Source organism: Equus asinus, chromosome 3, assembly GCF_041296235.1.
Source record: "Equus asinus isolate D_3611 breed Donkey chromosome 3, EquAss-T2T_v2, whole genome shotgun sequence".
Classification (NCBI taxonomy): domain Eukaryota; kingdom Metazoa; phylum Chordata; class Mammalia; order Perissodactyla; family Equidae; genus Equus; species Equus asinus.
The window spans coordinates 91,623,767-91,767,945 of NC_091792.1; the positions used below are offsets into that span (position 1 = coordinate 91,623,767).

The 144,179-nt window shown below is 41.4% G+C and overlaps 2 protein-coding genes and 2 long non-coding RNA genes across 8 annotated transcripts; 1 reads left to right on the forward strand and 3 right to left on the reverse strand.

Annotated features, from left to right (window-relative positions):
* Positions 1-1,036: 1,036 nt before the first annotated feature.
* HERC5 (HECT and RLD domain containing E3 ubiquitin protein ligase 5) lies at positions 1,037-46,277 on the reverse strand. Of its 3 annotated transcripts, XM_014842457.3 has the most exons (23): positions 45,483-46,277; positions 43,088-43,208; positions 42,319-42,395; positions 39,755-39,976; positions 38,488-38,579; positions 38,095-38,225; positions 35,997-36,142; positions 34,576-34,652; positions 33,766-33,869; positions 32,380-32,439; positions 27,770-27,863; positions 25,092-25,281; positions 23,431-23,585; positions 15,082-15,195; positions 14,048-14,152; positions 12,343-12,513; positions 10,659-10,802; positions 9,566-9,732; positions 5,592-5,658; positions 4,613-4,683; positions 2,764-2,947; positions 2,581-2,683; positions 1,038-1,330 (listed from the first exon to the last, which is right to left on the reverse strand). In XM_014842457.3, exons 1-23 carry the CDS (start codon positions 45,790-45,792, stop codon positions 1,125-1,127), a joined length of 3,111 nt encoding a protein of 1,036 aa, XP_014697943.3. In that variant the 5' UTR covers positions 45,793-46,277; the 3' UTR covers positions 1,038-1,124. The 3 variants fall into 3 exon arrangements, with proteins under 3 accessions (XP_070361477.1, XP_014697943.3, XP_070361476.1); XM_070505376.1 differs by lacking the exons at positions 14,048-14,152; positions 15,082-15,195 and having other exon boundaries at positions 1,037-1,330; positions 45,483-46,226; XM_070505375.1 differs by lacking the exons at positions 42,319-42,395; positions 43,088-43,208 and having other exon boundaries at positions 45,483-45,994.
* Positions 46,166-81,467, forward strand: LOC106831957 (uncharacterized). Of its 3 annotated transcripts, none has more exons than XR_001398274.3 (4): positions 46,166-46,305; positions 63,264-63,411; positions 79,169-79,246; positions 79,988-81,467. It is a non-coding gene; the product is annotated as an uncharacterized lncRNA (long non-coding RNA). The 3 variants fall into 3 exon arrangements; XR_011502144.1 differs by having other exon boundaries at positions 79,169-79,236; XR_011502143.1 differs by having other exon boundaries at positions 79,169-79,384; positions 79,988-81,466.
* HERC6 (HECT and RLD domain containing E3 ubiquitin protein ligase family member 6) lies at positions 50,465-107,815 on the reverse strand. Its single transcript, XM_044766303.2, has 24 exons — positions 106,528-107,815; positions 102,148-102,622; positions 100,527-100,686; positions 98,466-98,542; positions 95,113-95,340; positions 94,098-94,192; positions 92,720-92,847; positions 91,888-92,024; positions 90,878-90,945; positions 85,633-85,754; positions 84,775-84,834; positions 81,948-82,041; positions 78,593-78,782; positions 75,411-75,565; positions 67,791-67,904; positions 67,363-67,470; positions 63,725-63,889; positions 61,507-61,650; positions 58,132-58,298; positions 56,788-56,848; positions 56,275-56,345; positions 52,575-52,758; positions 52,384-52,486; positions 50,465-50,966 (listed from the first exon to the last, which is right to left on the reverse strand). Exons 2-24 carry the CDS (start codon positions 102,344-102,346, stop codon positions 50,743-50,745), a joined length of 3,054 nt encoding a protein of 1,017 aa, XP_044622238.1. The 5' UTR covers positions 102,347-102,622; positions 106,528-107,815; the 3' UTR covers positions 50,465-50,742.
* Positions 107,816-124,130: 16,315 nt separating this feature from the next.
* Positions 124,131-128,225, reverse strand: LOC123283847 (uncharacterized). The gene is made up of 3 exons (XR_006524609.2): positions 127,413-128,225; positions 125,613-125,740; positions 124,131-124,640 (listed from the first exon to the last, which is right to left on the reverse strand). It is a non-coding gene; the product is annotated as an uncharacterized lncRNA (long non-coding RNA).
* Positions 128,226-144,179: the final 15,954 nt, after the last annotated feature.

The following is a 144,179-nucleotide window of genomic DNA, read 5'->3' on the forward strand; positions in this document are numbered from 1 at the left end:
AATTTTAATTTTGATTAAATAGCCACATGTTGGACAGCACAGCTCTAGACTGTTTTTCCCACTATGGCCAATGGAAGTTTTGTCTTCAAAATTCCTCAGACTAAACCTTATCTACAGCAGGTAGATAAGGCGTCTACCTTAGTGCTCAGTGCAGATATGAGATTTCCAGCCTCTCAGAACATTCTGTTGGACAGTGTTGGTCTAGATACAAGGAGACCAGTTGAGAGGCAATTGCAGTGAGGGGCCAGGAAATGATGACTGCTTGAACTAAACCACTGGCAGTCGGGTTAGAGAGAGAAGTAGAACCAGGATCGGCAGGACTTGACTGACGTTCTGAATGTGGGGATGAAGAAGGCGAGGAATGGAAGACGATCGCAGGCTTCTCCCTGGAGACGTTGGAGGTACCACTCCAAACTGTGGAGTACAGGAAAAACGATCATTTTCTTTTTGAACATGTTGAGATTAAGGAGCCAAGGGGCGTGCAGGTGGAGACACAGACTACACAGAAAAATGGTTGTGGTTCTGGAATGTATCAGTTACGGGAGGTCAGAGAGAGAGATCTGGGTACCAGCAGCATGGAAGGAATAAGTGAAGCCATGGAGTTGATAAGGAGGATGTGTAGGTGAGAGAAGATGACCACACTGGCACTTCAGGTCAGGGGAGTGTCAGAGTAGCACGGAAAGAAAATGGGAAAGAAGCCAAGAAAAAGAAAGCCACAGTCTAGCAGTTGATGACAATTTTGAGGAGAAAGTTGTCAGTGGTTTCAAATGCAATAGATATAAGATGGAAATGGGCAAGTTTCCACTGAAATGTGCAACAGGGAAGTCACCTGTGACTTTAATTAGAGCAGTTTGAGTGGGAGAAGCACCACTTCAGCTCTGGACAAACTACCGAGACAATTATGAGAGAGAAAGAAACTTCCGTCTTATTTAATGCACTGTGTTTTGGAGGCGCCTTGTTTTAACAGCCTAGTCTGAACCCTAACAGCTCTCCCTGCAGTAACAGCGAGTCTAAAAGAGCAGGGAGACACCCGAACAGTCAGCAAGACTTTTATGTTAATTTTTGAGTTCTTCATTTTATTTTTGATCATATTTCCAAAAAGGGGTAAAGAGTGTGAAGTGGGGTCAGCCAAATCCTCTGTTGTTGTTGATGGCTACTTGAAGTGCTTCTTCGACTCTTTCCATTGTAGAATATTTAGGGAGGTAGAGGACACTAAAACATGTCTGTGCTCTTATGGGATCTTTTTCATCCAAATGTTCAGGACAGCAAAATGTTATTTTCATGTTCTTTACACCTTTCACTTGAAGTCTGTCAGTTCCTGTAAGAAACACTGAAAAGAATAAAATTGAATGATTTATTAGAGAAAAAACGTGTTTATTCAAAAACATTTATTGAGGGCCCACGTGTGGAGTCCCACATTAGACGACACTGGGGACCATATTAGGACAAAGTCTGACACAGTCACTGCCCTCAAGCAGCTTAGAGTCTGGCTGGGAATATTAGATTCTCATGCAGAAAACGACAAACAGCAAGAGAAAAAGGAAAGGGTGTAAGACAGCCAAACAAGGGGCCCTGGAATTCAGTGCCTCCTGAGCGTAGATGAAGTGGTGCAGGGCAGAGACGGAGAGAATCAGGCTGGGACGATGGGGAGACTCCAGAGTTGGGAATCAAGCTGGACCTTTAAGGAGGGAAAGCCTTCGAGAGGCAACAGGAGGTGGGTGAGGGTTCAAGGCAGGGCAAGGAGCTTCAGAGAAAGCCTGAAGGTGGGAGGGTGAAAGGTGAGCTCAGGAACGTAGAGACAAGGGAACTGTTTGGCTGGAACAGACTTCTTCTAAGAGGTAAGATTGGAAAGTTAGGTTGGGCTTCTGGAAAAGTCTGAATATCTTCCAGCGTACATATTACCTACAAAAATAATAGTAAGATAAATGTTTCTCAAAATTACATAAGAAAGTGAGAGAGAAAGTCATTAAACAAGTCTCAGGAAAACCACCGAGTAGGCATGAAACTGAGATCAAAATCTGGAAGGTGAGGTAAAATAGCTTGGAGACAAGTGACATTCTACAGCTTGGCTAATCCCACAGGGCATAGATGATTGAATGATGACACAACTACAGAACAAAGTCTCAATAGTTAGCTTGGATGAAAAGAAAAATTTAAAAGCAATAGGCAGGGTTGAATTCACAGGAAAAAAGACCTATATTAACGTTTATTTATTTATTTACTTTTATTTTGGTGAGGAAGATTAGCCCTGAGCAAACATCTGTGCCAATCTTCCTCTACTTTGTATGTGGGATGGCTCCGCAACATGGCTGATGAGTGGAGTAGGTCCATGCCCAGGATCCCAACCGGCGAACCCAGGCCGCCAAAGTGGAGGGTGCAGACTTTAACCACTTGGCCATGGGGCCAGCTCCTAACATTTATTTTTTGATGTTGGGACAACCAGCACTGAGGACATTCAACTGGATTAGGAATGCCTCTTACAACTATGATTTGTCGTGAATGGTGCCTATGACAAACCAGATTTTCTTACCCCATAAAAAAGACCTAAGATTATAGATCTATTCCTAATGTAATACTCACCAAGGAATTTCTTCTTTTCCTCCAAAGTCAATTTGTGTAAAGCCTCCCAAAACATCACTATGGTGGGATGTGAACTGTCATATCCTCCCACATAACGTGCATTCTAGAGGAAAATGCAAAAAAAAGGAATTCAGGAAATAGAAAAGAAATTTAAATTCAAACTACTTGGTCTTTATGATGTACCTTTTCAAATGTTTCCCAGTCATAATCTGTATTTCCAATAATCACATCCTTGAGTTCTGCAGGATGGAAAAATCCAATAATCTCCTTGTCACACACTTTGTAAAATCCTCTTTGAAATTCTTCATAAACTGCCTTTATAGAGATGTTGAAGATGTAATTGACACACTTAGAAACATAGTCTCTCCTTTAATGAAACAAGAAATGATTTCAGCTTACTGCAACACCCTGGGCAAAACTGGGGGAGGGGGTGGGAAGAGGATGATAAACATAAAAGAAGAGCTGGAACCCCTAACAATTGAGTGCTGCGCACATGCCAGGGATTGTTACAGCTAGTTCTCATATACTATCTAATTTAGTCTTCATAAAACTCTCTGAGGCAGAATCTTATGACATTTTAGTGAAGGGGAAACTGAGAGAGTAAATTATGTGATTGCTCAAGGTTACACCATTAAGAGAATTGACACAGATTAGAATAAAAAAAGTTTTGAAGAATAAAACCTGACCTGCCGACAGGATTAGCTCTGGGGAGTGGGCTTGGAGATGGGGAAATGTCACATTTTATTTTATACTCTACTGTAGGGTCTGAATTTGTCATAGTGAGTCGTTAATATTAATTGTGGTTCAACACAAATAAAGGGGGGATTTAGACCTCCAGCTATGATGGACTAGCTTGCAGCAAATTCTTCTCTCAGTGAGAACTAAAAAAGCCAGATAATATACAAAACACAGCCAGCTCCAGGCTTCCAAATCTGAGTCAAGGCTCTAGAGGCCTGAATAGAGGAGAGAAGGGAAGCTCACTGAGCTGAGCCCAGCATTTGACCTGCCATTCTTCCCTTTGCGCATGTCCCGATTCTTTCCAGGACAGGGCCAGGCAAAAAGTAGCTGTCAGGAGGCAGAGAACCTTATTACATCCATCAATAATACTATGGATAAATTGGGATATATTCATAAAATATACTATAGAGCTGGAACTCTATTTCTTGATCTGTACATTTATGATTTGTGCACTTTTATGTATGTTATACTTCAATACAAAGTTTTTAAAAAAAAATAATGATTAAAAAATTTTTTTGATAAAAGGGCCAGCCCTGGTGGCCTAGTGGTTAAATTCAGCACGCTCCACTTTGGTGGCCTGGGTTTGATTCCTGGGCATGGACCTACACCACGCTGTTAGCAGCCATGCTGTGGTGGTGGCCCATATACTAAAAAAAAAGATAGAGGAAGATTGGTGCAAATGTTAGCTCAGGGCAAATCTTCCTCAGAAAAAATAAAAACATTTGGCTTAAGCAAGAATGCTCACTAGAAATCTCTTTGCTACTCTGACCAACTATCAAGGGAACATTCTGTAATCCCAGTGGCATCCCATAAGGTGCTGGCAAGTCAAGATACCATGGTAACATCTAATAACGTTAACAAATACTAAGTGCCTGCTATGGTGCAGGCATCACTGTGACTACTCCAGGTACTGGATACACAATGGTGAGCTACACAGACCGGGTCACTGCCAGCATGCAGCTCATGACTGTGGGGAAAATACTGACAAGTAAATAAGCAAATAAATCCTAAAGGTAGGTAGTGTGTGATATGAAAAGAAAAAGTAAAGCAAGGTACGAGGATAAAGAGAGAGGTCAGTGGTATCATTCTAGACAGGAAGCTAAGGGAAGGCCTCTCTGAGAAAGCTACTTCCTTCCCTACCAGAATAGGAACTCCAGGAGACACACTATGCATACAACACGCACAAACTTCTCTGCCTTATTGGAAAATTATAATAACTACAAGGAATTTTCAGAGCCCAGTGAAATAAATATAGTGTACAAACAAAACAAATATTTCATTTCTTTGTACCTACTTGTTAGTCTGGTCGACAATTATGTCACTTCCATTAGGAATTAATTCTTCTGCATTTCTGTCCCAATGCACCTGCGACCACAAATGAACTCAGATAACTATCTCCAAAATAATCCTCAACAATCTCTCATCAACAAAAACAGTTTAAAGCATACTTCTTTTCCTCAAGAATTTGCAGAAATGTCCATTTTTGTCATGAAAACTAGCAAGGAATGTACAAATAAAAAACGACCACTTTATGTCATGCAGAATGAAAAAAGAACTTAAAGAGATAGATGATCTATTTTAAAAATACTGAAAAAATTGGAAGTATCTCAGGATTCACTTTATAAAGTATAGACCTAGTGTGGCAGACTTGCAAAAATGACCCCAAGTTCCTCCCATCTCAGTATTCATGCCCCTTTGCAATGTGACTCTGCAACACCTCCCATCATGAAGGAGAGTCTGTTTCTTCTGCCCTTGAATCTGGGTGTGGCCACGTGAAGTACTTTGGCCAGTGGGATCTGACAGAAGCAAAGCTTGAAAAGAAGCTTGTGCATTGGGGTTCATCTTCTCTCTCATCTCTTTATAACCCTGAACCATCCTGTGAAGAAGGCTTAGCTAGCCTCCTGGAGAATAAGAGATCACTGGAACAGAGACAAGGTGTTCCAGCTGACACTCCATAAACCAATCAGCCTGCCAACGACCACGTAGGTGAGCGAGGAGGCCACTGGAGACTATCCAGCCCAGCCAAGTTGGTCCAGTCCAGAAACCCATAGAATTATGTTTGTTGTTTTAAGCTACCAAGTTTAGGTGTTGTTTGTTATATAGTAAAATCTGACAACACCCAGCTCATGAAAAATAAGGGAATAAAACCTTTTGTGCTAACTAATTCAGAAGTTCATTTTTTAATGAAAGTAAAGGGTGACATGTTTAGGTAAGTATGTAAAGGGTTTATCAGATTAAATCTGATCTGTAATCTGGTTTTTATTGTTACTCACAGTAAAATGGATATAAAACACTTCTCCAAAGTCTTCACCTTCATCATCCAGAAGTGTCTGCAAACTCCTAAAGAACAAATAATTTTGTTTTTCAGAAGTCAGTAATCATGATCATTAGATATATCATCTGAAATAAATGTCAAGCGCATGACTGTTGTGAAGGCGGGAGGTCAGGTCCTTAAGAACGCCCATTTCTCTGCACATTGACAGTCTAAATAGGGCCAGACCTCAACTATTTGTGTGAGGTTTAGAAGATTATTTGCAATTCTGCAGGTTCTCCACCTGGTTCCCACTCTCTTCCCGTCATCCTAAAGTCCTTTACTCAGTGACTGTAGGCTTCTATTTAGAAAAGGATTGATAACATATTTACGGATACTGAAACATTCGAATTGGTGTTACCTTTATTTAAGCTTTTGAACTTTACCTACAGAGTAATAGATCTCTTTTAAACATGGGGTATCATGCAGGAAACGTGAGGAGTGGGTAGGTCCAAGGACCTTCTCTGTATCTCCCGTTCCAGTATCAAGCTTAAGACAGACTGTAATCTGACTACCTTAATTGTTTCAAGGCATCTGTGAGAACAGAGCTTATAGCACAATGGATAGCAGCCAGTCTTCTCGTGTCTCCATCCTCCGTTGTCCTATGGAGGATGTCCTATGGTGCTTTACACATACTTTTTAAGTACAGTCATGTGCTGCATAACAACATTTCAGTCAACGACGGACCACATATATGATGGTGGTCCCATAAGATTAGTACCATACAGCCTAGGTATGTAGTGGGCTATACCATCTGGGTTTGTGTAAGTACACTCTATGATGTTCTCACAATGATGAAATCACCTAATGACACATTTCTCAGAATGTACCCCTGTCATTAAGCAACATATGACTGTCGCACATCTCATATTGTATTATTTGCTCATTCACTCGACAAACATTTATTAAGCACCCCAAGTGGCAGACATAAGGATGTAAAGTTGAGACTAAGACATTACCATCAATGAGAATAGTAGGTAAGATATGCTAATGACAGTCTCAGCCACAGTCCTGTGAGATATGTGCAGCTAGAAACTATGTAAATGGTACAGGTATGACTTGGAAGAGCCTGGTTAACTCATTCCAAAGGGATATGTGTCACTGGGAAAGAAGGTGGAATCCACGGTGACTTTTTCCCCACTGGATTTTTTCTTCTTTTCTGGGAAGGATTTGCCCTGAGCTAACATCTGTTGCCAATCTTCCTCTTTTTTCTTTTTTTTTACCCCCTCAATGCCCCAGTACATAGTTGTGTCTAAGTCCTTCTAGTTCTTCTATGTGAGCCGCTGCCACAGCATGGCTACTGACAGACAGCTGGTGTGGTTCTGTGACGGGGAACCGAACCTGGGTCACCAGAATGGTGAGAGCGCCGAACTTTAACCACCAGGCCATCAGGGCTGGCTCCCCACTGGACTTTTTATTATGGAATTGTGATAAAACAGACCATGTTTTATTCATTGCATTTTTTCCGAGGGTGTGGGAGAGCAAAGGGAACTCAGCTGACAAAATTGGATTCATCCTAATACTTGGTTTGTGATCCTCTCTCATTATATGTCCATGGATGGCTTATTTGCTTATTTATGGATGTGTTTATGAAGAACACCTGGGAACTTGCCTCCAAAACAAGAGCTTAAACACTGATAATACCCTATACCTACCTACAGGGGATACCTCCCCACTCCCACTTTTCTACCACCCCCTAAACATGTTACAATTATCTACCAGTTTGAAGAGTGTCTTTTTTCTTTCATTAAGTTATCTCTTGATGAACAGAGAACTTTACTCTTATTGCAGTTAAATTTATCAATGTTTCCTTTAATGTTGGTACTTTTTATGCCTTTCTTAAGGAATTCCAAAGGTGAGAAAGATATCTGTCCCTATTTTCATCATTTTTGCATTTAATATTTAAGTCCTTCATCCACATGGAGTTGATTTTTGTATATGGCATAAGGAATCTGCTCTCATTTTTTCAGTACTCCTATTAACTGAATAGCACTCCTATTCCCATTGATCTAACATACTGCCTCTAACAAAGCTCCATAGGTGTATGCGTCAGTTTCTGAGCTCTCTTCTGTTCCACTGGAAAACCTACGCCGATACCATACTGTCCTAATTAATACGGCTTTCCAATAATTCTTCATATATGGTAGGCCAAGTTCCTCATCCGTTTTCACCTTATAAATTATTTCTGGCTATTCCTGGCCCTTTGTTCATCCAAATAAATTTCAGAGTCAGCTTGTCAAGTTTTATAAAAAGCCTTCTGGGATTAAAATTGGAATTTTGTTGAACACACAGATCAGTGCTTCTCCAAGTGTGACCCAGATGAGCAACTTCTGGGAATCCCTGAGGCCTTTACAGGGGTCCATGAGGCCAAAACTATCTTCATAATAACACTAAGATGTGACCTGCCTCTTTCACATTCCGCCATGGGTATAGAAAAGAGTTTTCCAGAGGCTATAATGATAGCTAATACAGTGAGTATGTGTGTATTCCTTTACTTAAAACATTTATGACTTTTAATTTCTAATACTGTAAATATTGACAAATGTAACCAACATAAGTAGAAGCTCTTTGGGGTCCTCAATAATTTTGAAGAGAGTCTGAAGATCTGGAAGTGTGAGAAATGCTGACACAGATGTAATGCCCTTCACCTTTACTCAGTTTATGTGCATTAAGTTTATTGTCTTCTTAGGCAGAAACGTTAGGTCATTTTCCATGTTTTCAGTAAAAAGTAACAACAAATTTCCAACCTCCTTTCCAAATCTTGTGCTTTTGATATTTTTTCCTTATCTTACTAGTATAATTAGTATAATGATTAATAGTTGGAATGGGAACCAGTCTGTCTGTGTTCAAATCATGGTTCTGTCCCTCTAGGGCCCGGGGCGAGTTACCTAAGCTGTGCTTCAGTTTCCTCAGCTGTAACATGAAGATAATAATAATAGGATCAGACTACTGTTCTCATTTTTTTAAAGAATACTTTAAAGATTTTAAAGTATTGCACTGCTATGAAATAGTATTCCATTGAATAAATATACCAAAAATATACAATTTCCTTACTGAAGAACATTTAGGTAGTCTATATATTATGAATTGTATGATATAATAGACATTAGTATACATAAATCTTTGCATGGTTGTGTATTTCTGAATGTGAAGTGTCTAGACATTTCACAGGAAGAATTGTGGGGTCAAAAGGGTAAACACATTTTGATTCTGCTAAGTCCTGCCATATTGTTCTCTGAGAAGGAGTTACCAGGAGTTACCAACTTCCACTTCCACTAACCATACCTGAAATCAGAGTGAATCTTTTCCTAAATCCTCGCTAACACCATATAAGCATCAGTATTTCTAACCACTGTCAATTTGAAGTACATATTAGCCTCTCATTTAATATGCATTCCATGATCACTAGTGAGATTGATCATCTTTATTTATGACCCATGTCTATTGCTTCTTTTGTGGGTTGCCTGCTTGTATACTTTGTCAATTTTTCTTGCGGATATGTAGGAACACTTTATACAGCAGGGATCTTAACCCTTTCTATTATTACACCAATATTTTTTTGTGAGGTGCCAGCTTGTCTTTTAATTTAGAAAGTTTTAAAGTTTTCACTTTAAAGATGATAATATGAAGCAACATTTAAAATAAACATCACTTTCAGATTTTGCACCAAGATGTAACCTGTGCTCTGTCCATGACTGTTTCTACATGAAGTTCAAAGATCAATGCAAGCATTGAGGATTAATTATAGGAACATTCAACTTTTCTTAATTTTAGAAAGTTAAATTAATATCCAACAATTCTTGCCCAAGTTAAAAATGGGTTAGTTCCTAGAATGCTACTGTTGAGCATGAAAAGATTACTGCGGTGTGTGTATGTTTAAACATTTATCTAAATCAACATTAGATGGGGTTCTGAAAAGGAACTACATTTACTAACCTTCCAAAAACAGGACTGAGTTCTTTCAAGTCTTCCAATGATGGCGTCTGGTCCAAAAGTTTCTTAAACAGAGCCAGTGGGAAAGGGATGTTGGCAACGTTGCAATTGAACAGGCAAAGTCCACAGAGAACCCCAAAGAAGAAATAGCTCTTCTTCTCAAATTTAGGCTGAAAAGAGAGAAAAAAAATCCTAACGTATTATGAATTTTTACTAGTACCTTGGAATATTTATGTTAGGTAAACCTTTTTTTCCCCTTTCACAAAATCAAATCACAAATTAAAACCAAAAAGCCTGAGATAGGAATATTTAGGGTTTATATTCAATCATTAAGTTGATTTAAATCCTTGCCACAGTTTTGATTACTAAAACCATTAACGGGATTGGGGGGCAAGGGGATAGGAGAGATGCTGCTTAGGGGGAAAAACTGCAATGAGTAGTAAATAAGTCCTAGAGATCTAATGCACAGTATAATGAATATAGACACCAGTATTGTATTGTAATCATCGAATTTGCTAAGAGACTAGGTCTTAATTATTCCAACCACTAAAAAGAAATAATAATTACGAGATGCAACAGAGGTGCTAGCTAACACGACAGTGGCAATCATATTATAATATATAAATGTATCAAATCAACATGTTGTACACCTTAAACTTACACAATGTTATATGTAAAATATATTTAAATAAAAAATAAATAAAAGCGTTAACAGAAAAAGAAACACATTAGGCTCAGTAATCCTCACAAACTAAACTTTTCACAATTTCTCTTCATAGCCTTTGTCTTCAAATTCATCACGAAAAACAGAACTGAAACACAGAATGGGCACCTGAGAAAGGAAAGGTTCATTTTTATCTAGACCTTCTATAAATGGTCAAAAACATATATTGCTTAAGTTCTCCTGCATGGGCATGGGAACTGAGGGAAAGCGGACCCCATTTTAGAGAAAATAATCACCTTTTTAGAATTAAAATTTATCTCCACAATTATATCAATAATTCCTCTCCTAATATAAAACAGTCTAGACAACCTAATTTTCGATGGAACGTGATACCTTTTCTGTCAGGAAATACCATAAGCAAACACGACTTACCCTGACAGGAAACCACATGTAGGAGGCCTCCTCGGGATATGTGAACAGCCCATATTCTGGCTGGGTCAGCTCTTCAAATAGACAGTGGAAAAACTCGGCCCTCACTCCTCCAAAGTCAAGTGGAATTTCTCCACTAAATGAAACCTGAGGAAACAGAGCAAATAATGCATCACTTCTGGAGTTCTGTATTGCTATGTATTAAATCTCAGTTAATGACAGTAAGAGCTCACATTATTTGTGGACCCAAGTAGGCATTGTGGTAGGCATCTTACTCATACTATCATATTTAAGATTCCCGTTAATTCTATGAGGGTGAAGAGGCTTCAAGAATTTAAATAACTTTCCCAAAGTTATACAACTGCTAAGCGGAGCAGCCTACATTTAATCCTATGTCTGTCAAACCTCAGAGCCTGAAGTCTTTCCCACTAAATTGCCCTCAAATGGCATCATTATTATAGTCATAAGGTACATTAAATATAATGAAAAGAAACACTAAAAAATCATAAATATTAGGATTTTCAAAAAACTGAAAAAACAGCATGTGTAAAACATTTATCGGCTTGGTTTTTTACTCCTTCAGGAGGCGGTATCCCACCTGTTGACATCAATCCTTCCCCAAGACGATTCTATCCTAACCCATCTGCCCCTTCAATCACTCACTCTGTTCCTGCCTTTTCTGCTTGGAAGGCTTCCCTTCAGTTTACAAATGCGTTATGGTCTCCCTTATTCTTAAAAGAAAAAAAATCTCAACACCATTGTCTCAGATACAGGCACTACTGGTTCCTTCTACTCCAGGTTGCCAAATTCTGGAGAATGTACACCAACTTCCAAACCCATTTCTCCACTTAAATGGTTCTCTCCAAGAGGACCAAGAGCCTGCAGAATCCCCAATTCCAAAGATTTTCCTCGTGTCTCATCTCCCCGATTTCACTAACTCATTCTACACTCGGACCACCTTCTCTTTCTTCACACTCTTTTCTCCTTGCTTTCTCTTATCAAGCACTATTTAGATTTTTAGTTCTCTCCCCACCCCCCCTTAATACCAGAAATTCCACAGTTCTATGCCACACTTCTGTCCTTTCTCTCTGCTCTTTCCCCAGATGCTCATTTTCTTTTTCAACTTCATTTATCGCTTGCAGGCATTTAACCTTCATATCCATTTTATCTTCTCTCCTGATTGACACCCACTCATTTTCAAAGGCCTGCTCCACATTTCCATCTCGATGGATCACTAACACCTCCAAAAAGCTCCTTTTACTGACTTCTTTATTTAGATGAACGCCTCTTCCATTCAATTCACGTTCAGTGAATTAGCTAAAACCTCTAATAAGACCAGGGTCAAACCTTTACACTGCCCTGTCCTGTGGGCAGCTCCCTGAGCTCACAAAGCCTTTTTCCCACAAGACTGTCAGAAAGATTAAATGGGATAACACATGTAAAATGCCTCACACAGTCTAGAATATGGTAACTACTCATCAGATGTTACCTACATTTTAAAAATAGATGAATGAAATATAAAAGTGGAACTAAAATAACTGAGTGGACCGGCTGGCTGACACGGGTTAGAATCACATGAGTTCATCAGATTTTAGCTTTGTGCAAAAATATGTAGGACCCGCTGTTACATTTTTCCACGTGTTTCTTCTCTCAGCAGCAAAAACACTAAGTGAGCATTATACTTTACCAGTAACTCCCTCCTCAGATCTTCATTCTCAAATCGGTTTAGGTGATTCAAGACGTCCTCAATCAGGTGACTCCTTCTGACCGTTAGATTAAAGGAGGACGACAGAGCTAATTCAGGCTCTCCTGGGTCCACATTTCCATCCAGTGTCATAAAGCGTCTATGTTCTTTCTCCTAGGAAAACAGACACGTTTCACTTCATTTCACCATTTGCTCTAAGGAGAAATTTATAAAGTGGAATAAACTGGTTCAGTTTAAGTGCATGTCACAAACATTTATGAGAAGAGCCTTATTTATACCGCTAAGCTATACCTTCAGGACTCACCCCCAGGGAGCAGAAGAAACAGGAGACCTAAGGAGTGGGAAGCATTGCAGAGCCACCTTGGGTGAGCAGGAAAAACTGCAGGCTCCATTGGACTACTTTATCCTGTAAACACAATTACTAATACTTCAGGAGCCAAAGCTAAGGACCACAACAGGCAAAGAGACCCATCAGTAAACAGCAAAGCAGTGCGTTGAAACACAATCTTCTCATTTGGAAAGAAGTTCAGAAGTTTAGAAAGGAAGCTGCTGCAGGAAAAGTTCCAGCAGGAGAGACCTCTCTACAGACATCCTATTCTAGGAGGAGAACCCAGACAGCAGAGTTTAGGCGACAGATAATCTAACAAGTTAATCTGAGAGAGAGACAGACACACAGACTGTCCCTCTGAAACCAAACGGCAATGTGGTATCATTAAAGTCTGTGGCTCTTAGTAAAACAAGGAGTAGCCAAATACCAGTTCTATAAAATTATTACTGGAAGCCTGCTTAAAATCAGGAGAGAACAGTCACGAGAGTTGAAGCAAAATAAAGTTCTTATGTCTTTCCTCCTTTTATTTTCCTTTGTCAAATATTTCACTAATGGTCATACTTGGAAGTCATAAGTCAATTTTCTATTTTATTACAGTAACTGCATTATGTGAAAGTATCTGCTTTTATGACATATTGCAATATTATTCATACATATACAGATGCATATTAAGAGTAAAAATGATAATAACAGCTAATGCTTTGGGGCACTTACTTCATGCAAGGCACTGTTCTAAATGCTTTACCTATGTTAACAAATTTAATCTTTATAAAAAAGGCAATAAGGTACGTTTCCCAAGGCCTTTTCAATTGTCCAATTTTAAGTTCAAAACCACTTTGCCGGATATGCTGACAAACAGAACCAACTCAGCCAGTGACAGTACACTGAAAGGGGGATACTTGCTACACATGTTTATTATGGCACCATCACAGGGCACCAGTCGTTTATCTGGGTCCAGATTTCAAGACTCTGCTGTCCCCTCTATTCTCACTGCTCATTTTTCCATTAGATGGGCCCTCCTTCTATCCTGGAGCCCACCCCAGTCAGGCCCACGTCTGCTGTGCCTCCTGAGTGCCATTCAGAAGACCACAGGCACCACCTCCAGGGAAAAGCCCCACTGCCAGGCCAGCTGCCCAGGCTCCAGGTTTGCTACTGAGGCCCTCAGATGCCTCAAGGCCAACCCACCGCAAATTTGAGTCTTTCTTGCCTTCGTCTTTAGCTTACAAGCTCCTTGAATGCTATGACCATTCGTTTCACCATTGGGTGGCTCCCTTGTCACTCCTCAAATATTGTACGCTTCAGAAGGCGTTTATTTATCATTTGATTTGGTAATGAAGACAAAGCAATAAGCATACGTACCCATATTTTTAAAAGCGAGTCTGCATACAGTAGTTTAATTTTCGACAGAATATTAAAGATAAATGGAAAATGACTGAATACGACAGGAGAGTCTCTTGAAGTGTCCTAAAAACAGAAATGACAACGATTCTGACAAAGGAAAGGAGAGAGAAATCTTACACCTTTCCCCACAGCCTTTAATCCCTGATAGTTTAAGGTCTCAGTACTTAGAGCCAAAGCAATCCAAACTGCTGGACAGCTGTACTTAGGCATATAAAATTCTAAGACGCTGTTTTACATGTTGTTAATGAAAGGTATATAAACCTAGCATTTTCAGTGCTCATTTAATTTAGTGGTTAATTATAAACTCCAAGCACTTTCCCGAAGAGTCTGTTCCTGCTGCAGCCTGCACTTCTGAAATGTGCATTAGTTCAGATGCATTTGATAAACAGGGGAAGGAGACAATGTGGACAGCTGCTTAGCTCATACATGATTTTTGCCAGACAAGGATGGATGTGCTGGGAGTAGAATTATAACCTTCAGGGAAAAGGAAAAAACCCTCAGGTAGGTGCTGCTGAACTGGCGGCAAGAGCCCTTTAGATTTATTTTAAGAAAATAAAAGAGGAGTACTTACACCCCGGGTATCCTCCCCAAAGGGCTGCCCCAGAGGGCTGGCTCTGGGTGAGTCACGCTGCCCTCTATGCCACCTGAGGGGCAGAGCTCCACTCCCAGCTGTGTTGTCTCAGGACCACCAGTGCTCTAATCAGAGTGTGCAAAGATTTCTACCTTTGGTTTCTGGGCAATTTTCATGTTCTCGTGGCGCTCTCCACGAGCTGCCGGCCTGGCTGATCCCAGCTAGTGCCCCAGGGAGCAACCACTTTTCGGCTGGTGCTCTGGCTACAAAGCTGCATAGGTTTTGAGGGGGTCTGTCTTGTTTTTCCCACAAGCCTTGCTATTTCTACTGGACCATTCTGCAAAGTGCAAGGAGTTGTGGAAACTCATGAAAGTGTTACAGCACAGCTGCCTGCATTAATTCACTGATTAGCCACACTTACTGAGTTCATTTTCCAAGCAGACCTTTTATACACGTCTCCATTGAAATCAAGCCAGTGCGTGAGTTCGCTTACTTCGAAAATATTTTCAGGCACTTGACAATTAGTCTGGTTTACCTTAAATAAAATATGACCGTGAGGAAGTTTTATATATACAGTTTTGCTTAATGGCTATTAATTAGATTATCAGAATAAACAGCAAATGAAACATTCTTTTAACAACCAGAATAAAGTTCTATTCAATTCCTCCACTGCCAAAGCCCCAGATTTTCAGGAACATAAAGAATACCTAAGATTTAATAGAAATTGATGATAAACTTCCAGTTATTTCTAATTCATAGAAAAGTTTTAAAGAACTTTAATGCAAAGAAAAACACAGTGCAACATGACCCCAAAGTACTGTAAGGCCCAATGCTTCACGTCTTTCTTCAGAGCTCAACGAGAGACCATTCACAGAATGTTCCCTCCGGCAAGGCGTATATTGGACATTCTCCTCTTAAACCATGGGGGAATCTTCCAGCGTTCCATCCCAGGATGCCCAGGGTTATCATGACATGCACGCGAACCCGCTGGCACAGCGCTAACCATCAGTCATGGAAGACACCGACAATGACACGAGATGCTCTGGTCATGAATGGCCATCAGTATTTGACCCGGATGGGCACAGTCCTGGTATAAATGACTAACTCTCAGGTGGTCTTCTGAAGGCCCTTCTTGGCTGTGTAAGTTAAGACATTTATCTGGAATATTCTTAGTGACTCTGGCCCAGAACACCAAATGATCCAGGCCTCCCAGTCCCACCGCCCGAAGCATGCTGAAGCTGCTTCACCCCTGTGACTACGGCCCTCTGGACCCTGCTGATCTCAGCCTTGCACTGTCAACAGCCTCAGTGTCCCCAGAGTCACGGAGAAAGTGGGGGCTGCATCCTCGTGGCTTCCTGTGGTCCCCTTTCAGAGGTGGTGGGGGCAATTCTGATGTCACCTGTCAGAGTCAGAGGACAAGGCAGGATCCCTTGAGGACTTCTTTCGTTGCTGCTTCAGTATTTCTCAGGATTCTCTTCCTAAGTGGCACAAGCTCACTAGAATACACTTTCCCCGAGTTCTTCAGTAAATTTCTCAAAACCCAAATTATTACTTTTTACAAATCTTTCTATTTTGTACACAACCTTTAAAAATAGCCAAGGGTAGGCACTGGTCTTTAGCAGTATGGCAGACTTTTTTTTAGCAGTATGATAGATTAGGCAACTTGATCCACTGAAAACAACCAGAAATACAAGATAAACCATAAGCAAACATTTTTTAATGCAATACTGATTTTGTAAGTAGATATGGAATAATTAGGTCAAAAACTAAGTGAAGGTGGCATTTGCTTTGAGAGTATTTGCCAAACCTGGTGTATGTGAACTTCAGTTTTTAATGGTTGGGCCTTTAGAGAAAGGAGACAAAGCTCCAACTCTCTTCAAATTAGGGAGCCAACAGTAGAACCTCACCTCGTCAATGTGGGACCCAGAAGGGCTAAACCATCAGAGTGAGGGGGAACCAGAAACAAACAAGCTCTTCCCTCCACTCCTACATCAACCCACCCCACCTTGACTCCAAGACAAGGCAAATTACAGCTGGTTATGGCGCTGAGTTGGGGAATAAATGTCGCCTATAGGATTTGTGATTACAAAAGCGCTCTCCTGAAAATTCGTACACCAAATTCATACCACCCACAGATCTAAAAAGCTTCAAGCCAAGAATTTAATTTAAAGTAGTACCAGGCGCTGGCCCCATGGCCGAGTGGTTAAGTTCAAGCGCCACACTTTGGCAGCCTGGGGTGCGCTGGTTTGGATCCTGGGCGCAGACTACACACTGCTCATCAGGCCACGCTGTGGCAGCGTCCCACAGAGAATGATTTACAACTAGGATATACAACTATGTACTCGACCTTTGGGGAGAAAAGAAAAACCAACAGCCAGATGAAGATTGGCAACAGATGTTAGTTCAGGGCCAATCTTCCTCACCAAAAAAGTATACCTTAAAAAAAAAATGCAGTACCAATCTGCTGGTGTCTCCAGGGGCCTGGGAGAAGCAAATTCTCCCTGGAGAAACCCACCCCCCAAAGAAATCCAAAAGATAAAGTTCCAAGGAAAATGGTCAGCTCACACAGATACTCACACACAGTCACAAATCACACAGTAATGAAGGCACTATGAGGAAGATTCAGCAGGAACAAGAGATGGCAAAACCTGACCTGCAAAGACTTCAGATACCAGAGTTATAAGGTCAATAGATTTATAACATAAAAGGAAAGCTTGAAAATAAGAGAAGGATGAAGAAATCATAAATAATAACGAAGAAAATAATTTAAAGAACTAATAAGAACTTTTGGAAGTGGGAAACATAATACTTGAAACAAAAACTCAAAGGGCAGTTTTTTATTTTTCCTTTCTTCTTTTTTTAATTTTTATTTTCTTTTACTGCGGTAACATTGGTTTATAACATTATATAAATTTTGGGTGGACATCATTATATTTTGATTTCTGTGTGGATTACATCATGTTCACCACCCAAAGACTAATTTCAATCCATCACCACACTCATGTGCCATATCACCCCTTTCCCCCTCCTCCCTTCCCCTCTGGTAACCATCACTCCGATCTTGGTTTCTGTGTGTTTGTTGTTTTTATCTTCTACTCATGAGTGAGATCATATGGTATTTGACTTTCTCCCTCTGACTTATTTCGCCTAGCATAATACCCTCCAGGTCCATCCATGCTGTCACAAATGGCCACATTTCATCATTTCTTATGGCTGAGTAGTACTCCATTGTGTATATATACCACATCTTCTTTATCCATTTGTCCCTTGATTGGCGCCTAGGTTGCTTCCAAGTCTTGGCTATTGTGAATAATGCTGCAATGAACATAGGGGCCACAAATCTCTATGCATTCATGTTTTCATGTTCTTTGGATAAATATCCAGCAGTGGAATAGCTGGATCGAATGGTAGTTCCATCCTTAATTTTTTAAGGAATCTCCATACTGTTTTCCATAGTGGCTGTATCAGTTTGAACTCCCACCAGCAGTGTATGAGGGTTCCCTTCTGTCCACATCCTCTCCAACAGTTGTTATTTTCTGTCTTGTTAATTATAGTCATTCTGATGGGTGTGAGGTGATATCTCATTGTAGTTTTGATTTGCATTTCCCTGATAATTAGTGATGTTGAACATCTTTTCATGTGCCTGGTGGACATCTGTATATCTTCTTTGGAGAAATGTCTGTTCAGATCGTTTGCCCATTTTTTAATTGGGTTGTTAGTTTTTTGTTGTTGTTGAGATGTATGAGTTCTTTATATATTTTGGATATCAACCCTTTATCAGATATATGGTTTGCAAATATCTTCTCCCAAGCGTTAGGCTGTCTTTTTGTCTTGTTGATGGTTTCCTTCGTTCTGCAGAAGCTTTTTAGTTTGAGGTAGTCCCATTTGTTTATTTTTTATATTGTTTCCCTTGCCCAGTCAGACTCGGTACTTGAAAATACGCTGCCAAGACTGATGTCGAAGAGCGTACTACCTATGTTTTCTTCTAGAAGTTTCATGGTTTCAGGTCTTACATTCAAGTCTTTAATCCATTTTGAGTTAATCTTTGTGTATGGCATGAGACAGTGGTCTACTTTCTTTCTTTTGCATGTGGCTGTCCAGTTTTCCCAGCACCATTTATTGAAGAGACTTTCCTTTCTCCATTGTATGTTCTTGGCTCCCTTGTTGAATATTACCTGTCTGTAGATGTGTGGGTTTATTTCTGGGCTCTCAATTTTATTCCATTGATCTGTGTGTCTGTTTTTGTGCCAGTATCATGCTGTTTTGGTTACTATAGCTTTGTAGTATATTTTGAAATCAGGGAGTGTGATACCTCCAGCTTTGTTCTTTTTTCTCAGGATTCCTTTGGCTATTTTGGCTTTGTTGTTGTTCCATATAAATTTTAGGATTCAAATTCTCTATTTCCTCTCGATTCAGTTTTGGAAGGTTGTATAACTCTAAGAATGTATCGATTTCTTCCACATTATTCAATTTGTTCACATATAGTTTTCATAGTATTATCTTTTTTTTTTTTTTTAAAGATTTTATTTTTCCTTTTTCTCCCCAAAGCCCCCTGGTACATAGTTGTGTATTTTTTTCTTTTTTTAGTTGTGGGTCCTTCTAGTTGTGGCATGTGGGACGCCGCCTCAGCGTGGCTTGATGAGTGGTGCCACGTCTGTGCCCAGGATTTGAAGTGGCGAAACCCTGGGCCACCGAAGCTGAGCACAGGAACTTAACGACTTGGCCATGGGGCTGGCCCCCATAGTATTATCTTATACTCTTGTATTTCTGAAGTGTCCCTTATAATTTCTCCTCTTTCATTTCTGGCTTTATTTATTTGAGGCTTCTCTATTTTTTTCTTGATGAGTCTAGCTAAAGGTTTGTCATTTTTATCTTTTCAAAGAACTAGCTCTTAGTTTCTTTGATTTTCTGTATTTTTTTTTAGTCTCTATTTCATTTATTTCTGCTCTGATTTTTATTATTTCCTTCCTTCTGCTGATTTGGGGTTTTGTTTGTTCTTCTTTTTCCAGTTCCTTTAGATGCACTGTTAGATTGTTTATGAGTTTTCTTGTTTGTTGAGGTAGGCCTGTATTGTTATAAACTTCCCTCTTAGAACCACTTTTGCTGTGTCCCATAGATTTCGGCATGTTGTATTTTCATTTTCATTTGTCTCTAGGTATTTTTTTATTTCTCCTTTGATTTTTTCACCCAATCATTGTTCAGTAGCATTTTATTTAATCTCCACATATTTGTGGCTTTTCTGATTTTCCTCCTGCAGTTGATTTCTTGTTTCATACTGTTGTGGCCAGAAAAGATGCTTGGTAATATTTCAATTTTCCTAAATTTACTGAGTCTTGTTTTGTGGCCTAATACATAGTCTATCCTGGAGAATGTTCCATGTGCATTTGAAAAGAATGTGTATTCTGTGGTTTTTGGATGGAAACTGAAAGGGCAATTCATGAATAGGAAGGTAAGGTTGCAGAAATCATCCAGGATGGGGTGCAAAGAGACAAAGTGATGGAAAATATGACAGAAAGGTTAAGAGACACGGAAGATAGAATGAGAAGGTCTAACAAATAAATATAACTGGAATTTCAGTAATAAAGGAGAGAGGGAATATTTGTTTAGATTTAAAATGTATAATAATTTAGAAAAACAACATCCTTTACCTACAAAGGTTATTTTCAAAAACCCTGTAGTAAACATCCTATTTAATAGTGATATCAAAATTTTCCTTTAAAATCTCAAACAAGGTAAGGTGCCCACTGTTACTCCCCCTTCTGTTTCACACTGTACGGGAAGGCCTAGCCAGTGCCAGACGGCAAAGGAAGTAATAAAATGTACAAGGATGGGAAAGAAAAGAAGTTACTGTTTTCAAAGATATGATTGCACAGAAAACGCAAAAGAATCCTCAAATAAATTAGATTTAGACAAATTTAGCAAATTCACAGGCTATAGAAGAAAATCAACATTCAAAAATCAATGCATTCCTACAAATCAAAAACAGATAATATAATTTTTAAGATACCACTTACAAAAACCTGAAAAAAAGAAATAACTTGGATAGATTTGACTAAACATATCCAAGACTTTCCTAGTAAAATAAGAAAACTTTGTTGAAAGACTTTCAAGATGATCTACTAAGTAGAAGAAATAAACAGCACAAAGATTCACAATAGTAAAGATGTCAACCCTCCCCAAAGTGAAATATAGATTCAGTGCAACTCCAGTCAAATTCCCAACAAGGTTTCGTGTGTGTGTGTGTGTGTGAAATGTGACAAACCAATTCTAACATTTATATAGAAGAGCTAAGCGCCAAAAATAGCCAAGACACACTTCCAGGACAAGGTAGGGGTACTTCTCTTACAAGATATCAACAATTAATGCAGAGCTACATAAGTAAACGACAACTCCTCAGAAGAGAGTCCACAAATGAATGCCACACAGCAACTTGTTTTATGACAGAGTTTGCTTTGCCTGTCAGTGCACAAAGGACAGGCTTTAAATAAGGACAGAAAGGACAGCACCACTTTACATAAGCGATGCAACGTAATTGTTTTCATGCGGAAAATAATGAAAACAAACTTAAATTTCCAGTTGGCTTAAACACAAACTGTGAAAGGCAGAGTTCAAATCAAGACTCCCTTTATACCTGGACAAGGGCGGCCTCTGGCCCAGGTCTATGATTTCAAGGCATTTGCTCCAGACAAAGGGTAGGTGAGGGGTCTGCAGGGCCAAGGGGACCTGCCTGCCTGCAGCCTACACATTCCCTTCTAGATTGAGCTCCAGACACCCCAGACCTGGAAGTCTCTGCTCAAATGGCTCCAAGCCAGCTTCCAGGACCTGCCCATGCCTCTGCTCCTGCTGGATCTCTGGACAACGGACCAGGTTGCAGGTGAGCCCACCCCAGGCTTCAGGGCTCCAGGGTTGGCTAAGGGGCAGCTGTTGTGGGGATGAAACACAGACACATGGGCTGAGGGGTTCACACTTGGGCATGTGTCCTGGTGTGGGATAAAACTGAGGTAAGAAAGGAGGCAGAGGACTCGGGGAGGCCTCTGTCTGAGTAGTAGAACTTCTTCAGTGTAGAACTCTGTAAGGAGTCCAAGACTTCTAAACGCAAACCCGGCCTCCCCTGTCATTAGGAAGGTCTACTTGTCAAGCTGGGAGGATGGAGCATGTTTTATTTTAGAGTATATTTATTCGACAGTTTGTTAGCTAGATTTCTAACCTTTTACATATTAGACATATGGTACATGGGCGTCTCTACTCTTCCTCTGGTCCTGGCTATCATCTCTGTTAGCAGACTATCTGGGGCAGTGTTCAGAGCCAAACCAGGCCCTCTGCTTATTTTTGTAAAGTCATACCACAACACAGCCACGCCCACACATTTTCCTATGGCCCATGGCTGCCTTCATGCTACCACTGCAGAGCAACAGAGTTACAGCTGTGACAGAAACCACATGCCTCGCAGAGCCTAGAATATTTACCCTCTGGTCCTTTCCAAAAAGAAGCTCTACTGATCCCCGATGTAGGTTAATAATTTAAAACCTTGAAGGGAAAAAAGCTTAAAGCAAGATACAAGGAGTAAAAATTATAAAGAAATGGTCTGACAAATTTATCTCTGTTAAAATTAAGAATGTGAGTTCATCAAAAAACACCATAAAATGAAAAGACAAGCTATAAACTAGGATATGATATTTGCAACACAATTAATTGACAGAGGACTAGTATCCAAAATAAAATGAATTCCTATAATCAATTAGAAAAAGTCAAACAACACACTTAAATTGAGCACAAGTCAAGGACAGGCATTATACAGACGAGGAAACAGGTATTGCAATTACAAACATGAAATTATGCTCTAATGCGTTAGAACCAGGGAAATATAATTAAAATCATAATTTGGTACTGTTTAATACTGCAAATATTGAAAATATTTTCCAAATTTTAAAGTCAGACATGGAGCAACAGGAATTCTCCTCATCTCCTGGAGAGGATTCAAACTGGTCCAACCACTTTGGAAGACAGTTTGTCACCCCCAATAAAGAACAACACACACACATCCTACCACCTCTCAAGTCCAGAATTAGGTATGGAAACTAAAGACCAACTCCTGACACGTGAACACCAGGAGATACGTACAAAAATGCTTATAGCAGAGTGTTTCCTCATAGAGGAAACATAGAGGACCCCCTCCCCAAAATAAAAATAAGAACTGCAAACAGCACATATACACATCAATACTGGAATGGATAATTATGGTAGATTCATGCTATAGACTATGATGCAGGAGTGAAAATGAATGAAATACAGCCTAAGTGCTAATCTGGATGAATCTATAGAACAAAATGCTGTGTAGGAAGCATTCACATAAATTTTGAAAACAGCAAAATTAAACACAGTGTCTAGAGATATTTATATATATATATGGTCATAAAATAATAAAGAAGTGTAAGGGAATGATGAATCTAAAATCCAGGATCATGGCTACTTCCAGGAGGTGAGGGGAGCAATCTATGAGAGAGACACAGACATTTCTACAGTACTGGAAGCGTTTTCTTTTTTAACATGGGCAGGCATTACACTGATGTTTGTTTTATCACTTTTCTTCAAACAGTACATAGATACTAATATGCTCCTTTATATGAATGAATTAATTCACAAAAAAACACAATTAAAAATAGCAATAGAAACTTTGTGTTTCATGAGTTTGCTTAACATTCAGGACATTAAAACCAAGGGAATTTTCATGGCACAATAAAGGCATATGGGTTTTTGAAAGAACCCTTACCCGGTGCAGCCTTTTCAGCACTTCTAGGAGAGCTCTAACGTGACAGTTACTGTCCACACTTTCCGACCAATAATGCAGCTGGGCACCGATGGCTCTTTTAAACATCTGGACCAGTTTGCTGAAAGCAGATTCTTGCAGAGAAGCCCAATACTCCTCTGAGGGATACAAAGGTAAATAATTACTAGCACGTAATTTCTCTTGGATCCTTAACAGTAAAGAGTGGCCAATGTTTTCCCAAACTGATAGAATATTTTCATATATATCATAGTTACAAAAACACATTTGCAATAAATGTTCACTAAATACAATGCAATTAAAAGTTTAGGATTTAATGTCCTAGAAAAAATTCCTTGACAGTAATAGAACCACAAACTTGATCTAATCAATTTGTGGGGGGAAAAAACCCCAGATAAAATTAGTCACTTTTTGCCAGATGAAATAGCATACTGTACTAAAAGTAGATTAAGATCTATTCGTGATTGTGCAACTTTCTTTTTGCGCTCCCAGCATGAGTTTTTAACTCTTGAAAACGTCTTTCAGGGGCCAGCCCTGTGGCTGAGTGGTTAAGTTCACGTGTTCCACTTTGGCAGCCCAGTGTTTTGCCGGTTCGGATCCTGGGAATGGACATGGCACCACTCATCAGGCCATGCTGAGGTGGCGTCCCACAAGCCATAATTAGAAGGACCCACAACTGAAATATACAACTATGTACTGGGGGTATTTGGGGAGAAAAAGCAGGAAAAAAAAAAGATTAGCAACAGTTGTTAGCTCAGGTGCCAATCTTTAAAAAAAAAAATCTTTCAGCATTGTAAAAAACAAAACACTTTAAATTAGCTTTTCGTCACTTACAGTGTTATCTCAATTTAATAAAACATAAGAAAGAATGGACTTCCTTGGGCCGAATATGCTGTTTGTGTCCCAAAAAAACCCACCTCATTAAAATCTAACCAAGCCCCTAGATGTAACTTCCAAAGTATTGGAAATACAGGGAAAGGAGGAAACAACCAGACAAATCCAGATGTGGAACTTTCTACAGGATATCTGACCTAGCCTCAAAAAACAAAAAGGATATAAAATGCTTTTTGGGACAAATGTAGAAATCTGAATATTAAATAATATTATGGAATTACAGCTAATTTTACTAGGTGTGGTAATGATGTCGTGGTAATGATGTCATAGTAATGTAGGATTCCTTATTCTTAGGAGATGCATGCTGAAATAGTACGGGTAAAATGTCAGGATGTCTCCAACTTACTTTCAAATAGTTCAACAAGAATAAAATGTAATGTGTACACCGAGAGAGGAAGCACATATGGCAACATGTTCACTGTTGTCTCTAAGGTAAAGAGAATACGGGTAGTCACTGTCCGATTCTTTCAACTTCTGTGTATGAAATTTTTCATAAGGAAAAGTTTGGGACAAAGGACCTTATGACCAAGCCACACATGTATCATTGTAAGAACTCTAAAAAGGTATTAGAAACATTCATTTTGGACGACTACAGTAATTATTACAGCATCTTTAGAACATGCTAAGAATATGAACTAAAAAACATGAATGTGTTTACAATTATCCACCTCAGTCTTGCAGTAACTTTACCAGGCATGTCTTTCCATTAAGAGGATGGTAAAATATTCTCAAATGTAAATCATCAATCTTACCTAGAACCCCTAGAGATTGGTTGCCCATTTTACAAATTGCCTCTGCAAATGGAACAACTAGGCTCTCCCAGTTGTTGTAATCATGCATCACAGGACATTCTGGGAGAAGGAAAAAAACTTCTAAAGCTTCTCGGTGTGGAGAATGAAATGGAAGATTTTTGATCAGATTATCCCTGAGACATGTGGTTATCTGCGGTCAAAAAGGATCAGGGAAAAGACAATTACAACACAGCAGGAACTGGGTGCAATCTGTTGTAATAAGATAAAGTGTAGAACTTGGAGTTTCATCCCACCATGAAACTGGAATAATCATTTAGTCTTTCTAAAACCCACATTACATCCCATCTCACCTGGTCTCCCAAATACCAGATACGTGTAGATATGTGATGTGTTGTCCCCACTCAATTGTTGGGGTGCATGAAGGAGATCAACAAGAAATCACATGTGTAAGAGTTAGGCTGGGTGAAAAGGTGGACTCAGCCCTCCAATAATGAGTACTACAGTCTACCCTCTGGTTCCACTATCACATCTCATTGCTTTTAAAGAGAGAGAATGTGTCAAAACCCAAAAAAGCAAAACAAAAATAAAAACCCAAACCAAACGAAAAGCAACAAGCCCAACAAAAACCAGCATGGTTTCCTGTTAACTTCTAAGACCACCTGTTCCATCACAAAAGCCACCACAAACTCTAGTTTCTAGCCCTTCCCATCTCCTTATAGTTTCCCCAATTCAGAATGCAAGTGTTCAGGAGAAATGCAAATGCAATTCTGAGATTTGTTGTGTGTGCTCAGTTAATAGAGATAATTTGCTTAAAAATCCACCAAGAAGATAAGCCAGTATTTACGGAGTACTTATTTGTCAGGTACTGTGCTAAGTGATTCACATATATTTATCCTTGTAGTTAATCCTTGTAGTTTTAATCCTTGTAGTTTTTCTGTACCATAGATGACATTAACCCCATTTTAGATGAGAAATCTGTACTTCAGAGAAATCAACTTGCTCAAGGTCCCACAGCTAAGTGGGAATCTCTCCTGGATCTTTCTGACTCCAAAGCCCAAACTCTTAATCACTAAATTATGGGATATTAGCTAAATGATATCTCTAAATGTACAAATTCTTATAATTATCTATTTTTATATCAAAACACTATCCTGTGCTCCTAGACGGGGTTCCGTCTTTGGAGCTACACAGAGCCAACAGCTCTACTCTGACACATCTCAATAGCACACAGCCCTCCCACCTCTTTGCTCTTCATCAGCCACATCCCCAACCTCCTGTCTCACTCCCAATCCTTTAAAACTACTGCAAGACTCTCAAGCCACTTACATTGTTTCATACACTGTGCCTCGGGGCACACTGTCCTGACTGCCAGGACACACAGCAACCTGCTAAACTCCTACTTCCCCAGGGCACCTCGTTTTGAGTATTTAAGTAGAGCTGACCATCCACTGCCCCAGTAATGACTGAATCCATTCATCCAAAAATATCTATTTTACACCCACTATGTTCTAAGCCAGGTGTTAGGGAAGACAGCGGATGTAACAGTGGTCCAAACTCTTCCCTTCACAGATGCAGAAATGGCCTTCTATTTTTGGTGCTCTTTCCACTGAGTGCTGCAGAGCACTGATAAAGGTGCATAATTGGAATCTATTTTACCTCAGACCTCTAATTGGGCTGTGGTTCTGCCAAAGTTAACAGAATTGAACCTTCCATCTTCTCTTGAGAGAAAGTAGTGTGTGAGAGAGAACTTGCAGCTAAGTATAAAGAATAGTGATTATGGCAGACAGAGGAGCAGAGCACGCGAGGGAGCTCAGAGGAGGGACAGAGAGAGACGAGAACAAGATTGAAAGGGAAAGAGAATGAGAGAGAGAGGAACAGAGGGAAAGATCAAATGATAAGAGAGGGAAAGAGGAGAGAGAAGGAGAGAGGAGGAGAGGAGAGGGGAGGGGCAGGCAAAGAGAAGAAAAGTGAAGGAGAAAGAAAAAGGAACCAGAGTGAGACCCAGAAAGAAACAGACTGAGAGAAGAACGTAGAAAGAACCACCCCTGGATCAACCAGTACAACAGAACAGGGAAATAAATTAACAAAGGCTGCAACAAGAAAAACTAAATAAAGGAAGCTTGTTTGGAGCATCTGTAAGTGGGAAACCTACAAATAGTAATAATAGTGTTGAAACAAAGAAGCAACAATCCCCCCAAAACAAGAACATTCTAGAACCTAGAGAAGAGAAAGTGCAATGAAACAGAGAGCAAGAATCCAGGCAGTCCTTGGTGAGAGGGATGTTATAGGAGAAAAAGTGCTCTCATTTCCATACTTATGTTTAAAATAATTGCAAATAAAATGTTGTTCTTATTCTACTGTATCAATTTCAACAAATCCGTTTGTCATCTCCCTAAAGCCCTGAGTCGAAAATCTTCCCTCTAGGAGAGTGTGCACGTGTGTGTGCGTGTGTGTACAGATGAACCATTTAAACTATCTGTGACATATACAACTACTATGCCACCATTTTGCTCTATGCTGGCAAACTCTTGCAAGCTATCTGAGTTTGACTTCATCTAGATATGCTACAGGGTCTCAAAGAATCTCTCAAAACAAATGCTTCTCCTGAAATTTTGAGTTCTTAGAAAAAATGTTTCAGTGTATTTTCTTTTTCCAAATAACAATCTAAAGAATACCACCATGTTGGTAATCCAGTCCTTTTGGGTTAACTCCTTAAAGGTGTCTCTTGCTTTATTTACGTTCAAATGAACAGACATCGTTTCTGCAGTTATTCTGTGGAAGCAAGATAAAAAAAAATAGATGGATAAGTAATTGAATAAGGACATTTCAAAATTAAATATTTTATTAGATTATCTATCCAGATGAAAAGTTGCTTCTAGAGCTTGCTTTATTTCAATAAAATTATTTTTTCCTCAACTTTATAATAACCACAATAATTTGGCTAAATATTAATACAATTGAAAAAGTAGTTGACAACATATGACTATTTCTAAAATGCCAAAAATTATCAAGGCTGCATTAACAATATATACACTATGAGACTTTAACTCAGATATTGTCTTATCTTAAATGAGTGATCAATAAATATTTATTTTCCAGCAAAAATAATAGCTACAGCGGCTGGCCCTGTGGCCGAGTGGTTAAGTTCACACGCTCTGCTTTGGTGGCCTGGGGTTCATTCACCACTTCAGAGCCTGGGTGCAGATCTATGCACCACTCATCAAGCCATGCTGTGGTGGCGTCCCACATAGAAGAGCTAGAGTGACGTACAACTAGGATGTACAACTATATATTGATGCTTTGGGAGGAAAAAAGAGGAAGATTGGCAACAGATATTAGCTCAGGGCCAATCTTCCTCACCAAAAAAATAAATAAATAAATAAAAAGGCAAGTTCTTTAAAAAATAAAAATAAATTTAAAAAATAGCTACAGAAAAAGGTAAAGGTTTTCCTGTTCCTGAAAAAAATGACCATTTCTTCCAGTTACATGAACTGAAAGTGGAGACCAAAAAAGGGGGCTTCAGTGCAGTAAATTTTTAGTATTCCAATAGATAATTACTAATGAAATGTGTAAGTATCTTAACCCATGATTTATGTTTATACTGAACTGAAAATATTCATTATCTAAAAATAGACACATTCTATATGCCAACCAACTGGACAATCTAAAAGAAATGGACAAATTCTTAGACTCTTACAACCTCCCAAGACGGAATCAAGAAGAAATAGAGACTCTGAACAGACCAATCACAAGCAAAGAGATTGAAATAATTATCAAAAACCTCCCCCAAAATAAAAGTCCAGGACCAGATGGCTTCTCAGGAGAATTCTACCAAACATTCAGAGAAGACTTATTACCCATTCTTCTCAAACTATTCCAAAAAACTGAGGAAGATGGCAATGTTCCTAACACATTCTACAAGGCCAACATTACCCTGATACCAAAGCCAGATAAAGACAACACAAAGAAAGAAAATTACAGGCCAATATAGCTGATGAACATATATGCAAAAATCCTCAACAAAATATTGGCAAACTGAATACAACAATACATTAAAAAGATCATACACCATGATCAAGTGGGATTCATACCAGGAACACAAGGATGGTTCAACATCTGCAAATCCATCAATGTGATTCACCACATTAACAAAATGAGGAACAAAAACCACATGATAATCTCCATAGGTGCAGAAAAAGCATTTGACAATATCTAACATCCATTCATGATAAAAACTCTCAACAAAATGGGTATAGAAGGAAAGTACCTCAAGATGATAAAGTCCATATATGACAAACCCACTGCCAACATCATATTCAATGGGGAAAAACTGAAAGCCATCCCTCTGAGAACAGGAACAAGACAAGGGTGTCCACTCTCACCACTCTTATTCAACACAGTACTAGAGGTTTTGGCCAAAGCAATTAGGTAAGAAAAAGAAAGAAAAGGAATCCAAATAGGCACCGAAGAAGTGAAACTCTTGCTGTTTGCAGATGGCATGATTTTATATATAGAAAACCCTAAAGAATCCATTGGAAAACTATTAGAAATAATCAACAACTACAGCAAAGTTTCAGGGTGCAAAGTCAACTTACAAAAATCAGTAGCATTTCTATACTTAAATAATGAACTAACAGAACAAGAACTCATGAACACAATCCATTCACAATTGCAACAAAAAGAATAAAATATCTAGGAATAAATTTAACCAAGGAGGTGAAAGACCTATACAAAGAAAACTATAAGACATTACTGAAAGAAACTGATAATGACATAAAGAAATGGAAAGATATTCCATGGACATAGATTGGAAGAATAAACATGGTTAAAATGTCCATACTACCTAAAGCAATCTACAGATTCAATGCAATCCCAATCAGAATCCCAATGACATTCTTCTCACAAACAGAACAAAGAATCTTAAAATTCATATGGGGCAACAAAAGACCCTGAGCAGCCAAAGCAAAACTGAAAAACAAAAACAAAGCTGGTGGCATTGCAATCCCTGACTTCAAAATATATTACAAAGCTATAGTAATCTAAACTGCCTGGTACTGGTACAAGAACAGACACACAGATCAATGCAACAGAACTGAAAGCCCAGCAATACCACCACACATATATGGACAGCTAATCTTCGACAAACGAGCCAAGAACATACACTGGAGTAAGGAAAGCCTCTTCAATAAATAGTGCTGGGAAAACTGGACAGCCACATGCAAAAGAATACAAGTAGACCATTATCTTTCCCCATGCACAAAAATAGACTCAAAATGGGCCAAAGACTTGATGGTAAGACCTGAAACCATAAAACTTCTGGAAGAGAATATAGGTAGTACACGCTTTGACATCAGACTTAAAAGGATCTTTTTGCATACCATGTCTACTCAGACAAGGGAAACAAAAGAAAATATAAACAAGTGGGACTTCATCAGACTAAAGAGCTTCAGGAAGGCAAAGGAAACCAAGATCAAAATGAAAAAATAACCCACCAACTGGGAGAAAATATTTGCAAATCATATATCCGATAAAGGGTTAATCTCCATAAAAATAAAGAACTCACACAAATGAACTACAAAAAAACAAACAACTCAATCAAAAAGTGGGCAAAAGATACGAACAGACATTTTTCCAAAGAAGATATACAGAGGGCCAATAGGCACATGAAAAGATGCTCAACATCACTAATCATCAGGGAAATGCAAATCAAAACCACACTTAGATACCATCTTACACCCATTAGAATGGCTATAATCACCAAGACAAAAAACAACAACTGTTGGAGAAGTTCTGGAGAAAAGGGAACCCTCATCCACTGCTGGTGGGAATGCAAACTGGTGCAGCCACTGTGGAAAACAGTATGGAGATTTCTCAAAAAATTAAAAATAGAAATACCATATGACCCAGCTACCTCACTATTGGATATTTACCCAAAGAACTGGAAATGAATAACTCAAAGATACTTATGCAGCCCTATGTTCATTGCAGCATTATTCACAATAGCAAAGATGTGGAAGCAACCCAAGTGCCCATCAACAGATGATTGGATAAAGAAGTTGTGGTGTGCAGCTATATATAACGGAATACTATTCAGCCATAAAAAAGACAAAATCGTCCCATTCGCAACCAACCACATGGATGAACCTTGAGGGTATCATGTTAAGCGAAATAAGCCAGACACAGAAAGACAAACACCATATGATTTCACTCATATGTGGAATATAAACAAACTTACAAACAAAGAGAATAAATTAGTGGTTACTGGGAGAAGGGGGTGGAGGGTGGGCACAAGGGGTGAAGGGGCATACTTATGTGGTGTATGACAAACAATAATCCACAACTGAAATCTCACTATGTTATAAGCTATTATGACCACAACAAAAAATAAAAAAATAAAATAAATAAAAGCATTTACGAAGAGGAAAATAAAAAAAATAGACACATTCTTTGTAAAATAATACATACTTTATATATTAAAGTGTCTATTGTTTGAAAATAGCAAAAATTCTTTTAAATAAATAAATATTATACAAATATTTAGGAAAAGAAATGCAAACTTGTTCTTTCATAATATTTAAAAATCCAAAGAAACTTTACTATCTTACAAGAAGGAAATGATTAAATAAATTAAGGTAGGTCCTTCCCATGGAATTCCATGCAGCCATTAAAATGATGTTATAGAAAAATACTGAGGAAAATGGAAAACGGACAAATATATTAAGTGTAAAGCAATGTGTAAAACAATATAATCCGACTTTTTGAAAAAGAATACTTTTACCTAGAAAAAAGATTTATACATAAATGCTAGATTACTCTTAAGTGGTGGATTATGGGTGATTTTCATTTTCTTTCTGTTGCATGTCTGTATTTTTGACATTTTCTACAGTGAGCACATACTTGCTTTTGTAAAAAAAGTAATTTTTGAAAAGAGATAAAGATATAGCTAATTATTTTACCCTCAAATCATTTTCTTCACAATCTTTCACAGTATTGTTTTATTGAGATAAACTGACATACAACATTCTATCAGTCTCAGGAGTACAACATCATAAATCAATATTTGCATATACTGCAAAGTGATCACCAGAGTAAGTCTAGTTATCAGCCACACTACACATAATTACAAATTTTTTCTTGTGATGAGAACTTTTAAGATCTACTCTCTTAGCAAGTTTCAAATATACAATACAGTATTATTACCTATAGTCACCATGCTGTTAATAGTTATTTAACTTTTATTTAAGAGTTAATAGAATTTTAAATTTATTATATATCTTATAAATATTACCTTTCTCTTAAAAAACTTCCAGTCAGACAAGCGGGAGATGAAAATATCTCTTTGATTTCCCTACATGAGGAATAAGATGGTGGTTAAAACAAATCACAGAGTGTGCCTCCACATAGCGTGAGACACGATAAAGAAAACGTCTTAGAATTGTCCTGCAGACTTCTCCCTCTGTCTCCGATTTGTTTGCTTACTGCCTTGGGCATCTAAAGATTTATTCCATTTGCTAAATCTCAAAATCTGAGTGGCAAATATAGGAAACAAAAAGATGTACTCAGAGAAGCCACAGGGAAAGAGGAAAAGGCTTGACCTCGGGTCAATATTTTCTTGGACAAATAAAACACTCTCAACCCACCCAGCTTTCCAAACCCTATTTATTTCAGTGTCACTGAAGTGGAAACAAAAAAATTACCAGAAACTAAATAGTGGGAATGGGAAGGAAGGTATGCTCAGTTCCATCTTAGAAGTAATCGCACAAGTAGCTCTTGATCGTTTATGCTCTGCAAATTATGATGCAACTATTTTGTACAATTACTTTCGAGAATTAGAAAGCCATATCTAAAAATATCTCTATGAGGAGATGTCTATAAAAATGAGCATACTCTTTACAGATGGTAGGAGTTCTATTGTTTAGATCAAGGTTGCCCAGGCTGTTCAGCTGTGAATAGCAGGTCCACAAACAAGTGGTTCAAAGGTCAAACAGGGTTAGGAAACTGAAGATTATCTTTCCTGCTCAGAGAGTCACAAACACATTAAAGGCCCAGAGAAGTCCTGCAGTAAAGAAAGCTGCCCGCATGGAGTTTATATGCTAGTCGTGATGGTTAATTTTATGTGTTAACTTGGCTAGGCCACAGTACCCAAATATATGGGCAAACACCAATCCAGATGTTGCTGTGAAGGTATTTTTTTAGATGAGGTGAATATTTAAGTCAGTAGATTTTGAGTAAGTAGATTACCTTTCATAACGTGGGTGGGCTCAAACAATCAGTTGAAAGCCTTAAGAGAAAAAGGCTAACATCCCCTGAGGAAGAGGGAATTCTCCCTCCAGACTGCCTTGGAACTCAAGCTGCATTATCAGCTCTCCCCTGGGTCTCCAGCCTGTTGGCCTGCCTTACAGATTTTGTGCTTGCCAGCCAATTCCTTAAAAACATGGGCCAATTCCTTAAAATAACCCTCTCTCTCTCTCTACACACACACACACACACACACACACACACCCCATCAGTTCTGTTTCTCTAGAGTTCTCTGATGGACCAGTAATGGACCACAAATGTTCTAATGGACCACTAGTGGCCACAAAATCTTACGCCTCTGTATTGTGCAGAACCAGTTGGGGAAACCTTACTTTTGAGAGCTATATAAGCAGACAGTCAGACATGTGGGGTGTACCTTTTTGTATTTTGCCACTTTTTAGTACCCACATCAGCAATCCATCTCTTTACAGTCCCTTCATTCAGTGTAGGAATTTTCCTCCTCAGATTAACATAAGGATTCTGTAAGCAAACAAAAAAGTAAAACACAGTAATTTAAACACAACAGAAATAGGTGTCCAACTTTTAGGAACATTCTATGGACAGAGGGTAATATTGATTTTGAAATATGGCCAATATAGCTCTGGGAAATCATAAGGTGAGATTCTACCAAGGAGTAATCAATCATTTGCCTGGTGGCCAATTTCTTGTCCACAGGGACTTGGATCCAAAGCAAATTTCTCTGAGTGCCCAACACTTAACACAGGCATGACTGGATTCCACTGAACGCCAGACGGTCTTGTGCGCTGGGTGTGGAAGTGGGAGGAACTTGGTTTGTCTTGGTGAAGTAGCATGAGGAGGTTATGGCCTGATTACCTATGAGCCTACGAACCTCAGGTCTTTTCAGTACTGGCTGGCAGACTCATTTTAGAACGTCAACCTGTTGGCTCGCTGGGACACTGACCAAATGCCACTGGCAGGAGGCCTCCCAAAAGCTAAGCAGAGTCTAAGGACATCATGCTGATCAACATTCGCCAGGGACAAATCCGCTGATTTTTGTGGGTAAATATTTATGTAGTTTAGACAATAAAGAATCAATAATGTCTAGCTGTTTCCCAAAAGTCAGCCTAGTAACCTGATGATTTTGGAATTCACCAAACCTAGATTCTGGAACTCCTTGTTTTGCTTAAAATACCAACTTACAGAACCTCTAGAGATCTATTTTTACCTCTTTCTCTATCCAGAGTAAAATGCTTTGATTCCCTCCGGCAATCATTATTAACTCCTTTTCTGAGGTGTGGCTTTCTGGAAGAGATACACAAAAAGCAACAGTTTAGAAAGTCATTTGGTGCAAACATACACACTCGATTTAAATAATTTCAGATTTTTCTTAAACTTAGTCCTTTTATCTTTCTGATACACAAAGGCTCAGCACATCTCCTACCCATAAAGCAGAGAGATGTATCTACTTCAAGGTAAAGTCTAGTTGGCAAAGACAGGTGATCTGCAAAGTTGACATGTGGCATCAGTTTAACAGACATATAATATATAAATGCTTATAGTCATGTGCCGCATAATGACGTTTCAGTCAATGACAGACCACATATACAACAGTGGTCCCAGAAGATTAGTACCATATAGCCTAGGTGTGTAGCAGGCTGTACCATCTAGGTTTGTGTGAGTACATTCTATGATGTGCACACAATGAAACTGCCCAATGATGCATTTCTCAGAACGTATCCGTGTCGTTAAGTGATGCACGACTATATATAAAACAGTCAAACAAATATTTCATTAGTAAACTGTTCCCTGATTTAATTTGGCTTCTATTAGTAAAAACCATGTTCTACAACTGAAGATTTAACCAATGACTGTTGGCTGTGAACAATGTAAATAAGTACTTCAAGTCCATGTAAGTGGCTACAAGAAGTCAAATATAATACATGAAACTGCTTAAGGAAATAACTCTGTTGTTCATTTCCCTGAAAAACTGAGAGAATTTTGGTGATTTAGGTCACCACTAAGCTTTCAAAAGCGAGTAACCAAAGTGCCCCGAGGCCCTTCCATAGTAGGAGCTCTGAGGTCACGCAGGGCACAGTTCAAATCTAGCCAAACCACTCACCGGCCGTGAGAAACGGCTAACCCGTCGCTCCCCAGGCTCTGTACCCTCCAGTAAAATGGGCCTGGGAGTACACATCTCCCAGAACTGTTTAAGGATTGGCGAGATAAACACCTAAGTGTCAAGCGCAGTTACAGCGCCCAGCATGTCAGCTGCTCATCATTCTGAGGGTTTTACATGGTTGAGTCAATTTAACCAGGCAGGAAAACCCTTCACTGTGGAATGAACGAACCTCCTGAAAACTGGAATCAGAGCTGCACATGCCTCTGAATCCACAGTCTATTTTATGTTGTGTCACTTTAAGTCCACATTAATCTTAATCTGATGGGGCAAGAGAAAACTAATGGCTATTCTGACTTGATAAAGTTAGATTGGATATTTTAAACTGTTTACAAGTGAAAAAATGAAACCCATGTTTAAAGAAACTCCCTTCATAGTCATACATTTCTTTTCTTGCCACCTTACACACAGAAAAATCAGTTTCTTGACAAAGGTGTTTATCCCAAATCCTGTGCTCCTACAGAATTTACCAAATTTGAGTTCTTCATTTGATGGCAATTTCATGGGAAGTGGTATCAGCTGATGATGTGTTGCACCATTCCCCAGTTGTCCTCCTTCTCCAGAACCAAAAGAAAAGACCTTCCCCAAATCAGAAACATAGGCAAGTGTGTGCCGCCTATGAAATAAAAGCACAGAGTCAATTCTCAATTATCCGCAATGATGAGCATATGCACCAACAGGGTAAACTGCTGAACTTACGTTACCCAGTGAGTGAAACTAGTTAACCAACTCCCAGTGGATGAAATTAGCCATCTGGAAACTAAACAATTATTAATATGTGGCTGAGAAGATTCTGGAAGCCCTAAGTCTGCCCAAGGCCATGAGGATCCCCCTGGCAAATGGAGGTCCCTTTGGCAGCAACGAGCATCTCCCCTTGTCTTCTCCCTTTTCAAGCCTTGGCTTGAGAGCCACCACCTCTTGGAAACCATCTCTTAGTCCTTTCTCTCCCCATCCTGGAGGACAGAATTAGGTGATCCTCTCTGAGCTCCCACTTTATGTCCCAAAGACCTCTGTCACACTGATTTTCTGACCCACTTGCTGGATGGTCTCTCCCACTACACAGAGGTGTAAGTAAAGAACCTGGCCTTGCTCAAACAGAGGTCCAGACTTTGTCCTCAGGTCCTGGGAGGTAACCTCTTAACTCTTAGAATCTCCCAAGTGATAGCAGAGCTGTGTTATTCATGGTGGGCCCGAGACCACACCTAATAGCATACCCAGGTGGCTCACAGAGAGCCCCTCTGGCTGTGTGTAAGCCCAACGTACAGGGAGGAAGAGGCTGGAGGCTGAGTTCAACCGTGTGGGCCATGATTCACGTAGGCCATGCCTAACTGTGAAACCCCTTTGGACTGAGGTGAGCTTCCCTGGTTGGCAATACTCTAGGCATTGTCATGTTTTGGGCCAGGAGGAGGTAACACCTTCCACGGTTCCAAGGGGAGTGGACACCAGAAGCTCCTTGTAGGGACCCCTCCCAGACTCTGGCCTATGTGTCTCCTTCTTTAACAGTTCTGATTTGTATCCTCTTCTTGTAATAAACGTGACCGCAAGTATGACAGCTTTTAGTGAGTTCTGTGGGCCTTTCCAGGGAATTCTCCTGTGTTATTAGGGGTACTGTCCTGGTTTGCATTAAGACCTATCTAACTAACGTGACAACTCCTCTTGTAACGCATGCCGCTCAGAGGAATGTGTGCTATGAAAAATCCACAGCAGTGATGTTTCTTCAGTTAACAGAGAGACATGGAACGCAGAGAATCATACCATCCTAATAATCTGGTCTACCTAATAATATCCATTTATGTAATTTTACTCCAAGATCATAAGAGAACATATCTACAGACTGAAAGCACATAACCAGTTTTTTATAGTAAAGGTTTTAGTAAACAAACAAATGAGCCAAATATTCAGATAGAGTCTGAATTTGCTTATTTTTAGTGAGGAAACAATTACCCAAAAGAATAAGTGTCCCTGGCTGAAAATATTCCTTAACCCCACCAAGACAGAGAAACGTACTGATGAATCTGATGTTCAACGAAGAAAATAATTAAGTAAACCAAGGAGTTTGAGCAAGTTCTTCTGCTTTAGTTTAAAAAAAAAAAAAGAGCTTTGAAAATCAAACTTCTCCGAATATTCCACTCAAACTACCACTGACTTTGTCTTATACCTTACTGTGGTCACTCTCAGAGAACTATGGTAACAAGGTATGCTGACCCCCTGAGGGGTTATGAGAAAGAGTGATTACATCAATGAATCCTTTGTGATTTGTGTTTATTTTTTCCCAAATAAATGTTGACTTATTTTTCTTAAAGATAAAAGTGCCTTTGAACAGTTATAAAGGTATTTCAATAAAGGGGCACCAGAAAATGAATTATATTTGTTCATTTAAAAAAAGTCAAGGACAACAAATATCTATACTAAAATATTTATTATGATTATCTAATAACGTAAATTAAGCATTTTCATCTATTTGAAAATGTTTGATACTTTCATCCCAATCAAAAACTGATGGCAATTTTATTAAACTACCTATGTAGATATATTGTACTGATTTTATCAATTTTCATCGACACTTACCTTCCACATGCTATCTGGGTCACTCTCTTTCCAACAAGCTCAGTCACCAAACAGGGTGTTAACTCATTCTGTGTTGAATTGTGACCGAGTTGCCCACATTTTCCAGCACCAAAAGTAAACACCAGCCCATCCTAAGGAAAGGGAATTTCATGTCAGATTCTAAAGAAACACGATACAGAAGTAACATTCACCGAGGCAAAGGCATCAGTGAATAATTAATAAAAACCCCAGCAAAGCAAAGCCCCCAGATTCTCAGGAGGACAGTCCTGCATACGGGAAGTGACGACTTTTCTTCTCTCAGAAACAATGACTGCCCACACCATGTTCTAGCGCTTTCCCCGCTGCAAAGAGTTCTTCCAGAATTACAGTCAAGAAGAGACAAGGTACACCCACCTTTGTGAGCAGCGCAGTGTGAGAGCCACCACAAGCGAGAAATTCAACTTCCTGATTGTCCAGTGCTTCAATAAGGGAAGGAGAATCTTTATCTGTGCAAGGGAAAGAGCAGCTGAAGCGACCAAAAGGAGCTGCTGGGCTTCACACCGGAGTCCGTGCTGCTGGTCAAAACCGGGACTCCTTCTCTCAGCCCAGCAATAACAGTCCCAACACGTGCTGACAAGAAAGGCTGGACACTTTCTATGTAGGCCTAAAGGGGGCGGTGAGGCAGGGGTCAAAGGGCCACACTTGGGGGCACCCTCCTGAGAGAGCGTCAGGCCGCTTCCCAGAGCCCGTTCTCTTTTTAACCTGACTTATCTGATATTTCCAACTCCCATCTAGAATTATCCTTTTAATGAACATAAAGATTGTTTGTTTTAAATTCTCTACTACAGTATCCCTGCCTCACTCTCCTTCTCCTACCTCCTTCACGATTATTTTCTCGTCAAAGCACTTGGAGATTCAGCAAAAATAGGTTAAGTGTCCTTTACTCCTTTCCTGCCTTTAAATATTTTTCTAACACTGACTTATGGGTCCTCCTGAGTAGTCAGCACTGGACCATGTTGGGGAGAAACGCAGCGCTTGACCAGGAGTCCAGGGGTAATGTGTGTATCACCACAGCAGGCAAAGCAGCGGAGTCTGCCACCCCTGAAGACTCTAATAAGGTGTCTGGGATCGTGAGAAATCTTGCCATCTGCTTTGTGGACGTAGTGCAATAATGGGAATTACATGTTTGTTCATGTGTGTGTATGTACAGATGTAATTAATACCTTATAGAGTAAGATTAGGATATGTGTGTTTTGAAACAGAATTTCAGTTTCCTTTCGTCATAATATGTATAATTATATTAATATACATTTAAGTGCACTGGCACCTTGGAGATCATTTCATCCAAATTCATCACTTCACAGAAAAAGAAAATAAAGCCTAGAGAAAAGTTAAGTGACTCGGTAAGGCCCTGCAGTTAGTTAACTCGAACAGCGGCAGTCTAACGTGGTTTTCCCTTTTCCCACTCAGCCCTGCCACGTGTCTCATTTACAGCACCCTCTTCCACACTCTGCACGTCTCTCATACTGATTCCGCCCTGAAGACAGACAGAACCAGGAAGAACAGTGCAAAGCAAAGCAAGGATCTGAACCTCCTTTCACAGGGAGGTCTGTGTTAAATTCACCTCATATCTAACAAATATATTTGTTGATAATATCAATTTGAAAATATGTTTCCATACTGTTGGTGTGGCCCAGGCCTAGCTGTCCGCAATCATTTCTTCCCCACGAGTAAACGTTTCTGGACATGGATAAGGCCATGCTGTGGGCTTCTCCGGCAGAAATCTGAACCAAGGGGACTCCTGAGAGGTGCTCCACAATCTGCGGGGTGGGGGTTGATGCAAATGTTCTTCCAACTCCGAGCTGGCCGTATGTGTTCTGTCCCCAGGCAAAAAGCTCACCACCTTGACATAACCAAAGAGAATGCTCTCTTATTAAGTTTAACAAGCAGCAGACATTACCCTAAGGGCATTGCATATGCTAGCCATAGTATAATATCACAATCTCTCCCATTCAAACTGACAGGACTCTATTCCATAGACCGAGTCAGAAAAACACAGAAGAATCTCTTTTATTATACTTCCTTATCTCCTACCTCAAAGGGTAATGTTATGGATTGAATGTTTGTGTCGCCCTACCCCCCCCAGATTCATATGTTGAAATCCTAACCCTTAGTGTGATGCATTAGGAGGTGGGGCCTTTGGGAGGTGATTAGAATTAAGTAAGATCATGAGGGTGAAGCCCTCATGAATTCAACTAGCGCTCTTATAAGAGACCCCAGAGAGCTCTCTTGCCCTCTCCGCCATGTAAGAGGACGGGCCCTCACCAGACACTAAATCTGCCAGCACCCTGAGCTGGACTTTCAGCCGGCAGAACTGTGTAAAAGAAATTTCTGCTGTTTAAGCCACCCAGTCTGTGGCTTTTTTTCCTAGCAGCCCAAACAAAGACAGGTAGAATGAAGCTATTTGAACATATTATAATCAAATTCAACAAATTCTTATTTTTAAAAACCCACAGGAGGAGCCCATGAAAAACAGAAACATTCTACATCTAGGAAAATAAAAGCTAAAACTACTGCTGCCTCCTCCCACCCCCCACATGTGCCTGAAGATCCTAAATAAACAACTGAAAAGCACATTTGAAATTGCAGCACAGTATCTTGAAAGTCAGCAACTTCTTCCATTAATTGAATATATGGAGCAGAGTTTGCAAGAAAAGTTCTTAGATATTATCTAATGGAGTTGACAATATCTAATGGAGTCTGGAAAAATATATCAGAGAATTAACGCTTACTGAGCATCTCTTTGCAAGACTGTGCAGGATCTGGTGGGAGGCAGAGCCTTTCCTTCAAACATAATTATCATGTGCCTACCAGCCACCAGGAATATAATGATGAGCATCATCAGTTCCTTTCTTGCTTCCCCAACTTTCATCCTTCCCAGATCATGATTTACCAGTAATAAACCCTGCCCATCCCCTTCTCCACATCACTAGACCCTAGGGCTTCATGAAGGCACAGTGTGTCTGTTTCATCTTTATAACCTAAACATCGTAGATACTCAATAGGAAATATCTGTTCATGAATGGATGAAGTCAAATGACCAGGCCAATTTTTTTTCAATACTAGTTCATACTCTCAAACCTCAACAGAGCCTTCAGTACAGGTCAAAGAGTTGATTATTTATTTCCCCTGAATCCCAGTTTCCATTCAATTTATGTTTATGTCTCTCCTATATATTAAAAAAAAAATTTCCTTGACCCTGAATTTCCCTCTATCACCCTCCTATCTTAATTATTCCTCCCATGGTCAAATTTCTTCAGGAAATAATCCATATTCACTGCTTCATTTACCACCAATATGGTGTCTGATAAGAAATAGTAAATAATAAAGGGCTGGAGAGAATCCCCTAATTCAAAATGTTAAAACACATCAGAGACCTGCAAACTGGCCACAAAAGCAGACCCTGAGCTCCTGCCATGGGAGGTGGAAGAGCCCTAGGAAAAGGGAAGAAGGTTCTGGAAAAAGGTTGCCCACGCCTGGTCCTGATTCGAGAAAGAATGATTTTAATTATTCAGAATATTTTCATGTTTCATATGTAAAAAATAAAAACATGGAACTGTTGAAATAAATTTCCAGGCCCAAAACGGAGCCGCTGCTGCCCGGAGTGCCATGTCAGCAAACAGAACTTTCGAGTCCCTATAAATGCTCTGCTGGACCAGAAATGCAGTAGGTACATCCAGTCAGCCGTTGATGCCCAGACATCAGGACAGTTCCGGGCTCTATACTTCCTTCCTTTGTGTACTTGCTCTATACTTACTTCCTTGTTCCTTGATCTTTCTATAGAAGATCAGCCATGCGCCCCAGCCAACCATGCCCTGTCTGCGGGTTGCGCTTCTAAAGCTCTAGAGAACCTACTCCTGCCCAAACCCGTGGGAAGAGCGCTCCACTGCTCGTGAGGCACCCACTCCCCGCTCCACGGACTGTTTTCTCTTGTATAAAGGACATCAAGCTCATTACTAAACGGTTTCAGTTTTGTCAGCTGACAGAACAAAATGTAGGAACAGTAATGATGGAAACCTGGCTGGACCTACAGGCCCAGGATTCTCTCTCATTTTGTACCTTACAGCGTTCCGAGCCATATCAAATTCAAAACCGTATTTGTGTCCTGTTACAAAGTGAAGCACACATTCTACAGATAAACACATTTACTCCCTCTAAAAAACAATTAATATTCCAGAGAGGTACCTTTTGAAAGTGCAAGAGAATGATAATCTCCACATGTGATCTGAATTATATTTTTTTCTTGTAAAACGCATTGAAACCTGATGAAAAAAAATATTTTATGTTGATCACCATAATGAAAGTCACTACATCGATGTTAGAATTATTAACTGTACTTAATAAGGACCGAAGCAGAAGAAAAAAATTTTAATTTACTGCTTCACATTCACTACATCTAAAATTATAAAAAATACCATATATTTAGGTTTTCCTTTTAGGTTTAAAAGGAGAATAATGTGCATTATATAATTGTCATAAGACGATTCTAAGACGCTTTTGCAAACAATAATTTTATGATGCAGGAATAATACAAGATGAAAATAAGTTGTAATTCACATGATCTACTAGGAAAAAGTCTCACAAATCATTCCACGATAATACATTATTTTTTTCTCTAGGTTGAAAACTTTTATTTCTGGAAATTTAACTTGTAGGATTATTATGAGGGTCAATGAGTTAATGAATGTGAAAATCCAACTTGGGGCTAGGCAGACTAACTAAGCATTTCCCTTAAATGTCCAAGCAACACATGACACGTGCCCTAGGAGACATAAACTGCTTTGTAGTTTACTGACGGATTTCACTGGTCAGTTCAGAATCCATGGTTTATTTAAGATGCCACTAAATAAAGCAGAGGACAAAAATCATATAATGTTACATTTTCCTACAAAAATTATGATTGCCTTCTGAGTAAAATTTAAATAATTTTTAACAGAAGAAAAAAGTTCCCTACCTGGCATGTTCTATGCTATAGTTGTACTCAAATGGTTTTCCATCTGAGGATAAAACCAGCAAGTGCTCTGCTCCTTGGTCCATGGAATGGATCTTCATTTTTCTTCCTAACTTAATGCACTCTGCAGAGCAAATCCAACCAGACAGCTATCGTCACTCTGATGATTGCACACTATTATTACTGATTTCATACAATACACTTCAAACAACTGGAGGAAAATTTCAACTAGACAACTTTTGATTTAACATGAACTTTTCTTTAAAGAAAATTCAAGTCCGGAAAGCAGACAAATTAGCAATGACTATTGTCTTGACAATGGATTTTTTTTTAATTTGGGAAACCATTGATTCATACTTTGTTTTATATTGAATATATTTTTAAAATAGCCAGTTAAATATTTGCTTTTAGATTCATGTTTACTGAGTTGAGACAGAGAAACTAAATTTGAAGTAATCGAAATTAAAAAGTCAGTAAGAAAATATAACTTAATTTTTGGGCAACAAAGCTCATTTTAGGAGCAAATACATTGTGTATTCTGAAATATACTCTTTCCAAAAACAGAACAAATAACAGTAACAAGCCCCTTCTGACTGCTCCTTACAGGAGCCAAGGCCTATATTCTTAAAACGAAGAGTTGTGTTTGGAGGATCACTTTAAAGAAGATGCTGTTAAAATAGTTTTTACTGGCATTAGTGCATATTTAGCCCCTTCCAAAAGTTAACATATTTAAATTCGTCCACTAGTTACCATTTACTTTTATCTCATTTAATTTGTTCACAAAAATTAAAGTAGGTTAGATTTGGGACTTTCACTTTTCAGTTATAATGAAATAGCATCCATTCATGTAAAAATCTCAAAGCAAAAGCCACTTCATACTACAAACGCTAGGAGAACCAAAACAGTTGGGTAATAAAGAAGAAATGGCCCAACAGACTAATGTTTTTTACAGACTCAGCATTTCAAATCAGTTGAAAAGAAGAAGAGTTATTCAAAAAAGGTATTGGGACATGGGGCTAACCACCTGGAGAAACAAATAAATCCAGATCCCTACCCCACTCCTTAGGTCAAAATAATTTCCAAGGGTATCAAAAATTTTAGCTTTAAATGGCCGGTGGTTAAGTTCGCGCGCTCCGCTTTGACGACCCAGGGTTTCACCGGTTCGGATCCTGGGCGCAGACATGGCACCGATGGCCAGGCCATGCTGTGGCAGGCGTCCCACATATAAAGTGGAGGAAGATGGGCACAGAAGTTAGTTCAGGGCCAGTCTTCTTCAGCAAAAAGAGGAGGATTGGTGGCGGATGTTAGCTCAGGGCTAATCTTCCTCAAAAAAAAAAGCATTCGCTTGAAAAATAAAAGTTTAAAACTACTATAAAGATGAGTACATTAAAAAAAAAACTTGGAGTGTGGACAGCCTTCTAACAACACAAAATCCACAAACCTCCTTAAAAGAAAAGATTGATAACGGAAGCCGATTATAAAATAACATCAACTAAAGGCACGTTGGGAAGAACATTACAACGTATATGACCGACAAAGGGCTATTCTTACTCAATATTCAAATAACTCTTCCAAATAAATAAGAAAAAGACTAATAATTCAATTCTTTAAAAGCCGGGCAAAGATATGAACAGGTAGTTCACCGCAAAGGAATCCAAATGACCAACCGAAAAAAGAAAAGATGCTCGACTTCGTTCAAGTTAAAAGCAAAACGAACAACTTTAGGAAAATATCATTTCCTTCACTCAACCGATGGGCAAAATTTTTAAGATTAAAAATGTGGCCATTTGCTTTCCCCCACCTAAAAGTTCCGAGCCACCGTGCCTGACCTAATCTCTACGGAGATGACCTCCTTGGAGAAGCGCAACTGAAAGCACTGTTTGTTTAAACTGCTTGCAAATGTAAGATATTATCACTGAGAACAAGATAACTCTATTCTCCAAAGGCTCACAAAATCGGAGCAGGTATGTTCTGAAAAGGAGTAAGTGAAAAACCAGACTGGGAACAGAAACCAACGATAAAGGCAGACTGGCTAAGATGAAGATGCTGCCTGGACACCGCCTCCCTCCGCGCGGCAACCGGAGGAGCCGACGATGGATTTCTCGCTGCCGTCCCGCCAACTCCGCGCCAACCAGCAGCCGGGATAAAGGAGAGCTCAGGGATGCCGCACGCGCCAAACGCGAAAACCATCGCCCCCCGGCGCGTTTCTGCGGCCACCGGGGACTGCTGCGGCCTCGGGTCCCCTCTGAGCCTTCCTTCCCGTTTAGAGGAGGACTGCACACCCACAGCTCCGGCCCCTCTGGAGAGAAGCGTCCGTGCGGGCCCCAGCTCCAGCCCCCATCCTCACATCCCCAGCCCAGGCGAAAGGACGGAGCGGGCGCTGCCCGGCCCCACTCACTGGGCTTCCTGGCGCCGTCGCTCCCCGCCGGCAGCTGGTGGACAGCGACGCCGGCCCCGCCGCGCTCCAGCACCGCCAGGCGCCCGCGCGTGCAGCACATCTGGCGCGTCGCCTCGGTCCTCCGGGGCAGCGCGCTGCGCAGGCCCGCGGCGCTGGGGAACAGCCAGAGCTGCGCGCCCGGCGGCTCCGCGGAGCGGGACGCTGGGGGCCGAGACGCTGGGGGCCGGGATGCGGCGGGCCGGGACGCGGCGGCCGGCCTGAGCGCCGAGCGCGCGCCGCCCCGCGACCTCCTCCGTGACCCCCGCTCCATCGCCGCTTTCCCGGGTTCCACCGCCGCGCCTCTGCTCTCAGGACCTTCGGAGGAGAAGGAGCTCCAGCCGGCCTCGAGGCAAGAAGAGAGCGGGAAACGGCCGAGGCCGAAGCGCGCCCGCTGCACCCGGAGCTCGCGGAGCGCGCCGCGGCGTCGAGGACCGCAGCCTGCCCTGCTGCGTCCCCGCTCCGCCGTCGGCTCCGAGTGCGCTGTTGGGGGGCGGAGCCGGCAGTTTAAATGAGAAACGAAACTGATTTTTTTTTTTAAAGGGGCAGAATCGAAGTGGAAAAGGAAAGAGAAATTGGAACGATTCAAGAAATGGCTTGGGAGGCGGCCAAAGTAAACAAGGGCGCTGGCAGGTGACGAGGTGGGTGGGCAGGGCGGAGAAGATGTCCCCAGGCGGGCAGTGGCCACCTGAACTCCCGGACCAAGTGGCTTTCGAAGAAACACAGCAATTCCACTAGGAGGAGCCCTGACACAGGTGGACTTGCAGAATTTCCAGGAACTGTTGCGGTAAGTAAAGTTCAAGTTTGCTAAGGATTCTCTGTTGCAGGCTCTGCCTCAGGATCGCGGGGAAACTGAAAAAGAGAACTAAGCGGCCAGTCTCTCCGCCCACACTGTGTTTGCCGGGCAACCAGTGATCGGCTTTCTGTCAATATAGTTTTCCTTTCCTAGAATTTCTTACAAATGGAATCAAACCTGTGCAGTCTTTTGTGTCTGCCTTTTTCCACTCGGCATAATGCTTTTGAGGGTGATCTTGGGTTTCATCAGTAGTTCTTTGTTGTTGTCGTTATTGTTTTGTGATTGTTGAGTGGTATTCCGTTATATGTATAAAGCACAATTTGTTTATCCATTCACCAAGTGATGGGCATTTCAGCCCTTTCCAGTTTTTGGCTACAATGAATAGAGGTGCTATGAATATTTGTGAACAAGTCTTTGAACGGATAAATGTTCTCATTTATTTTGGGTAAATACCTCAAAACAGAATTGCTGTCATATGGTAAATACATGAATATCATTATAAGAAACTGCCAAACTTTTCTAAAGTGATATATCATTTTGCATTCCCTTCAGTTTATGGGAGATCCAGTCGTTCTATATCCTTGTCAACATTTGGTGTTGTCAGTGTTGTTAATTTTAGCAAATGCAGTGGTCTATAGTGGTATCTTATTGTGGCTTTAATTGCCATTTCCCTAATGATTAATGATGTTGAGCATCTTTTCTTGTGCTTATTAGTGCTAATCTCTATCTTTTCTTTGGTGATGTGTCCATTCACATCTTTTGCCCATTTATTAATTCGATTGCTCATTATCTAAAAGTTTTTTATATATGAGTTCTTTATGTTATGTGTCAAGTTCTTTATTAGAGATGTGTTTTGAAATGTTTTCTACCAGTCTTTGCCCTGCCTTTTAATTTTATTAAAAATGTCTTTTGAAGAGCTAGAGTTTTTAATTTTGATGCAATTTATCCATTTTTTTTCTTTTGCATAGTTCATGCCTTTTTTGGTCTTACTTAAAAAAATATCGGTGCTTAACCCAAGGTTACAAAGATTTTCTCATGTGTTATCTTCTAGAAGTCTTATAGTTTTAGATCTTTGTTACATTTCAAATGAATTGCTGTTCTTTATGGCGTGAGGTAAGAGTAGAGGTTCATTGTTTTCCTTATGGATTTCCGCTTGTTCCAGCCTGCCTTTCTCCCATTGAATTGTCTTGGCATCTTTGTCAAAACTCTGTTAGGTGTGTGTGATTGGATTTATTTCTGGATTTTTTTTATTGTGTTCCATTGATCTGTGTGTCCATTCTTACTCCAGTATCACACTGCCTTGATTACTGTGGATGCCAATTAAGTCTCAAAATCACTTCATTCAAGTGCTGCCCCATTGTCCTTCCTCAGTGCTGTTTTGGCTATTTTAGGTCATTTGTATGTCCGTATATACTTTAGGATAGTTTATCAATTTCTAGCAAACAGAATGCAGGGATTTTGAGATTGCACTAAATTAGAACAATTTGGGAAGAACTGACGTGCTAATAATATTGATTCTCCTGTCTATGAGCATATCTCCCTATTAATTTAAAGCTTCTTTAATCTCTTTCAGCAGTATTTTCTAGTTTTCAGCGTACAATCAAACGTATTTTGTTACATTTTTGTTGGTGGTGCTGTTGCATTGATTCCAACTCTTAGCGACCCTGTATATAGCAGAGGAATGCTGCCTGGTCTTTTTCGCAGTGCACTGCTGCTATTCATAGGATTTTCATGGCCAATTTTTTGGAAGTGGGTGGCCAGGTCCTCCTTCTTAGTTGATCTAGTCTGGAAGCTCCACTGAAACCTGTCCACCATGGGTGACCCTGCTGGTATTTGAAATCTCAGTGGCATAGCTTTCAGCATCACAGCAACACGCAGCCGCTGCCACAGTGTGACAACCCACAGAAGGGTGGTGTGGTTCCCTGACCGGGAAATGAACCCTGGGCCATGGGAGTGAGAGCGCCAAATCTTAACTGCTAGACCAGCATTGTTAAATTTATCCTTAAGTGTTTCTTATTTTTTGGATGATACTACAAATGGTACTTTTTAAAATTTCAAGTTATGATTGTTGTGAGTATATAGAAATACAATTAATTTTCATATATTAACCTTGAATCATAAGACCTTTCTATATTTATTTAATAGTTCTAGTAATATTTTTGTAGATCCCTTAGAATCTTCTACAGATGACCATGTAGTCTATAAATAAGATAGTTTTACTTTTTCTTTTCCAATCATTACGGCTTTTTTTTTTTTCTTTTCTTTGCCCTATTGTATGAACTCGTACAGCGTTAAATAGAAGCGATAACAGACATCCTTGCCTTATTCCCAGTTTCGGTAGGAAAGCATTCAGTCTTTCACCATTAAGTATGAAGTTAGCCGTGTGTAGGCTCTATCAGGTGGAGAGAGTTCCTTCTGGTCCTAGTTTCCTAACAGTATTTATCATACATGAGTGGCTATTGAATTTTGTCAGGTTTTTTTCCTGCCTCTATTGAGGTAATTACATGATTTTTCTTTGTCAATTACAGTGAAATATAATGGATTTTCAAATGTAGTTCTGGACCAAACCCCTGTTGGTCACAAGGTATTATGCTTTTTACATTTTGTTGGATATGTTTGATATGTTAAAATTTTGTAAAAGATTTTTGTGTGTGTTCATTGGAGATATTTATAGTTTTCTTTTTCTGTAACGTCTTTGTCTGGTTTTGGTATTAGGGTAATATGCTGGCATCATAGAATTAATTGGGAAGTGTTCCCTCTCTCTCTGTTTTCTGAAAGAGTGTGTGAAGAATTGGTACTGTCTCTCCCTTAAATGTTTAGTACAGTTCACCTATTTGCATTAGAAAAAGTAATCCTGGAGTTGAAAGGCCTGAGAAGCACAACCCACAAGTCAGGTGCCTAGGGGATGCCTCAGATTTAGAGGCGACCTTTTCCCTTAAAATGCAAATAGAATACATCTGGGCCTTCATTCCATTTGTTGTAGAAACCAGACATGTCAGAGATAACTCTGAGGATTCGCTGGGGGCTCCAGACCACCTCTCGTTCTAATGTCCTTGGTGAATTCTCTGTCTCTGTTCTGTCTGTCCTCAGGTGATCCTGCCCTCTTTCCACATCAGCACCCTGAAGTGGGGAACCTGAGGGTTAGTGTAGATATTCAATAAGAACATGCTTGTCTTTCAACCTTGTTCCCAACACAGACATATTGAATCTTGTCAATTTGCTGTTTTCTTGTTTAACTTGAGGGGTGACTCAGAGGTCTCAGGGGTTTGTGAACTTGATTTGCAGATGAAAGAGTGCCTTTGGGGAGGGTGTGATCACAATGGCTGGCCCCCAGCTGCTGCTGATGCCTGGAAGTCCAATTGCCCAGGGGCTTATTGGGAGTGACCCCTTCTTTCTCCGAAGCTCCTCCAGCCAAGGCCCTTAGCTCTATAAAACCCCGTTTTCTGTTCCTATTAAGGTGGATTTGAGCGGACTCATGCTCCCACCTTCTCATTTTGGCCAATTCAAATAAACCTTTCTCCATCTCCAAGCACCGATGTCTCAATGATTGGCTTACTGCATATTGGGCACATGAATTTGAGATTAAGAGGTTCAGTATCAACCCCAGTGTGGACTTTGTCCAAAAGGACCACCAACACAAGGCTTCTGTATGTGGTTTGGGATAACACCAGGCGTTTAGAGAACAGCATACAGTTTGAAATTGAATATGAGATAGAACTGGTCCACAAAGTTCCTTGGCCATTTCCGTACTTATATTTCTCCTTTAAATCATTCTATAGCCAAGATGCTGAGACATAGTTCATGTTCTTCCTTTTCCCCACTTACAATTAGACGGGAGCTCCTGGTTGGGTTCAGTGTTTAACCAAAATAATGATAATCTGCATTTAGAATGATTCTTGGAACACAGTATTTTGCATAAGTAATTATTCCATGAATTACTGAATCCCTTAACACTTAATTTTCCAAATAAATTATTCATCAGTTGGCTAAAATCAAAACTCTAGAGTCATTCCAGAATATAAAAAGTACTTCTACATGTCTCAAAAACATGTTGAATGAGTTTATATTTTTACTTTTTCAAACTTCAGGATGACTTTCATATTTGCAGACAGTGTTTATTAGATGTGCAGTATTTTAAAAAAACTATCCGTTAGCTTTTAATACTCAGTTTATTTTTAAATGATTATTGTTCAGGAATAATTCAGTAAAAAGCAAACATTCTCATAGCAAGTTTAGGGATCAGGAAATGTTGATTCATTAAATATCATCATTGATTCATCACTTTATTGTTTATCCCAACATTTGTCCACTAATTCTAACTAAAATCCATCAACCCTTTGTACTATTAGACCTAGAAAAAGTCAGAGGAATCCAAGGGTGGGAGGACCTGAGAAGCTGAGGCCTCAAGCAGACTCTCACAGGTGACCATCACTGTGTGACCACGGGTGAGACAAATCCTCTGTTGCTGTTGATGGCTACTTGAAGTGCTTCCTTCATTCTTCTCATTGTAGAATATTCAGGGAGGTCCAGAATGTTATGACAGGTTAATGATCTTGGGTGATCTCTTTCACTGAAGGTTTCAGGACAGCGAAATAGGATTCCCACTTCCTGTAGGCCTCTTATAGGCAACCTATCATTTCCTGTAAGAAAAACTAGACAGAAATAAACTTTGGTTAAGATATTTCATAGACAGAGCAAAACTTAAAATAAAAAGGAAGCCATTAGTCACTTCATTCAATTAATATCTATTGAGAGTGCCCTTGAGCACAGAGAACTGCACAGGACCCTGCGGAGCATAGAAAAATCATGACATTTGGTCTTTGTCCTCAATGAGTTCATGGTCTAGCTGGGGAGAAATTACATACATGAAACGACAGTAGCAAGATACAATGAAGTTTAATGTGGTTCAGCTGCAAGTCTGAGGTGACGAGCCTAATGAAGCCCCGAGACTCAGGTCGGGAGAGAGGCGCCAGGCTGGGGTAGCAGGGAGACTTCACACGTCACGTCTGCCTTGTGACTTCTCAAGGAGAGGAGATGGGTGAGCTTTCAAGGCTGGGGGAAAAAGCCAAGAAAAAGCCAGAGGTAGGCAGATGTCAGTGCACTCACTGAATGTACAGACAGTAGAACCACTGGGCTGAAGCAAAAGTTTCCCGTTAAGAGAAAAGAGTAGAAAGGTAGTTTGGGCTTGTGGAGAAGTAGGTTGCATTTGTGGAAAAGTTGGAATTGTCCTCCAGCATCCTCAGGAGCAACAACAAATAGCAAGAAAAAAGATGTGTATGTCAGGAGGAACTGAAAACTGGGATGAAAAGGTAAGATAATAAGTCAGTAAATCTGTCCTAGGGAAACCTCAGGGTTTCCACCAAGAGAAGTTCTCATACCACAAGGCCACATAGCTTAGTGGCCCAGAGCCTGGGCTTCGGATCAGCCTGCCGGGTTCAAATTCTCGTTCTGACACTCACCAGCTGTCTGAACACAGGCAAGCTACTAAATGCCTCCTGCCTCTTTTTCCCCATATCCAAAATGGGGAAAAATAAAAGTACCTACTTCATAAGGTTGCTATGAGGATAAACGGAGGCAGCAGACATAAAGTGATCAGTACAATGCCTGGCAGGGAATAAGTACACAATAAATGCTGTTATTATTATTACCAGCAGTGGTCATTGCTATTGATATGATTTCTAAAATAGTATTAGAGACAGTTTATGTTGTCCTAATTCCATCGGACTTAGATAATTAAATCAAGATAGGAATGTGCGAGAAAAGGCTTGATTAGGAGCCAACAAGAGTGAACAAAGAAGATACAAACTAAAATTGGAGGTGGGATTAGAGTCAGTGTGGAGACGGTAGTAAAATGGCAATATCTTTATTATTATTATCATTTTTTAAAAAAGAGGACACAGGCTTATGTCATAGAAAGAACACTGGTCTACAAGTCAAGAAACCTGGGTTCTAATCCTTGCTTTGCTATTAACATGTGTGACCCACCATGAATAATGACTTCATCCCAAATAAGACATTTATCTTTTAAAAAGATGAGTAACTATAGATGCATTTATAAATAATACTTACAAAGGAATTTTTTCTTTTCCTCCAACGTTAATGCATGAAAAGCTTTCCAAAACATCACTATGGTACGATGTGATTTGTGGTAGGGTAGAGTATATTTTGAATTCTTGAGAAAAAGAGGGAGAAAAATTGTTTTTAGGGGGAATGTATAGAAGTTGTTTGGAAGAACGGGGGGCACGTTAGTTATCACCTACCTTTTCAAACTGTTCCCAGTCATAATCAGTATTTCCAACTATTGCTGTCATTAGTTCTTCAGGCTGGAAATGTCGAAGTATCTCCTTGTCACAGACTTTATAAAACCCTCTCTGAAATTCCTCATAAACTGCCTTTACAGACGTGTTGAAAACATAATCAACACACTTAGAAACATAGTCTTTCCTTGAGGGAAGTGAAAAAAAAAAAGGCCATTAACATACTTTGCCAGTGACTAAAATAGTCTCTACTTTGCCCTTTTTACCATTTTTATTGAGAAAAAAGTAAGTTACTTCTGCATAGTACACAACCCTGTACTATGCAGGGATATAAAATCATCTGGTCAGCTAGAAAAAGGAACGTCGGAGAATACAGCAGAAGGATTAAGACTTTGGTTTGCTCCCATTTTCCTCACTTCAGTCAGGATGGTATTTTAGAAACACTAAGGTTACCACACCAGGTTCGTTTTTGCCCACCACCCGGAAAGCCAAACACCGAGACGACAAGAGTGCAGCAGAGAGAGGGTTTAATCACAAGACAGCCACGTGAGGAAGTGAGAGCATGAGTCTCAAATCCACTTCCCTGAAAATGGGGAGTCAGGGATATTTATGGGGTAGGGGGGCAAGGTGGTCTGAAAGGTGGAGAGAGGTGATTGGAGGTGAGGAGAGGTGAGGTAAGGTGATGGGAGGTGAGGAGAGGTGAGGTAACTGATGATCTGCGCAAGGGCAGTCAGACTCATGTGTTCACAAAATGGTAGCATTAACATGATCTGAGAGTGGAGTCTTTAGCCTCCTGACATCAAAAGGTCTCTCATCAGATATGTGCATGGGCCCAGTTGATGAACTGGTGGTCTTAACTGGCCTGAAGTGGACAACGGGTTCTAATTCCTGAAAAACAGCTCACATGCCCATTACCATGGTGACCTAGGCTCCAGGAAGATGTTATGTCTAGCAGTCTAGCGGGAGTCAGACAGCATATTGCCTAAACAGCACAGTTAACAATGGGTGGATTAAACAGCTAAAAGCTATAATCAGTAATTAGAAACAGGAAAAAAAACTAGTTCCTAGCTACTTACTCATCAATGGCTAAGTGTTTGCTGGTTTTAACCGCCCTATACTTTGGTCATTCCTTATTCTTGAGGGTTTGGGGCAGCGACCCATCTGGCTACTTCCTGCTGAACTGGGGCGTAGAGCTGGGTTAGAGGAATGAAACCATTTAGCACTCATTTGGAAATATTCTCTTGCTCCCACCTTTAGGTTGAGATTTTGCATTATTAGAATTTTGTACCTTGCTCAACAGTTTTGGAACAACATCTAAGGGCACACTTTATAATCAAGTATCAGACCGGAAGGATAAGAAGTATAGACAACCCAAATTTTAACAGTCCCTGAAAAACAGACCTAATGCCAGTGGGGCCTCCATCTGATCTCCAGGAGGGGCTAGATATCTGGTCTTAGTTCCTGACAGTCTTTTGTTTTACTCGATATGCATCAGAGACTGGAGCAATGCCTTATACCCTGATCTTTCAGTTGTCATTGATGATGTCTATCAGCATAGACTCTGCCTGGAGGTCATCACATTCCTAAGGAACTCGAAAGAACAAAGTTATCAACTTACAGCAGCTGGGAGGGGCCATAAAATCTACAAAGAATGTCTGGGTTAGTTAATCAGAGGTCATTCAAAGTGACAATATGGTTTCTTTTCTATGATATGGCTTCCTGTATGTCAACCTTGTGTTGAGCCAGTATCACTAATCTGAATATGTCCTGCTTAAAATCTTCAAAGGCTTCCCACTGCCCTTAGGGTAAACTCCAAACCTCCTTAGCAAGATCAGAAAGCCCTCCACGATCTGACCCTTGCCCTACTCAGCGGCCTCTTCCTATTTGCATTCAAATCTCTGGCCATACTGACCTTCAGCTCACCAGCCTCACTGTTTCTTTTGTAATTAGGCCATAGCATGAAGTGTTTCCTCTTACCTGGCAACTTCTATCATTCATCAGAGTTCAGTATGAACATGACTTTCTCAGGGTTGGGCCTCAGTTCCTCTCTCTCTCCCCTCTTACAACGTCACTGTGTGAAAATTATTTCTCCAAAGTCTCTGTCTTCTCCACTGCATGATGAATTTCCTGATGGCAGGGTTACTACTGGAGGTATTTCTACCAGAGATCCACCAGAAACACGATGGTCTCCCACCTTCTGAGCATCCTTCCTCGACTATCCCATCTAAATCAACCTGTAGGGGAGCAGAATTTGCCACCCCAGAATGTGTCTCTTTGGCATGAGGGTTATTTTAGGCTGATCATTTTTAAGAAACAAAAGACTTAGGAAGAGCTTTTACCTCCTTAACTGCCTAAAAGAATTTAGATAAAGGGCCTGTTCCAGGAAGAAGAGCTATCACCAAGAATATCTGCAAAGAATATGAGCCAGGTGTGGTCGACTGGGGGCAACTTAGCAGGGCCTGTTTGAGGAAAGTGCTTTCTGTGTCCCATTGTCTCTGCAGAGCATCGCAAACATTTGTTTACCAAACACTTGCTCTTCCCATCTTTCTGTGAATTATCTTCCTTCCCTTTGAAGCCCCAAACCCCCACCCCTTTCTCCTTAGCTCTGGATGGCATATAAGCCTTGGCTGCCTGACTGCCAGGGAGCCTCATATCTTTGGGGTTCCCGTGTGTACCTAATTAAATTTGATTTTCTCCTGTTAATCTGTCTCATGTCAATTTAATCCTTTTTATTATTATTATTACCCTCCAAATCCATTTCTCAATTTCATTCTTAGACCAGCCAGAAAAATTTAGAAAGGGGAAGGAAAAATTTCTTCCCCTCTCTGTCCTCCCCCTGTAACCAGTGATGTGCTGGTACATGTTGAACAGCCAGCTCTCTCAAAAGGAGAGAGAAGAAGAGGGAACTCTCACTTGCAGCATTTGCCAATTTCTGTGGTGTAAATATTTCTACCACGATTGATTTCGAGCTACAGTGTTTCTGAAAATTTAACACTTGGCTCTCACAAGCTAGTACCAGCTGACTCCAGCATACTTATAACTCTCTAGTCTCTTTTTGTTTGTTTGTTTTTGAGGAAGATTAGCCCTAAGCTAACATCTGCTGCCAGTCCTCCTCTTTTTGCTGAAGAAGACTGGCCCTGAGCTAACATCCGTGCCCATCTTCCTCTACTTTATATGTGGGACACCTACCAGAGCATGGCTTGCCAAGTGGTGCCATGTCTGCACCCAGGATCCGAACTGGTGAACCCCGGGCTGCTGAAGTGGAACGTGCAAACTAACTGCTGCACCACTGGGCCAGCCCCTCCAGTCTCTTAATTGGTTTTAATTTTCTTCAGAGTGCTCATCCTTACCTGACATTCTATTACATAATAATTTATCTGTGTATTGTCTTTCTGCCCCACAGGAATTTAAGCTCCAGATTTTGTCTGGCTTTTTCACTGCTGTATCCCTGGCCCCTAGAATAGAGTCTGGTACAGAATAGGGGCTCAAAACTAATTGTTAAATGAATAACTAGTGAAAAGTGCTGCAAAGGAAATGTTTAATCCTGACTCCTGTCTCCCCCTGTGTCACCCTGTAACCTTTTTATCTTTGTAAAAGCTGGGGAGCTAAACGATCATCTGAGAAGCTGAAATACATTTATAAAGTATAAGAATAGAAACATTTTCTGTAATTCAAAGCAGATATCCTAGGTCTCAAAACTTACTTGTTGTTTTGGTTCACAAGTACAGAGATCCCGTCTGGAATTAGATCAACATCATTGTGGTCCCAGTGTATCTGTAACCAAAATGTATTCAGGTACCAAACATGAGAGAAAGGCTGAATAATCAACCGTAATACCATTATTGCCAGTACATTCTTCCCTATAAAGTTTTAAATAACTGGGAGCTAAAGAATTATTTGTGAAGTTCAGCCTTTTAAATACATTTAAAAATAAAAAACCTACCCTAGTATCTGCTGTACACTGCTTTTAAGCATACATCATTCCATTTAGTTGTTTACGTGAATTCATACGGATTGAATAATTGCTCTGTTTTCACTTTATTTGAGAGTATATAGACATAAGATATCAAATGAGGAGCAGGTGGGGAAAGTCTTACAGTACAGAAGTAAAATACTCTTCAAAAAAGGAATCCCATATTTAAGATACTATAATAAAAATTATTTTAAAAAAACAAATTAAAGGTAATTTTATAATCTGGCTTTCATTAGTACTCACAGAAAAATATATGTAATCTTCTCCAATGTCAGATTGATCATTTAGAATTTCTTGCAAATTCCTGATAAAAAATTTGGGTTTAAAAAATTGTGCTTATTGATCTTATAAGATGTCAGAAGTAATGTTCAATGGAAAAAAGTTTAGACAATACAGAAATGTATAAAATGCCATGTAAGTTTCCTCTCCTCCGTCCTCCCACTCCCGCTTCCTAGAGTTAACCTCTATTTAGAGTTTGACTGGTTGAACCACCGCCAATACGTAGACGTTGCTGTGTCTTGGTGGAAATTACAGAAAGGAGCCCCTTCCTCTGGACCAGTGATTCTCGACCAGGGGTGATGTTGCCCCCCAGGGGACATCTGGCAAAATCTGGAGACATCTTTGGTTGTCAAGATGGCATCTTGACAGGAAGGTTGCTACAGGCATCTAGTGGGTAGCGACCCCATATACTGCCAGACATCCCTATGATGCCCAGGACAGCCTTCCACAACAAAGACTCATCCACTCCAAAATGTCAATACTGCCAACATTGAGAAACCCTGCTCTAGACTGGCAGGGCATCAAGGGTGAATCTAGTCAGTTTATTCTTCTACTAATAGTATATGAAGAGAGAATCCTTGTCCCCAATCTGTTGCCAACTCTATATTTTATGAAAAACTTTGTAACAGTTGTCAATCTGTAAGCAGAAAAATGACATCTCATTTTCATTTGTATTTCCTCAGTTACTAGTAAGGTTGAGCGTATTTTCATTTTTTGATTAGCTATATATATACACACACATACCCACAGATACAGCCATATATATTTATATGTGTGGTGATACACACTCACATATATATGTATGCATCCGGGATACTAATCCTTTGTCTATCGTATATGTTGCTAGTATTTTCCTCACAGGATATAGTTTGCCTTTTAACTTACAAGAAGTATTTTTCAATCCCTGAAAAATTCAGTTGATGACATGCTGATGTATTTAAATAAATTAAATATGATTTATTTAAAATAAACATAGCATGCCTGATTCTCATTAAGAATACTATGGACTGCCCAAAGCAACTGTTTCCATCTGGATAAAGTCAAGAGGCCAGGCCAGAGCTCAGTTTATTGTACTGGTAGATACTTAGAGGAGCATTTGGCTTTTCTCCATTTTTGAAGGTTTACTTGATTATAAGTCATGCTAAAATTCACATTCATCTAAAGAGCACACATTTATTGAAACTGAAGACCTTGTGTGGTGTCTATGTGTGTATCTGTGTGTGTGTGTGTATGTGTGTGTGTGTAACATCATTTATGCCTAAATAACTGAGACTTACCAGATATAGTCCTGAAAAAGCATTTACTTACTTTCCCCAAAGAGGACTGAGTTCTTTGAAATCTTCCAATGATGGCTTTTGGTCCAGAAGTTTCTTAAACAGAGCCAGCGGGAAAGGAAGATTGACAACATTGAAATTGTATAGGGAGAGTCCACACAGCATCCCAAAGAGGAAATAGCTCTTCTCCTCAAATTTAGGCTGGAAAAGGAGAATTAAAAAATCCATAATGTATTGGAAAGAATCAGTAATCCAAAGGGACAGATTAGTAAAAAAAAAGTTTTTGGTCCCCTTTTCTAAAAGTCACAAATTAGAAACAAAATGGGTTCAGGAAAATAAAAATTTAAGGTTCTTACATAGGCTATAATACAATTTAAATTTCTTCCATAAGTTAAAATATAAATTAATAGTCGCAAATATTAAATAAATGAATTTACTTTTTGTTACTAACAGCATATCTAGAATATAAAAAAATAAGCTCAGATGACCTTATAAGCCAAGGTTTTCACTATTTAATTTTATAGTCTCTCTCTTCATGTTCATGTAGAAAAACGACACTGCGGAAGGAAGGGCGTACTTTATCCACGCTTTCAGTGGGTGTCAGGCATGTCGCATGTGTGTCAGATGCGTGGTGTCCCCTTGGGCAATACAGCCCTCAAGCTAGGTGTGCTTACAGGGACAAGCATATGGGTCAGGGAACGGGGACTGAGGCTGCTGACCGTGGAGGTGGGTGGAAGAAAGAAGGAAAGAGTCCTGACGAAATTGGCTTCACTGTCCTCTCCACTTTGTAGTCCCAGATGAGGGAAAACACTGGCCACAGCTGGCCAGGCCATCACCACAGCCAGCCAGGAGATCACTAGCCTGAAAATTCTAAGATTTCCATTCCAGTGCCAGCCTTGCTGTTAGCAGGCGCATGACTTTGGGCCACTCACATAATAGTCTGTGCCTCCATCTGCTCACCCTGTTTACTTCTTAGAGTAACTGTGAGGATAAATATTAAAAATGCATTTGAATTTTGAAAATGAATTAAAAGTACAATAGATGGACTCTATAAAGGTGGCCTCCTCAAACCTAATCAGTCTTCTTGCCTGTATTTGTAATGTGTCCCATGGTTCTAGTTGATTTTGTCTCTTCACGGAGCCATATGCGAATCAGACTTTTGTCTCTGTGTGTTCCCTCCAGCAGCATAGCACAGTGCTTAAGAGTAGGGGCTCTGGGGTCAGACAGTCCTGAGTTCCTCTCCTGGCTTGGTCACTTGCTAGCTGAATGTCCTTGGACAGTTTATTTAATCTCTCTGAGCCTCAGTTCATTTATCCGTAAAATGAGGACATAGCACCTACCTCATAGAGTTGATGTCAGGTTTAATTTTCCCCTCTCCATCCTCCACTTGCATCTCTTTGCCCTATTTAGCCCCTGTCCTTCAACATCAACCTGTGGTCTCCACTTTTCCGTGACACTTTCTCCAATCACGTTCAGTCCCCCTTGATTTCTTTCTGTCCTAATTAAAGAATGCCTGAAATTTGTACAGTCCCTAAAGTTCTCCTGGCACTTTCACACTTTGATAGGCCTCATCTTGCTTTATTCTCACAAGAGCCCTGGAAAGCAGGCAGAGCAGAAATGATGACATCCGTTTTATAGGTGAGGACACTGAAAACTCAGAGAAGCGAAATGACATCCACCATCACTAAAGATGAGAACTTTGGGCTTCTAATCCCACATCAGGGCTTCTTTCCCCACCCTACCATGCCTCTCAATAACTGTTACACATGAAGGCAGCAATCCATCTTTAAGAACCAACGCTCAAGTTCCCTGTGTTTTAGTCTTATTGCTCCATCTACATGTATAAAAAAGTTTCAAGAGCAAAGGGATTATGTCGTATACTAATTTGAATCCCCCACAATATTTAAAACAATGTGGGAGGATTCTCAGATTTCGATTCCAGCGCCAGCCTTGCTGTTAGCAGATGCATGACTCTGGGCCACTCAATAAGTGCTTGTTGATTGACTGCTAAAAATCCTACTCCTGGCACACCTTGGCCATTCCTGTCTTTTAGAGGTTCATTCTTTCTCAAAAAGATACAAAACACCTTTGAATATTTGTTTTAAAATTAAAGACTGGCCCTGAGCTAACATCTGTTGCCAGTCTTCCTCTTTTTTTTTCCTTCTCCCCAAAGCCCCCCAGTACATAGTTGTATATTCTAGTTGTGGGTCCTTCTAGTTCTGCTCTGTGGGACGCCGCCTCAGCGTGGCTTGACGAGCAGTGCCATGTCCAGGCCCAGGATCTGAACCAGTGAAACCCTGGGCCGCTGAAGCGGAGCGCGTGAACTTAACCGATCGGCTATGGCCTGGCCCTTCTTTCAGTATTTTTTCACACGCATTCATCTTTCTCCTCCTCTTCCCTGTCCTTTTTGGGTTCCAAACCTCCACCCTTTGGAAGTTTTTATGAGAAAGTTTATGGGAAAGGGGATCAACAAATTGAAGCTCCACGTGTGATTCTGTTTAGAATTATTGGCTCTGTGTTACCAATAGAGAAATGAAGACAAGTTTTTTGTTACTTTAAGAAAATGTTTACATTTCGAGGATCTTTATAAAAATATAATCATTACAGAAATGACTCGCCTTATTAGAATTAGCGATTATCTCTAGGATTCTAGGAATAATTTCTCTCCTAATTTGAAACACTCTAGATTACTGCTTCTCACAATTTAGGAAACCCCCCAAATCTCCATCAGTAGAGACTAGATAAGTGAAATGTAGTACGTCCATACAATGGAATACTGCTCAGCTAAGAAAGGGAATGAACTATGCTGCATGCAGCAACACGCGTGAGTCTCAACAGAATTATGCTGCGCAAAACAGGACCGACATAAAGACTACTTATGATTCCATTGATGTAAAATTCTAGGAAAATTCAAACCACTCTAGAGTGACAGAACTCAGATCAGTGGTTGCCTGTGCAGGGGGCGGGGGAGGAGTAGAAGCAGGGGAGGAGAAGTGCTAGAAAGGGACACGAGGAAACTTTGGGGGATGATGGATATGTTCATTATCTTGATTATGGTGACAGTTTCATGGGTATATACATATGTACACCAAAACTTATCAAATTGGACACTTTGAATATGTGCAATTTATTGTATCTCAAGTATACTTCATTAAAGCTGCTTAAAAATTTAATGTGCATATGAATCACCGGGGGATCTTATAAAATACATGTTCTGATCCGGGGCAGTGCCTGAGACTCCGCTTTTCGAACAGCTCCCAGATGACAGTGGAGCTGCTACTCTGTGCACTATATTTTGAGTAGCTAGACTATATATGACCTAATTTTACATTATTATGTATGGTTTTCATGTTGCAGTATATAGTATACATTTTCTGTTCTGAAAAACTATAAGAAAATAAAGACTTACGTTGGCAGGAAACCACATGCAGGAACCCTTTTCGGGATATATGAACATTCCATACTCTGTCTTGGTCATCTCTTCAAATATACAGTGGAAGAACTCGGACTTTACCCCTCCACTCTCAGGACGAATTTCTTTAATAAATTCAATCTGAGGAAAGAGAACACACTCCCAGGTCCAGATGTAAAATATAATGTCTTGATCTTTATGGGAAAGTTTCAAACCTCCTGCAGTCACCAGAATTCCCAGAATCCCACACACCTTACCTCACTGCAATCTGTTCTCTCTCAGTGCTACTGAACAGCATGCCATGAACCTATTTATTGTTAGATTATTGTATAGCGAGTGCATGCCCCATGAACCAAATGAAGGGGGACGCTAGCAAGACTTAGCATTCACCAATTATATTGACCAGCGTCTTGAAGCAAACTTTGATGTGCCTCAAACCCCTGGGCCACTAAACTCCCAATTCTTCTATCTGGTTGTGTGTCTTCGTTTCATCATTCAGATTTTGCAACCTTGGCTCCAGTCAACAACCATTTGGTTTCTCCTGCCTCTGTCCTCATTAGGCCTTCTGATAAGCAGCCCTCCCAGTCAGCCTGGGCAGGGCACCTGTGCAGGAACCATCAGACCGACTGCCCATATCCTTTGGAGGGAAACCAATATTGACTAGTCCCGCTTTTCTGAAGTCCACCTTTGGACTTTGTAAGCTAGTACTATCCTGGTTTTCCTCTGACCTCTCCAGTGACTCCTTCGCTACTTCCTTTTCTGGCTAATTTCTTTTTATCTTTTTAATTTAAATATCACTAAGCTTCATAAAGAGTTCTCTCTGTCCCTTCTTTGCCTGGAAGATCTAATGCCACTTTGATCAACCAACTCCTTGGCCACAGACCATCATTTCCAAGGACTTGCCTCACATTCCATCAGGATGCCCCAATAACAAATTAAGCGTACCTCCAATTTTCTTATTTCTGCTTATTTACACCAGCAAGTCTGCCTTCGCCATGGTCAGGATCCACTCATAACGGACCTTGACAACCTTGCCTTGGTTCGGTGTTTTGATTGGATCTGTCTTGAAGTTTACCCTCTTACCTCTTTGTCATCTCCTGTAGGTGGTATCATTTTCTACTGATTTCCTCATAATCAAATTTAAAGGAAAGTAGATAGAGGGGGAGACATACAAGTAGAAAATCTGGCTTATAACATAGTTTCTTTGTTTTCCATTGGAGTCCCGTTGTGGGAAATATCCCTCTCCTGTCTGAGCCCCCACCCTCCAGGTTCTGGTTTCTTCTCTGAGAACCTAACTCTTTCCCTAATGGCTAATATCAGGAAAATCCACTTCCTTCTGGACAGACTCCAGCTCCTACCTACAGAGTTAGTCATTATTCTATGGTCTCAATAGGACGAATGATCTGAGGTACCACACAACAAAAACCTATAGGTGAGGCACCCAAAGGGTGAGGTAAAGGATGGCTAGATTTGAAACCAATATGGTAGAAGGTCTGTGACTAAAACTAGAGCCAAAATGTAGAAAGGGTATCTGTTCCACCTGCTGCTTGCTGACTACATTTATAGGCCAAATTCCTCACCCCTCCTGGATCCATGTCTTTTGCATGTGACTTTGCACTTCCTCCCATTAAAGAGGCTGAATATATTTTGCCAGCCCCTGACTTGGATTCAGCCATGTGACTTGCTTTGACTAAAGTAATGTTTCTTGTGTAATTGGGCTTTCTGTCTTGTACCTCTGGCATTGCTGTGAGAAGAACATGCTTGCCAGTCCCAGGAAGAAGACGAGAAACACAGGAAGCAGAGACAAACTGCCCCAGCCAGGCCCAGCCTCCATCAAGCCAATCCCCAGCCAACTCCCAAATATGTAAACAAGCGCAGACAAAAATCTGCAAAGTTACCCAGGTGAGTTCAACCTATATAAGTAGACCCTCAGCTAAATTGTAGATCTGTAATATAAATTATTGTTATTTTAAGTCATTAAGCTTTGGGATGGTTCATTACGCAGCATTTTTGTAGCCATAGGTAAGTAATAGTTAACTCATAATGCCAGTGTTCAGTTAAGCATCCCATTGCTTTTCTCTGAAGGGTAAGCGAGGAATTCTGGAAGCCATAAGGCTGATAACTATAGTTGCAAATGCAGGCTCTTCTTTGCTACGTTATATAAATGTTTCCCTCCCACATTAGTAAAAATGTCCAATGAGATGTTTTACTGTACCACTAATTGTTTCCGGAGGTCAGTAACTTCAGCTTGGCTTAACTGACGCAAGGCATCTTCAACTAGGTGACTTCGTCTGACTTTAAGTATAAACGTAGGTGATGGAGGGAATTCATCCTCTCCTTGCCGAATTGTTTGCCCCAAGTATGCACTTTCTGTTGCATTCTAGAAAAAGAAATATTTTAGGAACGCTCATAGCAATATTAGGAAGTATTTACCATTTCAAATAAACATATTTTGGATAGCCATACACTTACGCCTGCCATTGCTATTTATACTCGTATTGTAATTAGTTAAGGAAAAGGGTATCATGGATAAAGAGATCATAGGATCTGTGACACTATGGTGCCTAGGAATTGTGTACAAGGGATCAGTCACCATGGATGTACAGCTAAGTAATTAGAAGCTATCTCAGATCACTTATTACAGTAAACATGATCCTTAAAGGCAATAGTGGTATTCCAAGCTGCTAAGACATTCATCCACCATCAGACTTAAGAAGCAGAGTGTTAGCACCACAATCCTTAAGAATATAAGGGCAGTTTAGGAGCTCAGGGATAATGTGGATATAGGAAAAAGACTAGAGGAAAGACTTGCTCAGAGAAGATCCCCTCTTCTCCTTCAAATAACTATGATCCATATCCTGAATCTGCATGGGAGATCCCCAGAAATATGCCACCGGTGGCCTCATCTTGGACCTAGCATTGTTCTCAGTCACCCACATTGTACTTCTGTTTAGCTTTTCTGAATTCTCAACATTTCCTCACTACTTTCGTCCTCGAGCTTCTTTCTGCTGAACTCCGTTGGACTGGAAATCTAGTGTTGGACTTTCTCTCCTTGCTTTGACCTTTTACACTCCTCCAGGGCTTCTGCTCCATCACAAGGATAAGAAAGGAATATTCAGGGGCCGGCCCTGTGGCCGAGTGGTTAAGTTTGCGCACTCTGCTTTGGTGGCCAAGGGTTTCGCCAGTTTGAATCCTGGGCGCGGACATGGCACCGCTCATCAAGCCATGCTGAGGCAGTGTCCCACATGCCACAACTAGAAGGACTCAACTAAAAATACACAACTATGTACTGGGGGGCTTTGGGAGAAAGAGGAAAACTAAAGTCTTTAAAAATAAAAAAAAATAATAATTAAAAAAAAAAAGGAATATTCAGGACTCACAAGCCAATGCAGCCCTCTTAGGGCCTATCCCACAATCGTGACAGTAAGACAGGTGGATAATACCTATCCACTTGCAGGTTTCCAGGCTGGGTGTGGTTGCCGTATTAGGACTCTACAAGCATCTCAGAGAAGTGTGCATGTGGCTCTGGGCTTGGGAAAGCCCAGTTCCAGATCTCTGCTGCCACTATATACTGACAAATTTATATGGGATTCCACTAGATTCTTCTGGTTTTTCCTTAACATGTTTCTTGTAAAGAAGCTCCAGGTTTGTAGGCAGACAGAACAAGTGCCATTTCTGGTCCTTCCTGGTGATGGGTCAGCAATTCCTGTGGCCCAGGAGTGCAGCTCTGGGACACTTTAGTAATACTGACTGCTGAGCAGCATGTCTCGCGGCTCAGAGTGATGAAGTGGCCAGCAATGTCCTCCACTGGCTATAGCAGGGAGAGGTGTATGTGGCCTGCTGCACGCCTGCCTTCTCTCACCTGACCAAGAACTGGACTGGAAACCTGCATCTTATTTTCCAGTTTCTCTACTCCCACTCTCCATGTCTTGTTTTGGCTTTCTGCATTGATGCATTTGGATTGGGGATCCAGTTTGGAGCTTACGATTTTGACTATGTCTATCCTCTCTCCTTCAGAGGACAGGACTCTGGAGTCAGCCTTCTAACTTCACACATGACAACTACAACTAAAAGTTTTCTTGTCCTCAATCCTTTCCCAAACCTTCATGATATGCAGCCTGCCTGGGTCCACCATCCACACAACCCTCACTAACAGAGCAGACAGGTTAGAGGGAACACTGCTATAGAAGAAAATACGAGAAAGGGAAGAGCTTGTTTAAAGGAAACTTAAGGGGAAGTTAGGTTTGAGAAGGAAGGACTCAATCTATTTGCTCCCGTTACCAGGGATGTTAGGAAAATAAAAAGAAAGAGGTGGCTGGGAAACAAAAGAAGAGATGACCCAGTCAAATCTCCTTGTAAACACGCTGATGACAGACAGTAATAACCACAACTAGTAGGAGAGTCCTCATCTACGAATGCAGGAGGGACTTGTTCGTCTAGGTTGCTCATTATAAATTAAACTGGAATTTATGGATTTATGGGGCATGACTCATTGGAAAATGTCATGTAAGCTATATAATTAGTAGGGTATAAAACGGAAATGTTTTATGGCTCCTTTTGTGCGTGTCATGTCCAAGACTTCTCCATGTTTCACCTAGATGGCCTGTATCCTTTGAATTATTAATAAAAGTAATGGGTATGATTTCTGATTCCTGTGAATCTTTAAAGTATAAACATCATAGTTGAATATATAGGAAGCCTCCCTGAGGAATGGCCTAGAAAACAAGCCTCAGCAATCAAAAAACGTTTGGAACATCTTTAGTATAATGTCTGGGGTGGGGTGAGCATTATATATACTTAACTGAGAACTAAGGCTGATGGTGATAAGACAGACAAAATAGCATGTAAATGTTATGTGGGAATAATACAACTGCCAGAAAAGGAGGAGAAGGGAGAGTCAGGGGAAAACAGAATAAACTAACTGATTGACTCACAGGCATTCTCTGGGAATAAAAGAGTATCAGTGGGGGCTTCCTAATTTAAGCAGATATGAAAATCTAAAGCCTAAAGCTAAGAACACAGAGTAACTAACCCTGGATTGAGGCAGAGAGGGAAGGGAGAGGGAGAGAGCAGTTACTAGATGTTTCAGTATTGCCCATAGTAGGAAAACAATATTATCTTTAAAAAGTGAGGACTCAGGCATTATATAATAATGAGAAACGCTATTAAAATTAAACTCAAGTATCATGATTAACCCATTCAAACAGGAAACGATCACAAAGCTTGGTAAAGCTCTGCATTGGTGAGAGTGTGTGAAAGGGGCATTTTATACATTGCTGGTAGTAACGTAAATTGGTACAACTTCTAGGTACAGTGATTTGGCAACACTGAATAATTTAAAAGGATTACGCCTCATTCAGCTTTCCTGATTATATGATTGATTTTTCAAGGTAACCAAATGGTCCTGACTGATGAGGAAGAGTTCTTCTTTACAGAATTCCAGTTAGTAACTTTGGAAGGAATGATAAGATTAGAAATATCATCATTTTGCAAAATTTAAGCAAAACAGTGGATGAAATTATTAAATAAAAGGTTGATGGGAGACACTACAGTGGAAGAATCATGTGGTCACCACCTGAACCCACTGACGAATCTCAGCATGAACAAGAGTGAAGCAACCAGAAATAATGCACTGAAGTATGGAGAAGTGAAAAGAAATTAGGCCTGGGATTTGCTTTAAAATACTTCAGCACAAATAGTAACAACTACAAAAACAACAAAAGTGATAAATGAAGAAAGTGTGGCAAAATGTTGATGACTGCTGAAACTTTGTGATGGCATTCATTACACCTTTATCTCTATTTTGTATATGTTTGAAATGTTACATAATAAAAAAAAGTAAGGCATACATACCCGCATTTGTCTAATGGAATCAGCTTGTAATAATTTAATTTTGGACAGAAAATTAAAGATAAATGGAAAATCACTGAAAATAACAGGGCTGGGATTTTCTGGAGGTATCTAAAAAGTAAACAGAGATAACAGTTTTGATAATTAAAAGAAAAGAAAATCTCCATTTCTTTATCTTATCACCTTAAATTATCTCCCTCTGTACTATTTTGGGATCTGTTTTTAAGAATCCATATTACCCAGAAACAAATTTCTAAGAAAATGCATTTGTTTTGTGAGTGAAAGATGTTTAAGTTTTCAATGATCATCTAATTTAGCAAATCCAACATTTCCATGAGGAAATTTTCAAATCTTGGTTTATCAAAGAGATACTACTAATGTGTCCCCCTTTAAAGTATGAAAATTTTCAGAAGTAAAAATGTTCTTCTTACCAGGTTGTTATCCCTTAAGAACACTCTTCTTCTATCTTCATAAAAGTTCAAAAAATAGGAGAGCTCATTTATGTTGAAAGTATTTTCTGGTAGTAGACATTTAGCTTTATTTACCTTAAAGAGAATATGACCTGTGAATTTCATTTTCTATTAATAAATGATTTAATCTACTTTTTAAATATATGGCTATTATACAGATAATTAGAAAGAGCACTATAAACCCAAAACATTTGTCAATGATGAAATAGACTTGTATAAATCTTCCATTTTTTGATCTATAATGTCTCCAATTTTCATAAATATTGTAAAAGATATAAGATGTTGGCAGTGGAGATTAGTAAACCAATTCTTAGGGCACAGGTTTACTGGAAACAGTTTCTAGATAGTGAGAATAAAAGCACCATAAAAATTCAAGGTTTTTTTGACAAATTCAGCACTTTCTCCATGAATTAATGAATATTAATTTAGCACTTGCTATTTGTCAGGCATGGGACAAAGCATAAGCTGAAAACTGTCCTGGCTTACACATAGCTTACTGTCTAGTATAGTAGTCAGCAAACTCTTAAATCCAAATAGTAGATATTTTGAGCTTGGGACCACACAGTCTCTTGTGCAACTGTTCAACCCTGACATTTTGTAGCACAAAACAGCCATAGGCAATATGTCAACAAGTGCATATGGATGTGTCCCAATAAAAACTTTTTTGGTGAGGAAGATTGGCACTGAGCTAACATCTGTTGCCAATCTTCCTCTTGTTTTTTTCTCCCCAAAGCCCCAGTGCATAGTTGTATATTGAAGTTGTAAGTCCTTGTTCTTCTATGTGGGACGCCGCCACAGCATGGCTTGATGAGCAGTGTGTAGGTCCATGCACAGGATCTGAACTGGTGAACTCTGGGCTGCTGAAGCAGAACGCGTGACCTTAACTACTATGTCGCTGGGCCGGCCCCCCCAATAAAACCTTATTTACCAAAACAGGAGACTGTCCCTGAGAGTAGATTGCCAACTCATGGTCTAGTAGGTAAAATCAACAAGTAATCTGGCCTCAAGGATACAGTTCCTGGAAAAGGACTTAAGGGGTTCAGGAAGGCTTCCCAGAGGAAGCGGTGCTAGAAAATCAACGATCTAAATAAGCCTCTGTCACATCAAATTAATCCAAGAGACAGAAGGCAGGAAATAAGAAATCTAAGAATATAAATTAAGGAAATTAAAAAAAACAGGTGTATAGGTGAGAAGATCAACAAATAAAAAGGTTGAGTCTTAAAAAAAACAAAACACTTCTTGGTAAGACTGATACAAAAAAAAAGAGCAAATAACCAATATCAGGAATGAAAAATGCAATAAAACTACAGATTGTGATGTATACTTTTTCTTATTGAAATATGTCCATTATAAAACATCTTCTTACATCCTCATAAAGTTTCTGACCTTTAAAATCCCCAATTATTTTATGCCAAACATTTCCCTTTTATATACTACTTTAAAAAAATATTTGACTCCTTATGATTCTTATTTGTCTTCTTAAGACTCCAATTGGCCATTCACAATAGCACCAAAAACAATAATACTTAGGAATAAATTTAACCAAGGAGGTGAAAGATCTGTATACAGAAAACTATAAGACTTTGATAAACGAAATTGAAAAAACACAAATAAATGGCAAGGTATTGCATGTTCATAGATTGGAAGGATTGTTATTGTTAAAAAGTCCATACTACCTCAAGCTACCTATAGATTCAATGTAATCCCTCTCAAAATTCCAGTGGCATTTTTCACAGAAATAGAAAAAAAATCCTGAAATTTGTATGGAACTACAAAAGTCCCCGAATAGTGAAAATCCTGAAAAGAAGAACAAAGCTGGAGGTATCACACTTCGTGATTTCAAACTATGCTACAAAGCTATAGTAATCAAAACAGTATGGTACTAGCATAAAAATAGACACATAGATCAATGGAACAGAATCAAGAGCCAGGGGCCAGCCCGGTGGCACAACAGTTGTGTGTCCATGTTCTGCTTCAGTGGCCCGGGGTTTGCCGGTTCGGATCCCGGGTACGGACATGGCACCGCTTGGCACGCCATGCTGTGGTAGGCGTACCACATATAAAGTAGAGGAAGATGGGCATGGATGTTAGCTCAGGGCCAGTCTTCCTCAGCGAAAAGAGGAGGATTGGCAGCAGTTAGCTCAGGGCTAATCTTCCTTAAAAAAAAAAAAAAAAGAATCAAGAACCAGAAATAAACACTTGCATATATGGTTAACTAATATTTGACAAGTGAGCCAAGAATACTCAATGGGCAAAGGATTATCTTCAATAAATGCAGTTGGGACAACTTGATAACCACATGCAAAAGAATGAAATTTGACCCTTATCTCACATGACTCAGAAAAATTAACTTGAAATGAATTAAAGACTTAAACATAAGATCTAAAACCATAAAACTCCTAGAAGAAAACATAGGGGGAAAACTCCTGGACATTGGTCTTGGCAATGATTTTTTTGGATATGAGACCCGAAGCACAAGCAACAAAAGCAAAAATAAATAAATGGGACTGTATCAAACTAAAAAGCTTCTGCACAACAAAAGAAACAATCAACAAAATGAAAAGGCAACCAATGGAAACAGAGAAAATATTTGTAAATCATATATCTGATAAGGGATTAATGTCCAAAATATATACAGAACTTATACAATGGAGCAAAAAACCAAACAATCCAATTAAAAATAATGGGCAAAGGAACTAAGCAGATACTTTTCCAAAGAAGATGTACAGATGGCCAACAGGTACATGAAAAGGTGCTCAACATCATCAATCATCAGGGAAATGCAAATCAAAACCACAATGAGATATCACCTCACACCTGTCAGAATGGCTATTCTCAAAAGACAAGAGATGATAAGTGTTGGTGAGGATGTGGAGAAAAGGGAACCCTGTGTATGTTGGTGGGAATGTAAACTGGTGCAGCCACTATGGAAAACAATATGGAGGCTCTTCAAAAAATTAAAAATAGAACTACCATATGATCCAGCAATCTCACTTCTGGGTATATATCCAAAGGAAATGAAATCACTATCTCGAAGAGCTATCTCCACCCCCATGTTCATTGCTGCATTATTTACAATAGCCAAGACAGGAAAACAACTTAAGCATCTATGGACACAGGAATGGATAAAGAAGATGTGGTATGTATATACACTGGACTATTATTCAGCCATGAGAAACAAGGAAATCCTGTTATTTGTGACAACATGGACAGACCTTTAGGACATTATACTAAGTGAAATAAGTCAAGACAGAGAAAGACAAATACTGTATGATATCACCTATATGTAGGATCTACAAAAGGCAAACTCATAGAAACATAGAGTAGAATGGTTGTTACTAGGGGTTGGAGGATGCGGGAAATGGGAAGATGTTGGTCCAAGGGTACAAACTTCCAGTTATGAGATGAATAAGTTCTGGGGATCTAATGTATAGCATGGTGACTGTAGTTAATACTGTACAGTCATGCATTGCTTAGGGGCAGGGATACATTCTGAAAAGGCACCATTACGTGATTTGGTTGTTGTGTGAACATCATAGAGTGTACTTACACGAGTAGTAGGCTACTATATACCTAAGCTATATGGTATAGCCTATCGCTCCTAGCCTCAAACCTGTATAGCACGATACTGTACTGAATACTGTAGGCAACTGTAACACAAAGGTATTTGGGTATCTAAACATATCTAAACAAAGAAAAGGTATAGTAAAAATACAGTGTAAAAGATAAAAATGGTACACCTGAGTAGGGCACTTACGATGAATGGAGCTTGCAGGAATGGAAGTTGCTCTGGGTGAGTGAGTGAGTGAGTGCTGAGTGAATGAGAAGGCCCAGGACATTAGTGGACACTACTGTAGACTTCATAAACACTGGACACTTAGGCTACACTAAATTCATTAAAAAAATATTTTCTTCACTAATAAATTAACCTTAGCTTACTATAACTTTTTTTTAAATTGCTTTTTCTCCCCCAAATCCCCCCAGCACATAGTTGTATATTTTAGTTGTGGGTCCTTCTAGTTGTGGCATGTGGGACGCCGCCTCAACATGGCCTGATGAGTGGTGCCGTGTCCGTGCCGAACCGGCGAAACCCTGGGCCACCGAAGCCGAGCGCACGAACTTAACCACTCAGCCATGGGGCCAGCCCCATTACTGTAACTTTTTACTTTATAAACTTTTTAATTTTTTTTAACTTTTTGACTCTTTTGTAATAACACTTAGCTTAAAATACAAACACATTGTACAGCTGTGCAAAGATATTTTCTTTCTTTATATGCTTATTCTGTAAGATTTTTCCACTTAAAAAAATCTTTTTCTTCACTTTTTAAACTTTTTTGTTAAAGACTGACGCAAACACACATTAGCCTAGGCCTACACAGGTTCAGGATCATCAATCTCACTGTCTTCCACTTCCACATCTTGTCCCACTGGAAGGTCTTCAGGGGTAATAACATGCATGGAGCCATCTCCTATAACAATGCCTTCTTCTGGAACACCTCTTGAAGGACCTGACCTGCCTGAGGCTCTTCCTGAGGAGATGTCACTCTTCAGAAATATGTCCATTGTGGTTTACTTGGTTTGTTTCCCTTTTTCACCATAGATTTGCTTGTAAACAGATAATGCAGCATGAACGTTCCTCTCTATTAATGAAAACCTTTCAGTCCTGGGGGCCATGTTTTAAAACTTTTCAAGGAGCTTGTTGAGGTCTGAAAAAGCATCTGCTAAACCTTTCACTGGGAATTATCTTGGGGGGTTCTTCTTCTTTTTCTTCTCTTGCAGTTTCCTTTTCTCTTCTCTCTTCTTTAACTATGCGTTCCTGTTCCAGTTCCAACAACTCCTCATTAGTCGATTCCTCCCTCAGGAACCACCTTTAAGAGCTCCTCAATTCATCTTTATCCACACCCAGGTTTAAGTTGTCTGCCCTCTCAACCAGAGCCTTGTTGATTTTTGCAACATCCTCATCCTTGGCAAATCCTTTGAAGTCATGGCTGAACTTCTTGAGTGTCTTCTTCCAGAGGCCAATCATACACTCCTTAGTGACATTACTACAAACCCAAGCAACATTCTTGATGCAGTCAAGATGTTGTCATCCTTCCAGAATTGCATCAGTGTTTTCTCAGTGTCTTCCTCAGTTGCAGCAATAACCTGGGCAAAAGGTCCCCCTCAATTAGTAGGCCTTAAAAGTTGCTGTAACTCCCTGATCCATTGGTTGGGTCAAAGAGGTAGTGTTTAGAGGGAAAAATACCACTCTGATATTGGGATGAAGATCACCAATAAAAGGAGAATGTCTGGGAGCATTATCAACAATAAGCAAAATCTTGAAAGGTATGTTATTCTCCAAAGAGTACTTCTCCATTTCGCTGGCATAGCAATTCAGGAGGGCAACTTGGTAAAGGAGCTGAGTCATCCATGACTTCTTACTGCTCCTGTAGTACACTGGCAGTGGGTGCTTATTGATATGCTTGAAGGCCCGGGGTTCTCAGATCACAAAGGGTTTCAATTTGTAGCCTGCAACATTGCCCCCAAGCAAGACTGTTATCTTGTCCTTAAAAGCCTTGAAACCTGGCATTGCCTTGGCCTCCTTTTGGATGGAAGTCCTTTCAGGCATCTGTTTCCAGAATAGGGAGGTTTCATCCATATTGAGTGTGTGCACTGGCAAGTAATTTGCCTCCACAATCAGCTTATCTAGAGTTCCCAAAAATTCTTCAGCTGCCTTCACATCAGCACTCACAGACTCATCACTCACTTTCATATTATGCAATGAATAATGATTCTTGAATCCTTTAACCACCCAGAGCTAGTAGTCAATTTAACATTATAGTGGGGTCCACTCTTTTATTTCAACATCGTAAACAACATTTTTGTTTTGACCATGATCGTCATGGTGCTGAGAGGGATATGCTTCTGTGTCTGGTCTTCATCTAGGTCATAAGAAGTTTCTCCATGTCTGCTATAGGCCCTTGTCAAACTTTTGTTTGTCTCATTGCCCTCAGTAAAGCATATCCTTTAACAGCTTCCATCACTTTGTTCTTGTTCTTTGAGCGTGTAGCTATGGTCGAATGGGACATGCCTGACTGGTGAGCAATAACCGTCACTGATTTTCCACCTTTGCAGTCCTTAATCACTTTTAATTTTGTTTCCAGGTCAGGCACTCAACGTGGCCTCCTACTGGCAGCATTAGCAGTGGATTTTGTACTCTTAGGAGCCATGATGAACAAAATAACAAAATAACTTGAGATTAAATCAAGCATAAGAGAAAATGATGCGATCAAGAGACAGTAAACATGAGATGTATGAAGTGCTGCCAGCGTAACATGGCATAGTTCACAGTGAACTTTTTCTTATAAGTAGAAAGAGTACACTCTAAAGTAATGATAAAAAATATAGTATAGTAAATATATAAAACAGTAACACAGTTGTTTGTCATCATTATCAAGTATTGTGTACTGTACATAATTATATGTGCTATATGTACGTGTATTGCCTATGATGTCACTAGGCAATAGGAATTTTTCAGCTCCATCATAATCTTATGGGACCACCATCGTACATGCAGTCCGTTGTTGACCAAGATATGGTTATGTGGCACATGACTGTACTATATCCTTGAAAGTTGCTAAGAGAGTAGATCTTCAGTGTACTCACCACAGTATAGAAATGGTAATTATGTGAGGTGATGGACATGTTGGCTAAAGCTATAGCGGTGATCATTTTTTTTTTAAAGATTGGCACCCGAGCTAACAACTGTTGCCAATCATCTTCTTTTTTTTTTTTCTGCTTTATCTCTCCAAACCACCCCCCCCCAGTACATAGTTGTAAATCTTAGTTGCAGGTCCTTCTAGTTGTGGGATGTGGGATGCCGCCTCAACGTGGCCTGATGAGCGGTGCCATGTCTGCCCCCAGGATCCAAACCCTGGGCCGCCACAGCGGAGTGCGCAAACTTAACCACTTGGCCACAGAGCTGGCCCCAGTGGTAATCATTTTGTAATGTATGAGGGTATCAAATCAGCACATTGCACACCTTAAACTTACGCGATGTTATATGTCAATTATATCTCAATAAAGCTGGGGCGTTAGAAATATCAGTACATTAGTACTTCTGAAAAGCACTAACTTTTGTACATAATATTTTCTCCTTTTGAGATTGATACTTGTGAAATTTGATTGCCATTTAGCAATTTACATTTGTAAAAGCATCTTATTTTAGCTAATTATTTTTTAATTGAACAATACCAATTTAATTCTGCTCTTTTATTTAAAATGCTCCTGCTCCTCCCTATCCCCCAACAATCATTGGTTTATTAGTAGCCTTACCTTAGGTTCCTTCTAGATTATGTTGTTTAACGAAAATGCTGAATCATTCTCATGTTTGAGTATTTGTGCATCTAATATATTACATATACTATATTCCTCCAAGTCTATCCAGTTAGCAAAACAAGCAAAATTTTGAATTATTAAGGGCTGAATACAATATTTTCTTTCTGTTGTGGAAAACAACACAAAATAAGACTCCAACTGACTGAGACCTAAGGGATTAGGATTGAGTAAATGGTAGGTACATCCCTTTAGATGAAGGCTTACCTTATACACTTTTTTCATCACTTCTAGAAGAGCTTTAACACTGCAGTGAGTCTGACTGGTTTCAACCCAACAATGTATTTGACAGATGATGGCAGTTTTAAGCATCTGGACCAGTGTGTTGAGAGAAGATTCTTGCAAAGATGCCCAACACTGCTCTGAGGGGTGTAAAATCAGCCATGATAAATATGCACCCCCCACAAAAATCCCTCAGTTTCTACTGGGTTCTTTAACTTAAGAAATAGATCATATTTTTCATTTCTGATAGCATAACCCATAAAATGTCTTTTCCACAGATATCATCCTGAACAACACTTATTACTCACATGTGGAAAAAAAAATTTTTCCCTTATTAAGTATCATTGGAATTAAAAGCTCAAATTCAGGACTCTGAAGAAATTTGTTGATAGTTCATATTTATGCTTGATTACTTGATTGATTTCATGATTTTCAAACTCAAAATTCTACAGGGTATCTATAAAGTCGGAAAACATACGTAGGTGAATACTCACACAACATAATGTCATCAGGGACATTTTCAATCTGTAAAAAGTAAAATATTATCTATGTTTTCAGACTTTATGAACACCTATTATGCATATATTTTTAAATTAGCTCAATAACAATATTTTAATGTTACTGAGGTTACAACCTGGATTTTTGTACCTTTAAAGGACAATTCTCAGAAAATAAACCTATCAAATGTTAAAATACATTATCAAGCTAATATAATTAAAATAGTATGACCCAAATGCATGAAAGGCAAATCAGTGTAGCAGAGATTCCATAAGTGGACCCAGATACAAATGAGACTTTAGTATATGATAAAGATGGCATTGCATATTAGCGGGAATGAAACAGATCATTCAGTAAATATGTGGGGACAACTGGAAACTGATCCAGAAAAAAAGGAACTTTAATCAAGATAAACTCCATATGGAGCAAAGATTTAAACATAAAAATGAAACAATAAAAATTCTAGTAGGAGCATGGGAATTTTTTTTTTTTTGAGGAAGATTAGCCCTGAGCTAACATCTGCTGCCAGAGGAAAACTGGCTCTGAGCTAACATCCGTGCCCATCTTCCTCTGCTTTATATGTGGGATGCCTACCACAGCATAGCTTGCCAAATGATGCCATGTCAGGACCCAGGATTCGAACCAGCGAACTCTAGGCCACGAAAGCGGTGAACCCTGGGCCGCCAAAGTGGAACATGCAAACTTAACTGCTGCGCCACTGGGCCAGCCCTGGAAATTGTTTTTTTAATTTCAGAGTGAGGTAGATGTTTTGAAGTATGACCCAAACTCAGAAACCATGAAAGAAAATGTTAATATAGTAGGTTGCATAAAAATGTTTAAAAATAATTATGCATGATAAAAATACCACAAAGTAAAAAAGAAAAATAACCTAAAGAAAATATTTGCAACTCATATTATACATAAAGGATTAATTGCCTCAATAGTTGAAAAGTTCCTAAATAAAAAAGAGAAATACTAACAACAAATGGAAAAATGGTAAGAGGGAAGAACTCATAGTTCCCAGAATATGGTATATGAATGGAACTGAGATATAGGCAAAACAACACAACCTCATTCATAATGAGAAAATTCAAATTCAAATTAAGAGATTCTTTTTTCAGAATGACAAAACCCAAAGTTTGATAATAATGTAGAAAAGTGTGTGGGCTGATGCTCTCATATTTGTTGATGAAGTGTAAACTGGTTCATCCTCTGTCAGGGTTGCCATGTTGCCCAACGCCAGGCGTGCAATTTACTTATATAGTGAAAATGGTGACCCCTTAAAGTTGAGCAACCTGGTGGCCTTGACTTCTGCGGAGGGTCATTTGGCAAAATCTCTCAAAATTTTAAATGCAGATACAATTTGACCCAGTAGTTTTGCTGTCTGGAATTTTTCCTGTGTGTGAAAATATATACATGTACAAAGAAATGCATGTTAGCACTGTTATAATAACAAAAGTTTAGAAACAACTATTTGTAGTATATCCTCCCAATAGAATGCTATTCAGCCATTAAATGAAATGAGGCAATTCTAGCGGTCCTATAACAGAATGATCTCCATGATATACTTTGTTTTTAAAGATTTTATTTTTCCTTTTTCTCCCCAAAGCCCCCCGCTACATAGTTGTGTATTTTTAGTTGTGGGTCCTTCTAGCTGTGGCATGTGGGATGCTGCCTCAGCATGGCGTGATGAGCAGTGCCATGTCCATGCCCAGGATTTGAACAGGTGGAACCTTGGGCCGCTGCAGCGGAGCATGCAAACTTAACCACTCGGCCACGGGGCCAGCCCCACCATGATATACTTTTAGTGGGAAAAAGCAAGTTGCCAAAGAATGTGAATAGTATGCTATCATTAAAAAAAAAAAAAAAGAGGGGGCCAGCCCTGTGGCCTAATGGTTCAAGTTCCATGTGCTCCACTTCGGTAGCCCAGGTTCACAGGTTCGGATCCTGGGCGCAGACCTACTCCATTCATCAGCCATGCTGTGGAGGCATCCCACATAGAAAATAGAGGAGGACTGGCATGGATGTTAGCTCAGGGTGAATCTTCCTCAACAAAAAATAAATAAATAAAGATCATTAAAAAAACCCAGAAAGAGTGCATTTCTATATGTTTTTATATATTTGGTATATCTTTCAAAGGTTACACAAGGAACTCTATTCTGTAACTGCTTTCTGGGAGGGGAACTGGGTGGCTTGTATTTCACTATATATATATATATATATATATATATATATATATATCTCCTTTGTCCCTTTTAAGCTTTGGATGTTGAACATTAGCTTAAAATTGTAAAGGACATGCCATAGTATTGAATAAAATAAAAAACAAGAACACAAGTTTTAACTGTTTTTTTCCATCACTTCTGGTCAAAACATCTGAAGTTTTAAAAGAACATGAGCAAAAAGTTTTAAAGTATGGATTTATCTTGACTGGATCCTCTATAGTTATTAAACTCTGATGTCAAAGCTATGTCCAAGTCTAAGAATTACACATGCGTTGTATGATAAATGATTATAATAGCTTTAGGTTAATCTTTGCAATAATTCACATGCCACTTACTCAAACATTTGTGTATTTTGAAATCTTCTATCCACAATTTGCCACAACTTCTACTTCAGACAGTGACTCTGTTGAGAGTCCAAAGTGACAAAAAAGTAATCAAACTTACTCAGGACTCGTAAAGACTGGTGATTCATATTACAAACAGCCTCTGCAAATGGCACCACCAGAATCGCCCAGTTTCTAGACTCATGCATCACAGGACATTCTGGGAGAAGAAGGAAAACTGATAATGCTTCTTGGTGTGGAGAACGATACGGAAGAGCTCTGAGCAGATTATCCCTGAGACATGTAGTTACCTGCCGTTGAAACAAGATCAGGGAAAGGCTCAGGATATATCAGATACAGTCATTGTGAGGAACAAGCTGTGGAGTTTCATTCCACCGTGTTCCAATTGGAATAATCATTTAGTTTTCCTGAAACCTACTGTTCAAACTCCATCACTCCTTGCATCCCAAATGCCCCTGAAGTACTATGTGAGAGCCATTCTCCCTATTTTATGCTGGGGGGCAGGAAGGAAATAAAAGTGAAATGACATGTGCACGGACGCACTGAGTGAATCATGGAGGTTGCTCAATGAGAAGGATCCGTCCCCAGATCTATCTGACCTAAAGTCTACCATGGCAGAGGCAATGCCATATGTTCACCTCACCAATCCCGTTTCCTCTTCCTCCTGGGCTCCTAGGAAGATGGCATTCCCAGCCTCCCCTGCAGTGAGGTGGAGCCATGTGACTGAGTTCCAGCTAACGGCATGTGAGTGAAGGTGACGTATGACACTTCCGGGCATGACCCTAGAACCTCTCGTGGGATCTTCTATACTCTCTTTCCTCATTTGCCAAACACAAAAGATCCACTGGAGGATTTCATGGCTCCAGGGTGTAGCGTTCCAGAAAGAAGGAGGGTGAGTCACTCCTGAATGAAGCTGTGCAGAGGTGGGAAGGGTGATATAACATGCCCCCCAAACAGGCCACTCTGGCAGGAGGATGGTTTTGAGCTAAGGCACGTATGACAAAGCAGACGTGGAAGGAGCTCTCTGGCCTCCCCTTGTCTACCTGAAAACAGAACATAAATTCCCCTTGTGAAGGGGTCCTTCTGCCCCCAACTTCCTGTACCAGGAAGGGGATATCAACCTTATTAGCAGAGATGAGCCGGCACTGAGAAAGAGTCTACACAAACAAACCTTACTAACTAGCCCTTATCTACCAGTAGTTTCTCCATATATTTGCCTTCCCACAATTTGCCACCCCAGAAGCTCAAAGTCCTTTTCCTTTGTCGTCTTACTTATCTAGCAAATTATTGTTCTTTGCTTAAGATGCTATATAAGCCCAAATTCTAACCACCCTTTAAGTCACTCATCACTACGTACTTCCATGTATATGTGGGAAGAACATGTTAATAAACTTCTGTTTTTCTCTTGTTAGTCTGTCTTTTCTCAGTGTAATTAAATGAATTACAATGAAACTAAAATGGGTAGAGGAAAAATAATTTTTTTCCTTCCCTACAGGTGCCCCCTATCTCAACTCTCATTGGACTATGATGTGAGAAGAAGCCTTTGTTGTGTTAAGCCACCGAGATTTGCAAGCTGTTTGTTACAACAGCTTATGTTGGAGGAGGCAATCAAGAGGATGTGACCATGGTTGGCCCTCAAGCTGAATCCTGGCACGGCACTCGGGGGCTCCTTACCCCTCCTCTTTCCTTGGAATGTACGCTCTGCCCACTGTTGCCACAGTGGGAACTGTTCCAAAGACACAGCCTGGAGAGGGTAGGGTGTGGCTGAGACCATGTGGATTGTGTACGTGACTAAACCCAGTTCAGGCCTCCCTGTAAGCTTTTAAGATTCTGGTGGGCAGGTACGGAGATATACCCATCTTGCAGCTGCCCAAGACAAGCCTCGTTTGTAAGTTCCCTTGCTTTTAAACCCACCACCTGCCAATCTGGAGTGGTCTGCCTCTTTCTTTGGTCTCTCCTTACCCTCCGTGTCTGGGGTCCAGCTTGTGAACCAACAACTTATTTATTCTAATAGATCTCAGTTACTCCTAACTACAGTATCTGCCTCTACATGTCATAAGGGGTAAGAAAGATGATCTATATAACAGTCAACTGTGAAGTACTGTATATTATTATTAGGACATTAATCTTCCTACAATTTATGTTTTCATATGTCCAGAAGAACGTGATTTCTGTGGAATGTAGGTGTATATGGGAAAACAGTGTCACAAAGTCAAAAAACTTTGAGAAAAAGAGGGTCAAAAAAACTAGATTTCTTTTGGTGTATGACATCACAGAATCTTTGATTTAATAATATGCATCATGACTCCATAATAATATGCAGTGTTCCCAAAGTTGTTTGCTAAGAACCCTTTGTCCTGGAGCCTTCTGTGAAACTAAATGTTCCTTGGAACTCAGAGTGGGAATAGCACTCCTAGGTATCTCCCATATCAGCTAAATAAATTTATTTAAAAAATATAATGGTAATATTTACTATTCTTCTTCATCTTGAAAATAAAAATATAGTAGCTACTGCATATTAAGGAACACTCTCCCCCTTTCCCTCCCAAATGTAGAGACCCAAAATTGTATAAAGATGACTTTAAACTGAAGACATCTGAGATACAGCTGATGCATAAAGACGTCTTCAGGGTCCCCCCATCTGACTAAAGGCAGAGCCTTCCGAGAGGGAGGCAGCTACAGATGCCCTCTGGGTGGGGGAGCCTCACTGCCGGGAAGAAGGCCGGCCACTTCCAGTTGGATGAGAAATTGCATAGACAAACACGATCACAAGCTATCATATGTTCCATTTGTCCCTCTAAAAGCCCACTGTCTCCCAAAAAAGGCCATTTGTTTTCCCACAGAAGCCCTCTCGCCTCCCTCCCTTTTCTCTATTAAGTTGGGCTCCATACCCTCATCCCCAGCTGTTCAGGGAGCCCTTTCATCTGAATGCTCCTGTGTGCACGTGAATAAAACTTGTTTTCTTTTCTCCTGTTAATCTGTCTACTGTTAATTCGAACGCCCCCAAACACATGAACCTAAATTGCTAGAGGGTAAGATTTCCTCCCAACACAACCCAGGATCACAAAACATTAAACTAGAATAGACCGTAAAGATGAACTCAACTTACAGGTAAAGAAAATGTGACCCAAACAGGGTAAGGGAGGAATCAGGAGCAAATTCATCTCAAAATAGAGAATGGGCTTTTCAGGCTCCCTTTTCATAGGTTCTTTACCTCTCAAGCATTGGTTTTCTCACATTAAAAATAAAAATATATCTACTGTACACTTAAGCATTCAATAAGAAATGCCAGCACCTAGTAGCGTCTGGAATATAGTGACCGCATAATAAACACTAGTCCCCTCCCCTATCATTCTTCCCTCTCAGTCAGCTCCCAACAAAATTAAACTGCAACCATATTGGTTCCTGTAAAGAAATTCTATTGCACTGTTTCTCAAGTAAATATTGGCTATTACCATGAGAGAAATCCATTCCTTTTTTGTTAACTTCTTGAAGGTATCTCTTGCCATTTCTAAGTCCACATCAATGGAAATCGTTTCTCCAGATTCTCTTTGGATACAAGAAATGCAAAAAAAAAACCACATAAACAGATGGAAAGGAATATTTCTAAACTTCCTATATCATGAAGTATTGTTTTATTTTATACTATATATCAGATATAAACTTTTTCCTTACAGCTTGCCTCCTTTCAAAATAATTTACTTGGCACAAAAAAAATTATGAAATTTATGTTCTCCTAAAAGAGAGTAGTTAATCATTTATTATCTCTACAGTAGCTACAGCAAGTTTGGGCTGCAGTAATAGCAAAATTCTACATGCTGCGTCTGAGTACGGAAACAATTTATCCCCATGCTCAGCCTGCACACTGAGAACTGAAACTACCCTCCCCCTACATACCTTACCATCTATATTTCCATTACTTTGGGATTCCACTGTTTTAGCATGACTTTACTCTTCCCAAAGTCTCTTGCTCAGGCAAATGGCTTGATAATTCTTTATAGGAACATCCCAAAAAGACTCATTAATTCTTCAATAGAAGGCATCAAGACAGTTTATACCCTAAAATCTTTGAATCTCATCTCAAAATCCTTACCTTGCTGTTTCCATCCATTCTGGATCATTGTATCTGTCTCCAATCCCAATCAAGCCTCAAACCCTCCCCCAGACTCTGCGCCCCCCTGGCCTTCGCCCTCAGAAATATTACCAAAGCTTTGTCTAGGTGTGGCCTTTCCCTGGGTTGTGTTGGTAATACTTGAGGAGCCTGCATTCTGCTGAACAAATTCTTTTTCTTTTTTGAGGAAGATTAGCCCTGAGCTAACATCTACCACCAATCCTCCTCTTTTTGCTGAGGAAGATTGGCCCTGAGCTAACATCTGTGCCCATCTTCCTCCACTTTATATGTGGGCCACCTGCCATAGCATGGCTTGACAAGCGGTGCGTAGGTCCACACCAGGGATCCAAACCGGCAAACCCTGGGCCACCAAAGCAGAGCACATGAACTTAACTGCTGTGCCACTGGGTTGGCCCCTGAAGAAATATTTTATGTTTGCTGGATTAACTGATCTATTTTAATATGAGAGTTAAAACAGTTGTGCATGTACTAAAACAGAGTACTATTGTAAATTGCCCTTTAAAATATATTCTCCTTTGCAGCCTTTGACATCTTAAGATCAAACCTTTAGGCTCATCACTCCTGGGAGGGGGGCATGGATACTTTCCCACTTTAGAAAGACAATATCTTGACATAGAAAAGATTCTCCTGTATGTGGTAAGGATAAGGATTAGCCTGAGGCCAGAGGGGGGAAGAAAGAGGATACACTGTGTGGAAGAGTCCCTCCTTTCCAGCCTGGAAGGATGGACGGCAAGAAGAGGAAGGCAAATGGGAGAGAAAGCAGGCAGAGGGAAGCAAAGCCCTGATTTCTCCTCTCCTGCCTTTGGCTGGGATATGTACCAATGAATAGGGATGCTTTGGGGGCTCTAGAAAGATACTGTCTCATGAGCCACCAGGGGGAAGCCGTGACATTTAGCTTCCCTGGGCTTCTCTGATTCCCAGCGAAGTTGCTGGACCCAGCAGTTCTTCCAGTCCCCGGGAGGGGTGACTGAACATGCAGCTGTGTTAAGAACCAAAGGGACTGACAACTGGGCTTTATGTAGGGACAAGGAATACCTGCAGTAGGGTTAAGAGAGTACCACCCAGCGGCCAGGAGGGGATCTAAGATGTGTCCAACTATCTTCTGAACCAGTGAGCCAACTTGAGGTCAAGTCAACAGGGAGGGATAGGACCCGACCTGGCGAAGGAGGACCGGAATGAGCTCCATCAGCTGCAGACACACCAGCAGGCGCTGGCCTCCAGAGAAGGCAGAGGCAGCCTGAGGGCACCTTTATGCTGCTATCCCCCCTCCCCTCCCTTATATCCTGTTTAATTAATTAAATAAGAGGCCATCACACTGACGTGGCTCTACTGCCATGGTGGCCTACGCAAGCCAACCAAAAGCGAAGCCTGGAACTACCTCAGAGTTAGAAAACTGAAATCTGAGGACAACCCATCACAAACAGCCAACTAGGCTTTCAGCTACAGTCAAATAATTTGCTTTCTTTGTTCCTGCACCTTCTCTCTCTGTCCTCCCCTGGCTCTGTGGGAGGAGCACTCCTAACACTTCCGATGTGGTGCTGCATGATTCGAATCGATGTTTGCTCAAGCTCTTAACATTTGAAATATGCCTCACTTTATCTCTTAACAGTTCCCAGGCACAGTATTGGAGAGCATAGAGGGAGGGGAAGAAATAGAAGACCAAACGTTGAGCATTTCACAAAGGAATTGTTTAAACTACTGGATCAGACCAAGTGTCAAACCAAACAGAAAAGTTAGATTTTCCTCTGCAGTAGTAAGACTAAAGATAAAATAAATAGGATGTATTTTCCTTATTGATCTCGCCAGAGTAAGAACTGCCAAGTGCAGTCTTGGCCTCTGAGGACTGCAGCCATGTTAGAATGAACTGATCACTCGCAGATACAAAGATCCCGAAGAAACGCTGTTCCTGCCAGTCAGATAACAGAGAAGGGCAGGCCGAGGAAGTGAACCATGTAAACGAGAAATGACAACTTACAGTGCTCTAAGAGAAAATTACACAATGGAAGAATTCTATCACAACCTATGGAGTGTTCTGTGTTGGATTTTTGATTCATAGATAACAAAATTCACAAATTAAAATGACTGACTCAAAACATTTGATTTTAAATATTCCCCAGTGTTTTAGGAGGTCAAGCTCATGTAAATATTACCTTTTCTTCAAAAAACTTGCAGTCAGACAAGCAGGTGATGAAAATATCAGGCTAATTTCACTGCAAAAGTAATAACATAGGGTTAAGTCGCAAAATACTATAAAGCATGGCTCCTTGTATCTTATGTCTGAATATACAACTGATGACATGGAATCATTATTATTCAACATAACTACGCTCCTAAGAGTCTTCTAAATTCGGGGTATACCTTGTGCATGTTACCGCTAAATCTCTTCATAAGGATTTGATCAAGTCATCTAGATTTAAATAAAACACAACTTTCTGAAAACAGAAGCTGATGGAGCTCCAAAGAATGAACTCTGAAGATATAAAAACAGTCCGCCTTAGTGAAGGCTTTGATTCACTTCACCTAGCAAGGTGGCTGGGAGAGTGCCCGTGCTTGTATACCTCTGTGAAGTAAACGCTGAGCGAATGAGCACAGCAATGACTTCCTCCAACTCAGAGGTGGTGGGAGCAAATCATGGGTAAAATGCAAATACCTTCACAGCAAAGCCAAACCCTCTTTTTTGTTTTTTTCTTTTTTTGAGGAAGATTAGCCCTAAGCTAACTGCTGCCAATCCTCCTCTTTTTCCTGAAGAAGACTGGCCCTGAGGTAACATCTGTGCCCATCTTCCTCTGCTTTCTGTGTGGGACGCCTATCACAGCATGGCTTGACAAGCAGTGCCATGTCTGCACCCAGAATCCGAACCGGTAAACCCCAGGCCACCAAAGTGGAACATGCGCACTTAACCGCTGAGCCACCCGGCCGGCCCCAAACCCTCTTTTTAATGTCTAAGATAAAACAACCGAGGCTTCAGAATAAATAGAAGTGGTTTATAATTTATCAGACAGAGCCACCTCTTAGCCACTTCATGTTCAGTGCTTCCTATTGTCACTGCCATCCATTTCTCTGTCAGGGACTGGTTCATTCGGCTTATTTCTGGCAGGGTTTTCTTGGAAACGCTTGAGGAGCTGGCATCCTTCAAGGAGGGAAAAAAGAAAAAGAACAATCAAGAAAACAAAACACACACGCATGCTGAGTGATAAATAACACAGTAAAGCTGGGGCACAGCAGGTGGACAGGCCCCGCCCTCTCGGACAGTGCGCTTTGCTGGAGCTTCGGCGTCAGGCTGGCCTGGCATCCCAACTCCTGGCCTTGACTGCTTTGCTTGGTCTGAGCCTTAGTTTTACCATTTAAAAAACAGGATAACACAAAACAACTGAAAACAAGGACTCAAACAGATACCTGTACGCCAATATTCATTTCAGTATCCCTCACAATAGCCAAAAAGATGGAAATAACCTGTGTCCACCAACAGCATCCACAGATGAATGTGGTATATACATACAATGGAATATTATTCAGCCATAAAAAGGAAGGAAATTCTGATATATGCAGCAATATGGATGAACTTTGAAAACATTAGGCTAAGTGAAATAAGCCAGATACAAAAGGACAAATATTGTATGGTTCCACTTATATGAAATAGGCAAATTCATAGTCAGAAAGTAGATTAGAGGTTACCTGGAGCTGGGGGTAGGGGGATGGGGAGTTATTATTTAATGGTTACAGAGTTTCTTTTTGGGGTGATGCAAAGATTTTGGAGATGGATAGTGTTGATGGTTGCATAACATTGTGAATGCAATTCGTGCTACTAAACTGTACACTTAAAAAATGGTTAAAATAGCAAATTTTATGTTATATATATATTTTACCACTATTAAAAAAATGAGATAATACCTACCTCAGTGGGCTCTTGTTAAGATTAAATGATATTAGGTAAACAAACCTATGGATTCGAGTAGGTGCTCAATAACTATTAGTTTCCTTCTCCCCTTTAATCACCCACAGACTTCTACTTTTCTATCAGTGGTTCTTAACTTTGGCATGCATCCGAATCACCTGGTGGTCTTGCTGGAGCATAGATTGCTGGGCCCATCCCCACAGTTTCTGATTCAGTAGGTCAGGGGTGGAGCTCAACACTTTGCATCTAGCAAAGTCCCCGGTGATGCTGACGCTGCTGGTTTGGGGAGCATACTTTGAGAACCCTGGTGTCTACTGAAACTAAATGGCTCAGCCAGAGATGTCGAAAATCACCGTGTAGAAAGAAAAATCTGTCTTTAATATAGTCTTCTGAAGACCTTAGTGCTCTGCTGCACATTATACCTATGCCTCCACTCAACTTGTTCTGTGTCAGGAAATTCTGCATCACTTTTGTTCATTGCTTAAATAAAGGGCTCTTGAAAAAGATGTGTAACCATGACTCCTAAAGTTCCCTTCAGCTTCTTGTTCTGAGTCCTGAGTGTCCCCTGTAGTTCAGTCCTGAGGAAGCTTTTCTTCCTCCTACATTCAAGGAAACTTAGAACAATGAGGTGCTCCCCACTGGCACCTACATACCATTTCTTCTACTTTCTTCTTCAAAATCCCAGCTCCTCTGAAGGGCATGACATCAGACTTTATCATCTGCCTCCTCTTCTTCTACAGTCATCTCCCAATGTCCTAGTCACCACCCTCAATCATTGAAAACTTGAGCATCTTGCTGACTGTCTTCCTCAAGCACCACCATGCCTGTCATTGTTCCTGTCATTCTTGGCAACTTCAGAATTGATGAACACAATCTATCTCCCACTTGGATCTCTCAATTCTTGATCTTATCTCCACTCTTTTCCTCTGCTCCACCTCAGCCACTGATGCCCTGGATCAGGGATTCTAAACTGACACTATTGACATTTTGGGTCAGAAAATTTTTTGTTGTGAGGGGCTGTTTTGTGCATTGTAGGATGTTCAGCAGCATCCCTGGCCTCTACTCATTAGATGGCAGTAGCTGCCACCCCAACACACACACCGCCCTCCCATCATGACAGCCTAAAATGTCTCCAGACATTGCCAAATGTTTCCTGGGGGGCAAAACCACTGCTGGTTGAAAGCCAGTGCCCTAGATACAGATGATACCTGTACTTGATAACCATCAATAATTGTTCCACCTTCTAAATTTCTGTTGGAAACATTCTCCTCTCTGATCATCATATACCATCTTTCTGATTTACTTACTTTAGAGTGGAACCCTCAGTCCAACATTCTTTGATGCTGGAACAAGTTACGACTTTTGAGACTGTTGGGATGCAATGAATGTGTTTTGCATGCAAGAAAGACATGAACTGCGTGGGGGCGGGGCCACAGGGGCAGAATCTTATGGTCTTTGTGTTCCCCTAAAATTCATGTTGAAACCTAACCCCCAATGCGATGATATTAGGAGGTGGGGCCTTTGGGAGCTGACTGAGTCATGAGGATGGAGCCTCCATGAACGGCATTAATGCCCTTATAAGAGACCCCAGAGAGAGCTCTCGCTCCTCCTACCCTGTCAGGGCATAGCGAGAAGACAACCATCCATAAACCAGGAAACGGTCGGTCCCTCACCAGACATCCAATGTGCCAGCGCCTTGATCCTGGACTTCCCAGCCTTCAGAACAGAGAGAAATAAATTTCTGTTGTTTATAAACCATTGAGTCTACACTTTTGTTATAGCAGCCCAAACAGGCTAAGACACTTATTTTAGAGTGGAACCCAGTCCAGCATTCTCTGAGGCCTGAGCTCTCCAATCCATTGACTCGATTGTTCACTGCCCATCACCCTTCTCCTGTCTTCCTGACCCGGCTTAGATTCCATGGTCAGCACTATAATCAGTCCTTTGCAAGCACCTCTAACTCTTCTGTCCCTTTCCTATTGTACTTACCTAGCAGAAGTCCATCTGTGGTTAAACTCAACTCTGATTAGTCCATAATGCAATCCAAACAGCTTAACATCACTGGAGAAAATCATCCAACTGTGCTGACTGATTTCACTTTACCTCTACGACCACAAATTTCAAACGGGCCTTCGAGACTGTTTAGTAATTTCCCATGACATTTGCTTTCTCCTTCTCTGAGACAACTATTGTACGCCTTCCTTTTATTCCCAAACCTGTAACACTCCTCTTCCACTTCACTCACTCGCCGATGGGGAGCAACCAGGCAGGAACTAATCACCTTCCGCCATCCACCTCCCCTTACCTGCCCTCTTCCTTATTGGAACGGAATACATATTTCTGCTCAAACGCCTCCATTCTGCATTGGATCCTGCTCTGCTCTCCTATTTGGGACATTGCTTCTGCAATTAATGGCTCTTTCTCATGCATCACCTATTTCTCCGTCTGAACTGGATGATTCTCACCAGCATACAAACATACTTACTATCACCTCTCTAAACAACAGCAAAACCCTCCCATAGCTCACAACAAATCTTCTCAGAACCATCGCAGTCATTGTCTCCACTTGCTCCCCTCTTATTCTGGGTCTACCCTACTCAGTCCAGTTTCATTCTTTCTCCCCAAAGATGATGTAATCTTAAGAAAGCAAAAACAAACTCTGTTCCTCTTACTTGACCTTTCAGTGCAAGGTGACAGAGCTGGCCAACTTCCTCCTTCTAGAAATACTTTCTTCTCTTGTTGTGATGAGCCACCCTCTCCTAACTTCCCCCTACCTCAGAGACTGGTCCTTCTCAGTCTCTTCTTCTGGCTCCTCCTCACTGCCTGACCTCTAAATGGGGAAGTCCTCAAGGCTGGATTTTGGCCCCCTTCTCATTTTTACTGTCTCTCTGGGTGACCTTTCATCCAGACCCCTGGATCTAAATACCATCTACAGCTTGATAATTACCATGTTTCTATTCTGGTGCTGACATCCTCCCTGAGCTCCAGATTCAGACATCCAACTAAGACTCTGAGGACATTTCAAGCTGACCCATCTCACATAACTGACCCCACCTCCCATTCCTGACTCCATCGCATATAACTCTTCACCCTTTTCTACCCAGCTCTGCCTGACTCGCCCTCTTTCTGTCCCTCACACAAGCTAAACTTATTCTCGCCCCAGGGCCCTTCTATGTGCAGTTCCCACTACCTGAAATGTTCTTTCCCTGGATCTAGGCATGGCTAAGATGTCTGCTCCAATGTCACGGCCTCTGCCAGGCCTTCCCTCACTGACATTTCTAAAGAAGCCCACCTCAGCAGTCTCAAATGACACATTTTGTATTCTTCAGAGCACTTGTCACTCTCTAACACAATCATATTTATTCTGCATTTACATGTTTATTGTCTGTCCTTCCCCGCAGAACCCAAAGGCCATGAATGAGGGCAACCTTGTCGGTACTGTTCACTGTTAGCCCAAGCACGAGGGCAGAGCCTGAGACACGGGAGGCCTCTGTTAACTGGCTGACTGAACGGCTATTACAGAGCAGCCAACTACATTCTCCTGACTATCCCCAGCACGGAAACCTTTCCTCTGACCACTTTCCGTCCCAGGGAATACAGTAAGAGTCTAGATGAGCGTCAAGTTTAAAACATTCCTGATAACAGAAAAAAGTACAAATTAGGAAAATCAGTATGCTTTTGTGTCCATGGCTACTGGTGTAAGCTTTGGGGCTAGACTGCCTAGGTTTGAATCCAGCTCTGCCACTTCTTAGCGGTGCAACTCTGGGGAAGTCCACCTCTCTCAGACTCAGTTGTTTCATCTGTAAAATGGGGGAAGTAATACCATCTGGAGTTGATCTGAGGATTAAACATGTGGATCCATCTGGTGTACTTTGGTGCCTAACGCCTGATGACTATAATTATCATTGGTCATTACTGTTATCATCATTAATATTATTTAATAATAAAAAGTTACTGTAAAAGCAATGAATTTGGATTTTGGGTCTCATGTGTTAGGAAGCCAAATGAGGAAATGAGAATTGCATAAAATTTTTAAAAAGCATTCTAGAGCCAGCCCTGATGGCCCAGTGGTTACAGTTTGGCACTCTCACCGCTTCGGCGGCCCAGGTTTGTTTCCCAGTTGTGGAACCAAACCACTCATCTGTCAGTAGCCATGCTGTGGCGGCAGCTCACATAGAACGTACTGGGGGACTTTGGGGAGAATAAATAAATAAATAAATAAAAAGCATTCTAACAGAGGATCTTACTATTTTAGTAAGAAATTTGAAGACATATGAATGATACAATGTTTCAAATACTGTTCTGAAATATAGAGGAAGAAAATGATTTTTAAAAGAAAGAGAAAGTATAATGGATACCTGAGAAGTTGTCACAAAGTTGGCATACGTTCCAGCAAAAATGTGTTTGACTTGAACATTCACAAGGTCTAAAAGAAAGTCATAAATCCATGCTTATGGTTTTTAGATGTAAAAAATATATCTTTTGTTATAAACCTAAAACTGCTCTAAAAAATAGTCTTTAAAAAAATCTGGTGTATTACCAAGCTAAATTTACTTATTTATTTGCAATTTATATTCTTCTAAACAGATTTTGACTACAAACAGCATAAAAGATTAATTTTGTGATATATTCATTTAGCTGAAAATTTAATTTTTCACGCACTTGCATAATGAAGCCAGGCTGCTGTGCTTTAGAAGAGGTTTGATTAAATACATAAAAGTGTATCATTCTGATGCTTAAGTAACCTATTTGGGATCTTCTTTTGTATGACCTCAGTCTTTAGAAATGATTACTAAGTACTCTAGGGATCACTGCAAAAGAAAAAATGCATATTATACAAATTAAAAGTAACAGTCCTACGAATGGATAAAGAAGATGTGGTATTTATACACGATGGACTACTACTCAGCCGTAAGAAATGACGAAATCCAGCCATTTGTGACAACATGGATGGACCTTGAGGGTATTATGCTGAGTGAAATAAGTCAGAGGGAGAAAGTCAAATACCATATGATCTCATTCATAAGTAGAAGATAAAAACGACCAAAAAAACCCCCACATAGCATTGGAGATTGGACTGGTGGTTACCATTGGGGAAGGGGGGAGGGGGGAGGGCAAAAGGGGTGATTAGGGTCACATGTGAGGGGATGCACTATAATTAGTGTTTGGGTGGTGAACATGATGTAATGTATCCAGAATTTGAAATATGATGTACATCCGAAAAAAATAAAAATTAAAAAAAAAAATAAAAGTAACAGTCCTAGAAGAACCCCAGTTCTAAGTACTCCTTTGAAAGGAAGCTGAATAATATTTCTCCTCCACTGGCATCAATTAACACAAAATCGTGAATTAGGGGGACCACTCATACCCTCAGCAGAGAGCAGGCAGCTGATGTCAAAGTTCTCTGTTTGGGCCTCCGGGTGAGTGGAGCTGCTTCTGCAACTTGGTCCACGACCAAAAGACACCACCTGACCAGTGGTGTAGACATATGCAAGGGTGTGATAACTGCAAAGAGAGAACACATTATAATGAAGACCAGGGTCATCATGCTTTTTGAAGAAGATGATGTTTCTTAACACAAAACAACAGGTTTATCTTACACTAAGCATGCAGGTCCCTGATCACAATGTCAGGGTTAGAGGCCACCAAACGATGTGGCTAAACAAATGGGAGGTAAGTATTAACTCATTACTAACCTTAAATATAGAATCTTATTGATGGGTCTTTACTATGGTTTCTATGCTTTGTGTTTTAAATGCAAGTACTTTTTTTGAGTTGGATAGATGATACTCAAAGTAGCCTCATAATTGCCTTATGAAAAAGTCTGAATATAAATGCAAACATATATCACCTTCTACAAGCATGAGATTAATTTTGTTTTATCAACTCAAGTGGATAAGCACCATTATTTTTGTTAAAAACTCACCACCCGCCCCCAAACCTAGTAAGGCGTCTATACACAGTAAACTTCCAATAAATTCTTATTAAATAAATAAAATGCCCAGGATAAAGAAAAAGTTGGAAAAATTAAACTATATTATTTGAAAGAAGTAAATTTTCAGAAAGGAAAATGATCTATAAAAAGAAAAGTCACATATTTGAGGGTTTTAAGGTGTGATAACATTTCATATGAGTCCGTTCTGAGTAATAAAATATAACACTTTCTACTCATGCTAAAAAACATTAATAAAGCCTATTACCTTCCACAATCTATCTGTGAAACTAGGCCATCAATTCTTTCCACGAGCTGTGGGCCTCTGTCCTGCGCACTGGGGCTGTGTCCCAGCTGTCCACAGCTGTTGTCTCCAAATGTGAACACTTTCCCATTCTGTTTAAAAAAGGAGGAATCAGAGTAATTTCAGGTCAAAAAATGTAACTAAAAGTTAAAGATTGGGCCAGCCCTGTGGCAGAGGGGTTGGGTTGGCAAGCTCTGCTTCGGTGGCCCAGGGTTTTGCTGGTTCGGATCCTGGGCACGGACACGGCACCACTCATCAGGCCATGCTGAGGCAGCATCCCACATGCCACAACTAGAAGCACCCACAACTGGAATATACAACTGTGTACTGGGGGGCTTTAAAGAGAAGGAAAAAAAAAAAAAGAGATTGGCAACAGATGTTAACTCAGGTGCCAATCTTTTAAAACAAACAAACAAACAAAAAGACCCTTAAAGATTAAGTATCATAAGAGTTATATGTGAGCACTAAGCGAAATATAAGCTTTATATAAAGAGGAGGGGGTCTTATAGTTATTTCTAATAGTAAATGTAAAGTTAACACATTAAACATGGGAAAAAAAAAAATCAGTGGAATTCCCTTGAGAACTAAGCACTCAATACACAATTGTAGAATGAATGGAGGGACCAGTTAACGGGCTCAAGAGTAACACTAACATGTAAGCAGAGGGTTGCTTTATTTAGTTGAGCATTACTCTGAAAATAATCTCTTTTTCAAAAGATGACTCTTGATTAAAACAACTCTAGCCTTCTCCTGCCAACTAAGAATAAAATAATCCAAACATGTTTATAAAACAAATAATAAAAATTATTTTAGCTGTTGAGTTTTTAAATAAGCATTTCAACCCCACAGCTTTCAAGTCTATTCCTTATGGCAATGGAGAGAATCCAAACCATTGGAATATATTGTATGGCCAGTATAAGAAGGGGAGGAAAACATTCAGGAAGCCGGCTTGTAACTGTGCCAAGTAGGAAATGGAACAAAGAGAGTTCTAGGCTGTAAAGTGGGTTATTGAAAACTGTAAAAATTACTTTGCTGCTTCTATAATAATTTCCATCCGTAGACCCACATTATGAATGAATAATTGCCAAAAAGGATTAGCTCCTGTAATAATCTAATTTAGTAGGTATCTAAAAATATTTCCTAAAGCTGAAAGTAGCTTTTGTCTTAGGATCTTGAAAATTTCATGCTTTTACTGGGTTAACTTCTCCGCTTTAGATATTTGTACACTGAATGGCTGTGCTGAGATATTGACCCATATGTTGCTTTCAGCAACAATCAGTACACGTACCTTGTGGTAACACTTCCCTAGGATTTAAAAAAATAGCAAGACGTTTTGGATTACCTGGGTGAGCACCGCAGTGTGCTCATAACCACAGCTGATGTAAATCACACCCAGATTCCTCAGCGCACCAATCGAACGAGGCTTGTAGCTTTGCACTGTTGGAAGAAAGCAGCATCTTCAGAGCATAAGAAGCAGACTCAGATGTCACGAGTTTTTATATTTTTTATACTTTTTAATATTTTATCTTATAATTCATTAACATAATCTGTAAGTGAATAATCAGAAGTATTATTAGCAGTAATTAGCAGTCTTCTAGTCCAGTGGCTCCCAAACTTTGCTGCACACTGGAATCCCCTGGAGGATCTGTAATACTGATGAGGCCTCGCTTCCATCTCCAGACATTCCAATTGAACTGGTATATGGTCCAGCCTGGGCACTGGGATTTTTAAATGCTCTCAGGGGAGACAGAATAATGTCCTCCTGACAATGTCCATGTCCTTTTCCCAGAGCCTGTGAATATGTTAGGTTACATGGCAAAGCAGAGTTAAGGAAGCAGATGGAATTAAAGTGGCTAATCATTGACGTTAAAACAGGGAGGTGAGCCTGGTAATCACGGGGACCTTTATCTGAGGAAGAGAGAGGCAGAAGAGTCAATGTCAGAGTAACGTGACTTGAGAAAGACTTAACCAGCCATTACTTGCTCTGAAGAAGAAAGGGGACTACATGTCAAGGAATGCAGGTGGCCAGGAGAAGCTGGAAAAGGCAAGAAAATGGTTTCTGCTCCAGAGCCTCCAGAAAGGACCACATCCTGGCTGACACCTTGACTGTAGCCCAGTGGGACGGGCGCCAGACTTCCGATGGCCGGAACTCTAAGATAATAAATTTGTGTTGCTTTAAACTAAGTTTGTGATAATTTGTTACAGCAGCAATAGAAAATTAATACAGCTCCCTAGAACAAGTCTAATGGGGCACAAAGTTTGGGAACCACTGTTCTAACCTGTGAGACGGCCCTTTGCAGAGTCTTCCAACTGGAAAGAAAGAACGGTTTACCGTAGGAACAAGACTATCTTGTTACCTGGAACATTATTCCCGCTGAGGGCCAGCTGCCCTGCGCTGTTGTTTCCCCAGCCAAATGAAGTCCCAGAGACAGACAGGGCAAAGCTGTGGGCCCCTCCTGCAGCCACCTGAGCCAGGGGGATCCCTTCCAGGGACCTCACCCTCTGCGGGCTGTCTTGGGAAGGGAACTCCTTCCCCAGGCCCAGCTGACCTTGGCTGTTCTTTCCCCATGAAAACACTTGGCCACCTACAAAAATAAAGAAGAGAAATTCAGAATCGCACACACATTGGAATACCAAATGCAAGTAGAAACTACCACCCTCATTCTAAAAACCTTTAAAGAATAAAACAGGAAGAAAGGAAGTTAAAGTATTCTGGCTAAAGGCAAGGGGGCTGGTCAAGATCACCTTTAAAAGTCCCTTCCAACAACATCCACTCTTCTTCTCTCTTTGAGTTAAGGGCAACCATATTCTTTCAGCTGCTCAGGCCAAAAATCTTGATTCCTCTCTTTCTTTTACACTCTTTAACCCAGAAAATCCTAAAGCCTCTACCTTCAGAGATTATCCAGAATCAAACTACTACTCACCCCTCCATTGTTACCACCTCAGCTGCCGAGTCACCATTATTTCTCTGCTGCAGAATTACAACAGCGCCTCACTGGGCTCCCAGATTCCACCTTTGTCCTCTGCAGTCTGTTCCCCAAAGAGCTGTCAGGGTGATCTTTTAAAACTATAAGTCAGATCAAACCCTTCAGGAGCTTGTTATCTCATCCAACAAAAGGCCGATTCTTCCCAGTGCTCACAAGCCCCATGTCACCAGTCCTCCCCAGGACCACTTCTCGGCCTCATCTCCCCCCTTGCTCAGGCTCTCCTGACGCCCGCTGTTGCTGAGCACACTGCTGGCATACCCCTACCTCATGGCCTTTGCATCTGGATCATTCTTCTGGATCTTGGCTTAGCATCATGTCTCCCTCCCTTCCTTCCTTTTGGGCTCTGCTCACATGTTGCCTTACAAGAGAGCTTCCCTGACCTCCTTTATAAAATAGAAAGACCCCTGCCCTCCACCCGAGGGCTCGCTCGCTCTCTGTCCCCTTACCCTGCCCCACTTTCCTGCACACCCTTATCTCTATCTGTTATACCACATCACTATGTGTCTCTTTAAGGGTCACTTCCTCTACTTCCCCCCAGAATATGAGCTCCGTGAACACAGGGTGTTAGGTTTGTTCACTGCTGTATCCTCTTTGCCAGAAACATTGGAGGCACTCAGTAAACACTTGAGAAAAAAACATTTTATGTTGAATCTGACCAGAAATGGACAATTTATATCAGGTCAAAAATCAAACTCTTCTAATAATTATTTATCCAGAGAAATGCCAACACATCTCAGATTTTTGTAATTTATAATATCCAGTTTTTATATTTAACTCCTCTAAAGTTATTTCCACCACCGAAAAGAATTTTTTAAAGATTTTTATTTTTTTTATTTTTTTCCTCTTTCTCCCCAAAGCCCCCAGGTACATAGTTGCATATTCTTAGTTGTGGGTCCTTCTAGTTGTGGCATGTGGGACGCTGCCTCAGCGTGGTTTGATGAGCAGTGCCATGTCCGTGCCCAGGATTCGAACTGACGAAACACTGGGCCGCCTGCAGCGGAGCGCGAGAACTTAACCACTCGGCCACGGGGCCAGCCCCAAGAATTTTTGAGGGCACAACGCAAGATGTCAAACTCTCGAAGGTCTATGAGGACTCGCAGCTCAGCAGAGAAAAGTATCAAATGCTGGGCTCAACACAGCCTCTCCAGGCCAGACCAACGCGAGGACAAACCAGTACCCAAGGAACATTCACATCATTTCCATAATCAACAGGGACCATTTGTAACAACATGGATGGACCTTGAGGGCATTACGCTAAGTGAAATAAGGCAGACAGAGAAAGACAAATACCGTATGATCTCACTCGTATGTGGAATAAAAAAAAAAAGAAAAAAAAAACCCCAACCTCATCGATACAGAGAACAGATTGGTGGCTGCCAGAGATGGGGTGGGGAGGGCAAAGTGGGTGAAGGTGGTCAAAAGGTACAAAATTCCAGTTATAAAATAAATAAGTCCTGGGGAGGTAATGTACAGCATGGTGACTATAGTTCATAACACTGTATTGCATATTTGAGATCTGCAGGGAGAGTAAATCTTAAAAATTCTCATCACAGGAAAAAAAATTCTGTAAACTATGTATGGTGATGGATGTCAACTAGACATTGTGGTGATCATTTCACAATATATACAAATATCAAATATGGTGTATCCCAAACTAATATAATGTTGTATATCAATTATACCTCAATGATAAATAAATAAATAAATAAATAAATAAATAAAAGAAGGAAAGGAAGGAAGGAAGGAAAAGAGACTACTCCTTTTTGTACCCTTACTATCTGCTTTGGACTGTACAGGATATATTATGTACCCTCTCTCAGTGAATCTTCTAAACAACCAGTAAGTTAGGCATCAAGATGCCTACAGATGAGAAAACTGAGACGCATCAAAGTTCAATAGCCTGCCCCAGATCAAATAGCTGGAAATGGTGGGAGAAGGAATCCTCCTGCAGCCACGGGGTCGCCTGGTCTCATAGCCTGCCTGGCGCAGTGGTTAAGCACTTAGGGCTGGGATGTAAGCAAGTAGAGGCTCAAATCCCACCTCTTCTATTTCTTAGTGTGTGACCTGGGGCAAACTACTGAAAGACTGGGAGCCCACATCTCCTCATTTCTGAAATGAGGGTACGAATAATACCGAGCTTCTGTGTTTGTTAGGTGATTATAGGAAATAACACGTGTAAAGCATCTAACACATAGGTGGCACATAGAAGGCAACCAAGAAATGCTGGCTGTCTACGGCCCCTGTGGCACAGCTGCAATTATGCCTATGACAATCCCCCAAGGGACACACGAAAGGATGGGGCATGTTAGTAAATATTGAGGCATAGTTTTGACATCTTGCCTTTTCTTTCTTTGATCTAAGTAAAAAAGACATACAGGCCTTTGTCTGTCTGAGGTTGCCAGTGTTGACAAGCCATTCAGCATAAAGGGCACAGTGCTGGAAATAACCCTGCTGCTGAGTTCTGAGGGAATCAGCCAACCAGATCATGTGAACAGAGACAGCTCTATGGCAATGAGACGTGAATCAGACACTACTTAGAGGATAATAAGAAAAAAGAAAATTGAAAAAAATACGAACAACAACGCATCTTATGAAATCTGGGGAGTTAAAAACTTCTAAATGCATTAAAATGAACCCCAATGCATTAAAAATCAACAGCTATCATTCATATTCAAACAATTACTCGCTTATGACACTTGGTAGATCCAACAAGCCTTTTTTACCTTCTGATAATGCCAGGGAGTGGTAGTCTCCACAGGAAACTTGTATTATTTTTATGCCAGTCAGAGTTTTTATCTTCCTATAACAAAAATGATACAAAATCTATTAATCCTTGTTTAGAATGGGTCATCAAGCGAACCACAGAGATTTAAAGCTATCTCAGGTAATACACCTGGCCTAAGGAAACAATTTTATTTCCCTATATTTCTCTAGCACTTTCATTTGAAAGCCCTCAGACTGTTTTTTTGTTTGTTTGGGTTTTTCCTTTTTTTTTTTGATGAGGAAGATTGTCGCTGAGCTAGCATCTGTGTCAATCGTCCTCTATTTTGTATGTGGGGTGCTGCCAGAGCATGGCTTGATGACTGGTGTGTAGGTCCACACTCCGGGTCTGAACCTGAGAACTCCGGGCTGCTGAAGCAGAGCACATGAACCCAACCACTATGCCACCAGGCCGGCCCCCTCAAACTGTTCTTAACATGACATCAACACGTACACAGGTACAGGGCAGAATCCAAAGTAGTTTATAATGCAAAAGTGATCTTTATGGACTTTTAATACATTATATCATGTACTAACTTTTATTCTTTACTTATTAGCCTAAAAGAAAAATAAATTTCTTCAAACATGTGTAGCATGGATCTTTAGAATTTATAGAACACTGTCACCTACGACCCCTAATTTAAGCCCTGTGAGATAAAGAAACCATTAGGTTGAATCCCATTAAATTGACATTTTTGTGGATCAAAAACATAACTATCAGCAATTTCACATGCTTGAAGCTAGTAGAACTCAAAGAGCTCACACAGGTGCTGAGTTGTAGAGCTAGACTCAGACCTTGGTCTTTTCATTCCGAGTTCAATGCTCATCCCCGCAAGCCACAGTGATCTCTCGTAAGATTTAACGACCAGAGGAGGTAAGAAGAGGTAACTTCCTAGTATTAAAAAGCAAGCTTTTGAAAATCCTCAAGCATGTAATTCATGACCACACAATTCAGACTGCTGGTCATAACATCTGTCCAAGGAAGCTGTTTGTGAGGATGTGATTTTCCCCCCCGCTTTACTAAGTAAAACATTAGGACCCAGTGGCTTATGATAAGCCAAAAGGTTATGTTGAGAGGAAAACTCTTCCTCTTCCAACTTGAGTCCAGTGTTTGGGGGCCTGCGAATTAACTGACAATAGACAGATTAACGGGAGAAAAGACAAGGTTTATATACGTGTACACACAGGAGATCCAGTGATGGAAAGTTTATGGAAGAGCCTGAGTAAAGGTTTACCTATATATCAACTTAGCAAAAGAGGGTTTTTAGGGCTTCATTGGGAAAGTATGGAAGATTCTTTTTTTTTTTCCTGAAGAAAATTCACCCTGAGCTAATATCTGTTGCCAATCTTTCTCTTTTTGCTTGAGGAAGCTTGTCCCTGAGCTAACATCTGTGCCAATCTTCCTCTGTTTTGTATGTGGGTTGCTGCCCCAGCATGGCTGCAGATGAGTGGTGTAGGTCCGTGCCCAAAACCAAACCTGGGGCGCCAGAGCGTCAGAGCACACTGAACTTAACCACTAGGCCATGGGCCGGCCCCTCTCTTGGGTTTTTTGATGCTGACTGGGCAACCTGTCTTCACAGCAGCTGACTTCACAGGAAACTCACTCCAAGGAGGGTTAATGGCTGCTGTATTTTCAGAATGCTCGGATATAGTCAGATAAGAGAAGTTCAAAGAAAATTTCTTTCTGCATCTTCAGTAGCTCAAATGTTTTCACTTTAAAATAATCTTTATACCAACTCTGGGGGCCCAACTGGGTCCCCACAGTTATTTCCAATAGATAAGACTAAGTCGAAAGGGCCACATGCTCTCATTTAACCCTGCCCTTCTCCCTGTCCCTCACAGGACTCTGATAAGAAATAATAATTGCTGTTACAGATTTTTCCTGCCTCTTCCCCTCACTACACTGTCATCACTGAGGTTCGAACTGTGTTTGTCGTAGTCTGTCTTTGTACTCCGGCCTCGTGCGTGGTGCCTGACACATGAAATTCAAAAATATGGAAGGAAAGTGCGAACTGCTCACTTACTTAGGTGTAAAATTTATTCCCTTGACCTCTCCAGTTCCCAGCTGCCCTTCAGAGCCCGCGCCCCACGCGAAGACCCGTCCTCTGTGACAGACAGCCAAGGAGTGCTCCTGCCCACAGCTCACGAGGCTGACTTGTAGAGTTTCCAATGTCCGAATCGGTTCTTTAGGAACAAAAACGAGACAAGACCCCCCACAAGATTATTAATTTACCAAGTTTAAGATAATACTTTCCTTCAAAAAGAAGGGTCACCTGGATTTTTCGTCTCTTCCAAAGGACTGTTAGATGGAGGCATAAAGTCCACGCTAAAGCTGTGAAGGAAATAAGCTCAATGGGTGTTACACTGTCCTTACGGGAACGTGGCTGCTACTTAAAAGGGTGGGCATCGTGGAGGAGGGGAACTTGTAAGGACTATGATTCTTGACCTCACGTTTCTCTATGATGGTGGTAGCAAAGCCCAGCAAAATAAAGGGAGCTGGAGAGAAGATGGGCTAGCCTCTGCTCCGCTCTTCTGGCTTCCTCGCCCTGAACAGTGAAAACAGTGAATCTCCTGCTCAGGAGGAAACCGCAGAGAGCCCGCCTTGTGAGAGCGAGGGGCGGATGCCAGATCCTCTCACAACGAGGAGCGCAGTACTGTGCCCCCAAAGGCAGCAAACCTGCCGCGAAGGAACACCTGACCACATTTCCCTACGAGTCAGTGCAATCTGCTTTCTCAAGGGGTTTGTCTCTGAATTATTACAGGTTTGGAGTCAAGTACATCATTACCATTTTTAGCACTTAAGTTTTCTTTTTCATCTTTGTAATCTTATCCTTTTCAACAATTTACTTTCAAACCACGCAACAATAAAAATTCTCCCAAAGGTTCACCCATTCATGGAGGTAGAAACTGGAACCACTTTCCTGGAGAACAATTTGGCATTAAGTATCATGTTGTCCCTCATTTCTACCTGAAGGGGATCAGGATACGGCACCCAAAAATATGCCACTTTGGCATAAGGATTATTTTGAGCCAAAGGCAATTGAGAATCAACAGATGCAGGAAGAATTCTCAGCCCTCCCTTTATCCGCCTAAAAGCAGGGCACAAATTTCCCTTGTACAGGTGTCCCCTCTGTCCCATACCAGGAAGAGAAGAACGACTCTTATCACCAGAGTCGGCATCAACAGATAGATTCGCGCAGGGCAGGACTGCTCTCAAAAGGCAAGCGGAGGGACCACCTCTCTCTGTTCAGGGGAGGGCGGTCCAGTTTAGCTGCGCTCTCAGTTTCGCTTTGAAGGTGAACTGGAAACTGAAACAAACCCGAGGCGCGTCTGGAAAACGAAATTGATGAAGTTGTGCAAACCACAAACCATCACTCTGTTTAGATGGATTCGCACAGTCAAGGACTGGTCTCGAAAGGCAAGCGGGAAGGACCACCTCTCTCTGTTCAGGGGAGGGCGGTCCAGTTTAGCTGCGCTCTCAGTTTCGCTTTGAAGGTGAACTGGAAACTGAAACAAACCCGAGGCGCGTCTGGAAAAGGAAACCGATGAAGCTGCACCCGGGCTGCGCGGAGCACCGATCTCCCGCCTCCCGGGAGCCCGCGGCCCCAGGCCCCGCGCGCCCCGCACCTGGGTCCCGGCGCTCACCTGGCCGCTCCCCGCGCGGCGCGCCCCTCCGGCCCAGCTGGCCCCGGCTGTTGTCCCCGTACGAGTGGACCGTGCCGTCGCTCAGCAGCAGCAGCGCGTGGCGCCCCCCGCAGGCCGCCTGCCGCAGCTCGGGGCCGCCCGCGCCCGCCGGCCCCCGGCGCAGCAGCCCGCCGGAGCCCGCGTCCCAGCAGCAGTACATCTCGCGCCCGCGCCCGTCTGCCCTGTCCCGCCCGGCGCTCAGAGGCTGGGGACAGGTGTGCGCTGACTTCCCGAAAACCCGGAGGCTGGCTGGCTCGGCCCCACCAGCCGTGGTCTCCTCCTGCCGTCAACTCGAATCCAGCGGCACTGCCCTGGCACTTGCGTCATCCTGACGTCTCCCCGCCTACGCCAAGTGCTGAGGAGCAGAGGGGACTCCGGTGGAAGTTCCCCTGGATTTGCGTTCGAGCTAAGACCCCTGTGAGCTGTGTGACTTTGGGCAAGTTACCTAACGATTTTGTGCCTCAGCTACCACGTCTGTGCAATGTGGACGGTTATGTTAGGATAATTTAGTAGATAAACCACAGTAGGTTAGAATTTGGCGCCCGAGATGCGAAAGCCTCATGGTGCCTACATTCTCCTATTTATAAACAGATGAATAAATAGTATAGTGTCAGGTGGCAACATGAAGAAAAACAGAACAGTAAAGGAACAGAGGCTGGGGGCAGAAGGAAGTAGCGTTTTTTTGTTTGTTTTTTTTAAAGATTGGCGCCTGAGCTAACAACTGTTGCCAATCCTCTTTTTTTTTCTTTCCGCTTTTTCTCCCCAAATCCCCCCAGTAGATACTTGTATATTTTAGTTGTGGATCAAGAACTAGTGTTTTTTGATAAGGTTTCAGCGAAGACCTCTCTGATGAAGTGACATTGAGCAGAGCGCTGCAGGAACATGGGAAATGAGGGAATGAGTCATGCTCATCTCTAAGGGCAGGGGGTGAGGGGGCAGTCAGAAGGTTTTGAACAGAGAAGTGACATGATCTGACTTCAGTTTTAAGAGAATCATTCTAGCTGCCATGTAGAAAATAACAGAACAAAAATGGATGCAGAAAAGCCAGTTAGGAGAGGCTGCTGGATAAATATTTGCTGCGCGTCTCCACCTAATGGCATCAAGCTTGAGCATGTGAATTTGTTCTGGCCGATGACATCAGGCAGGGAACATCTTCCAGGAGTCTGGGTTAGAAGGATGATGCTGGGACTAAGGTGCTACCTTAGAGGGGAGAATGGGAAGAAATGATCACATACAAGATGTTTTGGAAGTCAGAGTCCACAGAGTTGCTGATGGATGAAAGTGGGAGGAAGGAAGGAAGGAAAGGGGTTAGGATTACCCCAAGGTGGGTCTGAGCAACCGGGTGAGTGGTGGTACCCTCTCTGGGGGTGAGGTGCCTCAAGGGACGTGCCAGTTTGGGGCTGGTGGGTCAGGAGTCCAGTCTGTAATAACCCTGAGATGCTTGTTTAGGGGCGGAAAATTTTTTGCTTCTTTCCTTCTAGGTTCTTTTACTGGTCTAATAATTAAATCAGCATAAGACAGATTAACAGGAGAAAAACAAAAGCCCCCGGCATGAGACCCAAAGACAGTCAGGCATTTGAGACTTACGTGAGATTCTGAGCTAAGGAGCAGGGAATGGGGGTCTGGACCTTCAGAGGGAAGGAAGATGGGAAGAGCAGATGTTTGGTGATGTGGCATGTCATGCCATGCAGAGAAGTCTTTCTGATATGAAAAGTTGTCTTTGGTATTAGCTTTCTCCCTGGTACAGGCCCTCGATCTAAATTGTTTCAGGCATTTTTGGGGAAGGTAGCTTTTCCTGAGTCTCTTGGGCCTTAATTGTCTTCAGCTGGAAATAATCCGCATGCCAAAGTGGCGTTTTGGAGGTGGCATATTCTGCTCCCCCATGCTTCTTACTAGGAGGCAATAAAGTCAACCGTTTTGGAGTGGTGGAGAGAAGTCGGGGTGGAGTCACAAAACTGGGAGGTATCAGCATAGAGATGATACTGAAAGCCAGACGGATGCTTGCGATCACCAATGGGGAGAGCATGGCTGGCACAGAACAGACGACTGCTCCTGGGAGGAAAGCCAGGAGGGACGGTGTGCGAGGAGCAAGGGAAGAGTAAGGGAATGATCAACTCTGTCAGTTGCGTGTCGAGCAAGATAAAGGTTGAGGGTTGATCTTTAGGTTTGGCAAAAAGGAGGTCACTGGTGACTCTTGACAGCGTTAGCTGTCGTCAGCATTATTGTTTTAGTATTATAGTATCCATTTGTATACTTAGCTCACCTCTCTTTACTACTACATTTTAAGTTCTCTAAAGATGAGAATAAATGTTATTTGTTTTTCTATCTCAAGAGTGCCCGGCACATGGTAGATGTGATAAGTATGTACTGGACAAATGGGTTGATGAGTGGTGAGTAAATGAATAGCATTTCCATTTCACTATGTACCATATATAACCTTTTTCTGAATGGTAATTTCCTAAATGTTAATTACCTTCCTGAGGCACAAACTGTAAGAGTTTGATATTATCAGCATAAAACACTGAGCCCTCATATTAAGTTATTTCTTAAAAAAAAATTTACCAGAGGGGCCGGCCCAGTGGCGCAGTGGTTAAGTTTGTGCGTTCCACTTCTCGCTGGCTCGGGGTTTGCTGGTTCGGATCCCAGGTGCGGACATGGCACCACTTGTCAAGCCATGCTGCGGCAGGCGTCCCATGTATAAAGTAGAGGAAGATGGGCACGGATGTTAGCTCAGGGCCAGTCTTCCTCAGCAAAAAGAGGAGGATTGGCAGTAGTTAGCTCAGGGCTAATCTTCCTCAAAACAAAAAAAAATCTACTAAAGAACTAAATTGTAAATGTACTCTGCTCACTTTGTCCCTACGACCTAGCACAGTTACTGCCACATAAAAAGACCTCAATAAATGTTAGTGAGACAAGTGAATAAAATGTAAATTAAAGAAACTGAACACAGTTTTATTGCTTGAGAAAGATATAATTCTCAATTCATCTGTGTTCATGCACTTGGAAATAGTAGCTCTCATTTATTGAATGTTTACCATGTGTTGACTATTTTATATAAAATATCTAATTTAATTCTTTCATCAGCTTTTCTCAGTTAAGATTCTTTTAGTTCCCAAGGGACAGAAAATATGTCCTAATCTCACTGAGGCAAAAGGGAAATTTACTGGTAGATTGCATTATTATTCAAAAATATCTGGTGCGCCTCTCCACGTGTGGCATCAAGCTTGAGCACTTGAATTTGTTCTGGCCAGTGACATGCGAGTGATACAAACAACCGTCCTGGGAGATGGTTTAAGAGTCAGCACTTGTTTTCCCTACTCTCTTTTTCCTCTATTACAATATTAGAACAACTGGTGATTTTCCAGATAGAGATTGCTCCGTCATCCTTGGTCCCAGATTAAAGACAACAATCTAGCTGAGTGGCAGCTCGTCTAAGGAGCACAAGTGAGAAATAAATCTTTGTCTTTGTACGCCCCTCAGCTTCTGGGGGGTGTTTGTTATTGCACAGATAGCATCAGGTAGCCTCTTGTGACAGTCACATCACTGAAGTCCATCAGCACGGCTGATTCCAGGAACTGCTGTCCACCAGGACTTAAACAATGTCCTGATGACTCCATTTCTCCTATCTCTTCACTCCGCCTCTTGCTATGGGGGCTTCATCTTCAGGCGCCATGCAGTGTAGTCCTCAGTTCCAGGATCCCCTCTGAGATGGCAAGAGGGTTACAGCAGCCCTAACCTTTTTATCCAGCTCTCAGCCCCACAGCCTGTGGAGCATTTGCTCACAAACAAAAGTCCTGGGGTTTAGTGGTGGTGCTCACAATGACTGATTTGGGTCTCATGTCCACCCCTGAGCCAGTCACAGCGGATGCCAGGAGATCCTATCAATCACCTGGCAGAACTGTCTGTGAGCTGGGGACAGAATCTCACCAATGCGCGGGTTCCGAGAGCGAGGAGTAGGCAGACTCCAAAATGAAAGCTGGGCATGTTGCTGGAAGAGGTGGGGGATGGATGCCAAGGCGTATCCTCTATAACAATTATGTACAACAAGTATTGGTTTTATTCCTGTTTTGTGGATAAGGAGTCAAGGCTCAGAGAGTTTTGGTAACTTGTTTGAAGTTACATGGCATGTAAGTGGCGGGATTTTAACACTGGTGAATTTGACTAGAATGCCTGTTTAATTTCCACTATAACACACTCTTTAGTCCCCGATCTCTCCTCTCATGTGCCCTTTGGGTTAATAGCACATCCTCACAACCATTCCATGTAGAAAATTCTAGCTTTCAGACAGCATCATCATGGTGGCCTGACAGGATTCCTTTGTGTCTCCACTTCGATCTACAGAAAGTGAAACATCCATACCCAACAAAGGTTACATTGCCCAAAACACCAGGACCAGAGAGATCGACACATCTGTACATACAACGGTGCGTGCATTGGAGAACGGAGAGAAGGGCAACAGCAGAGGCAGAGCCCAGGACCCGGGACCCCCGGCAGCAGCGGCTGAGCCAGCCGCCCCCAGCCCCGGAGAACTCCGGCCAGCCGGCCGCGGCGGCACCTGTGGCCGCGGGAAGCGGAGCGGCAGCGGAGGCGGAGCCGGGTGATCCCGGAGCGGGTCGCAGAGCGGAGGCGCTCACAGGACTCCGACGTCCCAACCCCAGCGGCGCCCGCAGCCCCAGGGCAACAGGCAACTGCTGAGACAGTGCCCCGCGGACCTGCTCTTTCCAGCCGCTCGTTCCCCTTCTCAACGCCACCCCGCCACCCCGCACCTCGGCAGAGCTTCTGACCCAGGTGATCCCTGACACAGTGGAGGCATCAGCTATCCCTGTGTTTCCTGGCAGCTGCGAAGCCAGCGACAGCGAGGCATCAGTGACCCCCAGGGGTGTAGGCAGCGACACCCTGAATAGAGGCTCTGGAGAGTGGAACATGCAGATCCTCAAACGTAGCCAGAGGCAGCTCAGGTAGAAGAAACCAAAAAACTGGCGCTATAGCGCCACCTACTGAAAAGCAAAAGAAAGGCCTCTAATCTCCAACTGATGGAAAAGTTTGAATCAAAACAAACCAACCCATGCCTAAATAAGAAAAGTGTTTGCCATGACAAATGCTCCGGCAGAGGAATAACTCAGCAAGCACCACAAACAACTACGGTAACGTGGCATCGCAAGAAGAAAATAACGGTTCTTCGGAAACCAAACATAAATTCATGGAAGACTGTGATCTAACTCATGAAGAATTCGAAATAGCTGTCATGAAGAAACAGTGAGCTACCAGAAAACTCAGAAAGGCAGCTCACTGAGTCAGGATAAAATCAATGAACAGAAGACAATTCATCTTATATTCCCTTCCCTTTGCAAAATCCTCCCCTAACCAATTAGTTGCTGAAAGATGCAGGCTCATATCAGCAACGTCTCATTTTCCATCCGTTTTCTGTCTCCACCATTCCTACCCTAGTTCAGGTCTTTTGCAATAACATCTCGCATGTTTCCATCTCTAATATCTGGCATCTCTAATGGATCTTTTAAGTTCTACCAAGTTATCTGCAGAAAAAACACTCCTGATCATATCTCTTACCTTTTTTAATGTTTGCAGGCCTATTGCTACAGAAAAAATAAATACGAAACCTTTTGTGTATAACTTAAGGCCCTCCGTGATCTGTTTGTAAATGACCTTTCCAGCTGCATTTGACCAACAATTACAGGCATACACACACGCGCACACACACGCACACGTACACACGTAACATGCACTGGGACCACTGTCACAATGAAAAACTTGCCTTTTCCTACTTGCTTTTTCCCCCCAAATCCATGCCTTTGTTCATTCTGTATCTTCTGCCTGGAATTTTCTTTTCCCCGTTTCTGTTTACGAAAATACTTATGTCTCAAAGCCTCATCTCTGTGACGGACTTCTTGGACTCCACAATATCAGTTACTGCTTTCTGGGCTCCTACTACAAATGATGTCCATAGTGCACACACACTCCCCAGCCCGATACTAAGTTCACTCTGGATTGCTACATTATTCCATCTTTGCCCAACCAACCCTGCCAGGGACCTTAATCATCTTTGTAGCCTCCCCAAAGCCTAGCAAAGTGTTACACAGTATGTGCTAAATGGCAGCTGGCGCTCAGTGACTATCAGGGTAATTAATTAGGTAAAATTCATGGTTATTTTTTTTTTTAATCTTTACTGAATTTCCACTATGGGTATAACATGGAGCAAACAAAAGATAATAATTATTACTCATGTTGGTATTTACTTTAGACTTTACGAACTCCTTCCAGCCATTTTACCTGCTGTCCTCATAAGCACAGAGGAAGCAGGCATGAGAGGGAAGACTGTCCCTATTTCAGAGGAACTTCGGCTCAGAGAGGTGAAAGTGATTTGACTCTAATTACAGATGAGTAAGTGGAACAGCCCATGGCTTTTCTTTCCACTACACAATCATGTCTAATGTGTTTCTCTTTCTCAGAGAACACCCAGGTAAGAAACAGAAAATCAATTGAAATTGACCATCATCATATCTTTAAAATCAAACTTTGAAGATTATTTGTACCTTATATTACACAACAATACCTGTTTTTCTTTTTTACTAATTTTCCCCTAAACAGTGATTTATAGAGGACTGGAGAATGAGAGAATGGAAAGGAAATAAAATTTCCTATCAACCTACCACATGCCAATTTCTCTCACAATATGTTTCCTCATTTAAACTTTGCAACCACCCTATTAAATACTCCTCCATATTATGTACCCCCATACCGATGTGAATAACTCAAGCCTCAGAACATTTTAGTGACTTGCTCAGATAAATAGTAAGATAAATGGGGAAACCCAGATTCAAACCATACCTCCTTTCTCTTCCCTCTTTCCACCAAACAGCATTGACTCAAAGTGAGGTGAGAAGGAAGTGAGAAAGGGGATGAGGGAGGGGGATGAGCTAAGAAAAGAGCATCGTGGAGCACATGGAGTTGAGGAAAGATGGACTAAACCAGTTAGGAGAGGGGAAAAGAGGCCTGAGGGCAATCCCTGAGGATCAGGTGGAAGGGCATCTGAGAAGAGAGGGGCGTGTGGCAAGTGCATTGCTTTCCTCTGCCATCTTCTTTCCACACTCACTTCTACTTTAACCCCTGTGCTTCTGAGTTCAAAGCCCATGCTCTCTGCTACTTAGCCGGGACAGCCCTCAGACCGGCAAGTGGAAAATGGGACGCAGTGCAGGTATTAGCTTCGTTTATGATTACACTCCAACCTCCGTCCCAATTATGTCCAGGTGGCTCCCTGGCAAATGCCGTCCAGTGGTTCTTCACAAGTGGACAATTCAGATAGCTAGTAGAAGTCAGTGGGAATAAAAACCCACCCACTCAAACTCTGACCTCTCGGTCTCCTCGTAGATAAGAAATGGCAGTTTTGAATTTTAACTCTAGATGGCAGTGTTGGTCAATCTGAGCTCTTTTTTTACCCTTCATGAAAACACTTGACCTAGTTTTTATGGTTGGCAGATTAATGGCTGACATCTCTTTTCTATAGGTAGTCTTATAATTATCCTTAAAGATATTAGTGATTTTCTTTCCCATGCTCATTGCAAGATATTGGTATTTCAATCACTTAGAAAAAATATAAAATGTTACGCTCACGTGTTATATTATCACTACATCATTGTCATTATAACACATTGCATTATAATGCTACATTTATCTGGAGTCTACCAGCTCTCTTAGAGATCCAGAACATGGTCCTGAACTGGGAAGAAAGAAGAAAAGTGCCTCTGAATCCTAGAAATGGTTGCCGCTCAAGCCAAGGGCTTCTGAAGATATTGCCCAATTATGAATTGAGGACTGCCCAAGATTTGTATGGAAAACATGGTCTAACTTAATTTGTTAACCTGTGTGAACCAGTGGAGATTTCCCTGTAAGTTAGGATTAGTTTCACCTGCATGTAATAAAACTGCCAAATGATAATGTTTAACAAGATACAAGTTTATTTCTCTCACACATAAAAAGTCCGGAGGTGAGCAACTAAGGGCTTGTGTGGCAGCTTCCTGGTTTTCCAGAGACTCAGGCACCTTCTGTTTTCTTCATTCAAGAACCTAACTACCATCTTCAAGGTCACCTCATTTTCCAAGATGACTGCTAGAGTTCCAGCTGTCACAACTGTATTCCAAGCAGCTGGAAGGATGAATGAGGCTACTGTCCCTCAAATCCCATCCAACATTTCTACATGCATTTGATTAACCAAAATTTGTTCACTTGGCCGTAGTAGCTACAGAAGGCGAAAAAAAAGTGTAGTTTTTAGCTGAGCACCTTACAATCCCAAATAAAATTGGGATTCTGTTACCAAGGAATAAGGAGAGAAGAGATTTCAGGTGTCAATGAGCAGGCTTTCGACAACCAGCAAGGCATTTGAGATGTTTGGTCTGAACATACGTGGCAGGCAGGGCCGGCTTCCTGAGTGTGTAACCAGAGTGCTCGGTTGCACAGGCCCTGCTCTCAGAAGGCCCTGAGCTTAGTTTAATGCTCCGCTGCCGCCGCCTTGAAATTCTTAACAACTTTACCTTTGAACTTGTGTTTTGTAAGTGAAGTCTGCTGGAACACTGGGGCGTGTATGTGAGTAGGGGAGATCCATGCGATATGCCTGCTATTTCTTGCCACCGTATTCAAATATGGTGTTCGAGATGCCTCGTGAGCACCAAATTCCATGGGATCCGTGAGGTGTGGGAGTTCAATGAGGCTTAGAGATCTTATGAGGTAAGCAGGTTCATCTACAGCTGAGTAAACGGGGACACTGACAGCCCCTAGAGCTATACTCTCTGAACCAGAACTTGGCTTCCAACACACAGAGAAGGCGACGACATTCTAAGAAACACAAAGAGCAAGGAACCCTCTCACACCCGTTCTCACTGCTGTTCTTTCTCAGTATTAACCAATCACTTATGCTGAAAATAATGACACAGGAAGAAAAGGAAAGTTAGGGCAACCTGTAGCTCCTTCTCCTTTCAGTCCTTCCTTGTCATTAGGCCGAGATGAGTGTGTTGGTAGAACACGCTGGTATCAAGAAGTGGAACAAAACAGTTGAGTTAGTTTTGTGCAGTGTTTCCACTCTTCTGATAAGGACAAAATATGCATATAAAAGCTACAAAATAGAAGTTGCATGATTTCAATGATTTTGCATATGAATTAAATGCTTCTATCTGTGTTTAAAACTAGCACTGTGCAATGTAAAGACGAATGGTAAAATTTGTTCTAATAATTTAGAATTCTAATTTTTTTACTTAGAACAACATTAAATAGCAAATAAAAACACCATGACGAATTGGAAAAGAGATTGTGGGAGAAAAGAAAAAGCTTTATGTTTTAGTACTTTAGTTGCCCTTTTTTTCTACTTTATGAACAAGGAGCTTTGTATTTTCGTCTTGCAGTGGACCACAAATTATGAAGCGGGCCCTAGTGGCAGTGTTTAATAATTCAGTCAAACTATGCACAAACATTTATTTTCTAGAACTTATCTAAACTTACTCTCAAGCCTCTGTGCTAGTGAGTGGGTAGGGATCTTAAACTTATCATGTAACTATCTCCGTCTCTTCTTGTTTGAACTGTTTTTTTCAGGTAAATACAGATCTTCTTTGACTTACTATGGGGTTATGTCCTGATAAACCCATCGTAACTTGAAAATACCCTAAGTGAAAAATGCATTTAATACATCTAACCTACCAAGCATCATTGCTTAGCCTAGCCTACCTTAAACGTGCTCAGAACACTTACATTAGCCCACAGTGGGGCAAAATCATCTCACACAAAGCCTATTTATAATAAAGTGTTGAATAGCTCATGTAATTTATTTACTTTTTATTTTAATGAGGAAGATTAGCCCTGAGCTAACATCTGTTGCCAATCCTCCTCTTTTTGCTGAGGAAGACTGGCCCTGAGCTAACATCCATGCCCATCTTCCTCTACTTTATATGTGGGACGCCTACCACAGCATGGCTTGCCAAGCAATGCCATGTCCGCACCCGGGATCCAAATCAGCGAACCTGGGGCCACCAAAGCGGAACGTGTGAACTTAACCGCTGTGCCACCAGGCCAGCCCCTGATGTAATTTATTGAATACTGTACTGAAGGTGAAAAACAGCATGGTTGTGTGGGTGCAGAAGGATTGTAAGTGTATCGGTTGTTCGCCCTTGTGATCACGTGGCTGACTGGGAGCTGCGGCTCATTGCTGCTGCCCAGCATCATGAGAGAGGATGGTAGCCATATTGCCAGCCCGGGAAAAGATCAAAATTTGAAGTATGGTTTCTACTGAATGCATATGGCTTTCACACCATGATAAAGTAGAAAAATAGAAAGTCGAACCATGGTAAATTGGGGACCATTGTACTCCGTTTCCCAGACATTTTCTTCCCTCTCACTCCACCTAGTCCTCTGCCAATGTGGGAACCACAAAGAAAGTTTGGAGGGAAAGCATAAAACAGCGTATTCAAGTCAAAATAGAAGGCTATTCCCATTATAGTGTTCGCTGGGAAAGTTCATCATTGTGTCATGAAGTTTTATGAGAATTTTCTCCATGCTCGTGTCCTTAGCCATCACTAGCTTATAACGTGTAGGAAAAGTTGGATCCGAATATGGAGATTCAGATGGTTGAGTTATGGAAAATCATTGAAGGGATATAATAAACCATCTCCTGTTGAAGTGTGAGAAATTCAAACCATGATACATCTTACTTTTACTGCTCACTACTTAATATTTATTAAAATCTTTCTAAGTGACAGGCAGTGTCATTAGAGATCCACACAGTGATTCTGTTGAATCAGCACCACAACACTATGAAGTAGAGACAATTTTTATCCCTATTGATATAAGAAGGAATTGAGATGTTAAGATGTAAAGTAATTTGCCCAAAGTCACACAACCTAGAAGTGGTGTGACTGGAGTATCATCCCAGACGGTCTGATTCTGGAGCCTTCACTCTTGGTACACACAAAACATCCTAATTTTCTCAAAGAAACACGGGAATTTATTTATAATTAAATTAAACTTATGGGGCCAGTCCTGGTTGCCTAGTGGTTAAGGTCAGTTCATTCTGCTTCAGTAGGCTGAGTTCAGTTCCCAGGCGTGGATCTACACCACTTGTCAGCAGCCATGCTGTGGTAGCAGCTCACATACAAAATAGAGGAAGATTGGGAAAAGATGTTAGCTCAGGGCAAATCTTCCTCAGGAAAAATAAGTAAATAAACTTATGGAATGTCCTCCTACTAGTGAATTGCCTTGACTGCAATGGAATCTTGAAGACTTGCAGAAACATTTGATGGATGTAAAATCATATCATCAAAAAAGAGTCACATCCTTAGATAAATGAGTCATGGTCGAAATTAATGAGGACTTCCATGAGAGTGCAAACCTCAAGATGCGCTGAAATCACCAAATATGTGGGAAGCCTTGGACTTCAGGAATATCTGAAAGGGACTATGGATCCCAAGAAATTAAGTCACCCAGAAATGATAGAGACAAATATTGGAACTCCCTAGAAAGTCTCGTGTCTTTCTGGTTTTGTAAAAATCATGTTCTTTTTCTTGAAACTTCTTAAAAACAACAACACTAAGAACCACCACCCGTGAGATTAACTTGGATTCAGAATGGAAATGTCTCCACATATCTCAAGAACAAATCAATCTTTTGAACACTATTAGCTGTGTTGACTTGTATAAAACTAAGCCTAAATTGTATAATTCTATATAAAAGAATGGATTTCTAATAAAATATTCTACTAATTAAGAAAAAATTGGATGCTGACAATGGATGACACTGGAATAGAGGTTTAGATAATATAATTGCCCCCAGTGAGTATATCTATACTATGCTCCTGCCTTAAATTTCTTCTGTTTACTCTTGGTTACAGGTGAGTAAAGGGTAGCAGAATGTGCCACCCCAGAATGTGACTATTGGAGTTCAGGACAGGCCACCCCAAAATATGCTGCTTTGGCATATTATTTTGAGGTGTGGGCACTTGAAAAACAGCAAATGCAGGGAGAGGCTTTCAGTGAACTCCCCTTATCTGCCTAAACACAGATCCTCCCAAAGGAACTCAAAGTCATTAATTCTCCTCCCGGAGTTTCACCAACCAGGGAGGACTGACTCATCACAGAAGGGGAGACTACAAGTCAACACGATACCCAGACAAACTTTGTCACAAACTATCACACCTCCCATCTATTCCATTCCGCTAAGGGCCCATTCATCTCTCCTAAAAACCGTTTGCTCTCCCCTAAGAGGCCTCCATCTCCCCTTTCCCTTTCCCTATTAAAATGGTAGTTAAGCCTGAATTCAAAGCCACTTCAGAGAGTTACTCATTATTCCCTGGGTGTCTCCCATGTGTACATGAGGTATACATGTTAATAATCTTCTTTTCACTTTTCTCTGTCAATCTGTCTTTTATTACAGGGATCTCAGCTAAGAACTCAGAAGGGTGGAGGGAAAATTATCATGAGCACGTGACCCAACTGGACAAATTCTGACACTAATTCTTCTGGTCTCTGTAGTTGGTTCCAAAAATAGACCCAAAACCCAAGCAGGCCAATTGTCCTGTGATTTTTTTTTTTTTTTAAAGATTGACACCTGAGCTAACAACTGTTGCCAATCTTCTTCTTTTTTTTTTCTTCTTCTCCCCAAAGCCCTCCACTACATAGTTGTATACTCTAGTTGTGAGTGCCTCTGGCTGTGCTATGTGGGACGCTGCCTCAGCATGGCCTGATGAGCAGTGCCATGTCCCCGCCCAGGATGCAAACCAGCGAAACCCTGGGCTGCCGAAGCTGAGTGTGTGAACTTAACCACTCGGCCACGGACCGGCCCCTCCTGTGATTTTAAAACTTAGAGCTGGAAGAGAAGTGCTCATTTCTCCTAGGCTGTAGGACTCACCTCAGATTGCCTGCCTGCAAGGAAGTAGCTGAGATTACACGCCCAGGGCCTGCCCTTAACCAAGGAGTGCCGAGATAAAAATACTTCAGCTCCCTTAGCCTGATCAGCATAACCCTGAGGAATCACCTAGACCTGTTCCGTCCAAAACGAGAGCCAGCGTATGTGGCTACTGAGCACTTGAAATGCGGCTAATCCCTCTTGTGATGTGCTGAAAGTGTCAAGTACAGGTTGGATTTCAAAGAATGAGTTTGATGAATGTAGTGTCTTGTTAATAATTTTATATTGATACATGTTGAAGTGATAATGCTTTTTATATAGTGGGTTAATTAAAACATTATTAAAATTAATTTCACCTCCTTTTTAAATGTAGATACTTTTGACATTTAAAATGAATTAGGTGGCTTGTCTCATGTTTCTGTTAGACAGCCTTGACCTGTAGTGTCTCCAGCATTCCTTATGGGATTGAGCCAAAATTACCCTCCACAGGACTTCACTCAATATCTACCCCTTCTTGGCCTCCTTCTCTTCCCGGTTGCTCTTCCCCATTCCTGTGGAGTTTTCCTCGGAATATATGACAAGTCACTTTCACACCTTCAATCAGAAACTGCTTCCAGGGGACCCAGGAAGGCAGCCCCTATCCCAGGGAAGAGACAGAAGTACGCTTGGGGTTTAAGGACGCACCTAAAATGAGTCACAAATAACGACCACTGCTGCCCACCTTGTGATCAGAGCTCAATTGATGTCAAATATTTTTCCCCATGCCCTTGTCATCAGAAGTAGGTTTGTGTCTCCCTGGTTGTTACATCAGAAGTAGGGATTATTTCTTCTAACACCTGCTGTTTGAAGGAGGGGCCTCATCATTATTTCATCATCCCTTTCTCCTATTTCAGGAGCAACGCCAAGAACTAAAATATTCTTGTGGTCGGGTGAGCTGACAACACAAGAGTGTAACTTTACTTTCTTATTATAATACTTGTAGTAAATAAAAAGCTTGACGCTTGCTCTCATTTTCTTAGCTCCCAAGTAGAACTTTAAAATATTTCCTTCCAAACTTCAGTCTCCATCAAAAAAAATGAAAAATTATTTCCTAGGTAATGAAAAAAAATTGCTTTCTAGTTAAGGAAGTATCCTCTATAAGTGGTTTGTAGAGTAGCTTAAAGTCCTTTCTCTAAAAGGAGGAGGGGACTACCTGTGTTGTCTCTGTGTTCACTTTCCATTCATTCATTTAATTCCCACTTACTGAGTAGCCCACTTACACAAGGCACCACTTGAGAAACTTGATGGAATTTCTGTTTCAAGATGGTAAATCTAACAGACCAGATGAGGCATGTGCACTAACCACTATAGTAGAGGTTATAAATGAAGAGTATCATGGTTGGGGAGCGAATGAAGGGGTATAGGCACTCAGAGATGGGAGGGATCACATTTGCCCAAAGAGGTCAGAGGAGGTTTCATGGAGGATGTTGTCACTGCAAAGTGCCTTAAAGAATGTGGAAGATTTCAATTGACAGAAGTGGATACAAAGGTATCCGAAAAGGAGAAATGGCGTGAATGAAGAAACGCAGGTAAGGTGAGATCTGTAGAGTGATTTCCTGTATAATATTCAAGTTTTAAAGTCAAAAAGTCAAAGATCTTTAAACCCTTCTGTCTGAAGAGGTTGACTAGGCCAGTTTGCCTGGGGTCTGGAAAGCATATAGAAGGCCAGGTGACCAGCTGGAGAGATAGGAGGCCATGGCAGGTCTGGGAGGCCCCGCCCTCCAAATGAACTCTGTTAAGCAATGGGGAAGCATTTTAAGGAGTAGAACACAGGAGCACCAAGATTCAGCCAAACGCAGGAGAAATTTAATTCCGGAGAAATTTCTCAAATGCCAATTTAGCTCAACAAGAATTTGCAGAACATCTACCACAAATACCACATCCTAGATTGCGTGTCCCACAGCTCATACATTTAAGTATTTGCCCTTCTGGCTTTCTACTTTAAATGTAATTTGGTAAGTCATAGTATGAATGACAATTTAGGTATGGATTTAAAATAACCATTCAGTTTTAAAGAGGTGTGTAGAAGTTGGAGATAGAAGTAGAAGAGATCAAGAAAAAGAGAGCACAATACTTTTGGGGTGAGTATCCTGTGTCAGACTCTGTGCTGTGAGCATCACGTTATCTCATGATGCAGCCTGAATATTAGAAAGTTTGCAAGGAGTGAGGGTGGGGCGGGGGACACACAGAGACGAGGCAGGTGCAGGAAGAGAGCTGACTTCCTCAGTCCTCTGGGTGAGGTTAAACCTCTTCAGAGTCCTCCAGTTACCTCCTGAGTGTTTTGTTACATTTCTACTACTCAGGCTTAGATGAGTTATTGAACTTTTCTTTTTTTTTTTTTTTTAAAGATTGGCACCTGTTGCCAATCTTTTTTTTTTTTTTCTGCTTTATCTCCCCACACCCGCCCTGTACACAGTTGTATATCTTAGTTGCATGTCCTTCTAGTTGTGGGATGTGGGACGCCGTCTCAACGTGGCCTGACGAGAGGTGCCATGTCCACGCCCAGGATCCGAACCCTGGGCTGCTGCAGCAGAGCGCGCGAACTTAACCACTCGGCCACGGAGCCGGCCCATGAACTTTTCTGAACCTCACTCTCCTCGTCTGAAAAGCAAAAAGAGCATTCCCGCCTTAGGTAACGTTCCTAGCAGACTGCTTGCCGCCTAAGTGGGTGTTTAATAAGTGACTATTCCTTTTTCCCTTCCAGTGACTGAACACAGTCAAACAGGTCTCTGTTTAACCTAAGGGTGTCATTTAGTAAATTGGTGAGTCAGGAAAAAGCAGGAGGAAGGGTAGAAGTACATCAGAGGGCAGTGGGATAACAGTCTGGAAATCACGTGGCACAAAAATGCCACGAATCACAGATTAAAGGAAGCAAGAGAACACAGATACCTGTGCATCCAGTCAAAATGATCACCCCCGGAAATTCAGAGGAAATGTCCTAAGAATGTCATCAGTCCTATTTGACGATTTGAAGGTTGATTTTAAGAGAAGATACGATAATACTAGATAGAGCTGGTCAGGTCATGAGCATCAGGCTCTGCCACGTGCTCAGCTCTGGCCTGGGCGCTCTGAAGGAGTCACAGAGGGGAAGGAATCACATCCAGAACATGATACAGACACATATGAGACAGAGAAAAACAGGGACATGGTAGGATTAAGAACTAACTGGGGAATTACTGGCAACTGCAGTAGGAGTTCGGAGAAAAAGAGGCCACTGCTGGCCGGTGGAGTCAGCCAAGGAGAATGATGCTGCCGGGATGCTGGAGAGAGAAGGGAGGGGATCCCAGAGAGAAAGAGCAACAAGGTCAAAAGTAGGTGCAAGTAATGAACCTGGTTTGCTAGACGACAGTAAGGAGACCTGTCTGGTTCTACACAGTGTGTATTTGGGAGAGGACAACAAGTTTCAGGAGAAAGCGGGTGCCAAACACTGAGGCCCTGGAAGTTTGCCCTCAATGTGGTAAGCTGCAAGTGCTTGACAAACTACAAGAAGTGAGAAAACACTTTTGAAAGCGCAGTCTCGGCATTGACCATTTAGATCAAGGCTTCCCAACCTGGTTTGCCCCCTGTTGTTGTACAGCCGTGAGCTAAGAATGATTTTTACATTTTTTAATGATGGGGGGGAAAAGTCTAAGGAAGAATAATATTTCATGACATGTGAAAATTACATGAAATTCAAGTTTGTGTCCATTAATAAAGTTTTACTCTGTTGGCTTGCAACCTCGGGAGTTCCCCAGGTGAAATCTGAAACTGGCCACTGCACACAGAGGGCAAGGAGAGCCTGAAGACAAATTGGTAGGTGGCAGATCAGATGAGCAAGGGAACTGACATATGAGGCTTGTCTGGGCAGCTGAGAGATGAGTAGATCTCTGCCCCCGTCCACCATAATCTCAAAAGTTTATATAGAGGCCTTAACTGGGTTCAGTTGCTTATACCATCCAGATGGTCTTAGCAACACATTACTCTCTCGAGGCTGCGTCCTTGAAACAGCTCCCACTGTGGGAACAGTGGGCATAGGGTACGTTCCAAGGACGAGGGACCAAGTGAGAGGCTTCCAATCCCCTGGGTCCAGCTCACAGGTCACCTGGAGGTCACGTCCTTTGACATACTGGAACACAGCTACTCTCACTGTTTGCTTATTCTCTATGGCTGCTTTTGTGCTGCAGTGGCAGAGTGTGGCAGAGACTGTATGGCCTGAAAAACCTAAAATATTTACTCTTTGGCCTTTACTGTTTTATAGACCGTTGGTTTAGCCTGGCGCTGGGGAAGCGGGGAGAAGAGAGAGCCTCAGGGCGAGGACTTGGATTAGGGGAGTGTGGCACACGCCTTGGGCACAGAAGTTAAGGGGAAGAGTCCCAAAAAGTCTCAGTAATCAAATAATATTTCATGCAATATTTTTTAAAATCTAAATTAATGCCAAAACTCCATGATGAACAAAATGTCACCAATGTAAATAAAGATAGGATCAACCACAGTGCTGCTCTGTGCCGTGTCAGAGACTGAGGCAGAAGGAGTGTCAGTAACCCTGAGATTTCAGCACCCCTTATATTTTGCACCGGAGGCTAGTGCCTCACTCCCCACCACTAATGGTGGCCTTGGTGTTACGGGGATGTTCAGAGAGGGCGAGAATGATTAGGGACAAAACAGGGTGGCAGAAGATAAGGAGGTTTAGGGGTGTATTTCACTCCTAGAGCTTAGACCTTCACGTTAAAGGGGAGGATTTTGCTCATTTCACCCAAAGGAAAAGGCAGAGCCTCCGAGGCTGTGTGGTCCAGCCTCCAGCCCCTCAGCTCCCTGACTCCATTCCCAGTTACTCTCCTCCTCGCTTGCTTCCCCTTCACCCCCACGCTCCTTACAGTCCCTTCACTGGGCCAGGCACGCTTCATCTGGGAACCTTTGCACTCAAGCTCTCTCTGCCTGAAGTCCTCGTCCCTGACATGCGCAGGGCTCCCATGTCACCCTCTCAGAGAGGCCTCTCCTGACCACGCTGTTTAAGGTTAGACCCACCCCTTCGCTGCTACCCTTCTTCTCCCTGCTTTACTTTCTCCATCACATCCATCAGCCTCTAAATATCATAGGATGCACTGATTTCCTGGGTTTGTGGTTTCTCTTCTCCCGCCTGACTGCGTGCCCCGTGAAGGCAGGATTTCTGTCTGCTTTTCTACTGTGGGATGCCCAGTGCCTAGGCGGGAACTGGGCCCCCGTCAACACTTGGGCGGGCTGACTGAACCGACCAGCGGAACACGGTGGGGGCAAAGGGAAAAGAGGTCGAGAGCATTCCTTCTACTAACAGTGAGCAAATAAGCTTCTTACGTAAACAAAAATGACGAGGTCCAAAACGTGAAAATTCTCACAGCTGCCCCCTCTGACCTGTCGACTGTTCTTCCTGCACGCTCGTTCTTCCTGCCTCTTGGAATTCTCAACTTTCTGTCAAATCCTAAGTTAATTGCTTTCTTTTTCAAGGGCAACTTTAATCACAATAGCCAAGTCTAGAGACACTTCTACAGACAATGGAAATCTGTTATTTCTCTGTGTTTAGCTATAAAATGCGTCTCTTTTTTCCCCACTGGCACTTTCCTTGGCTCCAGTATCACGCCTGCCGTTCTGTTCAGGGCTGAGGTAATCGGTCTGCAACCCGGTGTCCCGCTGATTCTGCCAAGTGTTAGTCATGAGTCAGTCAGCTCGCTCGTTTACACTTTTCAACTGCTCCTGCTCACATGGAGTCCCTGCTTGTTTTAGCTTAATGTGCAAAGAGCAGCTGGTGGCCTGGTCATCCGCAGGCAGCTAAAGGCATTGTGGGTAGGGCAGACATGAAGAAGGGAGGAATAAACTGACCTTGACTCTAAGCCTTCTGTCCTCAGTCTTAGAGTTAAAGAAACGAAAGCTCTTTCTCCTAACTGCAACCTTTCCGAAGAACTTACTATATTATACGGATGCTGATAATTAGTAAAATCTGAATACCGAAGTTATTTTTACACGGAGGGAACAATCAGTGTATGTACTTTTCCAGTACGGCCTTTAACCACTCCCCCAAATTCCTTAGCTATTGACTTTTTTCTCTTCCTACTCTAAAATATATATTTTTAAATAGTTACCCTATTCATTTGATAGCAATAACAGAACTACATCAATTGCCTAGCTCAGGGGTCAGTAAACTTCTGTATGCTGAAGGGCCAGATATAGGGCCAGTTAATAAATATTTTAGGCTTTGCAGGCCACACAGATGTCCTATCGTGGAAGGCAGTATGACACCTCTGAGGAAAAACGGTCCTCTGAAGACTGAAGGGAAAGACTGAAGAGAACTAAGATGTGCTAATAAGAGCTAACATTTGTTGAGCATCTACTAAATAAGTTCTGAGCACTTTCTATGGATCCTCACAACAATCCTAAGTGGAAGATACAATTATTCCCATTTTACAGATGCAGAAACTGAGGCACAGAGAAATTAAGTCACTTATCCAAGGTTATACAGTTAGTAAGTGGTAGAGTAGAATTAAGATTAGTTTGGAGAAGTAGGATAGGACCAGAACATGCAGAGATTCATACGCCATGTTGAAATTTTTTATGTTAACGATAAGAGAAAAAGGAAGTCACTGAAGTGTTAATGAAGGAAGAAAGCTCTGTGTGGGGTGTGTGTGTGTGTGTGTGTTAACATGAATATATTTGCATTTCAGAAGAATCACTTGAGCTCTAGCATGAGAACTAGTTGAAAGGATGGGAAGAGTGGGTACTGGGAAACCAATTAGGAAGTGACTGCTGTTGTCTGGGCAAGAGGTGATGGTATCACGCCTAGGGAGTTGGCCTTGGAGAAGGGCAGAGTGGATGAGTTTGAGATGTATTTTGGAGAAGTAAATGAGGAGTGGTGAGGGTACGAAGAGAATGCTGTGTCAAGGATGATCCTTAGGTGTCTGGCTTGTGTAACTGGGTGAACAGTAGACTCATTCTGCGACATAGACAACACTGGAGGAGGAGCAAGCCTGGGCGTGGGAAAGGAGGTCATGAGTTTGAGGAATTCGGAAACATCTCCACTTGGCAATGTCAGGAAGACAGTGAAGACAGTTGTATTTGTGGGTCTGGAGCTCAGATAGGTCCGTACTAGAGAGTTCCATTTGGGAGTCATCTGTGATAAGTAGAAATCAGAGACATGGAAATGGATGAGATTGCAGATGGAAAGCTAGGTGTGAGAAGAGAAGACTGTCTAATACGTAGTTAGGGAGCCCAAGTTTTCCTAGGCCTTGCTTCAGCTCTTTATTCAGCTCCTGAGCAAATTTGCTGATCCATGTCCTCTTCTCTGTAAGAGCAAAACAAGTCCAAATGGAAGTCAGAAGGGGAAACATATCAAGAAAATGACATAATGGACTGAGAGAACCCTTGGGACACCTTCACTTGTTTCCTTTTATCAAGTTTGAAGGGTTCCTTCTAAAAGGAAGTAATTAACCTAATAATTCTATTACGCCTTCATCTCTTTAGTCTGTATCTCTTTAATACCCAAAAAGCATTTTCCCTATAAAATGAAAACTTAGATTAAGCATACCCAGAAATTAACTTGCTAAATAATCCTCCCAAAGGCCTGGAAGAATGACCTCAGTTGCTATAGCAGCTTCTCTTACAGATATGAAAAACAGTCGCGCCTCGCCTAACAGTGGGATACTTTCTGAGAGATGCCTCCTTAGGTGATTTTGTCATCGTGCAAACATCACAGAGTGTGCATACACAAACCTAGTTGGTATAGCCTACGACACACCTAGGTTATATGGTACTAATCTTACGGGACCACCGTCGTACCTGTGGTCTGGCATTGGCTGAAACGTCATTACACAGCACATGACTGTAATGTGAGCACTCAGAGGTGTCGATCAATTATGAGGCAGACAGTGGTAAACTTCAAACAACAAGTTGATTTTGGGTTTGTTAGGACTGCACCCTGGGAGGCACAGATTCAAGGAACACTTGAATTGTGTTCTGGCTGTTGAAGGGAGAAGGAAGATTTATAGTCCTGGCTAACAAAAGCAAAGAAAAAAAAAGGAAAGAATGTCTTTTAACAAATTCCAGGAGCAAGATGATTATCAGTGTGAGGGTTGGTTGAAATAAACCATTAAACTTAGGAATGTGGGAGCTGACCTTGACAGGAATGGGGTCTCTGTCCTGATAATCTTATCTTCCTTGAGAAAACTTGCAGATGCATTTCAGGTATTTAATGAATTCAAGAGTTCCTTGTGAAAGAGGAAGTTTGTTCCTCTCCTTCTCATGTCTGCTTGGCTCCATTTTATTGCTTAACGTGAGAGACTCTATCTTTTTTTTTTTTTTTTTTTTGCTGAGGAAGATTCACCCTGAGCTAACATCTGTGCCAATCTTCTCCCATTTTGTATGTGGGTCGCTGCCTCAGCATGGCTGCTGACAAGTGGCTTAGGTCTATGCCCAGGAACCAAACCCAGGCCGCCAAAGTGGAGTGCACTGAACTCAACCACTAGGTCATGGGCCAGCCCCTCCATCCTTTTTTTTAACTTGTTAAAATGGCCCAAGCCACCACCTTAAATACCATCTTCAGCTAAAGACAAAAGAGGATGTGGGGGGCAGTGGTTTTGGGATTTAAAGAGGAGGAAGGCAATTCACATGGAGATGGAAAAGCAAATGTGGCGTAAACAAATGCTTGCCACGCTTTGCAAAGACAGTGGGACATGGAGGGGACTTTGATTAAATGGGCCTTGCTAGGTTCTTCCCTGTCTATCACCATAGTTATCTATGGTGATAGCTCCTTCCTGAAACAGGCCTTCTCTCTTAAATTCTTTAAGGCAGATAGGGGGAAGGTCAAAGTTTCTTTCAGGGTCTTTTGTTTTTAAAATAATAAAGTTAAAGGGACACATTTTGGGGTGGCAAATTCCGATCCCCCACAATTTCTGTGGCTATTTGCTGGAAAACCCTTGACTCTGGATAGAGTACCATGCTGTCTTGACTGACAACTCGGAAGTCAGTGAGAACAGGATGATAAGTAAGCCTTTGGCCCATATGATTACTAGTAACAGCAATAGAAATAAATAGAGAAAACATTGATTGGGGGCAAAGTGCTCTTTGAAAACATGAGAAAAATGGTCTCTATTCATATTACCACTTGTCGTTTTCATAGTACTTTTTATTTACAAATTCTTCATGGTGAGAACCTCTAGGACATAGACGGCACTGAACATAGTTGCTCTCGATTGATTGACAGGAGTGGAGATGCCGTGAGGTCAAGTACTTGTCAGAAAGTAGCAAATAGAGGCAGACCTAGAAGATGAGAGTTTCTGAAGCACAATCCTGAGATTCAGATATGTTAGCTATCCTGTGCTTCGTTAGAAGTCTAGGTCTCAAGAACGCATCTTCTCAGTGAAAGTTGTCTTTTCGTTTAGCTTTCAGGGCTTTTGATGTCCATTTTAATTTTTTAGTCATTACGACAGAGAGTGTTTCTGGGATCTCAGATCATGAGCCGCAATCTCTTTCAAAGGCTGCTTGACAGGAGATATTTCTTGACGAACAGATATGTCCTAATTCAAACAAAATGTAAATCTCAGGAACTGTTTTCATGCATAGCTTAGTTTACTCACCATGACCTGGAACGGTGCCCATTTGGAGGTGCAATGTGTCAGCATAAAAGGAGAAGTATGATGTAATTTTTCCACTGCACCTGTGACTTGGTTTCCACTACAGATATAAGACTTTTTCACTATGAACTTGAAGGCAAGTCACTTACTTTCCCATGTTTCTCATTCTTCATGATTATCACACCAGACGTTTGAAAATACTAATTAATAATATTTTTTGATGACATTTCAAGTGCCCAATTTTCCCCCCTGATTTTTTTCCAGCTTTATTGAGATATTATTAACATATAACATATGTAAGTTTAAGGTGCACGTTATGATTTGATCCCCATATATACTGTGACATGATTACTACAGTAAGGTTAGTTAAGACCTCCATACCCTCACATAGTTACCATTTTTTTTTTGTGGTCTCTGATTTCTTTTTAAACCAAAGGCATTACTTAATATGTAGGGAACTATATAATTATAATTTAAAATATCTTTTTAACACTTGAATAGTTAAAATATAATTTGATGTGTATCTTTTTAATTAAAGGCATATTTTTTCAGAGAATTAGCAGTGAAAAAATTCAGCTGATCTATTCCCTAATGGACCAGTGCATCTTTTGACATTTGAGAAAGTCTGCAGATTTCCTCAAAGAGAAAGCTTTTGTATTCAGGGGAGGGAAGTTCCTCTCAGTGCTATTCTGCTACCTCCTAAAGTCATGAGCCTCAAAGTTTAGAGTTTCCAATTAGTGCCTACGGTGGCTTGGGAAGGGCAGCAGAACATGCCACCCCAAAATATGACTGTAGGGGTTCAAGACATGCCACCCCAAAATATGCCGTCTTGGTTATATTGATTATTTTGAGCTGTGGGCACTTGACAAACAGCAGATGCAGAGAGAGGCTTTCTCTGAACTCCCGTTATCTTACCTGAAGACATATCCTCCAGGGTCTGGCCTGGTGGTGTAGTGGTTAAGTTCATGTGCTCTGCTTCAGTGGCCCAGGGTTCGTGGGTTCAGATCTTGGGTGTAGACCTACACACTGCTCATCAAGCCATGCTGTGGTGGCATCCCATGTACAAGAAACAGAGGAAGATTGGCACAGCTGTAAGCTCAGGGCCAATATTCATCACCAAAAAAAAAAAATTAACCTTTAAAAAAATCTAAACAGACAGATCCTCCAAAAGGAACTCCGTTGTCAGGCACTCCTGTCAGAGGGACTTTCATCAGCCAGGGAGGACTGACTCATCACAACAGAGGAGACAGGAAGGCCATACCACACCCTGACAAACTTTGTCACAAACTATCATACCTCCCATCGATTCTGCTAAGGGCCTATTCAGCTTTCTTAAAAATCGTTAACTCTCCCCTGAAAGGTCTACAATCCCCTCTCCTTTCCCTATTAAGATGGTGTTTAGGTTTTAATTCTAAAGCCATCTCATTAAGTTACTCACTTTTTCCTGGATATCTCCTGTGCATACATGAGATAGTCGTGTTAATAACCCTCTGGTCATTTTCTCTTATTGATTTGTCTTTTATTACAGGAATCACAGCTAAGAACTCAGAAGAGTTGAGGGAAAATTAGTTTGCCTCCTCTACACTTGCTATAATGCAGATCCTAGGCCCCACCTCTAGAGAGTTTCATTTAGCAAGTCTGGCTAGGACCCAGGAATATGCATTATTAAAACATCCCAAGAGATACTGATACAGGTGGTCCCTCGACTACCCTTTTCCAAATACAGCCTTTGGTTCTCATGTGGAGGGCCTGCCTCCTCAATTAATCAGTTACCACCTAAGGACGACAAGCGAAAGTTACCCAAAGATGTACGCAAACACTCATGCCTACTTGAGCAAAGATTACACTTATAAAGCCCTAAGCTTGGATGTGAGCAGAATATAGGGCATCTGTTGTATAATCCCCAGCTCCTGAGCCCTGTTGTAACCAAAGGCGGAGCCCTGCCTTTGGGCTGCACGCGGCCTGGTCCATCAGCGTAGCCCTGGAACAAGAGGAGGGTAGAACACTTCATCTGCAGGTGGCTCATTAAGCAAGGACCAAAGGTTCAGTGGAATCAAAAAAAAAAAAAAAAAGATTCTTAAAAGATTCTAAGATTCTTAGAATTCTTAAAAAGATTCTAAAAACTTAATGTTCTCACGGTGACAGCAGACCTCTATCAAGGCCAGGTATTTGAATTCCTGATGCCCACTCCCCAGTGTCCTACAGATTCTCCATCAAATGCCTTTGGGTTCTACAGGGGCCCCCCCGGGCATGAGACGCTAGGGGAGTCCTGAGGCAGCTTGTCTGACAAGGACAGCCCAAATTGTGAGAGTTCTCTGCTGCGGAAGAACCCCAGTCTGAATTTGTGGGCCTGATTTTTGCCCTGGTCGCAAACCACTTCAAGTATTTGAAGATGGTTTTGTTCTCAACCCCGAATCTTCCTTTCCCAAGCCGTACTTTCCAGTTCCTTCAATGATTCTTCCTTTATCATGTCTTCAACCCTTCACATCGGGTTGCTGGATTTTGAATACTTTAATTGATCAACATCTAAGTGTGCCTCATAGAAGGGAAGATAAGGCATCAAGATCAATGAGGTGAAGTCTTAAAAGTAGTTACTGATTTTCTGCAGCCTTCTTAGAGAAAATACAGGAAAAGAGACCAGTTTTGCCTAACTTATGTAATTACCATCATTCATTATTCATCCATTCGTTCAATAATTGTATGTCAAGTACTTACGCTGTGTCAGGCACTAGGCCAGCTGTTGGAGATCACCAAAAAAAAAAAAGACAAAGGGAACTCCACTTGGGAAAGCAGGAAGCAACGATCACAGAGTGAAGAGGGCTAGAATGTGGGTGAGCATAGGAAACTAGTACAAGAAGCCCTCTTAACTCGGGGTATTAGAAGTGTGGGAGTCAGGGAGGTTTCCCAGGAAAGATGACATCTAGAGTATCCTTATCTAAATTGGTTGAGTGCACATTTTGTGCATAGAACTATATAAAGGCTGTTCCGACAGAAGGATGTAAATCACACCCATGCACAAGGCCTTGTGAAATAGAGAGGCCTGAACAGGCCTGAGCCATAATTGTGAAATCATATTTATCATACTTACCATTGGCATAGAGAGCTAGGGAAGGCCTAAGACTCAAAGTTGTTCACCCACAGCATCAAGTGGTAGAGGGCAACATAAAAGATTTATGTCAGGACTCCTTCTGTTGTAAGCAAAAGAAAGCTAACTTGAATTAGTTTAAATTAGAAAGAGGATTGATTGTTTTAGCACCTGGAATTTCAGGGCATGAACTTCAGGCAAGGCTTGATCTAGGCACTCAAGTGATATCCTTAGGACATTGTCTTTCTCATCCAACTCTAGGTTCTACTTTCCTCTTTGGTGGCTTCACTCTCAGGTAGCTATGTGGTGACTTCAAGCTACATGATTCCAGTTTAGCCACCCCAACGGAAAGAGTTAATCATGGTGCTGGGATTGACTCCCCCCTCACACACCTGTATTAGAATCACCTGCTTTAAAACAATGATGATTCCCAGACTCTAGGGCCAAAACTTCAGTTAATAAGTCTGGAAGAGTTCCAAGAATCTGCACTTTATTTTATTTTTGAGAAAGATTAGCCCTGAGCTAACATCCCCTGCCAATCCTCCTCTTTTTGCCAAGGAAGACTGGCCCTGAGCTAATATCCGTGCCCATCTTCCTCTACTTATATGTGGGATGCCTGCCACAGCATGGCTTGACAAGCGGTGCATAGGTCTGCACCTGGGATTCCAACTGGTGAACCCTGGGCCGCCTAAGTGGAACGTGAGAACCTAACCACTGTGCCACTGGGCTGGCCCCAGAATCTGCACTTTAAACAAATTCCCTAAAAGAGATCTTATCATACTAAGGTTTGAGAGCAAAGTTCTAGACAATTGCTCCTAAAGGGCAAGGACTGTGTCTGGCTTATCTTTTCATCTTTTGTAGCACCTGGTGCTCAGTACTCAATAAACCTTGAATTGAGCAGCCCGGCTGACTGTACACCAAAAATGTGAATATATTTTCTCAACCTCTGTGAATTGGACAACTTTTTTGTGTATTTGTTTGTTTTTGCACCACCAATATTTAGTCCTACTGCTAAAAGTACTTCAATTTCCTTGTTTCCCTGGGGGAACTTCTCCCTCCAAGTGTTAAATTATATAGTGCAGATGGAGTTGAATTTACCCCCTGGCTCCAGAAGTGGGAATGTTGTCCAGGCCAGCGTTGGAAGAGGAACAATTCTCCTGGCCACCATGATTTGCTCAGAGGTGTGCACACAATCCAAGCTGGGGTTAGCTGTGTCTTTAGTGTGCCTAAGATCTCTTAGGGGACTTGTTGAAAGCGCAGATTCTGGGAACTCTTCTGGACTTATTAAATGAATTTTGGCCCCAAGGTCTGAGAATCGTCATTGTCTTAAAGCAGGTGATTCTAATACAGGTGATCCCTGAACAATGCTTTGAGAAAGCTGTGTCTAGAAGGTGTTAACACATAATCATACACACGAGAACCCATATTGCAAGGCAGAAGTAGAAATATTGGAGAGTTTCAAATTATGTGCTCCAAGACTTTAGAGCAAGCGGGGCTTAGTCTCGGATGTGAGAGATTAACGAAGATTTGGTGGCCAGAGAGAGAGGTATTCAGGCTTTTCATGGGCAGAAGCAAGAGCCACGCGTTCCAAGTGAGGGAACTGAGCCAGAGCACAGACCTCCAGGCCGCCCAGGAATGCTTTTGAGAATAGTCTGAATAGGATAAGAATTGCGTTCTTGCCAATAAGGCTAGAAAAGTAACTTAACCTAATGCACTGAATTGCACACTTAAAAACGGTTAAATGGTAATTTTACTATATTTTGCCACAACTCTAAACAAAGTAAGTTAGACCAGTCGGTGGAGGGATTCTACCAATATTGTAGAACTCTGGTTTGCGTGTGGAAGCTTTGAGAGTTGGAATCCTCTCAACACTTAAAACACAGCCAACAACTTGGGACATAGTCTTTCTCAACAGGAATGATATGCAAATATTTGCTCGCTGCTTTGGCACAGTCATCAGAAAGGACCTGGGGCACCGGCCTGGGCCGGGGGTTTGGGAGGCCCCCTGCTGTGCCAGCTGTAACCCTTCTTGCAGGGGCCTGGGGGTGGGGGGGCTAGCCAGGGCAGTGGAAAGCACATGGGGGCTCAGAGGAGCAGCTAATTGACCAAATGACGTGGAAGAGTTGGCAATATTTTCAGCACTGTTATGACTCTATCAGTGTAAACTGGCTGAAAGACAACATTCATGGCTGTTTCGGGGCTTGTGTTCCATACAGGATGATTCAGTTGTAGAAAAGCTATAAAGAAGCCTGGGTCTGTCTTTGTATCATATCTTACAGAAATTTCTCTCCTAAAGTTTCACCTTTCCTCTTCTCCAGCCTTTCTACTTGCAAACCACCCACACACACACGCCCCTAGGCACCCAGTTTCCAGGAGTGCACCCTGCTTTCCTCAACACCATAACCTGAATATGTTTCAGGTTGTTCCCTATCTTCCCAAACCAATCCTTCAGCGTCTCCCTTACACACCTACCCAAGATTTTCCCTCACGTCAGCCTGCCTGACAACTCACCAAGAAATGGACCTGATAGGTTAAGATGAGGATTTGCACTTTTAGTGAAGGCGTACGGAGGCATCTGTTGTCCAGAGCGGTAAACATACCCCTGTTGCTGTATTTCCAGGAGAACGATTGATGGGAGAGGAGCTATTTTTGAGAACAGAATCATATCTGACACCACTCATCTCTCAAATCACAGCATGAGGATTTCCACTCACAGATGACATTTGGTACAGCCCCTCCTCAAATATCTTGGCCCAAAAGAGGCAGGATGACTAAGTAAAATAACATTCACCAAGAATCCCAAAACACCAGTGATTGCAACCTCATTTCACTAACATGATCAGCATGCGCTCTGTCTCTAACCTTTTGACTTTTGCACAATCTTTCTTAGAGAGGCAGTGAAACAATGGAATTAAAAAGGTGGAGTAACTAAATGCAATGAGTGTCTTGAATTGGACCCTGGGACAGAAAAAGGACATTAGTGGAAAAATTGGTAAAATCCAAAAGCAGGTTATGCACCAGGTAGAAGAAATAACTGTGTTTGAAATGGAACATCAGAAATAATTATAACTATAAAGTAAAAGAAATGCAATAATCAAAAAGAAAGAAAAAAGGGAAGAAAGTTTGGAAGAGAATACATCCAAGATGTTCATGGCGCTTATATATTGATAGTAAAGTGAATTTTTCAACTTCTGTATTTTATGTTCTCTAGGGTCAACACGCATTTTTTCATAATTAGGAAAAGAAAAAAATAAAATTACAACCTTTACATGCATGTGTTTATCAAATTTTTTGTACATATGACACACGTTCCTATGTGGGTCTTTAAACTTGGGTAAATGGAATTTCAGACTATGGATCAGAAACTATCTTTAGAAAAAATCCTATATTAAAAAAAATAGGCCTCAAGTCCTTGGCTATTGATGCATAATGGGTTTGGTTTCCTTTTCAAAGTTATTTAGAAAAAATATTTAGCTGTGTACAAGGACTGCTTTCCAAAATACTAGAAGTAATGACCAGCAAGATGCTATTTGAATATTCCTGTGAAGTGTCTGAAACCAAACATTTGATAAGTATTCTTGAAAGAACAACTTCAAGCCTCTGCCATTCTCCCCTGTGGTTTCTTTTCTCATCTCCACTAGAATATCCTTGAGACAGAACAAGGCCCAATCAAATCCAATGTCTTAGCTCCTTCATATTCCCAGACTTCTCCTCCTCCTGCCTTCCCCTGGAATTGAAAGCAGGGCTTGATTCTCTCCAGAAAAAACAGGCAGATCTGGAGAGGATTTCACTTCCCCAGGAGGACGCTAGGAAGGAGGGTCACATTCTCAGAGCCCAGGGGACATAAACTGCCGGGCAGGAGAAGGAGGAAGCTCTCAAGAACAGCAGCATGGCTGCAATAGCCCCACGGAGCAAAGGTGAGAGAGATTAGCAGCCAGAGTGAGTGTAAACCCTGGGAAGAGAGAGGGAGTCTAAAGGGATTTGTAGGAAAGTTCAGCTCCGCCTCCAGCACAGCGCTCTACCCTTATTTCCAAACCTCTAATGGAGCAGTGTTAAGATAGACAGCCTGGGTTTGAAACTTGAGTCCTCCATATACTGGCTGTGTGGCTCTAGGCAAGTCAATGCACCTCTCTTTTCATTGATTTCTTCATCTGCAAAATGACAACATGGTCATGCCTACTTTATGTGGGTTGTTGTATTAGCAGAATTAATTCTCTTCCATAACCTAAACAATGCCTGAATGTGTTGTAAGAGCTGTGTAGCTATGCATGAGTTACCTATTTTTTTTCTGGGCCCTCATAGTCCAACTGATGCTGCTTTGAATGCACCCTAAGAAGACTCTGGCTCAAATGTAATCTTGTAGAATTTGAGATGCTCTTTCAGTTGTCACCATTATCCACCCAGTCACCCAATCACTCCTTTCTCCCAGTCTTAAGCAGTCATCAAGTTCTGTCACTTCATCTTCTTGAATGTGTCTCAAATCCACCCTCTCCTCTCCAATACCTTAGGTGACTCATTGACTCTTGCTTAGATGGCTGCAAGAGCTACCAACTTGTTCTTTCCTTCTTCAGGATCTCCTAGCCTTGATGTCCTTTAAAATGGTGCTAGAGATTCTCTAAAATACAGATCCGTATGCATTACTCCCAGCTTAAACCCCTTTGAGTACAGTCAATAGTCACTCTTTGTTTCCAACTCAACCTCCGATCCTTCAGTCCTGCTATTTCCCGTCTACTTGCATCAACTTTTGCCAGAATGCACCTTGCGCTGGCATGACTCCAGGCCTTTCCAGATGTTCTTTCCTTTCTCTGGATTGATCTTCCTATTATTCCGTAATTAATGAGTTGCTATGTACCTTCAAAACACAAATAAAAAGTGTTCACTTCTGTGAGGTTGTTCACAGCAACCCCAGACAGTTAGTCTTCTCCTGTCTGTTTCCATTTTACTTGGTACAAAAACCCTGCCTTTGCACATAACAGGTTGTGCTGGAATTACGTGTTTATGGTCTTTCTTTCTCAATAGACTATGATCTACTCAATGACAGAGATTGCGTCTAACTCTTTGTTTGCCCAGAACCATGCTCATCTGCAGTGTATCAAAGATGTTTAATGACAGTATGATGAGTGGATGAATTAATAAATGAATGAACCACTATAACACCTCAGGCGACATCTACCTTGGGAAGTAACTAAATACAGTAAAGGAGAGTAAAGGAGAGGCAAATAGCATACAGTCTCCACCACTGTAGCCCCAAGACTTTGGGCAAATGTCTTACTCTCTTTGTGCCTCAGTTTCCTCATCTGCAAAATGGCAACAATAATACCTTTATGGTTGTGTGGAGATTAAATTAATTAATAAATATAAAGTGCATAGAAGAGTGCCTGGCATATACTAATCACTCTATATGTTTTAGTTATTATTGTTGTTCATGGAGAGAAAAATCGCTGTAAACTCCATGAGAGATAAGGACTATGCTTTGACTTACCATTTAATTCCTAACACCTGCTACAGTGCTTCATATAGAATAGGCACTCAGGAAAGATTTTTGAATGAATATCAAAATAGTAAAAAAGAGAACAAAAGAGAAGAGAATGAAAAAAACCCAAACAAGGTGAATGTGGATGCATTTGGCACAAAGGACAAAGATGCTGCTAAGTCCCCTTAGGTCCTCACCACTGGGCTGGATGATGAGGTGGACTTGGAGTTCCCGAATCTTTCATTTCACCCTCCTAGGAACTTTGACTCCACCCACCTCTCTAAAGGGTCACTGTACAGGGGGAGTGATTTAATGATAAGACATTAAGAGCCAGGAAAGCCTGCTTTTTCTTCTGCAGCCCACGAACTCAAGACCTGCTGAAGCCACTTTTTCTGGTCCTCAGCTTGATCTATAAAAACCAAAGTCTACATGTTTGCATGCCGACCTGCAACCAGACTATACGATCATGGCTTCAACAATCATTTGTCATCTGCACTCCAGGAACAGAGTCAAAATGAGCCATGGAAGAGTGATGTCTTAGTCAGTTTATGCTGCTAATGAATTCCCATAGACTGGGTGGTTTATCAACAAAAGAAATTCATTTCTCACAGTTCTGGAGGCTGGAAGTCTGAGATCAGGGTGCCAGCATGGTTGGGTTCTGGTGAAGGCCCTCTTCTAGGTTCTAGACTGCTCACTTCTCACTGTATCCTCACATGGCAGGAGGAGAGCCAGCTCTCTGGCCTCTTCTTAGAAGGGCACTAATCTCATCAAGAGGGCTCCACCCTCATGATCTAATTACCTCCCAAATGCCCCATCTCCAAATACCATCACATTGTGATTAGGGTTTAAATACATGATTTGGGGGGTGAAAGTGGAGGAGGGGGAACACCAACATTCAGTCCATTACAAGTGATCTGCTGCTGTTTGTTTTTTTTTAAAGATTGGCACCTGAGCTAACAACTGTTGCCAATCTTCTTTTTTTCCCCCTCAGTACATAGTTGTATATTTTTAGTTGTGGGTCCTTCTAGTTGTGGCGTGTGGGAAGCCACCTCAACATGGCCTGATGAGCGGTGCCATGTCCGCACCCAGGATCTGAAGCAGCAAAACCCTGGGCTGCCAAAGCGGAGCGCGTGAACTTAACCACTAGGCCACGGGGCCGGCCCCCATGATCTGCTTCTTCATGTAAGGGGGACGAAATTTTACCTCTCCTCATCTTGGGTTTTCAGCTGGGGTTCTTTAACAAAAAGACAGATTAATAAGAAAAACAGTTTATTAACGCATACAGTGCACATTATGTGGGAAAAACTTAGAATCAAGAGTAAGTCAAAGTGGTGGCTTAGAACTCTGGCTTATATAGTATGTTCAACAAAGAAGAATAAATTTGTAGAGAAATCACTGGACAAAGGAAAGTGGTTTTAGGCTTCCAAGTGTGGCAAACTGTGGGAAGGTAAATATGTGGGAAGAAACTAAGGGAGTAAGGTTTGTCTGATGCTATCACTGGGCTGATAAGAATCTGTCTCCAGAAAAAGGAGAATTTAAATCCTGCCTCTAGGCAGAAAAGGGGGCAGGTAGAGAGAGGTTTTCTGTGTTCAGTGCTTCTTAATTGCTTTAAACTCAAAATAATTTTTATGTGAAAGAGGTATGTTTTCGAGTGGCATAGTCTGATCTCCTTCATTTACTGTCCAAAAAGGCCTAGGGAAGGAGAAAACTGAATAGGAAGCATTATTTTATCTTAGTCCACTAGTTTGAAACCCAAACCAGAAAAAGAAAGCAAAGAGGGTTTGTAACCAGATTATAAACACCATGAGGAAATTGTCAAAGTATAATTTCCAAAAAGTTAAAAATATGATTCTCATGCAAATATATAATGAACACATGCCAAAGAGTTTATTCAACTAATTAATTAATAGGGAGCCATCAAGATGGTAAGACTGAGTCCGATTTAATAAAGAAATGTTAGAATAAGATTGCTAGGTTAGATAGAAAACTGGTTAATGTTCCTCAACCCAATTAATTGTAACCTTTGAGTTTATAGCTTTTGTTGATGAAAATAATCCATAACCAATCTATAAATGAAAATTTGGGTGCGTTTATTCTGAGCTGAAATCTGAGGACCATGGCCTGGGGTCTCTCTTCCCGAAGGAAGAAAGGGCACCAAAGAAGTGGGGTGCACAGAGTGGTTATATACCCCCATACAGGATGTTTCACATGTGATTGAAATGTCCCTCCCACAATAGTCACAAGATTGCCCTATCGGCACAGTGCTTGATGGACACAGCAGGTAGTGGGTCTGCTATCTCAGAGGGCGTAGCAGGAGGCAAGCCTATTGTCTCAAGCTGTGTGGTCACAGGTGAGCGCGAAATCAGTTCCCAGCCTAAGGAAAGATGCTTAATCCTTAAGGAAATGCCAACGTTGGGAGGGGGAGGGAAGTTGCACCTTTATCTCAAGGGCCTTTGTTCTTGCCATAGACAATATCTAAAGCAGATATCCAATGCAAGCTCAACAGCCACGGTCAGGCCCTTTTGGAAAGACAAGGTCAGGCCGAATTAGGTTTACACCAAATGGCTTCCTCATATTCTCCAATATATCCTATTGCTTGCCATTTTTATTTGTCACTCTTCTATTGCATAAAAATTACTTGCATCTTTATGGGAAAAAAACATGTAACTTCAGGGGCTGGCTGGCCCAGTGGCCTAGCAGTTAAGTTTGCACTTTCTGCTTCGGCGGCCTGGGGTTCACCGGTTCAGATCTTGGGCACTGACCCATGCACCACTTATGAAGCCATGCTGTGGCACGCATCCCACATATAAAGTAAAGGAAGATGGGCATGGATGTTAGCTCAGGGCCAATTTTCTTCAGCAAAAAGAGGAGGACTGGCAGTGGATGTTAGCTCAGGGCTAATCTTCCTCAAAAAAAAAAAAAAAGTAACTTCACTAAGATTGGGACCTTAAACAAGAGTAAACGGTGATTTGAACAAGGTATATTCCTCTTAGATTATTAAATAACCCTTGGATGGGCCAGATAGACAATGTCCTCCCATGATATTGTAAAGACATGCCATCCACATTTTTGCTTTATTTCCAAGTGTTAAATAATATTTCTTAATAGGAAGTATTTTATTCTATTTTCTTCACTGCTGTGTTACTAGCACCCAGAATAGTGCTTCAAAGTAGTAGGCTGTTGATAAATAGTTGGTGAATGAATGAATGGCTATGTTCTTAAGAAAGCTTTTGTTAGTTTGTTGTTTGTAACTCAGAATGAATTTTCCTTTAAAGCAACGCTAGAAATTATAGTAGCTAGTTCTCTGGTCAGCCCACAAATCTTTCCAACCTGCAATGGCACCAAGAGAGGCTGGCAGCCAAGGCAGGAATGTTTTTCCGCCTGTAACAGAAAATCCAAAATGATAGTGGCTCAAACAAGAGAGAAGTTCATTTCTCTCGTACATCAGAAAAGTCTGGAGATGGGCAGCGTTGCTGTGGAGGCTCCACGGTCATCAGAGCCAGGCCCTTTCTTGTCTTTCTGCCCCAGCATCTCAGCACACGAATACCAACCTCATAATCACCCTGGAGTCCAAGTTACAGGGAACATCCACTTTCTGATTTTCCTAGGCTCTCATTCTAGGAGCCAGGGCTGGTGTTCTGGACTGGAAGGGTGGAAGGTGGTAAATAAATAGCCACAGTGCTGGGGCATCCTACTGTCTCCAGGAATCTTACCATCCTCTTTCTCTAAGCTCTCCCAGGCTGGTCAATGAAGACCAATCTGAGCCACCAGGCAAGCTGAGAGGTCATGTGAATGTTGGGTGTGAGTCAGAGAAGGAAGGATGAAGAAAGGAAGCAAAATTCTCAGTGGCAGCAGGGATGTGGAAGGTCCCCAAACACCAGCGTAGCTGTTACTAGGAGCTGTTTGGCTGTAAGAGCTGTACATTAATCTGTCATTTGCCTGTTTAGCATTGTATCAGTCAGGATCCCAACAGAAAGCAGGTTACACTCAAATTAGAATGCTTTTTTCCCCCAGCTAGACTATCTACAGAGCTGTGAGTAAGGTGTAGAGTAACCATAAGACATACAGCCCTAACCTGGGGTTGGCAGCCGCAGGGCAGTTAACATCCCTAAGCCTGAAGGGAGGAAAGGAGGGAGTGCTTATCAGAAGGGAATGAAAGGGCTGCCTTGAAAAGAACCGTGACCTTGGGCCAAAGGACACAGTAACAAGAGAGTTAATACCCATATTCTCTTCTGTTCCATTTCTCCTAGGAGTCTGCCTTGGATGAATCCAACTGAAAACAGAGGGCAAGGGAATCCTTTGGTGTGGTCCATCCAGGTGAGCCTCCTGGGACAGGGGAGGGTAGAGAGTCGATTTAGATGGACAAACAAATATACAGATACACAGCAAGTCACAGAAACCGATATGCAGCAAGAACATTGAAATTAAACTGCGAAGAAAGGAGTAACATAAAATCCCTTCCATTTGTACTCCTTTCGTGTTCATAGTTTACCTTCACTTACTCGTTTGGTTCATGTGTTATTTAGAAGTATGTTGTTTAACCTCCATGTATTTTGGGATTTTCCAGTTATCGAGAAAATATTCAGATTTTTAAAATTCCATAATGTACATATATGCTGTAGGAAAGCTTGCAATATTGGCACATATTCTAGTTATTAATGGGCAGAACATAAACAGCTTTTAACTATAAGATTTCAAGGGAGGCATAATGAGTAAAGCATAGAGGTTAGGGTTAACTGATTATGCTGATATATTAGTGTATTAGTCAGAGTGAACCCTGACTAGCATAATCAGTTAACCCTAACTACCTTTATGCATTACTCCCTCTCGCCATATATATATATATATAAAGATTATGTAGATATATCTAGAGATTTCTTATAAGGTATTATCTCATGTGATTGTGGAGGCTGAGAAGTCCCACCATCTGTCATCTGCAAGCTGGAGACCCAGCAAAGCCAGGATGTAGATCAAAGGCCTGAGAGCCAGAGAGCCAATGGTGTAGATTCCAGTCCAGGTCTGAAAGCCTGTGAACCAGGAGAGCTGAGGTCGGGAGAGGATTGATGCCCCAGCTCAAGTACTCAAACATAGGTAGTTTAACGTCCTCACCTTTTTGTTCTATTCGGACCACCCACGTTAGGGAGGGCAGCTGCTTTACTCAGTCCATCAATTCAAATGCTAATCTCTTCTGGAAACATCCAGAAAGAATGTTTCACCAGCTATCTGGACATCCTGTGGCCTAATCAAGTTGACACAAAATTAACCGTGTCACGATTGGTTATCTATTGCTACATAGCAAATCACTCCAAAACTTAGTTGCTTGAAGTAACAACAAGCAATTATTAGTTCACGTAGTTTCGAAGGGCCAGGAATTTGGGAGCAGCTTAGCTGGGTGGTTCTGCTTGAGATCTGTCATGAGATTGCAGTCATGATGTCTGCCAGAGTCACAGTCACATGATGGCTTGACTGGGGCTGAAGGATCTCTTCTAAGAAGGTTCACTCCCATGGCTGGTAAGCGGTTGCTGTAGGAGGCTTCAGCTCTTCATATACACCTGTGAGAGTGTCCTCATGACCTTGCAGCTGGTGTCCCCCAGAGCCAGTGATCCAAGGCAAGAACCTCAAGGTGACCCAGCCTTGGAGGCCACCCTCCATCATTTCTGCAATGTGAATATCAAGAGATAAGAACCATTGGGGGCTACTTTGGAAGCTAGCTACTACAGCTAATGACAGAATGAACACGAAAGGAGTACAAATGGAAGGGATTTTATGTTACTCCTTTCTTCGCAGTTTAATTTCAATGTTCTTGCTGCATATCGGTTTCTGTGACTTGCTGTGTATCTGTATATTTGTTTGTCCATCTAAATCGACTCTCTACCCTCCCCTGTCCCAGGAGGCTCACCTGGATGGACCACACCAAAGGATTCCCTTGCCCTCTGTTTTCAGTTGGATTCATCCAAGGCAGACTCCTAGGAGAAATGGAACAGAAGAGAATATGGGTATTAACTCTCTTGTTACTGTGTCCTTTGGCCCAAGGTCACGGTTCTTTTCAAGGCAGCCCTTTCATTCCCTTCTGATAAGCACTCCCTCCTTTCCTCCCTTCAGGCTTAGGGATGTTAACTGCCCTGCGGCTGCCAACCCCAGGTTAGGGCTGTATGTCTTATGGTTACTCTACACCTTACTCACAGCTCTGTAGATAGTCTAGCTGGGGGAAAAAAAGCATTCTAACTTGAGTGTAACCTGCTTTCTGTTGGGATCCTGACTGATACAATGCTAGACAGGCAAATGATAGATTAATGTACAGCTGACTTTTCCTTGTATCCTCACACAGCAGAGAGAGGGAAACCTGCCTCCACTCGGGTTGTTACCTATTCCTCTGAGCAGCCAGCTACAAATTAAGGTTCCCATGACCCATACTCCCAGATTTGATAACTTCCTAGAATGGCTCATAGAACTCAGAAAAATAGTTTTGCTACTGGTGCTGGTTAATTATAAATGATACAATTCAGGAGTAGCCAAATAGAAGAGACGCAAAAGGCAAGGTAGGAGGGAAGTGGCTTACACCGCCTCCCTGGGATGGGCCACCCTCCCAGCACCTCCTTGTATTCACCAATCCAGAAACTCCAGGAACTCATACACAGCCATGATTGATCATTGGCCATTGGTGATTAACTCAATCTCCAGCCTCTCTCCCCTCCCTGGAGATTGGAAATAGAACTGAAATTTCCAAACCTCTAATCAAGTCTTGGTCTTTCTGGTGACCAGCCCCTATCCTGAAGCCATCAAGGGGCTCACCAAAAGTCACTTCATTATAACAAAAGATACTCTAAACAGTCAGGAAATTCCAAGGGATTTAGGAACTCTGTATTCAGAACTGGGGACAAAGACTAAACATATATATATTTCTTATTGTATCACAGATAGGATTGAAGAGGAGTAGAAGAAAGATAACAGATTCCAGGTTGGTTATCAATTCAGTTTAATTCATTTCCCACACTAATAAACACTACCGATGTGCAAGCTATTCTAAGCCCACAGAGAAACTTCAAGAAGCTTGCAATCACAACATACGTGAGAGGAATGGAGACTCCCAAAACTGCGAAATACTAGAAGCAAGAATTGTTTGATATTTTGTTGTCTCTAGGGCCTAGCAAATGTCCAGCACAGCAGCTGCTCCATAAACATTTGCTCAACATAACTGAATTGAGGTAAGAAAGTAACTACAAGATCCAGCAGAAAATAGAAAGTGACACAAAGGGACTGACATGTCCTGCTATTGCTGTCTACATCAGTCCTTGAGTTGAAATAGGGGCAGAAGATGGAAAAAGTGGGGGAAAATGTGAAAGAAATGAAGAGAGATGAAAGGAAAGACATTAAAAATAGAACAAGGGGACCAGTGGTAAAATGAAGAAAATCCAAAGGGTAAAAACCAGTAGAAACTTGCCATGGGGATTTGAAATTTTTAAAAGCACTCACCTAACGGTACTCAAGCTGAGCTCTTTCTGCACTAACCATTAAGGATGCAGTGGATCTGAGACTTTTCATCAGCCTACTATTATGTGCCACACAATGTGTGAAGTAAAGAACAGCCAACATTGAAGGGTATAACAGGCCAAAATAGGGGCCAGCCCCATGGCATAGTGGTTAAATCCAGTGCACTCCACTTTGGTGGCCCAGGTTTGTGGGTTTGGATCCCGGGCTCAGACCTACACCACTTGCAAGCCATGCTGTGGCGGTGTCCCACATACAAAATAGAGGAAGATTGACACAGATGTTAGCTCAGTGACAATCTTCCTCAGGCAACAAAAAGAGGAAGAGTGGCAACAGATGTTAGCTCAGAGTGAATCTTCCTCACCAAAAAGAAAAGAAAAGGCCAAAATAGCAGAAGAGGAAAACAACAGGAACCATTCCATGAAGTGAGAACAGAAGTATTTAGGTTAATTAAGTTTGATTTTCTCTTCTGCTTCCATGACTCAGAGATGGAGTCACTATTGTCCTTTGGAATTTCCTGATGGTGCCCTGCTTCACATGGTGTTTGCTTGGCGCAATTTCCCACAGGACAGTCCTCAATGCAGCAAAGGCTTTGCAAGGAAACAGAGGATTCTTTGTTCGTTCTTTCACTCATTCATTTAACAAATACATATTGAGCAATTGGCCTCTGCACCAGGTGCTGGAGATATTACAACTTAAACAAAGATCCACCTCCCATGTACCTGTTAGTCTGGGGTATGACAGACAGAAATAAACGAATGAATGAGTTAACATCTGAGGTACTGATAAGTGCTCTGAAGACAGGGTGGCTGAGGGTTGGATGGTGCGGGAGAGCTATTTTAGGCAAGTGATCAGGGAAGACTCCTCTCACACATTGCTGCGTGTTTGGAGACCTGATGGAGTGAGAGAGTGGTCCCTCGAGCTGTCTCTGGTGGAGGCCAGGGTGGTGGAGCAGAGGTGCCCTGGGGAGAGTGGAAGACGAGGTCAAAGTGGGAGCCAGGAATAGGTATATGACATCATTTCCATTATCACAACACATTTTCTATACCCGGCTTCCTTTCTGTTTTATATGATAGGCTTGAGCTTTTCAGCCATGAAATGCTATGTTTGTAATTCCTCCAACAAGCTGTATTTGGAAGAGATGACTTGCATTTCCCAAGGAAGTCTGGCCCTCTAAATTATGTGTCACAGATTCAGATTTTTTAAAAATTTATTCTTTTAGGAAAAGGCATTCAAAGTTGTATAGTAGCTACCACACGGCCTAGCAATTCTGCTCGTGGGTATATACGCAAAATAATGAAAACACAGGTCTACACAAAAACTTGTACATGAATGTTCATAGCAACATTATTCATAATAGCCAAAAAGTAGAAACAACCCAAATGTCCATCACCCGAGGAAGGAATAAACAAAAGATGGTGTCTACCATCTTAACAAGTTGAAAATGCAAAATAGAACTTCACAAAACATAGGTGTAGGTGATCATTTGTCTGCAATAAGTGTCAAAAATATTCCCACAGAGAGTAGCCTCAGGGCAGCCCTTCCTCTTCCACAGCAGCAGGCTTCCAAGAGGCAGGGCATGCAAGCAGCCAATCCTCCAAAAGTCTAGGATACGAGACAAAGTTGCTGCCATGTATTTTATTGGTCGAAGCAGTCAGGCCAGCCAGATTCAAGACCATACAGAAGCAGACTCCACCTCTTGAGAGGGCAATAGCATGTGAGTACAGGAAAGGAAGCATTGCAGATAAGCTGTTATAAAGATGGAATGGGTTGGGGAACGAGAAAGCAGATTTAAAATGTCAGAAGCCACTCACAGCTCAAGATTAATCTATAATTAAAGTAATTAAAATTCAGACATGATACACTATCGTGGATTGAATTGTTGGTCTCAATTCTTCACCCCTCCCTGCTTGCACACACTTGTCTGATATCAGCACAGTAGTCTTCCCTGTCCCTTGAGTGGGGCTTAGACACCTGTATTATTTATCTATTGTTGCATACAAAACCGTCCCCAAACTTAGTGGCTTAAAACAACTATATAACAGTTCTGTGGGGCTGGATAGGGGCGCTCTCGCTGCTCTGACCTGGGCTTGCTCATGAACTTACATTCAGCTAGAGGGGCAGCTTAGGGGCTGAGCTAGGGCAGTTGGGATGGCTGGGCCTCTCTCCATGTGGGCTTTCAGCCTCAAACAGGTTAAGCCCAGCTGGGCCTCTTCGTGGTCATGTGGTGGCTGCAGCATCGCAAGAGGGTGAGGGCAGAACTGCAAGGCCATTTGAGACTAGGGTTCATGAGTCACAAAACTTCACTTCTACCACCTTGTCTTGATCAAAGCAAGTCATGAGCCCATGTTTAAGTGGTAGAGGATATGTATGGGGAATAAACTCCACCTCTTGATAGAAGGAGCTGAAAATAATTTATGGTCATCTTGAATCTACCACTCCAGGTGACTTGCTTTGGCCAATGGCGTATCAACAACAGTGACAATGTTCCACTTCCAAATCTAGGCCTGAAAAATCCTTGAGTGTTTCCTCCTCTTGTTCTTCCATCATCATGATGTGCCTGATCCTCTTCCTTTTCCCAGTTTCTAAATTCTGCAAGATCCCAGGGCTCTGACCTCCAGCCTCCTCTCTTCTCCATCCATCTCACTCCCTGGGCGATCTCATTCTCATGGCTTTAAATTCCATGTACACACTGATGACTCCCGAATTTCTGTCTCTTGCCTTGACTTCTGCCTGGAACAACAGATGACTGGATCCAAGTGCCTACGGCGAATCTTCATTGGATGCTCACTAGGCATCACAAACACCCCCCAAGTGAGACCCGATTCTCCTCCAGCTCCACCTGGAGGATTTTCACAACCTTCCACTCATCCCCTTGTTACTACTCTTGCCCCTTGCAGGTTATTCTCTGTGAGGCTGCAAGGTGAGCGACCCCTTCCCATCACGATCCATTTTTGATGTTCCTCTGCTCTCCCCTCAGGTCTTCTCAACAATGAGAATAACTTCCAAATATCTTATCTTGGTCTCTAATGCCTTACAGATTCTGGCTTCTCTCTGACCTCATTTCTGCTTAATTTCACTCATCAACTATGTTCCTGTCATGCTGGCTTCCTTGCTACTCTGCTGCAGGGCCTTTGTGCCCACCCTTTCCCATGCTTGGAATACTTTTCCCCCAAATATATGCATGGTCTGTTCCCTCCCTTCATTATGGTTTCTTCCCCAAAATGCCCCTCACTCCAAGAGGCTTTCCCTGGCTTCCTAACCTCAAATACCACATATTCCCTGCTCTATCCCATTATTCATCATTATTTTTCTACCCACTATTTATTGTTATAGATATCAAAGAGTATATTTATGTATTTTTTTTCTGTTCCTTTTTCTAGAGTGTATATTCCACGAGAGCATAAATTTTGTCTGTTTAGTTCACTGCTGTATC

What these genes read in the sequence shown, in the direction of transcription:
- HERC5 (XM_014842457.3), bottom strand. Translation starts at nt 45,792, where the DNA reads ATGGAGCGGGGGTCACGGAGGAGGTCGCGGGGCGGCGCGCGCTCGGCG. An exon ending in TACTCTGGATAGAGAAAGAG is followed by an intron (nt 33,870 to 34,575) that starts GTAAAAATAGAT and finishes GTTTGCTTACAG; the next exon opens with AATCCTTATGTTAATCTGAG. An exon ending in ATTGTCGACCAGACTAACAA is followed by an intron (nt 2,948 to 4,612) that starts GTAGGTACAAAG and finishes GTTTCATTAAAG; the next exon opens with GAGAGACTATGTTTCTAAGT.
- HERC6 (XM_044766303.2), bottom strand. Translation starts at nt 102,346, where the DNA reads ATGTACTGCTGCTGGGACGCGGGCTCCGGCGGGCTGCTGCGCCGGGGG. An exon ending in CTCCCTGGCATTATCAGAAG is followed by an intron (nt 95,341 to 98,465) that starts GTAAAAAAGGCT and finishes TTATTTTTGTAG; the next exon opens with GTGGCCAAGTGTTTTCATGG. An exon ending in ATTCCATTAGACAAATGCGG is followed by an intron (nt 63,890 to 67,362) that starts GTATGTATGCCT and finishes TTCTTTTTCTAG; the next exon opens with AATGCAACAGAAAGTGCATA.